The sequence below is a fragment of the Cupressus sempervirens genome, chromosome 4, assembly GCF_028749045.1.
Source record: "Cupressus sempervirens isolate cs-2001-9-10 chromosome 4, ASM2874904v1, whole genome shotgun sequence".
NCBI lineage: Eukaryota > Viridiplantae > Streptophyta > Pinopsida > Cupressales > Cupressaceae > Cupressus > Cupressus sempervirens.
This window is the reverse complement of record NC_143121.1, coordinates 496,462,742-496,606,920: the sequence shown is the minus strand read 5'-3', so window position 1 is coordinate 496,606,920 and position 144,179 is coordinate 496,462,742.

Here is a 144,179-nt window from a genome sequence, read left to right as displayed (position 1 = left end):
AAGTGGGATGAGTACATCATTGACATTTTAGAGGTTCAAGAATATGGGACAAATAAATTTTTGGCTAAGAATTTAAAGGATAAATTTGATGTTGATTTCCTATTCATTGCCAGAGATAACCTAGAATGGAGGAATATAGTGATTAAAAAAGGATTGGAGGAATGCTTTGAACTTCTAAAATAAGTGGGATGTCTAAAGGAAATCCTAGCAACTAACATTAAGTGCATTGACGTTAAAATCATGCATAATAAGGATTGAAACTAGAAACTACTGAAAGAAGTGGAAACAACCTTTTTCACCAAGGTGAAATTGTTGAAGGAAATGAGTGAGGTCTCTGTTAAAGACTTAATTGTCATTGCTAGGGAATATTCCATGATGATCATCTGTACAAAGCAGTTAGAAGTACAAGATAAGAAGCTAGATCATGAAGATGTGGAAGCTTCGACTAGAGTAGCTTGGAACCCTACAACAATAGGAACTGATCAATTTTCTCGCAATGCATAAGGCCTTGAAAGAAAATAGTGGTGGTTTCTCTAACTCTCAAGATCTGCATGCCTCTATCCATGATACAACTAGAGCCTAGGAAATGATTGAGGGGCCACACGTCTTAATTTCTTTCTTTCTTTAGTTTTTTATTTTAAAATTCTCAATTTTTTTTTAAATAGTTAGTAACTCCTTGGGAGTTAGTTTTAAAACTAATTTGGAAAGCTTGCGTGGCTATATATACTTTTCTTTAATCAACCTAAAGGGTCATCTCTATGTACTTAGATAGTTTATAATTTCAATTAAGTCAGTAGTTGTTTACTTTTGTTCAAAAGATAGTAAATTGATGATAATATAATTAATCATATGATTAGTTTTTGGGAATCTCTTTGATGGTCTTATGGTTATCTTTCTTGATGGTATTTTTGTATGAAATTCATCTTTGGATTGGTGCTACTTTATTAACTATGTTGGAGTTGTGATATTTTTTTGATTTAGTTTAGTGAGCTTGATCGTAAATTTGAAATCTTTAATTATGTGTCATGTGACATGTATCAAAAATCAAATATCAAATATGTAGTCTATAACATTCTTTTTGCATTTATGAGATGATGTTTTACTCTCCTTAAGTTATTTTAGGTTAAAAGAGAAAGTGTTATAATTCATTTATAATAAAGGTTGTATGGATGAATCATTGTAAAAGGGAGTTGTGCCTCTAAACAAAGAGATTCTTTCTAAATTTTCAAGACTCATTTGTGGTGAACAAAATTTTTCCTATTAATGTAAACATAAATATCTAGGAAGTAAAAACTATTCGCTAACAATGTACATGATGCATTACAAATAAGGTGATGTTTCTCAATTTGGGTTAGAGTTTCTAAAATGATCTAGTTACACAGGTAAGACTAAATATGGTTGTAGCATGATGAGTCTTGTCCTATGATAGAAAAACTCATATAGGATTCAGGAGAGTCATAAGTAGGGTAGTATAATGTCCCCACTAGGAACTCGTCTCAATTTTTTTTTTGGTATTTGAAGCATGGATGTAAGAGTAGCCATGGCATCAATTGTCTTATTGTTTTCTCAAGGAATCTGCTTAAAGGTGACATATACAAAATACTTTAAGTCAGATACCATTATTTTATAGGGAAGAAACTTATTGTCTTTTTTCTAGTAGACATCATTGACTTAATCAATCATCCTCTATGAGTCTCCAAATATTCTCAACTCATCTATCCCCCATTCAATGCAAATCTTCATCCCTTTGATTAAGGCTTCATATTTGACAATATTTTTTTGTACATGGGAAGAGAATATTGTACATCTTAGGGAAAGAGTATCTTTGAGGTGTGATGAATAATATCCAAGCACAAAATCCTTGTTAAGTAAATGAATCATCAAATAATATCTTGCATTTTTATTGTGTCAAAAGTAGTATAGACTCATAAGGAAATTTGATGTTCATAAGTTGTTAATTATACAATGGTGTGTCTTCTAGCTAGTTAGTGATTTCCCACCCTTTGATAACCTTTCTATCCACACACTCAATATCAAAATCACTCAAGATCATGACCCACTTTTCTAGTCTCCATGCCAAATTTGATATTTTTAACTAGCTTGGTGGAGTGAGAAAACATGTAGTACCTAAGCTTCTAGGAAGAAAAATTTTTTGCTAAGAAGACCTTCTTAATGATGTTTTATTTCATTTCATAGGAGACTAGCATTTGACAGATATAATAGATAACCCTTCTTTTCTTGTTTTGATCTTCTTGAGCTAGTATGATGCCCAAGGATGTATATGTCACTGAGATATATAATATTAGAGGCTTCCCCTAAATGGGAGGTATCAATATAGGTGGATTGCTAAGGTACCATTTTATCTGAGTTAAGCTTTTGTCACACTTCTCATTCCATTTGTATCTCACACCTTTATGAAGAGTCTTGGTAAATGGTCATGACTTATCCACTAGTTGTGATATGAACTGGCAAATATATTGAAATATTCCATGTAGTCCTCTCATCTAGATGATGTTCTAAGGTGGTGGAATTTCCTTGATATTTGGAACTTTATTAGTATCCACGTCAATGCCTTTGGACAAATAATACACCCCAATAATTTGAGTGATGTGACACTGAATACACATTTATTAAGATTCAGTCTGAGACTAAATTGTTCCATGCATTTCAAGATTTGGCCTAGGTCCTTGAAATGTGTGTTCCTTTACATGCTCTTATCTAATGTGTCATCAACATAATCCTTTATAATTTTGTGCATAATGTCATGGAAGATTGGCTTCACTATTCTTTAGACCAAATGACATTACATTATAGCATAACTTACCCAAAGAACATGTGAAATTTATTTTCTCTTGATCCTCTAGTACAATTTTGATCTAGTTGTATCTAAATAAGTCATCCATTAATGAGTAGACTTCATATCCAACTGTCATATCCACTATCATGTCAATGTTGGATAGTTGAAAGTCATCCTTCAGACATGCTTTATTTGAGTCCCAAACATTAGTGCATACTCTTCTAGATTTTTTAGTTTTGGAAATTGGTACTTTTTTGGAGATCCAATCAACATAATCAATGGATCAGATGAATCAAACTTTTAGAAGTTTCTCTAGTTCAACATTGATCAAGAGTGCAATGTGTGGATGCATCTTCGAAAGTTTCTATTTTATAGACTTCACACATAGCGTGATAGACAAATAATGCATTATGATATTAGGGTGGTAGCGTAACACCCTAAAACTGGTCTCCTAAACCAATTTTCCTCTATATCCCTAAATCAATCCCAAAGTCCTAAAATCACTAGGAAATTCTAGTTCCACTTGACACTACTTGATTCGAATATCAATTGCATAAAATCCATAAATTACAACAATCATTCAAAATTTAATAAATCCAAAAATATTTAATTAAATTTGGCTAGCCAAACCTCTTCAATTAATTAATTTAATATAAATTTATAACACTTTCTATTGAATTAATAAACTTTAGTCAATAATACAAGACATTGGGATTTATTAATTCATTTCAAGTTAAGTGTCTCCACATATTATTCATTTATTTGAATTTAAATATTCAAATATGAGACACCCTTTTGGAATATTCTAAAGAATGTCATTTCTCAAATTGGAACTTTAAACTAAGAAAAATGGTAAGGAGAAGGTGTGTCATACTCCCACTCCTACATAATCTCTTATTTTGGACATATTCTCTCCACTTGTCTACTTGAAATTTTGACTAGCTTTCTAAACAATAGAGAGCTCTTATCTCTCACAAGGGATCCAACCTTTGGGTATTGAAACTTTGTCAAATTGACGACTCACACTTTGCATTCAAGCTTTATTGCATAGTGCTCTCATTTCTAGCTTCATATTTGCATTCATCTTAGACTAACCTTGACTCTAATTTTATAGCTTATATTTTATTTCTATTGCATTATAGAATGTTAAAAACATAGATTAAACTTGCATGCATTTTAGTTAGATCATTTTCTTATTTGTTCTTAGTTAGAATTTGCATTCTCATATGGTTTAGTTCATCTATTTGTATAGAAAATACAAATAGATATCATCTTTTAGTTCCATTCAATCTCATTCTTTCAAATCCTTTGTTCTATATAGGCACACGATCACTGAAGCTCTTGATTTTGATAGCACGCACTCAAACCCATACTAGATAGAAGGCAGTAGGTCAATTTACTAGGATCTTTCAAGATGAATAAACTCATGTTCATTCTAAGACTAATATGGCATGTAATGACTATGTTTAAGTGTGTATTATACCACATTTGACATATACATCTTTGGTACCCATCGTGGGGATCAAAAAATCAATTTTCTAGCCTCAATCTTGTTCAAAAACATGTTTTCTATGTTATTGATCTTGCATTATGTTGTTTAGACTCATACAACTCTTTTGTTTACTTGTATAAAGTCTTAACCTGGGTTGTATAATCTCCAAAGATCTCATTCCTCACCCAAGTTAGATTCTAGGTTGTACAATGATTATGCAATCTCTTAAGGGGTTTTGATGTCTCGTATGAGGATTTGTATCAGACTATTTACTCGTACGGATTCTATAGTTTATTTTCTGTAGGATTTTTTGATTAATTTTTACATGCTTCTAATGCTCATCTTGACTTGATCTATTTTCTATAATTTTTGGGATTTCATACAAACTAATATGTCCTAAAAGAAAATAGTCAAAGATTCCTTGAAAAATGTATTCTTGTTGATGGTTTGCTTACATGGCACTTGTCAAAGATTGATTATCATAGGCCTATCTAAAACACACTCAAAAATTGTGCTTTCTTTACTTCTTTTTGAACATAGTCTAATTAGGCCTTGTGAAATTCTCTACGTATGTAGACAAATGGATAGAGGAAAATGCTCTTTACACTTGGAATTGATGCCCAAGAGTGAATTAGAAACCTAGACCCCTTTAGGTGATGATACTCTTTGAAGGCAAGGATAGGTAGAAAATCTCTTAGAAAATATTGTAGTGAGGGGAGTATGATCTTCTTCTTTTTGGGAGAATCAAAAACCTAGAAGCTTCTAGATAATTGGGAGACAAGTTATCCTAGTGATGAAAAAGTCTAAAATGTTTAGGTAAGGTGAAGAGGTAGTGGAGTACGCTCTTTTCCCTTTTAGAAAAATTAGAAACTTGGACCCTTGAATTTGAGCCAAGTCCTTGAGTCACCTTTAGTAGGCCTATCAAAGTACTCATCCTCTAAGAGTGACCCAAGTGAGCTCACATCTTTTTCTTATGATTTTAACTCACTATAAAAATAGGCTTTGTAGAATGAAATATTCCAAAGCCATGGTAATGTCTCTCTCTTGATCCTATCCCACATATCTTAAGAGAGCCTTGTCTATTGTTGTGAGTGGTGGTCCTCCTAGCCTTTCTTACAAAAGGTGTAAACTTGTAGGTACTGGTATGGATGAGAGGCTTAAATATTTCTTGTGAGACAATCAGGGGTTATCATGAATGAAAGCCTATTAAATACCTCTTAGAGTAGTAGCTTATCTAGTTCACCTCTGAAAGGGGGCATAATCTTTGTGCAAGGAGGGGAAAGAATCTCTTCTCTAGATCCTCATCATAGGTATACACATGGATTCTTGAAGGTGGTATAAAAAAATGGGAACTCTCTATCGGATCACATGTCTGTGTAAGGTGCATATATACACATAAATGTGAGACAACATTTTTTCCTTCTCTACCGTTTCCTTTCTAGGTATAAAGCATGTTCTTTGAGTCAAACTTGTCCAAACTTGTCAAAATTATCAAAACTTCTACTCTGCTTCCAATTCTCTTTGCCTTTGGTTGGATTTTTTGTTACTCTTATCTATGCCACTATTTGTCTTCTGGTCACATACTATCTAAAAACTAAAACTCCAAACTTAGAACGAACAAAGCCGGTCTTGAAAACTTTGTGAATTGAAAATTGGTCACCAAAATTGTATTTCTCTATGTAAAATCTTATATGAGCCAGGATAAAGAGACCTAATGTCCTTTACTTGAATAAATTCCATTTCCTACTCATATGGCCACATATCTATCTTAGACAAGACTTTGCTAGAAACTATTGCAAACAAGTCTAAAATCTAAAAACTAGTCTTAATCCTTGTATGGATGTAAATTTCCTCATGGCCTTGTTTTCTACTCATATGGAACTATAATTACTTAAATGACCCTATCAATAAACTGTCTTCTAGAGTTTGGGAAATTGTTGTTTGAGCATTTGGTCAATTTTGGTCTTTTCTAGCAATCCTATGTACACTTCTACATCTAAAAACTATCTAAATCTTAACTTGCATCTTTAGGTTGAACACTTTGTCTATGTGAAAACTAGTCTCTTTTCATATTTTTATATCATTCTTACTTGGTTATCATACATGGTTGTCATGATATTCCAATATCTTAGGTTGTTCTAGCAACTACTCTAGCAATTCATACCCCTTGTGTACACCACTCTTACTATCCTCTCCACTCACTTTTTGAGATAAAGTTTAGACATGGTTCCTAGTTCAAACCTTTCATTCCTTCATTGTCTATGACTATTTAAACTACAAGTGGAATAAATTTTATTCCTTACAGACCTAGACAAGGTTGAGGCTAAAGTTGAGGTAGAGGTTATACTAGAGTTGTAGTACTCTCCAAGTTTAGTGAAGAGTCTTCCAATCCCCTCCTCCTACCAAAAAATCTCTCATTGCTAATATGAGGTCCTCATAGTCTCCCTCAGCCATAGACATACCTTGTGTTGGACATTTCTTTCTTATCAATCTTAGATTCAAAACCCACTATTCCAAAAACATCCTAGTAATCACATATCTAATAAGTGATCTCTTGAAACTAGCTTTTCTGCCAAGAACAAAACAATATTACCTAAAACTTCAAACACAACACCTCTTTACATACAATCCTTATATACACCTCTTCATACACAACCTTTGTGTATCCTTCTTTACACACAACCTTTGCATATACCTCTTCGTACACAATCATTACATACATCATCTCATACTGAATCTTTACATATTGAAAACATTCACAAAGACAAAATGGTTTATCAAGATCATAACCAAGGTGAAAATAGTAGGAGTGAAAATAGATGAGAAATTGACAAACAACCATACCAATAATAGTATACCATAGATGATGAAGATGAATAAATACCTCCAAAGAGAGAGAAAAATATCAAAACAACAAAAGCTTTAGGAGAATGATGGAACTCTTGATGATAGAAGAGAAGGAGAAATACATTCTTGAACTTGCTAAAGAAGGAGCCAAACTAACTCCCAACTATAATGTGGAAACCCTTTTGGCTAAAGAAGAAGAAAGTGGAACATCTACACTCCAAAAAATTATCCAAGGTATTGAAGAAAAAAGGGTGATGCAAGAAAAAATTAAACAATACACACTAGACATTATTTGTCCTTTCTCATTTGAAAAAAACCTATACATGCCTTCTTTTCGTAAGGGATTTGAGCTTCCTAAATGCAATAATTACATGGGCACTTATGATCCACAAGATCACCTAAGAGGGTTAGACAATTTTTTTAATGGAATTCATGCATGATCAAACCTATCTTATGTGCTTATTCCCATGTAGTCTAGGTGGACAAGACATTGAATGGTTCTCAAGACTACCTCCAGGGATTAATTTTTTTGATGAAATCACAAGTTTTTTATCCATCACACAAAATTCAACACCCAATCAACATAAAATACCAAATCTTACACAAAGAAGTGGACAATCATTCTTGACTTTTCTCCAGAGATGGAGATAGTGGTACACCAAATACTCTTGCAAGATACTTGAAAATGAAAAGCTTGAATACTCACAGACAACCTTTTACTTGACTTTGGTACAAGCTACAACTCCAAGGACCTAAAACCTTTGATTAGATGATTAAACAAGGTGTCTACATTGAAAAATTTATGATCAAGGAAGTAAAGTTGACTTTACAAAAAGAAAACAAACAAGGGTCAAACTCAACAAAAAGATAAATCTAAGTACGCCATCAAAAAATGTAATGTGGTAGATGACAGTGTAGTAGACAATGCCACTCCCAAACTATCCAAAGGCTATAGAAAAGGCTAATACCAAGACCAAACAAACAAGAAATATCTTTAAGGATAGGCCTTTGGCTCCTAGACCCAAGCATAATTACACACCTCTTGGTGAACCTTTGGAAGTGGTCTATAACACACTCTTTCAACATCAATTCATTGCTCCTCTAGACAACACTCGACCATATGATTCACAACCTAGGAATAAATGGTGGAGGGAGGATGAATACTATGAGTACCATCATGGAAAGTGTCATAAAATGAATAATTGCATACAACTCAAACATAAGATTGAAATGTGGTTGTTGGTTAACACAATAAGAACTTTGATGACAAGGCATATAAGGAACCTTTCCTTCCATATGAGAAGAGGGATACATCTAAATCCAAGAATAACTCCAAGGTCAACTATATACACTAATATTGACAATATAATCAATATGGTTGAACCTTTATACTATGATATCATAACAATATAAGGAAAAGACAACAAAATAATCAAACAAAAAACTATGTTTGTTCTCAAAGGATTTACACCTTGTAACACTAATCAAGAGCAATATTAATTATGTGAAAATTATGTCATATGATCTCACACAAAAATAGTAATTCCAGGTCTTACGCCTTCCATGTCTAATCCAGAAAAAACTAAGGATAAACTAAATACTAGCACTACCAGTAAGAACAAAAAAATCCACATCGTCTTCTAGTAATGCAAACTATAGTATCTTGGATCAATTTCAGAGGACCAATACCCAAATCATGATCTTCAAGTTATTGAAAATATTATCATAGGGAGATTCAAGATAAAGCACTTGCTAATTCTAGTACACCCAAAGAATTAGATCTTGATCGATTTCAATCCATAATGGGGCACTTTAATTCACCACACTATCTATCCTTTTTTGAAGAGGATGATCATTCTCCTATCCATCCTCATAATCAACCACTTGACATTGAAGTCATGATCCATAAAATGCATGTCCATCTTGTTCTGATAGATGGAGGCATTGGCCTTAATATTTGTTTAACTAGTTTTTTGACTCAATTGGGCTATGATGAGGAGTTTATTGATCCTCATAGGAGAATTACCATCAAAGCATATGATGAAGAGGAAAGAAAATACAAAGGCCTTTTTTTTTTCCCTATCAAAGTAGGTCCTATAGAGAGAGATATCATATGCCAAGTTCTTGATATTCCACTTGCATACAACATACTAAGACAAACCTTGGATTGATGAAAAGCAAATAGTTCCTTCTACATAACACTAGTGGATAAAAGTCCCTTTCTAAGGACCAAAGGTAACTATTCCTACAAATATTAGTTACTATTGTGATAATAATACTCAAAATACTAATAGCCTTGAGCCAAAAAAACATGAAGCTACTAAATACTATGAAGAAAAATTGAAAGACATCAAAAAATCCCTCAAACTAAAAGATATTGGCATGGGGGAATAAAAGATAGAACTCATACTCTATTGGAAATCACTACCCCCATATCCTTGCTGCTATGGGATACCTTTTGAAGTAATGAAACCTTCTATTCCACTACCTAAGACTATTCACAATGGTACTTTTATTCAGTCAACCATCCCTCTAGAAGATGAGGATAAAAATAGAACTATCTCAGCCTAGATATATAGAGGAGAAGAAATTTCTAATACTAAAGTCCAAAATTGTGAAATAACTCTGGAGAAATATGGTCAAGGTCTTAATAAACTCATGAAACAATTAAGCTATAAATGGAGTGGTTCTATTGGGTAAAATAAAAAAGGCTTGACTAACCCAATAAAAGATAAAATTAGAAGGACTACCGATACAAAAAGTCTTGGTTTCAAAAAGGTACAATTTGATACAAGGATTAATAAGTTTATACCAGAGCCTGATGCTCCACCTGAACTTGAAGATGAACCAAAAACTAAGAATTAGAGAGATATCTCAAATGGGAAGGATACTTTTCCTTTCCCTATTCCTATAGAGCTTTCTATACTACTAGAAGGACCTAATGAATTTGTATCACATGTTAGTACTATTGATACTAATAGTAACTTTGATAAAATTATCTATGTCCCTCCTTTGACATAACATGAAGAAGGAGAATCTGGTTGAGTTCTTACCACTAAATAAATGGAATAAGATCAAGAAGACAATACTAATTCTCATGAGTATGAGTTTGATTATTTGTTTGATGCTACTTTTGATAGAGACATAGATATGGTTCACACATATGAAGACCAAATCAATGTGGGGGAGGGGTCTTGTATTAGGTTTGATGAGTTTGATTCTACTGATATCAACTTTTCCTCTTCTAAAATTGTGAGGGACCAAAGGGGCTCAAACATAACTCAAGACAAGATCACTTTAGGCCTCAACTTATTAGTATATAGTTTTGATAACTATGTTGTGAATGCATTAGAACTTTCCAACTCTCTCTCACTCATCCATCATGAGCTAATATATTGTAATGCAAATTCTACTTCCAGTGAAGTCCTTGCATTTCTAAATGACTATGCTCTTTCTTGTTACCTCAATGTCGTCAAACCTTTAATGTATTCCACCAGAAAAAAAGTATAAATTTGATTGAAGCTATCATCAAATATCTCAGTCAAACAATCAAAAAGAAAAATAAAAGGTTCTTTGATGGTGACAACCACATTGTGGTAGAATCAAAGCCTAAAATAGTAAAAACAAAAGGTGTATCTAAGGGTGAAAACATCTTTGAGGTGCCCAAAGATGGGATATTTGATGTACTTCCAAGTTACTTCTAGGAAAGATTTTCATTTTTGATAGAGCCAAGAGCAATAGTAGATGCAATATCAATAGGAGAATTGGTAGCTATGGTAAAAGATCTTTTGGAAATGGAGGAACATGTGGATCTCCATACATCTCCCAAAGATGTATCCAAATATCATAAAAATTAGTTGACTTCATGTCATCAAGTGAATCCATAACCTCCATATCCATATGTAGAAAGAGTGCATGATAAATGATTGTAATAGTGTCACCATTGTATGAAAGTCCTTTCACATATGGCAATGCATTATGCTCATTAAGATAAGTGAGAACTAATTCACTCCATTGCTTATAGTTTTGTGTTGTCAAGGTAATTAAATCTTCCTCATCTATGGTGTACTAATCAATGCAACCCCCTCAAATTGATTTTTTTCACTTTATACTTAGTGCAAGTACAATAACCACTTGCCAATTTTGGGCCAAAGTGGAACTCTAATGTTTGATATTTACAACTAAAAATATGAAGCTATATATGACTCAACTATTAGAATTTGATAAGATTAATAACCCAAAAAACTAGTGTAAAGAATAAATATCTAAAGTATGAATGCAAATGATACAAAATCAAAATAGCATCATAGAGTTAGTCTCCAAGAGAGTAATGCAAATGCTAGAAGCAAAATAGCATTAAGAGGATGCAAAAACAAGAGATCCAAATAAAAGCCAAGTAGCATGCTTATATAGGCTAGGAAGAGGGAGGAGGTGGCAACACCAACCAATGAGGAGCAACCATCTATCAGACTAAAGATAGAAAAGTATCTTCCTAAGATAGCTAATGGATGCTCACATGTAGGAAGTTGACACCTCACAATCATTCACCTAATAAGACATGCTTTATTAACCTACGCAAGATTACTAAAAGTGTAGGAAAAACCTAGCAAAATAGGAAAAATAAAAACTACACTAACACCCCCCCATAAGCGAAGCTTAGGTGGATGTAGAAATGGGTCCGGCAAGTCAAGCCTGATGAGGTACCCATGTACATAAAATTCCCCCAAAAGAGAGAGAAAAGAGACTCCCCAAAGAAAATTAGGACTCCAAGTGAGAGGAAGAGGCCCCCCCAAAAGATGAAGCATCCCGCACCTCCAGCAAAGCTTGCAAATTTTGTCTGATAGATCCACTTACATCGAACAAGTTTTTTTCCCTTAGGAAAAGGGACAAGATCCCAAGTGTGGTTCCTCATCAAGGAACTATACTCTTCCTGCATAGTTGTATCCCACTCAGAAATACCAGAAGCCTCATGAAAGGATTGTGGATTTGAGGCAGTAGCAATGAAGATATGTAGAGCATCCTAGAATGGTGAACAAGTCTGCTTGGTGTTTAATGGATCCCCAACCGAATCACCTGCAAACTACAAGGTTTGTCTAGCCCAAAGTGGACCAGAAGATGGAGAATCTAGAGGAGAATCATCAACCTGTAAATGATGACTAGGAGAGGAAGGAGGTGAGTCCTCTGAATCACTCTTTGCATCAGAAGTGGAGGTAGAAGACTGCTCAAGTCAATCTGACCCATTAGAAGATCTATCATGTATTTCAAGTGACTCCAATGTCAAAGTAGAAGGCAACCCTATGACCATGCTCTGCTGGTTAAGCTGATGCAAGTAGTGGAAGTTAAGATGGCCAAACCACTCATGCCATAATCTGCTCACATTATTAGAGTGAGTGAGTGAAACAATCAAAGGAGGATCAGGAATAAAGTGAGAAAACATATAGAGTCATGACTGATGATCTGCTCTCCCAACTACAATTGTAGAATCATTGTGCAACTCACGTATATCCACTGAATCAGGAGTGAACTCAACCCGCTTGCCTAAACCTGTGTGAGTGATCTGGTGTACCGATAGGAGATTAGTTGACAATGAGGGTACACAAGGAGCATCATAGGATGTGCCATCCCCCACATCAACAGACCCTCTCCCACACACCTCAACAAGAGTGTTATCACCCATCAAAATAGAAGGCATAGTACACGGCTCCAAGGATGCAAGTTCTTCCTAGATGAAGCCATGTGGTGTGAAGCACCCGAATCAAGAACCCAAGTGGATGGTGAGGAAGAAACTGCAAAAATGGCCTTGCCCTTTCCTTTCCCCTTATTTTTTTCTTTTGCCTTGTTAGACTCTTCATTAGAACTTTGTTTGATAGACTCAGGAACACTAATATTATTCTTCTCAAGAATGTATGTCAAGTGATCAATTTGTCTCTTCAAACATTTATGTTCATCATGACCAGGTCTTTTACAATAGGCACATTTGACCTTTTCTTTCTTAGGCTTATCGCCCTTGGAAGATGGTGTATCAATAGTTTCTTTTGAAGAAATCGGTATCTGATCCTTCTTCTCCTTGCTATTCTTTTGTTTATTATCCTTACTATTGTTGTTGCTACTTTGTCCTTATTGTTCTTTTGTGCCTTGGTTGGTTGCTAAGGCATGTGACTTAGAGGACTTAAGAGTGCCCATTTGGATTAGATTGTCCTATTCTCGAGTGAGATTGACAACAAAATCATCTAAGATGGCATGGTGAATTGAGTACCAAGTGCACCCTTAGTAGCATAGAAGGTAAAGACAAACACAGAATATTTTGAACTTAGCTTAGAGAGAATACTAAGAATCAGTTGTTCATCTTTCTTTTCAATTCCACATTGTTTTAACTGCAGCCTTAGTGATTTCAATTTGGTGAAGAAATCTTGGATTGTGTTGAAATTGCCTAGACTCAAACTAATTAATTCATTTTCCAACATATGACCCTTCATTGAATCTTGTGTGCCAAATAGTGTTTCTAGCTTTGTCCATACTTCATTTGGTGTATCCAAAGACTCAATGTGAAATAGCAAGTCAGGAGAAACAGACAAACACAATGTTCCATATGCCTCATCACATTTGTTAAACCACTTAGGCTTATCTTCATCTTTAGCAGGTTCAGTTTCAAGTCCCATAGTTATCCTATTTAATCCAGCTTTCCTTAAGTGAATTGTCATGTGTGATTTCCACTCAAAGTAATTGTATGGAGTTAGGATGGGCATATTTGTTTGATCCATGATGAAGAAATGCAAAGAAAAAATGCTAAAAAGAAGAGAACCTAGCCACGACAATGCCCCCCCCCCCCCCCCTTTTTACTCAATCAAAGAACCCCCCCCCAAAGAAATATGATTTGGCACTTTATTTTAGTGTGTTTACAACTACCACTAGAAAGAAATACTTAGTGGTCTTGATTTCAATGCATTACAAACCCTCATGAAGAGCATATGTTGAAATTAAAATTTAAACACAATAATCGAGGAAAAAAATAGCACCACTATGATCTACTCAAAAAATTATGCACTTTCAAAAAAAGAATTGCCTCGATACGAGGTCGTATGAGAAAGTTATGATTTTTTGAAGTTTCCAAAATGAGAATTGTGCACTATTACGGCCAAGAATCTATAATTTCTAAAAATTTTATGCATGAAAATCAAAAAACAACTCCACTAGTGGATAAAGCACAAAAAAATAGCCAAGTTCATAACAAGAATCATCAAAATTGGAGTTCGTATGAGCAAGAACAAGACATTTGAAAATTGCATTCAAATCTACGACTGCCAACGGAGAGGGGTATGGTTGTAGCCTTTCATGCTCAATTTTGAAAAATATACAGCTTGCATGCAAAATTTAAAAGATACCCAGATGGTTTTTCGGGGCTGCAAACAAAACCTAGAAAGCATTTTCATTGTTGATGTATAGAAGATGCTGTTGTAGTGTAAATTAGACACCTTTAGCAGTAAAAAATGGCTCCAAAAATCAAAAATTGATCCCAGCAACCAAAATATGACATGAAAATGCTGGATCAGCTTCCTAAGTCCATCAATGGCATGCTGGAACCTGCAATACTAATTGAAAACTCCAAATATGCAAGTTGGTTGTCAGATTTGAGATTGAAACCCCAGAGAAAAATTGTTTTTGTCAAAACTTTTCTGATTCTCAAGATCATCCAAAGATGCAAGAGAAGAGCATACTTCATTTTTCAAAAAACTACAATAAAGTTTATTAGCCCCCCCCCCCCCCCGAATCTCTCAAATAAGGAAACTAAAATCTACTCTTGCACATAGAAAAGCTCTGCTACCATGTTAGAATTTGATAAGATTAATAACCCAGAAAACTAGTGCAATGAATAAATATCAAAACTATGAATGCAAATTATACAAAATTAAAATAGCATCATAGAGTTAGTCTCCAAGAGAGTAATGCAAATGCTGAAAGCAAAATAGCATTTAAGAGGATGCAAAAATAAGAGATCCAAATACAAGCCAGGTAGCATGCTTATATAGGCTAGGAAGAGGGAGGAGGTGGCAACACCAACCAATGAGGAGCAATCATCTATCGGACTAAAGATAGAAAAGTATCTTCCTAAGATAGCTAATGGATGCTCACATGTAGGAAGGTGACACCTCACAACCATTCACCTAATAAGACATGCTTTATTAACCTAAGCGAGATTACTAAAAGTGTAGGAAAAACTTAGCAAAATAGGAAAAATAAAAACTACACTAACATCAACAAGATAAGACACAAGACCTCTCAAGGATCTAATTAATTACAAGTGCCAAAATAGGCCAAAAAATGACCAAATGTTGAAAGTACTATGTCCACTTAAAATTACTCCAAACTGATACCGGATCTAGAAAGTAGACAAAAAATTATGCACTTTCAAAAAAAATAGTACCTGAATATGTGTCCATATGAGCCTAAACAAAGCCTCTGAAGTTGTAAAAATTGGGATTGGAAATTTTCAGAAAACTTCAGGAATAGATATCACAATCAACCTAGACCAATGTGTAGATCACGAAATTCTACCCCAAAACAAGAAAAATTTCTCGAAAAAAGGAGTCCATATGAGGGAGATATCGTTGTTTGAAAATCACCTCTATAATTATTTTTCCTAAATCATCGCCATTGCACCTCCAAAAATCCAATGACTCTAGATTTCACCTCAAATGTCCAATTTGGATGAAACAAAAGTTGATTTGGAGGTTTTTTGACCTCCTGTATCTGATATCAATATCTGATTGGCACTAGCAAGCTCCAATATTGACCTACAAAAAAAATCTCAAATGGCTATGCAATGAAACTCATATGGCTTTGATACCATGTAAGAATTTGGTATAGCTCTAATACCATGTAAGAATTTGCTTAAGGCAATAATTCAATGCCAAGATCAAGAAGCTCAGAAGATAGCACAAGAGAGACAAATGATGATCAAATGAGAATCTCAATAATGATTAAAATGATAATGGATATCAAATAATTGGGTGAATACATCAAAGAAGCACCTTCTATATAAAGGCAATTGATATGACTAGGAGTCAGCAAAGATATAATCATAACAACTTAGCACATATCCACTAAGAGTAAATTATCCTGAATGTACATGCAATAATGAGAGGATAAGAATGCAAAGGTGTATCTCATAAAACGATGTAGTAGACAACATGTGCTCAATTGGAGTGCAAACTATTGTGTTGTCTACATGACAACTAATATGAATATGCAAACTTCTAGGTGTTACATGACAACTAATATGCTAATGCATTAACCTAAGTAAACTTAAGTAAAGTGTAATTAGTAAATACTTAATTAAACCAAAAACACATATAATAAGCTGAAAATGAAGAAGTTTGGACCATGCAAGATAGTGAAAAGGCATGATTCTGGAAATGTCTACGAAGTGGAGCTGCCTATTGAATTGAATATTTCACCAGTATTCAACATTTCAAGTTTGGTGGAGTATTATGAATGAGGTGATGAGGATAAAGTTGCAAAAGTGTAGTGGAGTATTCCAATAGCTAGTTCAACTACAAAGGAGATTGAAGAGATGCTAGACACTTGCATTGGCAAAAGTACAAGGAACAAAACTTACGAAGAATACCTAGTCAAACGGAAAGGGAAGCCATTAGAAAATTCATAATGGCTAGCAAGGGAGGAGGTTAATCATCTTGGTTTTCCTCTAAATACTTGAGATGTGATGGGTTCACTTCTCAATTTACCCTAGGTATGTGCAAGAGAATCCTGGGTGTAAGAGCAATCTTGCATCATCCAAAAATATTCCATTTTAGTTGTTTGAATAAGGGTTGTATTAATACAGAGTTGATGTCTATGGAAGCTTGCTACTTAGTAAGTCATTTATTATCTTAGAATGTCCTAATTTTAGAGGTGGATATTCATTTTGGATATATCATCCTACTAGTTGAGGCTCAATGCCATATCATGTGTATTCATGGATTTATTGTGTATTTTTGGTATGCAATTTTGGAATAAAAACTTTAAGCTCACTGTTGAATGCCTAAATTTTCCTGGATGAGGCCCAAAACTCAATGGATGGGCACTTGCACTGATTTCAGCTTGTAGTCAAAGGTTAAGGTTTCTGAAAAGTGGTTATAATAGCCAATAAAAGCAATAGTTTGAGAGTTATGGCCTTCCAAAGTTGGGCCAACCAAAACTTCCAAAATAAATATAAAAAATGTATTTGGCTGACTATACATGTATTTTTAGGGTCTATTAGCCCTAGATATTAAGTTTGAGTGTCTAGAACCTTCCTAGGCAGCATAAAATTGGTTATTTAGGAAATGCTTGAACATTGTCTAGAGCAACTTTGGGTGGTAGTTCACAGCTTTTTCTTGCAGCTTCTTTAATGAAGATGACCATGTGGGTTAGCATATTGTAACTCTAAATTCTATAATTCCACATTTTTTATGATAATAGGAAGCCCATATTTTGTTCTTGCAAATGGTTTTTACTTTTTTGTTCCTATTATGTGTTTAAGGTATTAAGGGGAGAACCCTTCATCATGAGGAATTTGAGAAATTATGCATTGAGCTGAAGAAGAGGAGGTGGTTGTTAGTCCCCAAAAAAAAGAATTCCTAATAGCTCTTTGGAAAATCCATTAGGCAGGAATCTTATTTCTAGTTATAGTTTGAAACCCTTATTTACTGTCTCACAATTTTTTCTAAATTAAGTTTTAACCTAATTTCAAAATTTTGTAAGGGTGATTGTCTCACCTTAAAGGCAATAGAACACATGAAAAGGAAATATCAATTTTCAACAATCTATTAGATTTTTTGAGAATAGCTTCTGGTTTTGATTGTGTAAGAGTTTTCAACATCAACATTTTGGATCACACTCTATGATCCATCATCAGCCTCATAAATTTCCCATTGCCATTCATATTGCCTCCCATATCCATGTGACATTTTCTTTATGTAACAAAGTCAGAAGAAATATTTTTTCTAAGAAGAAAATATGTCCTCTAATAAATATCATGACTATTCTTGTGATAAATCTTGAACTAAATTGATTTCATTTTGTCTCAATGCATTTGGGATTTGAGGTTCATGAAAATCTTACCATGTGAGAAAAATTATGGGCTTATAAATCTTTCCTGAGCAGATGATGCTCATAATATTCTACAACTAAGTTGATGGGACTTATAAGTACATTATTTTCAATTACAAATATTTGTTTATAGGGAAAGTTTAATTAATTATAGCCAGGAAATTATTGATCTATTAGTTTTCATATTGGACCTTGTTCAAAAGTAATACATGTGTTAAAAAAAAATTCACAAGTGAATTTGATAGATCTATTAATCTAGACATATACATTAGAATGTTAACTAATAACACAGAACTAACTATCAAAATCCAAATTCATGTCATTATATTTGAATAAAGGAAATAAACTAAGTAGGAATCATAGCACAAGACTACATAAGAAAACAAGTCTAGAAATGCATGTTAAACTCTTTGGATTTTGTATGGGGAAAGTGTAAAATTTCCCTCTATCCACAAGCTAATACAATCAATAAAATAATGATATCTCATAATCCACATAAATAATAAAATAATGACTAGTCATAGTCTATAATAATCAGAACATTCCCAAGCTAAAACAAAAGGTAGAATGGACAATCTAATTAATGCCCGTGACTAAGACTCATAAAAAAAGGGGTCACTTTCAAATATATATATATAATATTTTACCTTACACAATATAAATTAATTTGAAGGGGAACCCTTTTGGTTGGTGGTCCCCTCCACACCCTCCTTTTCTATCCATAGGCACCATATCTTAGACAAGAGGCATCTCCCACCAACTTCACCATCATAACCAATCACATGCATGATGTTCAAGGAAGACATGCCCTTTCCAAACTTCACACCACCCTCCTCATGCACACCTCCCCAAGTGCCTAGCCTACCATGTGAGGGATAAAGGAGAAGTGGGCAGCCTAGGGATTGGGTAGGGTCTAGGCAATTTGGGTTACGTGCACATGGGAAGTGGCTAAGGTTTAGGGGTTAAAGGATTACTTAGGGGTTGGGAAATAGTTAGTAGGTAATATTATTAGTATTGGTTAGTGATTAAATTAGAAACATTTTAGTGGCCTACCAATGGATTAGTAGTAGGTTAGTAGATATGAAAATAAGTTAGAACTAGTGGCATATATTAAATGTTATGAAATAAATCATTGTATAGTGGTATACTATTAGAAAGTTGATAAGTAAATAGTTAGTATAGGGGTTAGAGACTTAGTTGATAGGTAAGGTAAGGTAGTAAATTGTATGAAAATATTTAATTAACATATATGAGAATAGTGTTAGCATTTAGTTAAGTAAATTGTATGGTTAAATAGTTAGTGACTAATATTAGGCAGTGATAGTGGTCAAAACTAGGTTAGCCAATGATGATGCAAATTACATACTTAATAGAAGAAGGTTGTTAGAAGATGTTAGCCAGAATTTTTAGTATTTATATATTTGATATTTTTTTTAACATGTAATTTGGTAAGAGGGAAGTATTATTTAGTTAGAAAATAATTTTGATAACTTAGTTAATAGTAAGTGGTAGGTTAGAAACAGTTTGAAATTAGTGTTAGTTGTAGTTCATAATTTATTAGTAAAATATTTAGTTAGAGATTTGTAAATTAATTGTGTATTTACCTAATTATTATCTATAAAAATTTCAAAAATGCATAAGTCAAAATATTTAAATTGATATATCTTTTTTTCTAAACCTAAGATTATTGGTCACCTAACCAAGGTTATTCATTAAGTCTAGACACAATCTACATATAGATACCTTGTTCATAATTGTACATACCCTTAGCACCTAGAGCTTAGTTAAATATGTTAACATAATCATATCATCGAATACAACTAGGTATTTCAAACCACTCTAATACAACCAATTTAGATGATTACATTCAGTTAGGAATAAGGGTATTAGAGAATGATGAAGTATTTCATCGATGTCGTGAAAATATGATTTGAGACTAGTCCAATCATGAAAAGTATGCTTTAGCATGTTACCTTAAACATTGAAATTGTATATGTTAACTTTCCCTCAATTCTTTTGTTAAGAAGCAAGTGTCAATATGTCCATAATCTAAGTTAGCATCCCAAAAAAAAATCGTTGTATTTTTTCCTTGAAATTTTGGGCATGATACTACAGGATTGTGTATCTCCAATATTCTCTTCTAAGAGATGATAATTTTGATTTTTCATTGAGAGCACATATTTATCATTAAGTTTTTTCATAAATATAATGCACTCTTGCACTATTTTGATGAGGAAAAGATCCCAATAATGACTATACTTTGTTTAACTTGTGGCAACATCATGCCCAGTCTATAGTATTACATTCCTAGAAACTATATCTTATTTTTGATATGTAGCGCATAGTGTACCCACATAATAGTGTGACAGAACTCATTATCTTTGCAATAAACCACAAGTAAATTTTGAGGGATTATAATGAAGTGTAATAACCCTACTTATGAATATAGAGAGTTATCATAACATTTTCATAACTATCATGCACAATGTTTCTTCACATGGAAATGGATAGTAATGCAGAGCCTTCTCTAATTTGATCCACACATTTTTTATTAATGTTAAACATATATGTTGTCTTTATACGTGTGGTGGTTATTCACCCAAAATATGTATTTAACATTCCAAGTCTCCTTGATGCGGATATCTTAGTTGTTTTGGCTATTATTTATTATATATAAGTTGCTAGAATAAAACCAATTAGTGTGTATATGAAGGAAATTTATTATGATGGCTTCTATAAAAATCATATTTTTTAGAGTCCATAGACAAATATTGAAACATTCTTTTATGTTTTTTTTACTCCCAATGTAGTACTAATTCTTGTATGGAAGATTGAAGGAGCGTAGAGATTTCTTGTTGGGTACACCTTTTTCGGATTCAAATTGCGGACATGTGAATTATTATTTACTTTGCCTTAGTCTTTTACAAATTTTGTAGAGAAACATTAGCATTAGAAGCCAACTAATATTTTATTACTATAATACATCATCAATACATTCTAAACACAAAATTTTAGTGAAGATCCATTTATCATCACAAATTTTCTCTATAAACTTGGTAGTCTACCTAAGCAATGCATTCCTTGCCAATAAAATATAATAACAAGAAGAGGTCCATCCATGTGAGGATATATTGTTAATTACATAAAAATTAAGAGAACTTTTTTTTCTTAAACATGGATTGATTTATTATCTCTTCGCTTATCACCTATTTCAATCATCCAATTTTTAGTTTCTATTAGTTGTAGGGGTAATTTTAATGAAGTCATTTATTTTAAAGATTGAGTCATTCAACCCAATCTCATCCTATAGTTTCCATTGCAAAGTATTATAGGACATATTTTCTCTTTTCTTAAAAACTTTGTTAGAAAGATAAATGCATAGCTATTTGATTTTGATATAGTATTTTTTGTGGCAAACAAGTTTTCAGTGAATATTTGTAGTAGTTGCTAAGCCATTCTAGAACACAAAATACAAACAGCCCTAATTTCTTCATCAAAATTAATATTCAAAGAAGATAATTGATTAGTAATAGTATTAAACTCATTTTAATGATCTACAATAGATCCACCTTTTTTCATCTTCATATTAAATAAATGCTTCATGAGAAATACATTATTTGAAGCTTTTCATACAATTTCGATAGGATTTCCATCAACTCTTTCATTGTCTTCACTTTTGTAATGTTAAATGTCATCGATGGTGCCAAGCACAATCAAATGCTTTTAAGTTCCTTTTTGTCTAAACTCTCTCAGTCCTCATTTGTCATAGTTCTTTGTTTCTTTGTTTTTCCTTCGAATGGCTTCCATAAATCCTTCTAATAGAGATAGTCCTCCATTTGCATTTTCCATAACTAAAAGTTTTGCCCATTAAACTTGACAACCTTTTACTTACCATCATCTATCATTTCTCCCACTCAACCATAAGACTTTCCTATAGAGGATAATTTTAAAAAAAAAACCTTACTCTAATACAACTTGTTAGGATTAAACAAAGACAGAAATAACAATTACATGCAAATATAACCCATATAAGAAAATAATAAATCACACAGAAGAGAACACAAGACACCAAGATTTTAATGTGGTTCAACCAATCCCTAGGCTACATCCACCAAATAATGAATCCAATATTATTATGATCGAGTGATTATAACTTGATTACAATTTTAATCCCTACAGCTCAATACTACTGTAAAAAGTAATTTTTTGCATCACACCTTATGAAAATTTCTAACCCTAAGTTCTTTTATACAAGTATTTTTTCTACTTAAGGGTTAAAATTAGTTACAACATGTCAGCCATAAAATGTCAATAAAATAGCCCCAAAAAAATGTTGGAAATAATAGATTAATTGTGTATTGTCTTTGATGTTACACAAAATGTCATATCATTGCTAGTCAGTGTATGTCGAGCTCACTCAGGCATTAAAGATATTTTCTCATATCTATTGAGCATTCTAGACTTTGCCTACTTCAGAAGACAGTGTCTACCGAGTTCACTTAGGCGACAAAGTAAAGTTTGTAGAAGTTGAGTGTTAACCAAGCTCACTCGATTAATGAAGGAAATGTTGGATGGAACAAGTGTTAATTGAGATCACTTGACTACCAAAGGAACTTTGTGAATATGCAGTGTTAATTAAGTTCACTTGGTTAACATAGTAAAATCACTTTGAGTTAGTATCTACCAAGTAGGGTTGACTAACAAAGGATTTTCTTGTTTTGGCATATTGAGTTAAATAGTTTTATTTGTTAGTTCTAGCTGACTAAGAAGATGAATATTGATTATTCTAATTTATATTCAAGTCGACTTGATAATGTGTAAAATATAAATATAAGGTCAAGTAAGGATTTAATGTGTGGAACAATAATTGAAGATTTGATGATGCTTAGAGGAAGCAAATTAGAAGGATAAGTAGAATATCCTTGTTGAGATGAAAAAATACATTCAATTAGGAAGGATCAAGTATACAAGCTCGAATTGAAATCTATAATTAAAAATTTAGTTGCATCAAAAATTAGGTCATCTCATTTTTACTCTCTAACCATTGTAGTAGTGATCCAAATCTCTTAACAGAGTTGGCTTAACAACTATTTGTAAATCCTCTAACAAGGTGGCATTTCTATTAAATTTTCTAGAGACCTCTAACAAGGCCACTCCTAATAGGGTGATTAAATCCTCTAATAGGGTCACCTAATAGTGTGTTTTGTAACCTTTAACAAGGTTGGCTCCTAACATGGCTCACTTCATAAAAGTCAAAATTAATAACTAGTTGTAATTGGTGGTTTTTATCAACTTGGGTTTCCACATTAAAATCTTGGTGTCAATTTTGTTCATGTTATTTCTTTTATGTATTTGCAACTCAATTAAAGTAACATCAATCATAGATAATATCTTAAGATTTTCATGTCAAGGATTTGTTGAACTATTTCAGTGTTTATTGAGTTACAACATTTTTCTTGTGTGTTTATTGAGTTACAACAAAGTTCAATTTTGATTTATATTGACATCTAAGGGATCTAGGATTTATTTTGTGGTAACTAGTTCACCCCTCCCCTCTCAGTCACTCCTCTTATATTTCCAACAATTGGTATCAGAGCTCTTGCTACTTGCAAAGAAGGTTTTAAGGACCAAAGCTAAAGATTAAGATGTCTTACAGAAGAGAGATTCTCAAGTTGAACTAAGATAACTTTACAACATGGCAAGGACTTATTAGGTTACATTTGGCAACTATTAGTGATTCAAGTTGTAAATATCTTGATACTGAATACAAGACTCCCACTGGAACATTATCAGTTGGAGATATTGCTGAAAAACAAAATCATAATATCATGATGACTGACATTGCTTCTGCTCTTAATTATGTTGAATTTGATGAAGTCAAAAGTTGCACTACAGCTTATGATATGTGGATCAAACTAAAGCCATCTATGGAGGAGATGATAATATATGAAGAGCTAAATCTAAAAGTCTTAGAGGACAATTTGATTAGATGAAGATGAGAGAAGATGAAAACATTGCAAAATATGTTGAGCGAATGAAAGCAAGTGTGAGTACAATCAAAGCATCTAGAAGAGACATTGATAACAAAATAGTTGTAAGAAAGGTACTCAAAATTCTTCTTCCTATCTATGCAAATAGAGTGTATATTATTCAAGAAATGAAATGTGATCCAAATAATAATATAAATTTGGATGCTCTAGTTGGAAGATTGATAGATTTTGAGTTAGATAACTATGATAACTATGTCCCCTAGTTCCAAATGTATTGAGTCTGCATTTGAAGCCAAGCTTTCACTCAAGAAAAATGGTAAGAAATCAAAAGACAATCAATTAGAAAGTGAAGAAAAAGAAGAAAGTTCAAACAGTGATCTTGAAGTTGTTGAAGCCTTACTTGCAAGGAAATATTCCAAAGGTAGAGGAAAGTACAAAGGTAAGATTCCTCTAAAAAAAATTTCCTATGAAGAAGTTGGTCACTTTGTTGTAAGGTGCCCAAACATAGAACACAAAGATAAAAAGAAAAGCAAGAAGTTTAAAGGCAATAAGGAATTCAAGGACTACAAGGACAAAGGTAAGAAATCTTGTTTTATGGCTAAAGATTCTGATAATAGTGAAGATGAAATGGTATATATTGCTATAAAAGATTAATCTGATGATAAAGGCGATAAAATGTCACTTATATCTCGTGTTAGAAAAAATGAGACATGGATTATTGATAGTGGTTGCTCACATCATATGACTGGAGACAAAACAAAACTTGAACACATGGAACATTATGATGGTGGTAGTGTGAGATTTGGAAACAATGAACCTTGTTACATAAAGGGAAAAGGGTGTATCTCATTAACCAATGAACTTAGATGTGACAATGCTTATTGTGTTGAAGGATTAAAGCATAATCTATTGATTGTGGCATAGTTGAATAACATTGGATTCAAGATAAAATTCATGAATGGGAAGGCTAAATTGCTGGATGGAAAAGGAAATCTAGTTGGATCTCGCAAACAAACAAAAGGTAATCTATTCTATCTAGATCTTAGTGAAAGTTCATGTTTTATTGCTCAAGTAGAAGAAATATGGTTATGGCACCAAATATTATGTCATGAAAAATTTGATAATTTATTCAAGATAAGAAAAAAAAAAAAGAGTAAGAAGTATTCCTAGCTTGAGGAAACCTGATATGGATCTATGCAAAAATCATCAAATTGGTAAGATGGGAAAAATTAGTTTCAAAAGTAAGAAATATCATTCCAAAGAATTCTTAGATCTTGTACATACAAACTTATGTAGACCTATTGGAATAGAGAGTTATAGTGAAGATAAGTTTTTCATTCTTTATATTGATGGTTATTCTAGAATGATGATTGTAATGTATCTAAAAGAAAAATCTAAAGCATTTCAAAAGTTTAAGTGGTATCTATCAAGAGTAGAAAAAGAAACTAGAAAGAATGAAAGAATTTGAAATGTTTGAGATTAGAAAAAGGTGGTGAATTCATTTCTAATGAATTTAATGAATTCTACATTTAAAAAGGAATTAAGAGACAAGTATCAACCTTTGATACACCTCAGCAAAATGGTATAGCTAAAAGAAGGAACAAATCCATCAGTATAAGAACATTAATGATAGAAAAGAATGTTATAATCAAATACTGGAAGGAAGCAATTAGTACTGCAGTGCATACCTTGAACAGAGTACAATTGAAGAAACACTCAAATCAAACTCTTTATGAACTATGGTATGGCTACAAACCTAATGTAAGTTACTTGAAAGTATTTGGTAGAAAATGTTATATCTTGAAAGAATCTAGGAAAGGTAAATTTGATGTCAAAGGTGATGAAGGCATATTCCTAGGATACTCTTGTAGAAGTAAAGCATACAAATGTTTGAATCTATCTACTTATGAAATCATATAAAGTGCACATGTGAGAATTGATAAGTTTGCACAAAAGAGTGAACAAGAGAGCAACAAAGAACCTGACAATTATAGAAGATTTCTTTACTATGAACTTGATACTTTGCCAAATCTATCAAGAAGTTAGGAGGGCTCACCTCTCGAGTCCCCAAAATCTCCAAAAGCTACTAAGTTGCAATCAGTGCAACTTAAGTCATAGTCTGAAGGACCTGAGTCACAATCAGAAGCTAGCAAGTTATTTCTAGATCAAACTGAGTCTGATGGACCCAAGTCATAGATAGTGGGACCTGAGCTTAATACAAAAGATCATGAAGAATTCAATGAAACAAACTCCAAATCTAAAGAACCTGTGTTAGCAAGATATGTTAGAAGGCATTATGCACCTGATCAAATCATTGGAGACAAGTCAAATGGAACAATGACAAGAAACAAATTGAAAGGTACATGTTGCTTGTTGAATTCAAACCTAGAAATGTTAAAGATGCTTTGGATAATGAAAGTTAGATTGAAGCAAAGAATGAGGAAATAAAATAGATAGAGAAGAAAAAAACTTGGACTCTTGTTCCTAGACCCAAGGATAAAAATATAATTGGCACAAAGTGGGCATTCATAAATAAGCTATATGAAGGTGAGAAGTTTCTAGAAACAAAGCAAGGTTAGTATGTAAAGGTTATTCTCAAGAAGAAGGGATTATGATGAAACTTTTGCTCTTGTTGCAACATTAGAAGGTGTTAGAACTTTACTAGCATATGCAACTTATAGAGGATTTAAATTTTAACAAATGGATGTAAAATTTGCATTCTTGAATGGAATCCTTGATGAGGAAGTCTACATAGAACAACCTAAAGGTTTTGTAGATCCCAACAAAAGAGATATGGTCTAAAAATTACACAAAGCATTATATGGTCTCAAGCAAGCTCCCAGAGCTTGGTATGAAAGACTTCATAACTACTTGTTAAAGATTGGTTTTCAAAGAAAAAATGATTATAACAGTCTGTATATCAAAGAAGGACCAGACAAGAAGATTGTGTTGGTAGAAATATTCATGGATGACACTTTATTAATAGGAAATGATGACTTGTGCAAGGCATTTTTGGAAGAAATGAGTAAATAATTTGAGATGTCTATGTTTGAAGAGATAAAATTCTTTGTTGGATTGTAGATCCAGCAGAAGAAAGATGGTATCTATATTACTCAATCTAAATATATTAAAGAGATACTAAAGAAATTGGAATGGAAGATTCAAGACCAATTGGAACTCCTATATCTACTAGACATAAGCTTTTCAAAAATAATGATTCCAAGGAGGTAGATCTGACCACATACATATCAATGATTGGAAAATTATAGTATGTAGTGCATACAAGGTTTGATATTGCATTAACAATTGGTATGGTGGAAAGATTCTCAAAAAATCCCAAAGAAAATCACATGATGACACTCAAAAAAATCATGAGATATCTGAAAGATACTAAAGACTATGGTTTATGGTACAAAAAAGGAGGCAACTTGGATTTGAAAGCATTCATAGATTTTGATTGGGCAGGAAGTGTTGATGATAGAAAGAGTTCCAGTGGTGGAGCATTCTTTCTTGGTAAAAGACTAGTGTCTTGGACAAGCAAGAAACATAATTGTATTTCATAGTCCATAGTAGAGACAAAATATGTGGTAGCAATAGTTAATTATTCTAATATTGTTTGGTTCAAGAAACTATTGGTAGGTATGAAGATAAAGATCAAGGATCTAGTGGTTATATATTGGTTATATCTCTGGCAAATCTATGGTTATCACTTTGTTGCCAACAAAAATTGCAAGGTCCTTATCTATGGTGACATAGAAAAGTTTTGACATGTGTCCAGGCCAATGAAGGAGTCACATGATCTTACAATATAGACTATGTTGTAAGATTGTAGAAAGGGAGGATTAAAGTTGTCAAGGTTATGATATCTGACTATTGTAACATCGCCAAGGAAAATTGATTGATCTATGACCCTACACCATGGTGTTTTCGTGAGATCTTCCAGTCAGAGAATTGCAAGGAAAGATGGATACCCAATGTTATGAGGTATGGTGTTTCAAAGGATCATAAAGAAGGTAAAATGAGGGCCTGATGCTAAGATGAGTTGATGATTGTTAGTTCATAGAGGTCAACTTATGGGCTAAAGATGATACGAGGTTTTTTTTACCTTGTTTCATGATCATAGGACTTTAAGTTGACCGTAAGGATATTTTCACTTATCCAAGTTGGAAAATGAAGGGGTCTTCAACCAATAAAATCACACAAAGGGTACAAGAGAAACATTGAATGGTTGAACCATGTTCTATCTAACTTGGCATGCTGATATAGAAAAATAACAGTGGTATAATAGAAAATATGACCTGGTTGATCGATTAATTGATCATTTCAACTGCCCTCATGCCTATTAAATGAAAAATTAGCACTTACTCACTGCTTGGTCATCTTTCTACCCAGTTGTACATTAATGGCCACCATTTCTGTCCTCTCAAGGTTGTTCTTTTAGCAAAATATTGGATTTTCTTACATCTAGGTTTGTTCCAAGATCAAATTTTCTCCATCTTATGATTACTCTCTGTAATCTTAATGGTGTTAGTTGTACTCTTCTTTCCAATAAAAGTTTCTCAATTATTCTTCAACTATAAAAGCAAGTTTTGTACCCTTTCAAAGGGTTGATCTTTCTATGATTCTCTAATATTTCTTTCCATGCATACTCCTATAATTTTTTGTGCCTCTGAGCCATTGTAATGCTATGTAGTATCTCATTTAGCCATTAAAACACTGTGCAAAACTTCTTTTCCTTTGGTTAATGTTCTTGCCTATATTCTACAATTTGCATGATTGTATCTACTTTTGGCATTTGAATGATATTAAGTGAAGTTTCTTCCTATAGCATTCTTTTTTTGTCTCATCTACATGTGGTTGTTGGATTAGACAAAGTTTAAATCAATATTCTTTGAGGTTATAACTAGTTAACTATGCATTTATGGGTAGAAATAAGATTCAACACTCTATTTTGGTGCATCACCTCCTTAGCATAGGTTAGGTAGTTTGCTTCTATGCATTTTTTCTCTCTTTTCCTCTCCAAGAGTAGTTAGGTGTATCCTGATAGTAAAAGAAGTTGGCCTTCTTTGGAGACTCAAGCTCACAGTTCAAGTCCCATAGCTTGGAGGTTGTTTCCATATTTCAAAAGGTTGTCCTTAGGTAAAAACTTTGGACAAAGGTGCAAACTTTTGTGACAACAGGTATCGCTCCATTTCAAAACTATTGAGGTGTGTTATTTATTGCTACTAAAGAATGTATAGATTTATAGTTATCATGTACAACTATATATTGCCTAGAATTACCACATTCCTATATGGACCCATGATGTTAGTGTGTAAGGCCAAAGAAATAGAAAAAATCAAAATAATAAAATTAAATAAAGTTTCACATCATCACATTTATCAATGAGTTGACCAAAGGACATTGCAAAGTAGGAATGATGTTTGGTATGGTGCTAATGGTTAGAGCATGACATCCCTATTTTTTAACATCCAATATCCTACAACTTTCATGGAAAGAAAGAGGAAGAAATGGCATTTTGAGTAGGAGAGGGGTAAAGATGCCATTAAGAAGTATGTGCAACTTCATTTTCAAAATTAAATAAATCTGATAACCATTGTATTTTACTTTTTAGGAAAGGAAGTATGGTAGGGATGTAGGAAAAATTGCTAGTGTTCTTGAAGCTTTTTCATTAATCTATTTTCTACAAATCTACAACCACTACATCCCATGATGTGACATCTTCTAGATGTGTTTTGTCCAAACAATTAGGTATCAATGGCATGGGAGATATTGTTAGTAGAAGTGTGTACTTAATGGGTGAAATAAGACATCTGGACCTCCATATCATTGTTATGAAATGTATCCAAATGCCAAGATTTTTTGTGGGAATGAGCATGTCCTCATTGAAGATTGTGATAAGTGGGGAATATGTGAAATCTTTACAAATCATTTTCCCCAACTGTATTATCTGACATAACTATCCTTGATTATGAATGGATGGATGCTTGTACTTTGTTCAAATAGCTTTCATTTTTGCATAGGTCACTAGTAATATTCTACACATTTTTAAAGACAAATTTGGTTAATTTTTTGACATAAATTGGTCAATTTATTAACAAACTCTTTCGTTGCTATTTTTTGGGTCGAACATTTGATGATAATTGGAAGCGTCAAAATTTTAACCAAATGTGGCATCGAAAAAAAGGGAAACATTGGCCAAATGTGGCATCCAAATTAAATTGATTGTTGTCAAAACTTTTGAATTTTAACATTGGGAAATATCTATGTTCAATGAGGATGTTATAGCATCGATGACGCCATCATCAAAAAAATTGTTAAAAATGAGTATAGTTGGCATCAAAATTTTAATGACAATAAGTAGTTAGCATTTAAATTTTTATGACAATAATTTGTTTTTTTTTTTTTTAATTAACTGCCAACATGAAATGTTAACCACCATCTTTGGCATGTTAACCCAAAGCAAAGAATCCACCCCATTGAAGATCTCTCAGGTCAGTTATCAATGATGGGTTGAAAGAGGGAAAAAATAGCTGACATCCTTGGTGACTAAATGGGATACTTTCCTACTAAGCATAAGATCGGTGTCCTTAAGCAATCCAGTGGCCTTAAGTTATCCCACCTACAACTTCACAAAATATGCAATCAACAAAAAAGAAAAAGGGTTCTGAAGAGCTCCAGAAAGCTCCAACAAAAGAGAAAAAATGCTATTGTGTCACAAATTCTCTCCAAAATATCTTGGATACATCATTCTTAGCTAATATAGCTCTTGTTACTTCTATTACTAACCTGTTTCTTCTTTCTGCAATGCCATTTTGTTTTGGGGGTTCTAGGAGTTGAAAGTTGTCTTTTGATTCCATTAGCTTCACAAAAGATGTTAAACTCATTTGAAGTAAACTCTCCTCCTCTATATGATCTTAAACATTTAATCTCCATACCTAATTCATTCTCAACTCTATTCTTGAATGTCTTGAACTTATCAAATGTCTCAAATTTTTCTTTAAGAAATGCAACCCACATCATTCTAGAAAAATCATCAACTAAAATCATAAAGTTCCTTTCACCATAGAATCCTTTAGTCTTCATAGGACCACTAAGATCTATATGTACAATCTCCAATTTTTTTGTAGTAGTAAACTTGTTATTGGGGAAAGAAGTCTTGGTATGCTTTGTCAATACACACTTTTTGCAAATTGTGTTAGTAGGCTTAACAGTCTTAAGAAAATCTCTAACTACAATGTACATACTACTAGTCTTTACAATATTGTCAAAGCTTATATGAAAAAATCTCTTATGCCATAACCAAATATCATCTACCTTTACAACCAAACATGTCATTTCAATAGGATTCGGCTGAAATACATTACCTCTAGATCTAGTTCCTATTCCAATTACCTTTCCATCTTTGTCTCTAATCATGCATGTCTTCTCTATGAACTGTAACTGATAACCTTTATCCATTAGTTGTCACCCTCAAAATATTGTGCTTCAAACCATCAACAAAATATATATCCTCAGTGTTAATTTTTCCATCAAGAGTTATAGATCTAATACCTTTAACATGACATGATGCATTATTTCCAACTCTAACAATGCCTCCATCATGACTTTTGAAGTCAACAAATTTGTTCATATCACCATTCATATGATGTGAACAACCACTATCAATTATCCAATTAGAGTTCTTTTCAAACTATGATTCCAAGGCTATTTTCTCTAGACTTTCTTCTTTAATTTCTACAAATCCTATTTCATCATCACTAGCACTTACTACTTGTTCATCAAAATCATCTTCTTTATTTGCATATAGAAACTCTCTATCTCTTCTAGGTTTGAACTTTCCTTTATACTTTTTCTTCTTTTTAGGACCTATCCCCATAATAGAATAATAGGCCCGCCTAATGACCAAACTCATTACAAGTTCAATATTTAAAAAATTTCTTACCATTCTTTTCTCTTTTTACCAGAAGGGCTACTCCTTCTTCTATCTTTTTTTCCTCATCAAATCTACTACTACTAGCAAAGTCTCCTCTAGTACTTGTGCTCCTTGACAAGCTAAGTCAAATATTCAAGGCACTAAAAGCCATTTCTATTCTGGTCAATTCTCTAGACTGTCTAAGATCATTCTCAACTACTTCAAGTCTCCCAAGCAATATCTCCTTTGTGAAATCTTTGGTACAAGATATCAATAGTTGTATCATTCAAACTTCTTGCTTAAATGGTGGCATTAAACTCTTCAATATCTTCTAGATCACCTCATCATCTTCTTTGGTTCCTCCTTGAGATCTAATGCCTATAGTAATTTTTGATATCCTACCTACATATGTTCTTATAGATGCATCTTCCATCATTTTAGCATCTTGAAATGCACAAATACAACTTTGTAGCTTCAATTTCTTAGAATGTTCATCACCTTCAAAACTATTTTTTAGAGCTTTCCAAACCATATGAGAATTATCAAGAGATTTTACCTAGTTGTACTCAATTTTAGGAAGTGCAGACAATAGTGCTTCTCTAGCTCTCATGTCACACATGAAAAGTTCCCTTTCTTCCTTGGTACAAGTTTCCAAATATTTTTCAGCAATGATTGTCTTTTCTAATTTTGTCAAGATCCAATATCCTGGACTCATACATAGCAAATGTGTCTTCATTTTTTCTTTCCAACTGTCATAATTTTTTCCACCAAACTTTAGACTATCCTTTATGAATATGTTTACCATGGATCCCCCAAAGTTGTTGAATTTTATCTTCAAGGACCTGATGCTCTAATACCAATTGTTAGAAATAATAGTCCACCAAGATAACTGAGAGGGGGGATGAATTAGTTATCAAATAATTAAAATATTTAACATCCTTAAATAATCTTAACCATTCAACCAAAGTAAATATAAACCATACTAAGATCCACATACATAGTTACACTAGATATGTTAACTAGGGAAACCCTTGATCAAAGGGAAAACCCCAGTGGGAATGATGCCCACAAGATGATGTACTAATATAAATATTTCTTGTTAGTGGATGGACCCTATTAGGAGTCTATTACAAAATTTAGTACATATGAGTCCCTGTTAGGAGACTTTGAATCCCTGTTAGGAGATTCCAACCTTGTTAGGAGTTGTGGAAGAAAGAAGGACCCACTGTCCAAATAGGTTTTGAGACAAGACCACTAAACTCACTATCCAACTAATCTCTCGAATATTCCTTGTAGAATAATTATCTATACTATACTTTAACTTCTTTCCTCTATCCTATCAACCAAACCAATCACTTTCAGACCTTCTAGACCAGGTCACAAACCTCAGATCCAAGTATCAAACTTCAGATCACACAATAAAATCTGGGCAACAAAGTTTCCTTCACCTTCACTCTGCTTTGCTTATCTTCATAGTTTTCTCTTTGTGTTGCTTATAATTATTCACTTTCATCTATACATGATAAAGGAAAATGTCCTTCCTTTATATTGAATCCATACAACAACACTGAGTCAGCTATTACACTTTCTCAATTAATTATTATAGCACCACTTTAAGAACACGTTACACTTAGCAACAACATTAATTTTTCACCTTGTAACTTGAATAAATTTCCATACATGTAATATTATGACAAGAAAGCTTAGCCACATCATCTCCAACATGTCCTCTACACATCTTTAACTTTAGGTTTCTAGAATAACAACTCTACTAAGAGATATAACAAGTTTACCAGAACAAGCTTCTATAAACTCTATCTCAGAATATTCTTCTTCCATTCTTCTTGCATAACTTCTTCCAGACTTCATATCTTATGCTTCTAAGGTTAGCTACATATACTAGACACTTAGTATAATCTCCCTTTAACCTTGATAGTGAAAGTACTCAACAATCAGTCTGTACCAACTTAATCTTTTTGTTGTTCTTTTATCAGATACCACAAAAAATTGCTATGTTGACATCAATGACAAACACAGCCATGAATGTAACATATTACCATGATAATGATCTAATCTTGTTTCTACAATACTCCCCCATATCATCAGCATTCATGCTTCCAATATACATCTCCATAATGTTACTCTCTTAAAATGGTATCAATTTATAAGTTCCTCTCTTTGTGGAAGTACTATTATATCATAATTTATTGTCTCGTCAAGTTGAATGGCTAAATTGTAATTTAGATCAAATGAATATGGGATTTTTCTTAATGCACGTGGTTAAGATATCTCATGCTACTTGGTGTGTGTTTTAGTAGTCTATCATATTATCAAAGGAAATATCTTGAATGGTTCATTTTTATGTAGAAAAGGGCAAGTGAGCATATTATGTAATTATTGGTTTTAATTATATCATAAGATATACTCTGTTGTAACATTATTGGAGTGGAAATTAAATTATTATTTTTAGGGAATAGGTGGAATTGAGATGCTATGGAGTGACAAGTATTGTATTATGTGATGATTATTTGTAATTGTATCTTTTAGGATTGGGGTATCTTACATCAAGCCCAAATAAAACCTCCATTTGAGTAATGTTCTGAATAGTAAGAATTTGACTTTAACAACATGATAAGTTGTAGAATTTGAGAGGCTCTTAAGTTATGAAGATATAACATGAATATCACATCTTTTGTCTATTAATAAGGTGTTACTAATATGTAGGATCTAAGTTACATTGAACTCCTTTTATTGTTTACTAGAAATACGACTCAATACAAGCTTCATCGTAGAAATGCATAATAACCTTGGTGGAATCACATAGTATATGGTACTAAATAAACTATTTTAAAACATATCCTAGATATGAAAATTGATACCCTTAATAATCCAACTTAAGATAATTGATAAGAGCTTTACTTGACTTTATGACACATAATGACTTGTTAAGTACAATAACCTTGATAGAGGAGCTATCCAAGAAACTATAGAAAGGGCATTACAATGTATTGGATGATGATATGTTTGTTATGAATCATGGCTAAGGCAAGGATAAACCTATGATGTAGGACCAATGACATTTTATATAATTATGTTATTGAAAATATTTATGTAGTATGACATTAGGAAGATATCATGGTGCATGCAATAATGGACCATTACAAATTCTATCAATGCAGCAATAGGTGTATTAAGTTCCTCTATTGTCATTTTATCCTCTTGTCCTAATGAATTAATAATATGTGCCATATAATTATAGAATAGTATTTAAGAATTAGGGTAGGGAAACTCTACATGACTACAAGAAATATGGAAACCGATTGAGCTTAAGGATGTCCATATTGAATCTATTACATGAATTTTGAAAGGAAGTGTTTCCCTATGTGCTTATATAAATTTAGGTATTTATAAGGAAACTTGAAAGAAATAATATAATCATTTTCACATGACCCATAATAGATCTGAAATAAATATGCAATTGAAATCCACATGCAAGAGAATATACAACATACCCACAAAAATTGTAACACAAGATATACCTTGGGAAACCCTCATTGAGGAAAAAACCTAGCCTCCAAAAGCATCCATCACCATCTATTATTCAACAAAAACACCATTTCAATACAACCATGGAAGCCTTCAAAGCTATAGCCACTACCAAGCAATCCATGTGAACAAGAATGAATTCACACATCCCATGCCATACTTCCAACTTTCACAAATGCTCCCTTGGCTAACCTATCAAGCCTTGTCCTGCTCGACTCTTTCCCTTTTTACATTTTTTTTTTTTTATCTTGTCTCTAAAACTACCCTTGTGGCTACTTATATAGTAGCTAGTCCCACAAAACTACCAAGTGGTATTACATAAATCATGTGCTAAAACCATGTGCTACCTAACCCATTGACCCCACATTTAATATTATAAATATATTTAAAATATAATTATTTTTCCCAATATTAACTAATTACATGAAATATTATCACAATGTTACAATACAACTCATCAAGTATATCTCACAAGAATTTTTACATGTTGCACGTCCATTTAGGTGCTCCTAGATACAACATTACATAATAAAATAAAATAATACAATATAAAAAATAGTATGCAATGTGTGCAACACACATTATCTCAACAATCTTCCATGTGTTATATACATTGCAAAGGGTCAATTTGTAGCAACATAAATGAACAAGGGTGTTCACTCCTAGTACATCCACCATTATCGATCAAAGTACATGAAGTGCTCAATCTTAGTACCTGCAACAAAATCAAATTATCCAACTTCTCAAACATGAATGAAGTCACTACCTCTAAACATAGATAGAATTCATCCAAAGAGAGACACCCAACCTATCGCATTAGAAGATCATAAATTAATCTTGTACCAACTAAAATTCCAAGCACAAAAACTTGATCCAAAGGTAATCATATGTATCTATAGTTTCCAAAATATCCATAGCTAAAATAGCACCCATAATAAGTGCCAAACCCATCCAACTATCCATACCTCTAATGGTATACCAAGTGAATCTCACATCATCAACATATCCAATCTGCAACCTATAATCACAAGCCTCGAGAGAAATGCCTTCCACATATATACCAAAAAGCTCCCACTACAAAAGATAATTTCAAATCTCTAACTAATCCACTCACAACATCTTAAATAAATAAATCCATGTAGTCTCAAGGACATCCACAACACATAAACTAATTAACTTGTAAGAACAACTCTCATAACAAGTCTCCAACAATCTCCCAAGTTCTCTACAACCAAAAAAGGAAAGAGATAAAGGAATAACCATGTGATCTCTCACATGAAATAAATGAACAAAAACTAGTGATCAAAATCTCCAACCAATCTCAAATCCAATGTAAGTGAAACTGAACATCCAGGAAGATAACCAAGATCAAAGAGAAACTATGCAAATCATAACCTATATCATGTCCTACTACACACACCTCTAGATGTAAACTATAAAAGTATGATCTCCTCCATAAAACCCCAACCAAGAAGTCACAACAACACCCAAACCATACCATATAACTAATCATAAATGTAATCCTCTCACCAGAATATCAAACTCGTAAACCATTCATAATCCAAGGAATATGCCCAATATAAAACCATCTCCCAAACTGAATGAACATAAAAACATATGAAAATGGAGATAACCAATGCTAAACCATCTCTCAAATGAGCCCTCCATAGTACTCATGTACCATAGCTCAAGATCCATATCCATGAAAGACAAGCATAAACATAATGCACCTGAGAGAAACAATGGGCTATACCTCTCAAGTAGAAAACTGTCAAGTAGACCAAGAGTAGGGAATGAGAATGCTCATCAAGATATACAAGTCTCCAACCAAGACTTGTCTAAGAAAAATCTCCTCTCAAGTCCATATTAGGTGAATGCCCCTCAAACTTCTTACTAAAACCAAACAATTGTCCAAATAAATACTTCTCTAATCCAAAAGAAATTAGCATCACCACCATCTCTATGTATTCATAAGCACCTATAAATAATCAATCTATGCCAAATCCAAATGCAACATAGCAATATCATGAAGTATCCAGCTTATGATCAATGTACTCAATACCAAGAAACTAAACCAAGATCATTGTTAAAGTTCTAACAATGATGACAACATGATCTAACCATCTCAACCAAAGAGATAACATGCTCCATATGGACATACTAATGTCAAAAAATGTTAAACACATATCAAGAGTATATCATGACATAAAAATGAAACCATCCTAACACCAAGGATAACATGTCAAATGAAAGCATAAACCACACTTTTACCAAGAACCCCATTACTCCTCAAGATGCAACCATCTCCACACACCATGAAGAAAACCATCTCCATATACCATGAAGAACCATCTTCACACACCATGAAGATAACAAGTGCATCATGCAAATATCAAAGATGCTTCTGCAACAATAGGATCTAAGACAAAACTTCAACATCTACAAACACCCAATAAATATATCAATGCCAAAAAAATCTCACTCAACCATGGTACCAAGGCATCATAAAATCCATCTCCTACATGAAGATCCTCTGGGTCTATACACACAATAAAAGTGTCAATACCAAGTGAAACCAAGATCTCCAAACCAAGAAGATACAAACCAAACCAGGAACTAATCTTGCATTTTCATCTCATCACTATCACAAACTCCCACTAAACCATATATCCAAACTATTCATGACATCATGATGGAAAAAAAAATCTTCTAAACATGTAAATTAACCAAGGCATCAAACCATCAAAGAACTCAAAGTGCACATCATGAGCTCCTCAAAAGAAACCAAATAACCATGATCCTCAACCAAGAAGATATACCACCATAACCAAATCAGGAATCCAAACCAATGAACATCAAGGATGTACCTATATATCCAATCATGTCATGCCAAAATCCATGGCACCATGATCACATCCATAAACTAAGCATCTGATTCTCAATATGTCCAACCTATCAGCATAAAATAGTCAACTATAATCCTCCATCATGACTATATCTGGTGATAATATCTCATCCCTTCTACATGAAGAAAAATAAAAAATTATGTGACTTAGGGCATAGACAACCCAAATCCAAGCCACCAATCTGAATATGCATCAATAATGAAAGATCAATGGGCAAAGACAACCCATAACCAAGTCATAAATGTAACCTATAAGTATAGACCACTTACAACACTACACAACTTGTGGAACCAACAAGTCATCATATATATCCAAATCAAACACTAATAACCATATCATCATGAGACCAATCTAAAATATGAACTGAGTTGACAATGACATCAAATCCAAATCTCAAAAAATATACAATGTCATAAACTCACAATGTTACCATAGTCAATATATATCACAAATTGTTCAAATCAATATATCACCAAATAAATTAGGCCAAACCTATAGCAAATCCAAACCAATGTGTAGAGCTCTCCAAGATCTTTCTGTTGAATGCTCAAAGTCCAAAATCTGACTCTATATGCTCAAGTTATGCCCTAATTTGTGCTCAAAATAAATAACATCTAACTTTTAGACTCTTAAAACTTGACACAATGTCAAAATCTCATAACAAAACCTGCACCAAGTTGTAGTGCTACTACTCTGAATTAGCTTTCCAATGCCTATAAGAAGTCTGAAATCTGATATCCTGAGAGAAAGTTATGGCTATTATACTAAGACAATATTTTTACCATTTTCACTTTAATTTTTTGTAAAATAATTCTAATGGGATTAAATTTGATGGTCATCATGGGTTGAAATTAAAAAACTCTTTCATTTCCTCTAAACATGGCCAAACTAGGGCATATTATATGTCAAAATTTATAGAAACATCAACTTGGATCTAATGGTAAGGTCTGTTTTTACCTAGGAGGTCATTTCTACAAGCTGCCCTAAAACCCTCATTTAAATGAAACATCAAAAAAAATCTTTTGTCTAACAATTTCACATGGCCAAAATCTAACAACATCCTATCATAATAGAAAAACCCAAAACCCTCAAATCTGTAATAAACAACTCATATATCTTGCCCTTTCTTTTATTCTCTCATGCATTCCCATGGATTCAATCTAGGGTTACAATAATAAAACCATAGCTCTAATACCACTTGTAAGGAAACTTGCAAGAAATAATATAATTGTTTCCACATAACCCATAATAGATATGAAATAAATAAGCAATTGAAATCCACATGCAAGAGAATATACAACATACCCACAAAAATTGTGACACAAGATATACCCTGGAGTTCCTCATTGAGAGAAAAAACTAAGCCTCTAAAAGCATCCATCACCATGTATTATTCAACAAAAACACCATTGCAATACAACCATGGAAGTCTTCAAAGTTATAGCCACTACCAAGCAATCCATGTGAACAAGCATGAATCCACACATCACATGTCATGCTTCTAACTTTCACAAATGCTCCCTTGGCTAACCTATCAAGCCTTGTCCTGCTCGACTCTTTCCCTTTTTGCCTTCTATCTTTTTTGTCTTGTCTATATAACTACCCTTGTGGTTGCTTATATAGTAGCAAGTCCCAAAAAATTACCAAGTCATATTACATAAACCATGTGCTACCTAACCCATTGACCCCACATTTAATAATGAAAATATAATTATTTTCTCCAATATTAAATAATACATGAAATACTATCACAATGTTACAATACAACTCATCAAGTATATTCCATGAAAATCTTTAAATGTTGTGCGTCCATCTAGGTCCTCCTAAATACAAAATTACATAATAAAATAAAATAAAATAATATAAAAAATATTATGCAATGTGTGCAAGACACATTATCTCAATAGTATTTTCATGTTGAATAATAACCTTAGAAAACTTAGGACATTCAAGTTGGATTATGAATATTATTAGGATGAACTTGATCTAGAATCCTCAATAATCTTGGAAGAGAAGTGTTATACAAGGGGTTTCTAAGTTGTGAAATTAATCTTATGAAATGAGGAAAATATTAATGAAATCTTGGGTTTATGGGAACCTGTGTGTAGGTCCTTTGAGAAACTCACTAAGGAGAACTACATGTAAATTTGACAAATTTGGAAGTGGGAACATAGACAACACTTGGTTGAAGAGTACCCTTGTGACCTCTAATCCATAGGGGAGGGTTTTGTGGGGGTGGGGGGCATAGTAACTCTAAGGGTTGTCATTGCACATTACAATTCTTATAATAAGTAATCAAATATTTGATAAGATTTTATGTATCCCTCCTTGATCAGACTAAGATTCCATTTATATCACCTAATAAGTTAAGATTTAATAGGCATTCCTATTCATAGCCATCTCTTTGTTTCATATTAAATCTATTATTACAATTATTATTAGTGATTATTAGATACTATTAATTTATATATGTATGTTAATAATATATTATTATTCATTTTATTTATAGTATTAAATACTACAACATTTATCATATTACATATACATCCAAGTTGATTCATTATTTATTTATTTATTTATTATTGGACAATTAATATACTTTATATTAATTTTCTATATTTGATTATAGTTGTAATTATATTTTTAATAATATATTTTAAATTTATTATTTTATTATTTATTACTTATTTTCATAATATTAAAATTAATATCCTACTTAAATTGGGACGTGACAAGTTTGCCTTTCTCAAATTTTCTTGTCCTCAAGAAATTGATGTGATCCTAATTGATTCATAACTCGAACACATTCTCTTTCCTACATATCTGATAAACACTTGTCAAAGTATGAGTGTTAATATATGATGACTTATGTGAGAGTATAACGAAGACACATAGCATACATGAAGTAGGAGCATTAATGCATGAAGACACAATGCAAACATGATCTAAACACACAAATGCATGAAGAAACAAAACAAACACATTAATGCATGAAGACATGATGTAGGCAAACAAGTGCATGAAGATACAAAAAAAAAAAAAAAAAAAACTAATGCATGATAGACACAGAGTATACATGTTAAAACTTTGATAGATTCCTTTTCATATTTTGAAATAAGAAAGGTCACAATTTTCACCATGAACATTGTGCTCATTCGCCCTATATAGAAATTAAATTTCTTGAAGATGTGAGTTATAGAAATTTTTCCTTAGCTAGTACTATAATAGGGTGCCCTAACAATTATCCCTTAATTGTAGACTTTCTCTCATGTATCTAATTCTATAGTGGATGGTAGAATTAGTTCTTCTCAAGTTTGGAAACAATCTGCTTGGGACTCCCTCATAGTTACATCCATATTCCCCCCAACCTGTGCAAACTCCCTACCCATTACATACTTAAAAAAAGTTCTTCCTTCTATATTCTTATTTTAGTTGCACTCACTTTTTCCTTGTTATCCATTTATCATGTTATACTTCTTATCATATTCATAATTCTTTTGGTTTTCATTCATAATTCAATTATGTTGGTGTAACATGGAAGAAAATCTGGCCAAAATATTAGAGGTATTTGTAGATTATTACTACTACTCAAGTTTGGAAACAATCTACTTGGGACTCTCAAATATTTACATCCATATTGGGACTCTCTTGCCCCAACATAATTGAATCACTCCCCCCCCGGGTGCAAACTCCCTACCCATTACATACTTAAAAAGAGTTCTTCCTTCTAAATTGTTGTTTTAGTTGCACCCACTTTTAAGAATATCTTGAATATTCACATGGAACAATAGTAGGAAAGATTTTAGCTATATAGTAGAGAGATTAGATAGATTCTTCATTTGAGGAGATCTAAGCAATATAGATATGGAAATTAAAAAAGATATCTTACCACTTGCTAGTTCGGATCATTTTCCTATATAATTAGATTTAGTTGAACCTATAAAACTGATGAGAAATTTATTTAAATGTGAAAAAATGTGGTTCCTAGATAAGAATTTTATGGAAAACAATAGAAGTTGGTGGAAAGAAGGACAAGTTCAAGGGTCAAAAATATTTTTCTTTGTTTCCAAACTAAAAATGGTCAAAGAAAAAAAATCCTAAAATGGAACAAATCACAATTTAACAACATATTCAAAGAAAAACTAAAAAATAGAAGAAGAATTGAATAATTTAAACCAATAAATTATTAAGAAAGGAATGGATAATGAGAAATTTATTAAAGAAAAAGAACTACTCGCAAAACACACAGATATTTTAGCTAAGGAGGAAATGTTTTGGAAACAAAAATCAAGGGAGAAAAGGTTGGCAGAAGGGGATCGAAACACAAAATACTTTCATGGTAGTACTCTATATCACAGAGCAATAAACAAAATCATAAAGAGGGTGAGATGGAAGAAAATCCAGCCAAAATATCAGAGGTATTTGTAGATTATTATTGTTGCTCGAGTTTGGAAATGATCTACTTGGGACTCCCTCAAATTTACATCCTTATTGGGACTCTCTTGTCCCAATGTAATCAAATCATTCCCTACCCCTTACGTACTTAAAAAGAGTTCTACCTTCTAAATTCTTGTTTTAGTTGCACCCACTTTCTCCTTGTTATCATGTTATACTTCTTATCATATTCATAATTCTTTTGGTTGTCATTCATCTTTCCCCTTATGTGTTTAATTACATAATGGCAAAATATGGAACTTTGATTCACAATATTATGGAGGTATTTTTCCTATAGGGGATGCCTAATAATATTGTTTCTAGTGTTGAATTGGAAATAAATTAAAATGATTGATAGTAAAATAGAGTGACTTTTGCAATAATTAGAATAGCTAATAAATGGTGTGATCAACTAAAGCCTATGAGAGAAATCATAAATTAACTTATATTTGACAATTATGTTATAGGAGGATTGATTCAAGATGTGCAACATAACTTCATTCCATATGTTATTCTTTTCATCCATTACATTACTTAGAATCCTTTTGTGTTTAAGTTCATGATGGGTAGGGAATTTGCACAGGGGAAAGAGTAATCCAATCATGTTGAGGCAATCGAGTCCCAATATGGGTGAGAACCATTAAGGAGCCTTGGGTAGATTGTTTCTTTCCTCGAGTAGTAGTAATTCTACCATCTATAATGAAATTAAACACATAAGGGAAAGATAGAAGATTATCAAAAGGAATGTAATAAATAACATGGATAACAAAGATAAGAGATGAGTGTAACCAAAACAAGAATTTAGAAAGAAGTATTCTTTTCAAGTGTAATGGGTAGGCAGTTTGCACAAGGGGTGGGGGAGTAATTCAATCATGTTGGCACAAAGGAATTCCAATATGGATGTAAATCTAAGGGAGTGCCAAGTATATATATATGTATATGTATATACATATACATATATACATATATATGTATATACACACACACACACACATATATATATATACATATACATACATACATACATACATATGTGTATATGTTTGATTTACTGTGCATACTGATATCTCATGCTATTTGATATTTTATAATCATGTCCTGATCGATCTGTATATATTAATATATATATATGTGTGTGTGTATATATACATATATATGTATATATGTATATGTATATACATATACGTATATGTATATACGTATATGTATAGGTATATACATATACGTATATGTATATGTATATGTATATATATATGTAAACACACACACACACATATATATTTATATATATATATATATACATATACATATGCATGTAAATACATATACACATGTATATGTATTTTCCATATATTGATATCAGATCCAACTAAAGTTATTACTTTAACATAATATGTTTCCATCTGCCATTGCATTCGTATCTGATATTACATATATTGATCCTTTATTATTTATCTATTCCTTTTTATATATTTGTTGACTATGGTCATTTAAAGTTGATTGTATATTTGGTAAGTAATTTGTTGAATATTGTCAAGAATAATTTAAATTAGTAATGAAGGAATGTCATTCATCCCTATTGGCTAATTTTATTAGTTGACTGAAGTACAAGCATTGATTAGTGATGATATTAATCTAAGCACTCCATCTCTCCACCATTTTGTATTACTTTTGTCCATGTAGATTGTAATGTTAAAATATTCTCTTACTGATTATCTCCTACTATTGTCTCCATTAGTTGTCTTGTATACCATTACATTGCTAATGTCAACTTGTTCAATACATGGTGATTTTGTTCCATCTATCCTTATCATTTGAATCATCCTTTGCAAATAGTATAATTTCTTAGGTGATCTAGTGATTGCTTGATCTTGGTTTATAGTTCTTTTTATCTTCCATATGTATTTTCTTAATAATATTATAATCTTTGTGTTCCATCTTTCCATATTGGTCACTATTTATTTCTCACTTGCTTTTGCAAATAAGGTTGATTTTTCAATGCTAATGATGATCTTTTTCATGTTATCTTCAAACTATAGATCCTTATTGTCATTTTAAAAATCTTTCTTTTGACCTCAACCATGAGAGCAACTACTAATAATATTTTTCTAAGTCTTCATGTATAAAGGTCACTCTTTCCTTCTAAATCCTATCTGTGAGCTTCCCTAAGATGATTTGCATTTGGGGGAAATAATCTATTTTTGTTTTCTGGCCTTACATCTCTAATCTAATAACACTTCCTATATGTTGATCAAACACATTAGAATTTTGTATGATTAATTTTCATCTCACCCTAATTTGATGGTAATTATTGTATTTCATTCTCCAATTACTATGACCAATCAGGATGTAAATAATGAATAGTTTTTTGAGATACATCCATCTGCCATGATTTCAGATCATATCATTGTTGATTTAATGTTCTTCTCCACCCTAAAATCTAATGAAGTGTGACTCTCATGCAAATGATGAATTATGATCGAAAATAAGAATTGAAATTTATTGTGTCTTGCACTTGTGAATCAATATTTTATTTCTTGTGTGATTATATTTGCCGAACATCAGGGGTATGTATCTAGACTCTAACATTACCTATGTTTATTGGTAGTTAAATGCCCTCATCATCTCCTAATCACTTATATTGTTGATGATATATGGTAACACTACCAAATAGTAGGATTGTCACTTCTCCATGCTATCTTAAGTGTATGCCTTTGATGCAAGTATGGATCAATATAAGGTAAGAAGAAAATTAATGGTGCCTAGTTCTATAAATCCAAGCCTTTTATTACTTCTATATGGATTAGTCTTGTTCAATGGCATTAGCTTCATTGGTGTTCTTCCTCTCCTATTACTACTCATATTTCTTCTATTGTGTAATTCTTCATTCCCAACATCCACGTATGACCCATTGTTGATTAGGATAGTCTTCCTCTCTTTGTTGCGCAATTCATTAAAGTAGGCAAAAAAATTATCTTACCTCAATGTTGAAGGTTGCACTATATGAAATCAGATAAATGCTTTGAGATTACTTGATATGGAACCTCCCTCAGTCTTCTTCCCATACAATGTTGAATGCATATTTGTTGTTTCTATAATGTAGTTCCTTGATCTTATCTAATTTAGTCTTCTGCCGAGGATGAATTCTTTTTATTAAGTGTCTTTTTTTTCTTTTTTTTTAGTTGTATTTACCTCGACTACATCATTGGCAGGAACCTAGCTCTAATACCATTGTAATGACCTAGTTCAGATCATTTCAATAAAGAACAAAATATCTCATTTAATATTTTGATAATTTATTAGTTTAGAATAAATGTAATATGATTTTTTTAAATAAGTAATCAGCCAAATCCTAGATTATTTCTTATTTATTACAATTATTAAGATTAATTATTATTATGTGTTAATCTCGAGTAGATTCAAACCCAAGACCTCCCTAATAAGAGGCTCACAATTTACCAATGTGTTGTAGGCTCTTGCCTATAATATGATTTATATTATATCTTATTATTATATAATTAATTTAATAAATTATAATTTATTATTTAATAATAATATTACCATGATAAATATGTTTCATATTCATTGAATAATCATTATCTATGTTTACGAAAAATGACGAATAGAGTGAAAAAATAAGTCTTCACGAAAAAAGAAAAATTTAATAAAAGTGCATATCATTACCCCATATCAAGCAGCCATGGTCATTCATAAAACCCTATATTGACCTTTAAATCTAGATTTCAAAGCTCAGTTGTATCCAACCCATTCAAAACTAGGAATAGTTTTGAAGCATTATCTATAGAATAAGAAGGAAATCGATCCAACAAATCTATAGAAAAAATAAATTGATTTGAAGTCCTAGTTTGAGTCCATGAAGCATAAAATGTAGCAATAGCCATTAGCTGGAAGAACAATGAAGATCAAAATGGAAGTGATTGGCAGCAGGTAGTAAATCAAAAAATGAAGAGAACAAGCAATACCCAAAAAAAGAAAAATCAAGAACTATCATAGAAAAAGAGCCAGAGAAACTAAAGAATCAAAAAGATTTCTTTAGCAAGACTAAATTCACAAAAAATGGGGATAGCCCAAAAAACTCAAACTCATAGGGAAATCTCCATAGACAATCTCCAAATTTTTGCAATATTCCATGACCTCTAAATGTCTTTATAGTGAATATTATTCATTTAGGCTCACCTAAACCTAACCCCCCTGATAGTAGATCAAGACAAAGGGTAGAGTACTTTACCCTTTAGCTCTGCCAAATCCCTATCTATATTCCACCTCATAGAAAAAGGCGGTTAAATCTACTCAAGCATGGAGAAATCAAGAATATTCATCGCAAAGGAACTAGTCTTGATGATAACCAAGACATTGTTATTATTATTAATGAACCTAGCAAGAAAATATGGCAGGAATGCTCTGAATTAGGAGTATACACCATTTGGAATGGGCTGGAAAACTAAAAAGAAAAATTGGTAAGAAATCTAGCAAAGATTTGCAGCTCCCAAGTAAGTATCATCACTTATGCTAAGCATTGATTGTATCTACAGTGTCTAAATATTAGAATCAAGAATGAATTAGTAGGATTATCTAATTATTTGTACAAAGGATAGTCAGTTAAATTCATGGCATGGGAACCAAATTTCTATGAAAATAGCAACAAGAAACAACAAATTGCAAAATGGATAGAAAGCAAAAACTTCCCACTAGAATGAAATGGCATTGTAATCCTAAGCAAGCTAGGAAAATCCTTAGGAAACCTAGTAGGGATTGAAGAAAACTTTAAAACTTCAAGTAAGATCAAATTCATAATCAATCAAGATCAAATTCATAATCAACATAGAGCTAGGTCAAACATAGATTAAATCTATAAAAAAATAACTAATTACAAAGGAGAAATACATGGAATAGTAGGAGCAAGTATAATACTGATAATAATCTAAAAGAAACCTTAAGGAACATCAGCAACTGCGGAAAAAGGTAGATGACAGAAAGAAGGAAACCTAATAAGTAGAAAAAACCCACAAATATTCATAGAAGGGAAAAAAAAGAGGCAAGGAAGATATACGGTAGCAGCACAAGAGGATCAAATGGAATACACAAAGAGAATAGAAGAACCAATAGTAGAATTGAATAAAAAATAGGAAAATCAGTGCAAACTATCAAAATTCAAAAAAGGTGAAGAATGCAGAAGAGAGAAGGAAAATCTAGAAGAGATGGAACTCAATATGAAAGCCTTGAATAAACTAACTCATGAATTTCTTCTACAAAATGACTTAGAGGATCAAGTAATAATAGAAGAGCAAAAACACATGGAGCATAAAGGAAAAAAACCTAAGGATAAAGAAGTAGAAAAGATATCAGAAGAAGCAAGAGTAGAAGCAGAAAAGTTGGCAAAAGAAGCAATCATAAAGAAATGGGGTATATTAGAAAGGAACCGAGATCTAGAAGTAAACAACAACAATAGTCTAGAATTGGAAAGACATAAGTTAGAGGGGAAGAGTCAAACCAAACTAGTAAAAGAAAAAATAGAAAGACAAGTACAACACACAAACATCCCAACAACAACTTCAAAACATTGGAGTAATGTCACTATCAAAAAAAAGACAAAGACAAAGAGTTATAAATTCCAATAAAACACCAACTAATGGAAAGGACCTAGTTGAATTTAGTAAGGAAGAGGAAAAATAGATGGAAAAAGACATTAAAAAGGAGCCTCTAATACCAAATGGAGATAGAAACAATAATTAAACAGTTAGACTTTAAGAATAGCCAAATAGGTATCCAAAGGGAAGATTAGGAAAATCAACAAGGGAACAACCAAATATGGGAAGAATTTGGAGTAATGGAGGAGACAAACCGAACCTATGAAGAAGAAGAGAACTTAGGCTACCTCGAAGAAGGTAAGGACTTAGAGAAAGAAGAAACAACATTAGAAGATTAGATGATCAGAGAATTACTAAAAGAGGAAGAACATAATGCGAAGGGGGAAGATGTATTAGCTTCAATCAAAGAGTAGATATCCTTGGAAAGAGTTTTACCTTGGATAATATAGGAATATCCATCGAACCAAAAGGATTTAAAACTTTGAATTATGGAAAACAAAAACCAAAAAGAGGAAGGAAATCACTAAAAGAACTAAGGGAGATAGTAGGACAAGAAAAGGAGCAAACAAAGATAAGTGAGATCCTACATGCAGGGAAGGGGAAGATCTTCCCAAGGATCAATGAGAATCACAACCTGGAATGCTAGGGGACTAAATGTCCCTAGCAAGAAACTCTTGCTAAAGCATAATCTCATAGTATTTGAATCAAAAGTCATACTAATTCAAAAAACCAAATTAAATACAAAAGAAGGGAACAAGTTAAGACTGAAACTAGCTCAATGGAAAATAGCACTGAAGGAATCAAATGGAGCTTTAGGAGGACTAAGAATTGTCTGAAACCTTTGAAAGAAAGAGATAAATATAATGTCTATTAACATAATTGGATGGGGTGAAGAGTCTCTAGTCTAAGAAACCACCTCCAGATTATATTGTTAAACATCTATGGTACCACCCAAATGACAGACAAAGTAATAGTTTGGAATGATACTAGTTCCTTCCTGGGAATTTATCAGAGTGAAAACATTTTCATTGGAGGATATTTTAATGCAATACTAAAAAGATAATAAATTTATGGGGGATCACAAACTATTTCATGAGCTATAGTGGACTTCAGAAATTGCACAAAAAAAAGTACATTAATAGATATTCCATTTAATAATGGAATATTCACATAGAACAATAGGAGGAAATATTTCAGCTATATAGCAAAGAGACTAGACAGATTCTTCTTTAGAGGAGACCTAAAGCAATATATATATGGAAATTAAAGCAAATATTTTGCTACTTGCTAGTTTGAATCATTTCCCTATAAAATTAGATTTAGTTGAACCTACAAAATCAATAAGAAATCCATTTAATTGCGAAAAAATGTGGTTCCTAGATAAGAATTTTATGGAAAATATTAAAAGATGATGGAAAGAAGGACAAGTTCAAGGGTCAAAAATATTTTTCTTTGTTTCCAAACTAAAAATGGTCAAAGAAAAAATCCTAAAATGGAACAAATTGTAATTTAACAACATATTCAAAGAAAAATTGAAAATAGAAGAAGAATTGAATAAGTTAAACCAATAAATTATTGAGAAAGGAATGCATAATGAGATATATATTAAAGAAAAACTACTCTCAAAATGGGAAGAGATTTTAGCTATAGAGGAAATGTTTCGGAAACAAAAATCGAGGGAGAAAATTTTGGCACAAGATACTTACACAGTAGTATTCTATATCATAGAGCAATAAACAATATCATGAAAATTAAAAATAAAGAGGGTAACATGGAAGAAAATCGGGCCAAAATATTAGAGGTATTTGTAGATTATTTTGAGAATATCTTAATTAACTTTGAAACCTCAAACCGAGTAGCTCAAGATAAGATGTTGAAGGAAATCCCAAAAATTATCTCTGAAGAAGATAATAAGTCTCTCAATAAACCTTTCTCACTAATAGAAATTAAAACAACACTTTTTAATATTAATCCTGATAAATCACCAAGACTAGATGGATTCTAGGCTTTCTTCTTTTAGAAATGCTAGGAAATTATAGGGGAAGATTTATGGAAAGAAATCAAAGCATCAAGAAATGGAGGTTCACTATTAATAGAAATTAATCATACATTCTTAACCCTCATACCAAAAAAAGTGACACTAAGGAACTAGGTGACTTTAGACCGGTAGCTCTCTGTAATAGTATTTATAAGATTTTATCTAAAGCTTTAGCAAATGGACTTAGAGTTCTTCTTCCCAAATTCATCTTGGAAGAACAAATAGGGTTTGTGCCAGGTAGATCCATTTTAAATGGTATATCAATTATCCAAGAAACTATTCATTCAACATCAAGGAATAAGGAGGCAAGAATGCTAATGAAATTAGATATTCAGAAAGTATACAATAAGGTGGACTGGAGATTCTTATGTGAATCTGTAGAAGCATTTGGATTTTCACATCAATGGATCAATATCATTTTTCAATGTATATCAACTCCTAAAATCTCATTTCTTATTGATGGAACTCTGGAAGGTTTCTTTAATATTGTTGCCTATTTTTAACTTATGTTAAAATTCACTTCTAAAAAGAACAAATGAAGTAAAGTATTCATGTTTATCATTTTCAACTTATATTAAAAATTGTAGAAAAAACTTTTCATTCATAATGAAAGAATAATAAATGTCCTTGTATTATTATTCATTTCAAATATACAACTAATATTTACAAAAGAATTGTGTTAATCAAAGAATGGTGAATTTGTCAAATTCTTTCACATAAGTGACTATGAGAGTAGTCCCTAAGTTCTTGAAATATATTCCTACTCTACCAAAGTAAATAACATGAAAGGGAAGAGGAGAGAGTAGAAATTCAAGGGCACCAGTCATTTCCTATAATGACTGGTTGACATGCATCCATCTGCTTCCATCCATTTGTTGCCTCGAACCACATTCCATCCATGCATCTGAACCTTGCATTCATAGGAAAATTGTTAGACCTGATGGATCCAAGTAATGCAAAGTCTCTCAGTTCACCTCATTCATTTTCCTATCATGTCATTCATCTTCACAAAACAAAAATATATATCAGCAAAGAAAAGAAAACAATCACTCTGAAATACTTTACTACTAACATGTTTGTCTACTATGCAACATCATGTTTCTAATGGATTCACGGATATAACAATAGGCTCCCACAAGGGTTATTGAGCCCGAAATACCTATGAGAAATAGGACCTATGAAGCTGATCAAGACAAGTAAAAAAGAAGAATAGAAGTATTAAAGGGACATTACTAACAATTTTGAAACCTTTTACTTTAATATATGCGAGCAAGTGTGATAAAGGTAAAAGTATAACAAAGAAATGCATTTAGTGTTGATAAAGGATAAACATCACAAAGAGTAGGAGCTTTATTTTTCAGTTTTGAGAAGTATGAGTAAAAATAGAGTGGATAAACATCTTATGCATTCTGAGAAGAAAGTTACAATAGAAGAGTATGTCTATGAACATGGATGTAAAACAATAGTCAAAGAATGTGTTTCAAAACTAGCAAGTTGAAAAGCTATGCACAAAAGCAGAAGAGGGAAAAAATTCACATTTCACTTACATGTTTGAATATAATAAAAGAACTATTTTCAAGAGAAAGAGTAGCACAAAACCATTAGAAATGCTACAAGAGGGGTATTACAAGCAGAGTGCTTGTAGATTATAATATATTTTTGAACATAAATGAAATGAAAATTTATTATTCGTGTTGTTATAAAGTATATATGTATGGGAAAGGAACTATAAATAAATTGTAGAAATTGCAACAAATGTATTTTCATAAGTACATTCTATACAAATGGATCAAAATTGGATGGAGCAATAAGGGGTATTATCAAACAAGAAAAATCTAAAAAAATAAAGAGAGATGATAATGGCATCCTAAGACCCTTGAAGCTTCAAACTTTTGTTTGAAAACAACAACAAAGAAATACCTATCAACAAATTAAATCATGGCTATAAACTTAGCACAAAAGTCATCTAAAACAACCACAAACTTTCAAGAAATGGTCATCAACCACAGTTTTGGCTTTATAATGTAGCAATATCTGGTAAAAGAGTATGAGAATTATCATAATTCTTTTCAAATACAAAGATAAGGAGCATAGCAGTGTTACATCAATATGCTAAAAACATGTAGAATTAAGAGGCATAATTAAGGGATAGCATGTGAGCAGCCATAATGACAAGCAAATGCCCAATAAGGATTGTGTTCTTCTTCAAAAAACCCTATTGTTTCCAATTATGATGGCCAGTAGTAATGAAAACTAGAGAAATAAATAGTAAAATACCAAGCAATAGTTTCAAAAGCTTTAGAAAAATTTCATCTTCCTTCAATAGCAAAAGCTTCAACAAATAGAACGAGAGCCACAACATTTGAGTTTCATAAAAAAAATAAGGATGGAATTTTAAAGATTTGAGCAATTGAATCCCAAACTTTAGAATGGGAACCATTTACATCATACAAGGAAATCTAATCTTGTTAAAAGCACATATAGATGGAGCAAATGGCATAAAAATAGTGACCTTTTACATTGTTAGTATCAAAAAAGTGGAAAGGAGTAGAAAGAAAGCATCTAGTTATTTGTGCAAAGGAGTAAGGTTTCTAGAAGTCACAACACTGATCCAATAGAAAATTCCAAGCTACAACAAACTAAATTTATAGTCTTGACATGCTCCAAGAATACCCAATAGAAAATGTGTAAAACATTCATCTAGTATAGCAAACAAAGGAATGACTTCTATTGGAATACTTTAGAATAACTAAGATGGGGGATGGGGTGGGGGTGAATCAGTTAGCCAAGGTCTAGATATATAAATAAAACTTTTCACAACTTAGTGAACCCATAAAACATTAGCCATCATGCATGCATCTATAAGATTATGCAATCACTTAAAACTTGTAGGTTATTGTCAAATCAACTTTGTAGAAATGTAAAACATGAAACATAACAGCTTCATCAACATACTTGACACAATGATTTATGTGGAAACCCAATTTGCAAAATACCACTAGTAACATGCTACTCTTTTCACTCTTCTGAATTGATGCCCTGTGAAAGGCCAACCTTGTTAGAGGTTACAATACACACTGTTAAATGTGACCCTGTTAAAGGAATTCAATCGCCCTGTTAGTAGTAAGCCTTGTTAGAGGACTTTAGACCATTCATTTGGAATGTCACCCAATTAAAGGATTCACAAATAGTTTGTTAGGTCAACCTTAATCCAAAGGATTTACCCTAGACTGGTACAATTGTTAGAGAGTAATAGTAAGGCTTTGATTTGATACAACTTACAACTTCATTTATAGATTATAGATCTCTATTCAATCCTCAATTTTGCTTGGCCTTCATACTTTGCATCTCTAATAGTTTGCTCAACCTTCAAGCATTCATACCCTTAAGCCTTCTTTCTCAACATGTCATTGTAGACTCTTCTCTTAAGTCACTAGATAAAGAAAAACCCTTAACTCCTTGTCTCTCTTAGGCTCTCACACATGACAATCTTACTTTATGACCAGCCATTCCTATAAATAGGAAATTAAGATCTTTATCTGCTCATTCTCCATTCTCCAATTTAGGGTTTGGATGGATTAGGTAGGATACAATGTATCTATGCCATATCTCATATTTGTTCTAGAAACTTCTCCTAGAATCCACTTTGAATTTCCCTAAAAACAATTTACCTTGAATTTTGTACCACCAGCTCATCAACCTTATTTTCCACCTATTCCATATAATCCAAGAAAACAAATTTTCCAGCTCAAATCCATTGAATTTACAATCTTTTGAATAATGCAGCAGCTCGGCATTATCAAGTTTTTGATGCTTGACACATACTATTTTTCTTGGCATCTACTATGAAATCACTTGGCATGAACTAATGTTTGCTGGTGCTCAATATCAACTAAACTTTACTCGGCATCCACTATTATGTTTGACATACACTGGAATGAACTTTTACTCAGCTCCAACTTATTTTATACTTGGCTTGCTTTGTCTTTGCTTGGCATCTACCATCCACTTGGTCAATCTTGGCAGACAAACTTTGTGTAATTTGTTCTTCTAAACTTTCTTAGTGTAACCAGCCTTTGTATCCTTAAGTATATTATCAATACGTTATGTTATCAATGTCTTAATTAATTCTTGTACTTCATTACATAATCATAACTCAACCTTTCCTCTAGGTGTTGTTGTTACATCTTTTGATGAAATCTTCTTCATCAATCAAATAAGTGATAGTACTTAAATCTTATAAGCAATTTTCTTACCAGTAAATAGCAGGTTTGACATCAATGACAAAACAATGATTGAAACACATAGTCTTCTTCAACAATCTCTTTCTTTCAATCTAGTTTCAAAAATCTCCCTCTATAATGATCTTTTAAATCTATTCTCAACAATCTCCCTCTTTGGTATTGATGGCAAACCAAACTAATCAACCAAATGGTAAACACCTTGTTCAACCAACTAACTAGGTTAAAATAGTGAGACAATACCAAAAAGAAAACTTGTATTGAAATCTCTCCCTATATTAGCAACTTCCATCTTTTGAATAGGTTACAAAACACTTTCTTATAACTCCCTCTTACTATATCTCCCTCTTACTAGGTGAATGTTAGGATTTCTCTTTCTTTACACTCATGATCAAAAACTATCTCCTTCTTTAGCAATTATCTCCCTCTTAGGATCAATAAACTCTCCCTTTTTTTACAATAATGCTCTCCTAATATAATCTCTCCCCCTTGATTATTCAATCACTCTTGATCAGTAAAACTCTCCCTCTTTGATAACAATTCCAAAGACTTATCATTTTTAACATGACAGATATAAACTTTTTTAGTTTCTTCAATTTCTCCTTTTGTCATCTTACTTGTGACTGATTTGAAGTTTTAGCTCTTTGATTACTTTAGGTAGCTCCTAAAGTAAGAACCTTTGCATCAATGTGTAACATATGAACATCAGCTTGTTTGATGCAAGGCACTCCTCTTGTTACTTAGATAGCCTTAGATAGGGGTATCACCCCTAGTTTACCTCTTAGATACTCATGAGCATCCTTAGGTAATGCTTTTGTGAAGATATTAGCAGTTTGTTCTTTTGTGTTGACATATTCCATCTTCACCTATTTATCTTGAACTAACTCTCTCAAGTAATGATACTTGATTTTAATGTGCTTAGTCTTTGTGTGTATCACAAGATTCTTTGATATATTGATAGCACTTGTATTATCACAATAAAGTATTACTAGTTCTCTGATCTCTTCCTTCATACCTTTGAGTGACTATTTGATCCATACAATGTTTGTACAATTTATAGTAGCAGCAACATATTCAACTTCAGCAATAGATTGTGAAGTGTAATTTTGTTTCTTGCTAGTCCATTTTACTAGTCTCTTGCCTAAGTAAAATGCTCCTCCACTAGTGCTCTTTCTATCATCAATGTTTCCAGCCCAATCAGCATCAGTGTAGGCTCTCAATTCAAATTTTTCATTCTTCTTATAGTATAGACAAAACTCTTCTATTCCTTTCAGATATCTCATTATTCTTTTTACAACCATCAAATGATTCTCCCTTGGATTAGAAGAGAATCTTGCAACCATCCCTACAAATAATGCAATAGCAAGTCTGCTATGTACTACATATGGCAATTTGCCAATCATAAACCTGTACAATATTTGATTCACCTTAGTTGAATCATCATTCTTTGACAACTTGTGTCATGTTACCATAGGTGTACTTACTGGTTTGGAATCCTCCAATCCAAAAAAATTCAATATTTCCTTGACATACTTTGACTTTGTGATGTATATACCATATTTCATCTGATATACTTACAAACCTACAAAGAATTTGATCTCCAAACATGGGCATCTCAAATTCTTGCTTCATCTAATTTGCAAAATCTTTACATAAAGCATCTTGACCTCCAAATATGATATCATCAACAAAAATTTTAGATAACAAAATACCTTTTCATTTCTTTATCTTCATGTATAGATTGTTGTTATCATTAGTCCTTTCAAATCCAATCTTCACAAGATAATTATGAAGTCTCTCATACCATGCTCTTGGTGCTTGTTTCAAACCATATATAGCATTGTGTAGTCTACATACCATGTTCTTATTGTTAACATCAACAAAACCTTATGGTTTTTCAATGTAAACTTCTTCCACTAATATACCATTCAAAAATGTAGATTTAACATCCATTTGATAAACTTTGAAATCTTTGTATGCAGCATAAGCAAGTAAAGTTCTTAATCCTTCCAATCTAGCAACAGGAGTGAATGTCTCTCCATAGTCAATTCCTTCTTCTTGTGCATATCTCTTGCAAACTAGTCTTGCTTTGTTCCTTGTGACTTCACCATTTCATCTAGCATGTTTCTAAATACCCACTTGGTACCAATCGCATTTTTGTCTTCTAGTCTAGAAACTAGAGTCCATGTTTTATTTTTCATAATTTGATCTATCTCTTCTTCCATGGCTTTACTCTATTAATCATCTTCTAAAGCATCTCTCACTAATTTGGGTTCCTTCATGCTCAACAAACATATATCATTTCTCAATTTGTTTCTTGTCATTGGTCTAGCATCTTTATCTCTAATGATTTGAGTAGTAGGATGATGTCTTTTGACATACTTAGACAATCTTAGTTCAGCTCTTGTTTCTTTATTTTGTCTTTCAACTTCAGAGTCACTGTGTACATCTCTATCAGGTAGCACAACATCTATTTCATGTACACTAATCTTAGAATCAAAATGTGCATCCACTTCATTCGGTAACTTGACGTCTATAGGTAGTTTGGTTGTTGAATGTAACTCGACATTCATAGGGTGTGACTCGACAGTCACTGAAACTTGTTGTTGATTTGTAGCTTGATTTGCAGCAGCTTCATCAGTAGGCATACATTCATAAAAGTATACAAATAATTTTTATTCTTCTGGTTCTTTCATAGGTTCAGCTTATAGACCTTTGTATATTCATCAAAGTTCACATTTGTACTTTCCATAATTTTGTTAGTGTTAGTATTTAAAACTTATAAGCTTTACTTCTTGTGGAGTATCCTAGGAATATACCTTCTTCACTTTTTGCATCAAGTTTACCATTCGTAACATCTTTAAGAATATAACATTTACTTTCAAATACCTTAAAGTATTTTACATTGGGTAAGTTTCCATACCATAGTTCAAAAGGTATTAAATGAGTACCTTTCTTGATTTGCACACAATTCAAGGTATAGACAGCTATACTTACAACTTCTCTCCAATATTTCAAAGCAACATTCTTCTCCATCATGAGTGTTCTACCACAGTCCATTATAGATCTATTCCTCCTTTTAGTTATTCCATTTTGTGGAGGTGTTCTAGGGGTAGATGTCTATCTTTTGATTCCTCTATCATTACAAAATATTTCAAACTTGTTTGATGTGAAATATCTTCCTATGTTAGATCTTAAACACTTCATACTTTTACCTATTTCCTTCTCAACTCTTTCTAAGTACCACTAAAACATTTGGAAAGCATCAAATTTTTGTTTCAAAAACATAACTATCATCATCCTAGAATAGTCATCAACAAGCAACATAATGGACTTATCTCCTTTGTAGCTTTTCACATCAATTGGTCCACACAAGTTAGTACGAACAATCTCTAGTATTCCTTTAGAGGTATAAGTTTTACTCTTAAAACTTGACTCTGTCATTTTGCCTAACTAACATTGTTTGCACATTACATTATCAAGCTTCTTTAATTTAGGCAAACCTCTAACTTTCTTCATATTACTGATACTAACCAAGTTATCAAAGTTAACATGACATAACCTCTTGTGCCATAGCCATACATCATGAAATTTTATAACAAGACAAGTAGCATCATCTATATCAAGATAGAATAGATTACTTCTAGTTTGATCACCCTCTCCAATCAGTTTCCCATTTGTATCATATATCTTAGAAATTTTGTTTTCAAACTCAACCTTACATCCCAAATTATTCAGTTGTGAAACACTCAACAAATTATAGTTAAATCCTTCAACATAGTAACCATTGTCACATAAAATCTTATCTATGAGTTTGATAGAACCTTTCCCTTTTATTAGACATGGTGCATCATTACAAAATCTTACACTATTTCCATCATAACAATTTAGGTTAATGAACTTACTTTTGTCTCTAGTCATGTGATGTGAATATCCACTATCAATGATCCATCTATCATTCTTGTTCACACAAGTCACAAGTGTAGTTGCCTCATCTTCATCAGATTTGTCCTTCATTGCAACATACACCACTTCATCATCATGTTTATTAGATTCTTCTTTTATTTCCTCTTTAGAAATGTAGCATGACTTCTTGCCTTTATCTTTGTAATCCTTGTTGTCTTCATCTCTTCTGCTCTTGCACTTGTCACCACCTCTATAGTTCTTCTTCTCTAGATATCTAGTAGCAATATGACCAACCTCATTGCAATTGAAACAAATGATAGGAAACTTACCTTTAAACTTGCCTTTACCTTTGTGGAATCTTCTTGCCAGTAGTGCTTCAAGTTGTTCAACATCCTCCTCATCTGTATCACTGTCACCAGACACATACTTCTTCTTTTTCTTCTTCTTCTGATTAGGTTCCTTTAAAAATTTAGCTTTGAAAGTAGATTCAATCTTTTTAGGTCTGTAATTATCAAAGTTAGATAGCTCAAAAGCAGTGAGTCTACCTACTAGACCTTCAAGTGATAGTTTATTCCTTGGAATACATCTCAGTTCTTGAATTGTAGAAACTCTAATAGAATATATAGGAAATAATGTCCTTAAAACTTTTCTTAGTATAGTATCATCAATTATATTACCAATAGCTCCTCTTATTGCATTAAAAACTTCTTTTATCCTTTCAACATATTGAGCAATATTTTCACCTTCTTCCATTCTCATATCAGCAAACTTACCTCTAAGACTTTCAGCTTTAGCTCTTAGAACATTTGCATCTCCCCCATAGATAGTGGTTAGGGAATCTCACATTTTCTTTGCACTGTTAAGGCCTTTCATATCATCAAATTTGACATAACTTAGGGCAAAGGCAAACTCCAGCATTGCCTAGTTGTGTTATTTCTTCTTCTTCTTCATATCTTTAAGTAGAATCAACATGCTCAATAGAAATGGTAGATTATGCATGATCTCCAAGTCCTCCAAAGTATAGCTTCATCAAACTTTTCCATGCAGGAAAGTGATCTCTATTCAGCTTGGGTACTTCTCGTTTTGACATCTTGATCTTTGTGCTTCTAGTACCTTCAAACTAGTCCTGTTAAGTAGATGGCTCTGATACCAATTGTTGGAATACTTTAGAATAACTAAGAGGGGGGGTGAATCAATTATCTAAGGTCCAAATGTATAAATAAATCTTTTCACAACTTAGTGAACCCATAAAACATTACTCATCATGCATGCATCCATAAGATTATGCAATCACTTAAAAATTGTAGGTTACTATCAAATCAACTTTGTAGAAATGTAAAACATGAAACATAACAGATTCATCAACACACTTGACACAATGATTTACGTGGAAACTCAATTTGGAAAAAACCACCAGCAACATGCTACTCTTTTCACTCTTCTGAACTAATGCCCTGTGAAAGGCCAACCTTGTTAAAGGTTACAATACACATTATTAAATGTGACCCTCTTAAATGATTTTAATCACCCTATTAGGAGTGAGCCTTGTTAGAAGACTTTAGACCATTCACTTATAATGTCACCCAGTTAAAAATGATTTACAAATGACTATTAGGTCAACCTTAATCAATGTGTTTACCCTAGACTGATACAATTGTTAGAGAGTAACAGTAAGGCTTTGATCTAATACAACTTATAATTTCATTTGTAGATTACAAATCTTTGTTCAGTCCTCAATTTTGCATACTTTGCAGCTCTGATAGCTTGTTTACCCTTCAAGTATTTATACCCTTAAGCCTTCTTTCTTAGCATGCCATTGCAGACTCTTCTCTTAAGTCACTAGATGAAGCAAAAATCTTGACTCCTTGTCTCCCTTAGGTTCTTGCACATGAAAAACTTGGTTCATGACTAGCCATTCCTATAAATAGGAAATTAAGATCTTTTGTCACTCGTTATCCATCATCCAATTTAGGGTTTGGATGGATTAGGTAGGATACAATGTATCTACCCCATATCTCATATCTCTTCTAGAAACTTCTCCTAAAATCCACTTTGAATTTGCCTAAAAAAAGTTTACCTTGAATTATGTACCACTAGCTCATCAACTTTATCTTCCACCTAGTTCACATAATCCAAGAAAACAAATTTGTTGGCTGAAATCCATCAAATTTATGATCTTTTGAACAATGTAGCAGCTCGACATTATCAAGCTTCTAATGCTTGGCATCCACTATGAAATCACTCAGCATGAACTAAAGTTTACTAGTGCTCACCATCAACTAAACTCTACTCAGCATTTCTACTCAGCATATACTAGAATTAACTTTTACTTGGCTCCAACTAATTTTCTACTTGGCTTGCTCTGTCTTTGTTCGGAACCTACTATCCACTCAATCAAGCTTGGTAGACAAACTTTGTGTAATTTGTTCTTCTAAACTTTCTTAGTGTAACCAGCCTTTGTATCCTTAAGTAGATTAACAATGCATCATGATATCACTGTCTTAATTGATTCTTGTACTTCATTACATAATCATAACTCAACCTTTCCTCTAGGTGTTGTTGTTACATCTTTTGATCAAATCATCTTCATCAATCAAATAAGTGATAGTACTTAAATCTTATAAACAATTGTCTTACTAACAAATAGTAGGTTTAACATTAGTGACAAAACAATGATTGAAACACATAGTCTTCTTCAATAATCTCCCTCTTTTAATCTAGTTTCAACAATCTCCCTCAACAATGATCTTTTTAATCTGATCTCAAAAACTTCATTTCAACATGATTTTTTTTCTATTTTTTACCAGGAAATGCTCCAAATATAGACAAACCCTCAAAATGAAAGAAGAATAATGCAAGGATTTTGTGCATCTAGAGAAGATGGATAAAATACAAAAGAAAGACCATGAAATGTACAAAGAAAGTAACTTGAAACTTGTTATTTCCAACTAGTATCTTCTTAGCCATGATATGAATTAGAAATTAATGGTGCCACAATGGCTTCTACAGTAATATAATGGTTACAAGCCTCAAGACACACAAGAGGAGCTAACAGTAGAAGAGACAAGTAGTGGCAGCTTAAACATGGATACCTTCCTCAAACCCTATTTTTTCCCCTTCTCAACATTTCAAAATAATGTGAATAAGAGAGGCAATAAATGAATAGATGTACAATGGGAGCCAAATATAGATGCTAAAGCAACAAGCTTTCCTTTAGACATGGCGACTGCAAATGAAACAAAAACCCTATACTTCCATCCTTATTGAGCTCTCCAATACTTCATGAAAAATGAAAAGTGGAAAATGAATAAGCCTTTAGGGTTATGGTGTGAACAATATATTTTCCCTCAACATTTTTTCGTAACCTTTGAAATCTGATGACATTAGATATTCTTTTTTGCAAACCAATGACCTTAGTTGGCATTTCATTTGCCAAAACTCATATGGGTAAGTTTGTTTAATATTTTGATGAACTTTTCTTATTTATGCACAAGTCTTATCTTTGTAAAAGAAATAATAATGAAATAATTATAAATCATTTAATATTTTCTACTCTTGTTGCAAAAATAAAGGTATATAGACTTATTCATACATCATGGTCATTGAGTTTAATTATTATAGTGAGGGTTAAAGTCATTATGTTTATTGGGCATTTGAATTAGTTGGAGTTGTAAGGAATAAATACAAGAATCAGTTGAAGGTCAAATTTGACTTTCTCAAGCTATTTTTGGAGCATTCTATGGCCTATTGGAGCATTTCATGGGTAGTTATGAGTGATTCATAGTTTCTTTTATGACTTAGTGCAGCTTATCAATCAGTTAGTCATCATTTTGATGAATATTGAGTCCTTTTTGGAGCCTTGTTCATGGATTTGAACCCAAGGGTGTTTGTACTTATCCTCTTGGACTATTATTGTTGTCAAGAGTTTTGATTATGTGGCAAGGAATTTTGTGACACATTCATGTGTCCTTGGTATTTTTTGCATCTTTTGTAATTCAATTTTTGGAATACTTGAAATATGTATTGAATCATTTAGTGATAGCTTCTAGTTTGAAATTTAGCCTTGTTCCTTTATGTTACTACGTGTGAATAATATTTGATTGATAAAGTGCAAAGTGAATTTTTAGGATTCCTTATCATTCTATCTATGTTATTACCTAGTTGCAGTTTATACTTTGTTTGCAAGTTATAATTTGTGTCATCCATTTTGGGACTTTTATGTGAATATCTTCATTTTCCTTAACTCCCATTGTCAGGACCTTATTATGAAATATTGATAGAAACCAATATAGGATGAAAGTGTTGATCAACAAGGGGAGTTTCACTATTTTGTCATATCTTTAGTATCAATAAGTTTGTGGTGTATCACCTATTAGCTAGGTCTAGTTTTAAGGTTTTATTTATGCATCTTCCTCCCTTTTCCTATCAAGTTCAGTTCATCTTAGTTATAAAAGCTTAGGTGATTATCATAAGGAGCTAGCCTATAACCTAGAGATCCACTTAGTTTCATAGGAAAATCCCACTGTCTATGAGTGGTTCAATGTTACCTAAAATTTCTAGTTCATTTCAGTTAATTTGGTAGGGTGCAAATTTCAGGACTTAATAGTTTTGGCACACCTAGTGGACTTAGATTCATAATTTTCATTAGTTCTTGTTGTTTTGATATGCTATAACAAGTTTACAACTTTAAAGAAGTTAAGTTTGAACCTATCTAGTGACTTCGTTGTGAAGAAAATTGACCAATGCAAAAGCTTATATGAAAAGGATGGAAATAAGAAGGTCGAAGTCTTTTGAGTATTTGCAGTTGTCATCATCCAAGAGGAAAGGAAAGATTCTTGATCAAACTCATCATGCAAATAGAGTTCAGACAACTCCTCCAAAAGTGTATGTTAGAATAGGAAGATCATTATATAGTGAACATCTGATGAGACATTCAACATCACCAACTATTAGCAAAGAGCCACCAGCTATTATTTATAGAAATATCAACTTCCCAAACATCAAAGGTAATTTTGGTATAGCAAGTGTGAGTTTTTTTACTACAAGCACAAGTATTTTTTTTATCACTTTCAAGTACTATATCAGCAAGTATAAGCTCAATTTCAATGAATATATCAACATAATCTCATACTATGGCCATGTCAAGAGCTTTTTTGTTGTACCTTTCAATTAAGGCAGCCCTCTAAATCTTCAACAACATAATGATATACCACTAGTAGCCTTGAAAGGACTGTCAAAGTTCATAGGAGAAAGACAAATCATACCTTTTGAGTACATAAGAGATGTTGTGACATTATGTAATGTTCATCATGTGACTAAAGAGAATGTGGCTATGAGATTATTAGATGTATCATTTAAGAAGAAGGCATTAGAATGGTTTAGAAGTCTTCCAGTGGCTTCTATATTGACTTGGGATGAGTTGGGTGATGCATTTACAAGGTTTTTTGAAGAAAAGTCAGGTCATTTGTCACTAGTAGAGCAGTTGATCACCATCAAGAGAGCTCCTTAAGAGCAAATGACATATTTCAATATTTAATCCAAAAAACCTAGAATAGGATACCTTCTATGATAAGACCTTATGTAGATCATGTATTTCTATTTTATTTGAAAAGCCTTAATAGTGATATATCTATAATGATACAATCCATGGGGGGGTCAATCATTACCTTTAAAGCCTATAGTATAGCTATTAGGGAAAAAAATAGCCCCTAGAACTCATATGCCATACTTTCTAGATATACATCCAAATATGCCATTACATATACCCCCTCTTGCTATAATACCTATTGTTCCAGCTATAGAATCTATGGGAAGTCAAATAAATGCTATTGTCACACCCTTAAATGAGCTACAAGAGATTAAGACTTTTTTATAGACCTTGGGGAATAAGTTAACCAGCATGAAGAAACAACAATACCAAGGTCCTAGGCCACCATTTCAAGGGTATAACTAGCAATAGCAAGGAGTGACTTAGCCCTATCAAAACTAGGGGTTTAATGAGCGGTTTCAACAAAATAGATAGCCATACCAAGGGAACTATCAAGGACAACAATAAAATGTTAATCAAAGGTCATTTCATCTGTGTAATCTAAGGACTATGAATGCAACAATTCTAGTGAGAAATATTGTTCTAGCACAAAATAATCCTGTAGCAGATTACGAATGTTGTTATCCATGCAACCAAACACATAATCAAGCTACTTATTTACATGGAGCGATCAATCTTGAGCACTCATGATCAAAAATGTTGATAATATATAGCAAGATGTGTCTATTACTATACCTAAATAGTAATAGGATGTGCACCCCAATGAGACAACATTCTTTAATTGGTAACATGGAGAATCATGTGGCGTAAATGATGGCAATCATAACTTGTGCTAGAGCAAAGAAAAGGGCTCTATAAATGGATCAAACAACCAATAAAGGTAAAGAGCATACCATAAATGTTGGACCATCATCAATTTCAAAGGGTCAAAATATTCCATAGAAGCCTCCAACCCAACAAACCAAAAAGCAGTCTCACAAAGATGCAAACTTGGTTGTTGCTAAAGTATACTAGAAAGTACATTCAGTTGTACTTTACAACATAATGGATGGCATGAAGAGAATGAACATGTCAATGACTATGTGGGATTCCTTGTATATTCTAGGACAAGCTAAGATGTTAAAAAAAGGTGTTGAATGGTGAAGATATGCAAGAGCAAGTTGTTGGGAGTTGTGAGAAGGTGGTGATAACAAATACTGAGAAAAAAATTGATGTGAATAGTAAACCAAATACAATAGTTTAAGGTAAGGATGTGAGACCTTCTCCTCTCTATGTTTTCCTAATTATTGGAAAAAAATTGGTACACAATTGTATGGTTGATAGTGGAGCAACTTGTTTTGTTATATCAAAAAGAGTAGCTAACCAATTAGAGTTAAAATATGAGCCAATAGAAAAGGAAGTAGTCTAACTAGATGGTAGGTCTAAAAATTCTATAGGTCTCATAAAGAATACTAGTTTGACCTTACATGCTTTTCATACCTTCTCTATTCCACAAGACATATATGTGATATATTTACCTTGCTATTTTGGTCTTTGCTTAGCAAGAGAATTTACAACCAAGATAGGAGGTTATTTGTCATCTGATTGGTCTCACATGATTTTTCACACAAAATATGCAACAAAAGTAAATATAAAATCAAAATTACTTGCAAAGGATATCATAGAACCCTATATACCTAGTATGATGAATGCAAACTATCTCAATTTTGAATAAAATGAGCATGTTGACCCTATTTCACATATGTCCGCTATTGGGATTCCTGATATACTTTTAGATTAATTGGCTAAAAGTTATCAAAATGCTGAAAATTGTCCAATAGTCCAACATGTCAGGATGGGTAAAACTATATATTTCAAGAGGATGATGTAGTTATGCCAAATATGGTTAAAATTACAAAGGCTAACTGATTTTGAATAGCAAGGTGAGATCTGGCATATGTTCTTCAATGGTACAAGGAGTAAATAAGGAGTAGGTGCAGGTACAATGATTATCTCACCTATAGGTGAAAAGTATTATGTTGCTTTCATATTTGGTTTTCCATGTACAAACAACATAGTGGAGTATAAAGGTCTTATTCAGGGGCTAGAATGGACAAGAAAATGTGGCATCAAGTGTTTAAAGGTACACGGTGATAGTGAGCTAGTAGTGAACCAAGTATGGGGTTTAAATGTTGTAAAAAATGATGTTCTTAAGTATTATAGGCACAGAGTTTGGGATCTTCTTAAGGATTTTGACACCTTTAAAATACGTGTCATTTTGAAAAGTAAAAACTAGCATGCTAATGGCTAGCAGCTATGGGAGCTTAGTATGATGTCATAGATAGCATTAAAGTACAATCTGACTAGTAGCATATTAAGATAGTTATCAGGACTTTAGTACCTGACAACAATGTCAATTGGCAAGTTTTCAAAAATGATGAACAAATTTTGCAATTTCTGTTTGAAAAGGATTTTTTGCCAGTTCAAACTAGTAGAGATATAAAGACCAATATGGAGATCAAGTGCTTCAGCTAGAAAATAATAAGTTACCTAAAGGGTTAGTCACACTAGAAAGTATTTTTAATTCAAATGACCAAGTGAAAACTAGTAAAGCTAACCTATTGGTACAAAAAATTAGTATGAGGATTTGGAGATCGCACAAGGAAAATATTTTAAAATTGGTAAAGTAAATTTTGTTGAAGAAAAACTATCATTTCTTAATCTATTCCAAGAGTTCAATGACATATTTGCATGGGAATATAGTGATTTGAAGGGTTTTGATCCACATCTTGCACAACATACCATTGAGTTAGAACCAACAACCAAACTAGTTAGCTAGAAATAGAGGCCCATTAATCCCAGATTGGAGCCACTAATGCAAAAAGAGGTTTTCAGGTTGATAGAAAGTAAAATAATTTGTCCCATCAAGCATACTAGCTGGGTTGCAAATTTGGTTCCCATAAAAAAAAAGAATGGAGAGCTAAGGTTATATGTAGATTTCAGGGATTTGAATAGAGTCTCACTAAAAGATAAGCATCCCTTCTTGTAAGAAGAGTTTAAAAGATGGTAATAAAATCTTTAAATATCATACTTGTAATGAGTTTCATCATTATGCATCTAAATGTCTTAAAAGAGAGAAAAACTATAAAGGAAAGTTCAAACCAAGAAGAGATAGAGATTGTTTGTATTCCAATGAAGAAGATGAATCTAATGAACAAGTAGTAAGTGCTAGTGATGATGAAATATGATTTTTTGCTATTAAAGAAGAAAGTCCAAAGAAAATAGCTTTAGTGTCATAAGTTGAAAAGAAATCTAATTGAAAAATTGATAGTGGTTGTTCACATCATATGAATGGTGATATGAACAATTTTTTTGACTTCAAAAGTTATAATAGAGGCATTTTCAAAGTTAGAAACAATGCAGCTTGCCATGTTAAAGGTAAGACTAATAATAAGGATGTATATTTTGTTGATGGTTTGAAACACAATCTTTTGAGTGTTGTACAACTAGTGGATAAATGTTGTTAGTTGCAATTCATAGAGAAGACATGCATGATCAAAGACAAAGATGGAAAGGTAATTAGAATACGAACCAGATCTAGAGGTAATGTATTTCAATTGAATCCCACTAAAATTACATGTTTGGTTGTAAAGGTAGATGACATTTGGTTATGGCATAAGAGATTTTGTCATATATGTACACTCAAAATATGTCACACTCTAAACCCTTCTATCCAAACGATTTCATGAGTTGGAATGCTTGGATGTCGGCTTAGAGCTCCCTATCCATGGAGTGCAAGAGAGTATATTTCAAGAATAAAAAAGCTCTCAGATGAGCCTTAGAGATACTCTTCTTGCTAGTAAACCATGCAATGGGAGTTTCCAAAGACAAGATGCAAGAATGCAAATGTCTGAAGGAGTTCCTCAAGAATGCAATGCAACTAAAGATTAAACTAGAATAAATATGAAAAGTGCAGCTATTCTAAGCATGGATGAGAGTGTTACAATCCAAATATTAAGCTATGTGAGATATATTATTGCAAAATAGAAGCTAAACTAACATGCAACATGAATCTAAGCTAAAATGCTATGGTATGAGAGAATGTAGACAAGAAATAGAAGTTCTCCACAAAGCTCCAAAGAAACCTGTTAGAAAACCTGCAGCATAACAATATTCAAAATGAGGATGGATCCTTTGAGGGGGAAAGCTCTCTCCCTTTTAAATATGTATGGACGGTAGAGATCAAGATGAAGATGGTGGATGATCAACGGTGGAATTTAAAAATAGGAGTGATCCATGTGCACACACAAGTCAACCAATAGAATATAAGTTGACTTGTCATATAAGAAAAAAGTCACAAAGCCTTTTCTTTTAATTGCAAAATAGAAAAAGGACTTTATGTGTGCACTTTAAGTGGGTTAGAAGAATGGGGTCTTTTTATTTAATTAAAAGGGTAGATGTTCTTTTAATCAAATAATGAACTTAGGATAATATAGTCAAACTATAGGTTATAATCAAATAAATTGATTATTAGCAATTTGGTCTAGGTAAATGATTAAATTAATTTAGCCAAAATGTTGAAAAGGGGGCTAATAGTCTAGATGACCATTTTTAGGTGATTACATTTGCCTCTCTTTGACTAATGTGTGATCGATCTGGGAACACATTATGTCAAAAAAAATAGAAAGTCAAGTAGGTGGTGATAGATATAGATATCTAATTTCAAAGAATGAAATGCAGAACTAGATAGCAAGTCCTGAATGCACAGCCTGATAGTGGTAGTACTGAATACTAGGAAAAGATGATGTCATAATTCAAGAAGAATGCTAACACTTAGCAAAGTAGATAGATTGAGAACAAGTGATAAGGTCAAACAAATGCTCCTAAGAAATAGATAGCTATAACAATTAGCAATAGAGTATTTCTACCCCCTCGGGATCGAAATTGAAATGAGGTAAGAGGAAGCAGAAACTAGCTAGACATGAGAAAATTGAGATATAGCAATGTCTAATATGACAGATAAATGATTATAACCCAAGAATGACTATAAGAAATTGATAAAATGCCCCAATTTGACTAGAGTTGACCTTGAAGGATATAGCATAAAAATTAGGTCAAATCTAGTAGAAAGATGATTTAGACATGAAATAGTGAATTGAAGTAGATATGAAGTATGGAAATGATGAAGACATGAAGAAATGAAGATACCCCAGTGATGATTCGGAGATTAGACCTCAAAAGGTCAGCTAACTGCTTAGAAGAAAGTAGAATTTTAAAAGACAATTTTGACCATCAAGATGAACTCGAATTTGGATTTCGATCCCGAAAATGAATCTAGTACATTGAATTATTTAAGAGGTCAAAACTTTATATAATGTGATGATAAGATAGAAAAAGAGATGAAGTGAAAGATTAAGAAGGTGAAAAGACATGAACAAGAAGAAAGTAAAGAAATATATGAAAGGAGTTAGCTGATATGTCCACAAAAAAAGATGAAGAGAGAGCTCTCCCATATGCAAGAATGCAAGACTAATCTAGAAAATGAACCTAAAATGCAAGCTAATATGCAAAGTGGTTTACTAGCAAGAAGTGCATAACATTTAGACTCTTAATTTCATCATTGAGCATTGATTAGGGACATCATAAGATCATACAACCATCACTAGTATAACTATGAGGATATAAATATGATCGATATCAGATAGGTATGTGGAGATCCAATCTAAGCATCAGAGACATGTAAGTCAAGATAACTACGCGATTAGATTCGCTAAGTTTAATTTAGCAAGATTACACCTGTATCAAGGCATAAGTGCCAGGATAAACCTTGAGTGGGGTCTTGTGAAACAGTCAAGGATGATACATTTGTAAGTCAAAATGTTGAATAGGACAAGCATAAATGCTTACAACACTATAGACAAAAAAAAGTATACCCACAATCAGAAATGAAGAAAATATGTCCCATGCCCCCAGTCTTCTAGTCAATGACATCCTCGAAAGACTATTAGGGAGGGAACACATGACAGCACACAAAGTAGATAAAGGTCAGCATAACTCAGTTGTTTAAGTATTAAAGTGCATGTGTGTAATTCACTTGGCCATTTGTTCAAGACTTGATTCTAATAGTGAGAAATATCATGACATCAGAGACCATAGGTAAACTATCTGAAAGTGTTGAAAAACACTTGATGTCAAGGTGGGGGAAGTGTTGAGAAACACTGTTTTGTGAGTTTTCAAAGAAACCCTAATGCACAAGAATACCTCAATAGGCTAAGTAGTTGTGCCCCCAAGACGAGGACAAGAAACAATTCCAAGCTAGGAAATGTGTAGCAAAATAGGTGATTGAGACTGATAGACATAGGTGCAAGGGTTTCAAGTAGTGTCTATTTCTAGGTTTTCACCACTTGATAGATTTTTTTAGGACTTTTTCAATTTTTTGGTATTTTAATTTTTTTTTTTTTTGTGATACATCAAAGCACCTATTGCTAGGTTTTCACTAAGATGATCATTTTTTCAGGACATTTTTTGATTTTTAGGATTTTTTTCAGGATCATATATGATTTTTTGGATTTTTTAGAATAATTTAGAGATTACTAGTTCTCAAGCAAGATCACATCATTTTCTCCCAACGTCTAGCAAGGTGTAGGACATGATGGAGTAGAAAGTTGGTGGATAGACAAAGATGGATAAGAAAAGAGTATGAAGCAAGTGAAAGTGATCCTCAAGGATGCACTCCTCAAGAGTACCCAAGCTAGGGAAAGATAGCCATATAAAGTAGGTTTTGGATAAGCAATGGAAGAATGAGCAAGATAGCATATAGGATAAGTGGTGAATCCAACAAGTGTGATAGCATATAAGATAAGCGATGGAAGTCAATGAATAAGATAGCATGTAGGATAAGCAGTGGAAGCCAATGAGAGAGATAGAATGAAAGCGTGTAGTCCAAAAGAGTAGACATGTCAAGAGACCTAGGAACCATTTTTAATTTATTGTGATCAAGATCAAGGGGTCAACTAGATAAGATAGCACTAGGATAGAGAAATAAGAATAAAGCTCAAGATAGAGGCTATGAGTGAATGGGAGAGCACAATAAAAAATCTCGTGGATAAGATAGCCAATATGCAAAGATACCTCAACATTGTCAAGATCAAAGAGAGAAGAGGGGATAGATGGATGATGGAAGAATTATGCATGACACCTGTTTGCTAGGTTTTCATCATGGTACTTATCCAAGGTGCCACAAGAGGTAGTTTTCACCATAGGATAAATTTATTTCTCTTTACTTTTGCTACCAAGGTGCCACGAGAAGTGGTTTTCACCAAGGCACATTTTCATTTTTATTTTTATTTCTTTTTGAATTTTTAGAAAGAGTTGAAGCTTTTTGAATTTAGATAGTGCTCCTATAGGAAAGATAAGCCATGATAAGCCAAGACCATAGAAAGGTATGCTTAAAGATGTTGATAGGGTGATGAAAGGGAAATGGTAGTAGGAAGAATATATTGAGGATAAGAGTTCATGTATAGAAAGGAGGTGTAAGCTTTAGAGGATTTCATGTGGGTAGCTAAAATATTGGACAAGATCAACATTGACACGCACCTTGAAGGGTATTGGAACAATGGAGGAATCATGGATGAAATAGCTTGAGATTTAGATGTATGAGGTGGTAGAAGAGATTTGTAAAAAAGTGGAGTGGAAGGCTTTGGAATAATTTTAGGAAGATTTTTGGAAGAAGATGGAGTGGAAGCCTTTGGAAGCTTGAATGTCAACTTTGAAGTATTTTCAATATTCAAGTCTTTTAAAAGAGACTTGGGAATCCACATAGCTTTAGATTTTCCTTGTTCTTTGGGTGCTTGAGAGGGCATTTCTTCAATGATGGATTTAGGAACCCACATTTTCTTTGATTTAGCTCTCTTAATAGTGGACCTTTGTAGTCTCTTTTGTGCATTTTCCTTCTTAGCATTCACATGTAGATTAGATGGGACATAGTGATCTTCATTTTTCAATGGATTCTTATGTTTGTTCTCACTTCCAAAGGAATTGGGATTTGTGGATGAATAAGGCTGATATGACTGGTTTAGACCATATAGATGGGTGAAAAGTCATCAAGGATGAGTGTCTTTGTTGATCTTGAGGTATGATGGGAGAGCTAGGGAATGAGCTATGAGTGAAAGTAGGAGATGAAGGAACATAAGGTCCCAATATAGATGTAAGGTTTGAATGCTTTAGCTTAGATGGATAGGGACCAAGGATAGATTTAGAAGATGCAAAGGGATAGTGGGAAGGGATATCAACATCTTTAGAATGAGCAACATGGTCAAAGCCATCAATAGACTCATAAGTACCTTTGATAGGAACAACATTTTTAATAGAAGCACTTGAAGCTTGAGCACAATTTTGAAGTGGATGTGGAGAAGTAGAACATGAGGGGATGCTTTGATCTTGACAACTAGCTTTGGATAGCATAGGAAGGGAACTTTTCTCATAATTTTCAATAAGCTCAAGGGAGATAGTGGAAGTGATATCTTCATCATACTTGGGGGATGGAAAAGACATAGGATATGGAGGAGTGAAATTTTGACGATGAAAGGGTGCTTGATCTTGATCTTTCTTGACATTTATGGCTTTGTGTTTTTGAGAGTCCTCTTGACATGGAGCCACTTCTAAGGACAAGGGAGAATGAAGAGTGAATGGAGTAGTGCTTGGATTAGGCATAGTAGTGCATGAAGGTTGAGGATGTTTAGGATTAGTAGCATGGAAAAGGTTTGCAGCCAAGTGAAGGTTAGCTTGAGTTTCTTTTAGAGGTAGCCCTTGAGGATACACGTAGTCTATGTGGAAAGCATTAGGTTCTTTATTTGATGGAGGCATGTTGGAATGATTTGAAGTGTTGGGAGATGCACAAGTGTTGGAAGAAGTGGAAGATGTAATAGAGCTGCTACTAGACATAGGTTCATTAATGTAATCTTGCTCAACAAAAGTATCCTCATCGCATGAATCATTAGAGGTATCAATAAGATCTTGGATTTTATGTTTTAGCTCAATGCAATCTGAAGTAGCATGGTCATTAGAACGATGATAGGCACAATAGGTATCCAAGAATGGATTTCCATAGGAGCTAGACTTAGGCAACATGATGAGCTTGGTGCCAAGAAGTGTTCTCAAAATGTCATCATAAGAATTCCCCAAGGGAGTAAAATTTTCTCTCAAAAGTATGTCTAGAGTCCTTTTGTTGTTTCTCAAGTGAATGGTATGCATCCATGTCTTCATCATTATCTTGGTCAAAGATAGGTCCATCATGAAATTTTGGCATAAGCTCAAATGCTTGTTCTCTACAGAGGTCTTTAGATCTAGAAGATGAAGACATTTGATGTCTTGAAGTAGAGCATGTAGACCTAGAAGAAGAGGATGACCTCAAAGAAGGTGACTCACATGCATGTAAAGACCTCAAGGAAGATTCATGTAATGATGCAATATTCTCCTCTAACCTTTTCTCAAGTTTAGACTTCATTTTTTTCATGCACTTAGAGAGATAAAGGTAAGAAAGATCATTTGTCTCTTCTAGTTCTTTGTATTGCGCATATAAATCTTGAAACTCTTTAGCAGCATGGAGGATATCATGATCATCTAGATTCAGTTGAAGTTTGGTAGCACAAGGTTTAGATCCCATAGTTTTAGATGCAAAGCCAAGCATAAAAGAGCCTAGAAGATAACTTGATGTTGAAACTATAGGAGGTAGAGTGTTCACTTGCCAATATAGTAGAGACAGATTAAAGCAACTTGTCAAACAATATGTCCAAGAAACTTATGACATGAATGACTCAAGTCAATAGCTAGGCAAGATGCCCAAATAGCCAAATAGATAGAGCGAGCAGGGTGACAAGTGAACAACTCTCCAACCCAAGAGTGTAGTCAAGAAATCAAGGCAACCATTTCAACAAAAAGATAACTAGCAAGTGGACATAGACCATGAAGATAGAAAGACCAAGAGAACTAAGACCAAAGAGCCACTTTAAGCATGTTCAAAAACTAGAGACATAGCAAATCAAAGTCAAATGATGAGACTCCCCTTAACAAGCAACATAAGAAAATGTTTGCACTTGATGCTTTGACTTGGTTGAAAAAGTTTGACAATAGTTGATAGCATAGCAAGTTTGATGTCAAAAGAAATTTCTTTCCAAGCAAGATAGTGACACATGGAGTAGTCTTCAAACAATCAAGCAAGGGACAAAGCAACCTTGCATGATACAAGCATATTTTAGGTCTCAAAAAAATTCTCTATAATTATCGTCATGTGTATGTTCAAAAGATTTTCATTGGTATACCACATTTGAGAACACATCAAGCAATATCTACCTAGAATTCATGATTCATTACTCAACAACTTGGCCCGCACTTGATGCTCCTTCACCTCACACCAATTGGTTTCCCACAAGAGATATTTGCTTTGTCATGGAAATGCCATAAGCATAACCAAGGGAACACATATGGTGAGTGTAAATCTTGGGGTGATTCGGGTAGTCCACTAGGATCAATCCTTGCAACAAGAAGTTGAGCGGCTAAAAAGGTAGTTACTAACTTAGGGTGTTTAGATAGGGCTTCCGTTCATAGTGTTCCTCTTGCTCCCAATTACGGGACACCTCACCTTGCGATGAGTAACTGATCTCGCGACCACAAGAGTACCTTAAGCATTCTTGCCTAGTGATCTCCCTATGGTCGAAATCCCATAAGTGATCACACTAGGCAAAGACAAACACTATGTCTACCAAGATTTTGTGTCCTTGATAGCCTTGAGTTTATAGTGGTTTGAAAGAGTTGGGTAATCTGCTTGTCCCCACTTGGGTCGTTCCTCTCAGATTGTTTGAAAGCAGGCCCTCTAAAGGATTCTAAACTACACAAAGAGTGGATCAACTTTTGGAAGTCAAGATTTCTGATTCACCACAAGGGTGAAGAGCATACTCTCCTATTCCAATTTTTTTCTCCAAAAAATGTCAAGAAGATTTAGTTGCCTCTTACTCTTGAAACCAAATGGTAAGTCAAGATTTCTGATTCACCACAAGGGTGAAGAGCATACTCTCCTATCACCAAAAAATCTCAATTATAAGTTTTAATGTGCCTAAAAATAAAAAACTAGTATATGATGCACATGTAAAAGTAAAAAATAAGAAAAATTAAGTTTTTATGCATTGGGCAACCCTACAAACAATCATTAGTAGCCCTTGTGCATTTGAAGCTTTGACATGGGTTCTTTTTATGCAATGTTTCAATTTTTTTTATAAGAATGGCAACCTGTAATCACAACTTGTTAGCACCACAAGTTAGTGTGAAATAACATAAAAATTTGCAATAAAAAGTGGTTATTTTCCTCAAAAATCTAATTTATCTTCCAACCAAGTGCATGCAAAGAAAGTGCAAGTTAATCACAAATGCTCTCATTTTTACTCTTTGATTTTGACCTAGTCAACAAGATTGGACTTGTTTGCTCTGATTTTGGATTCAAAAATAGAAAAGAAAAGAAGATATCCCTACTAAAAATTAGAGAGCTTTCCAAAAATGTAAGAAATTTAAAAAAATCTCTTCATTTGTGCCCTAGAGACTAATTTTGTCAAAACAGGCCAGATTTATCAAATCGAGTTTTTGATCCTTAATACAACCTCAAAATTCAAAACACAAAGAAAGAACCCCCCTTAAAATTGAAAACCCTTTCTAGAAATGTAAGTTTTTCTGAAAAAGATGCTGATGTGCGACCAGAAATTACTTTTTATGAAAAAAAAGAAAATATCATAACTTCCGAAAATCATGTCAAAATGCTCTAAAAATTGGACTGAGACATTTTGGATACATTCCCAGCCTACAAAAAAAATTTCAGAATCAAAATCCAAATTGTTTAAAAGATATGATCAAATATTTAAACCAACTAGATTTTTTGCCTTCAAACCAATCTACTTATGGGTTGGCTTTAAAATCAAAGTGATAATTCTACAAAAGCACTTAATTAGATCCAATATACTGCTATAAAAAATTAGAGATGAAAAATAAAAACAAATGGATCGAAAAACTTGATTCAAGCCCCACGGTGGGCGCCAAAAATGTACACTCGAAATGTGTCACACTCTAAATCCTTCTATCCAAACGATTCCATGAGTTGGAATGCTTGGATGCCGGCTTAGAGCTCCCTATCCATGGAGTGCAAGAGAGTATATTTCAAGAAGAAAAAAGCTCTCAGATGAGCCTTAGAGATACTCTTCTTGCTATTAAACCATGCAATGGGAGGTTCCAAAGACAAGATGCAAGAATGCAAATGTCCCAAGGAGTTCCTCAAAAATGCAATGCAACTAAAAATTAAACTAGAATAAATATGAAAAGTGCAGCTATTCTAAGCATGGATGAGAGTGTTACAATCCAAATATTAAGCTATGTGAGATATATTATTGCAAAATAGAAGCTAAACTAACATGCAACATGTATCTAAGCTAAAATGCTATGGTATGAGAGAATGTAGAGAAGAAATAGAAGTTCTCCACAAAGCTCCAAAGAAACCTGTTAGAAAACTTGCAGCATAACAATATTCAAAATGAGGATGGATCCTTTGAGGGGGAAAGCTCTCTCCCTTTTAAAGATGTATGTATGGTAGAGATCAAGATGAAGATGATGGATGATCAACGGTGGAATTTGAAAATAGGAGTGATCCATGTGCACACACAAGTCAACCAATAGAATATAAGTTGACTTGTCATATAAGACAAAAGTCACAAAGCCTTTTCTTTTAATTTCAAAATAGAAAAAGGACTTTATGTGTGCACTCTAAGTGGGTTAGAAGAATGGTGTCTTTTTATTTAATTAAAAGGGGACATGTTCTTTTAATCAAATAATGAACTTAGGATAGCATAGTCAAACTATAGGTTATAATCAAATAAATTGATTATTAGCAATTTGGTCTAGGTAAATGATTAAATTAATTTAGCCAAAATGTTGAAAAGGGGGCTAATAGTCTAGATGACCATTTTTAGGCGATTACAATATAAACTTTGACAACATTGTGAAAACTAGTAATATTTTTGCAGTTAGAGATTTTCCTAGGATTGTAAAGCCTGCTAACACAATTTGCAAAGAGTGTGTATTGGAAAATCATAATAGAGCTTCTTTTCCTAGCAATAATTTTACTACTATAGCAAAGTTGGAGATTGTACACACACATCTTAGTGGTCCTACAAAGACTAAAGGATTCTATGGTGAAAGGTACTTATGATTATTGTTGATGACTTTTCTAAAATGATGTGGGTTGCATTTCTTTAAAAAAAAATTGAGGCATTTGACAAGTTTAAGATATTCAAGAATAGAGTTGAGAATGAATTAGGTATAAATATTAAATGTTTAAGATCAGATAGAGGAGGAGATTTTACTTCAAATGAGTTTAATATCTTTTGTGAAGCTAATGGAATCAAAAGACAACTTTCAACTCCTAGAACCCCCAAAAAAAAATGGCATTGTCAAAAGAAGAAATAGGTTAGTAACATAAGTAACAAGAGCTATGTTAGCTAAGAATGATGTATCTAAGACATTTTGGAGAGAAGATGTGAATGCAACAGTTTACACTATGAATAGAGCACAGGTCGAGAAAGACACACAAAAAACCCTTATGAAATATGGTGTGGTCATTCACCTAAAAATGAAGGTGAGAAATGGTAGGAACAAAGTTTTGAACCTAGAACTAAGCTAAGAGTTGAGATAACAACTCCTACTTCTGGTAAAAATATGCCAAAGAATCATCCACCAAAGCAGATCATCAGTAGCAGAGATAATTGTATGATGACAACAAGCTGAATCAATGAGGAACTATGTCTGATATCTCAAGTAGAACCAAAAAATGTAGATGGCACATGCAAAGATGATTATTGGAAGCAAGCTATGAAAGAAGAATTGGATAAGATAGTGAGGAATGAGATACAAAATTCGTCCCTAGACCAATAGACAAGAATGTGATAGGAAAAAAATGGGTATTTAGAAAAAAGATGAATGACCAAGGTAAAGTTGTAAGGAACAAAGCAAGATTGGTATGTAAAGGTTACTCACAAAAAGAAGGCATAGACTATGAAGAAACCTATGCTCCTATGGAAAGAATTGAAGCAATAGGGTTATTCTTAGCCTATGCAGCACATAAGAAATTGAAAGTGTATCAGATGGATGCCAAGTCAACATTTCTAAATGGAGAACTTGAAGAAGAGGTGTACATAGAATAGCCTGAAGGTTTTCCTTTAATAGATGATAAGGCCATGGTATGCAAATTAAAGAAAATATTATATGGCTTAAAACAAGCACCCAAAACCTGGTATGCAAGGTTGGACAAGAATTTGAAAAAACTTGGATTTAGCAAAGGTATGGCAGACAATAATGTATACCAGAAAGAAATAGATGATGGATTGATGATTTTGGTAATATTTGTTGATGATATCATATTTGGAGGAGATGATGATCAAAGTGACAAGTTTACAAATGAAATGAAGAAGGAATTTGAAATGAGTGTTATAGGAGAAATCAAATACTTCCTAGGGTTACTGATTACGCAGGATAAAGAATGAATCTTTATTTCTTAGACTAAGTATTTGAAAGATATATTGAAAAGGTTTGGTTTGAAAACATGTAAACTAGTTGGAACACCTATGATAATTGGACACAAGTTATCTAAAAAGGATGAGATACCTGTTGTTGAGCTAAAGAAGTGCAGATCTATGATTGGAGGATTACAATATCTGACTCACACAAGGCTGGATATAGTGAAAGAAGTTGGAATTGTTGGAAGATTTCAAGCTAATACCAGAAAAGAACATTATGCAATACTTAAAAGGATATTTAGATATCTAAAGGGAACACCAGAGTTCAAATTGTGGTATGACATATCTAATGATTTCACTTTATATGCTTATACTGATGTTGATTGGGCAAGCATTATGGATGGTAGAAAGAGCACCAGTGATGGAGCATTTTTTCTTGGAGCAAGAGTGGTCTCTTGGTTAAGCAAGAAGTAGGATTGTATCTCATAGAGTATAGAAAAGGTGGAATATGTGTCAGCCGCAAATAATTGTAATTAAGTTATTTGGATGAAGTAGATGTTGAAGGATATAAGGATAGAATTTAGTGAACCTATTGTCATACATTGTGATAACACAAGCACAAAAAATGTAATCACCTAAAAATGGTCATCTAGATTATTAGCCCCCTTCTCAGCATTTTGGCTAATTTAATTAATCATTTACCTAGGCCAAATTACTAATAATCAATTAATTTGATTATAACCTATAGTTTAACTATACTATCCTAAGTTCATTATTTGATTAAAAGAACATGTCCCCTTTTAGTTAAATAAAATCTCCCTTTCTTCTAACCCACTCAATATGAACACATGAAGTCTTATTTCTAATTTGCAAATTAAAAGAAAAGGTTTTGTGACTTTTGTCTTATATAGGAAGTCAACTTCTATTTTATTGGTTGACTTGCTTATGCACATGGACCACTCTTGTTTTTAAACTCCACGCTTGATCTTCCATCATGTTGACCTTGATTTCTATCATTTGTATGGATTTAAAAGAAAGAGCTATCCCCTTGTCAAAGGATCCATCTTTTGAGTATTGTTATGTTGTAGGTTTTCTAACAGGTTTCTTTGGAGCTTTGTGGAGAACTTCTCATCCCTTGTCTCATTCTCTCATTCATTATATACTAGCTTAGGATCATATAGAATTTTAGTAATATATTCATGTAGCTTAACTTCTATTTTTTCAATATCTTAAATCACTTAGTAATTAGCTTGGATCTTGTAACACTTGTTTAACATAGGTGCACTTTGCATTTCATTCTTGAGGAACTCCTTGTGGACATTTTCATCCTTACATCTCATATTTGGAACCTCCCATTGCATGGTTTACTAGAAAGAAGAGTATCTCTAAGGCTCAGCTAAGAGCCTTCTTATTCTTGAAATATACTCTCTTGCACTCTATGTATAGGGAGCTCTAAGCTAGTATCCAAGCATTCCGAACTCATGGAATCACTTGGATAGAAGGGTTTAGAGTGTGACACTTTCTTAGTGTATATTTTTGATGCCCACTATGGAGTAGAATGTCTTGGTTTTTCTCTTTAGCTCACTGTATTTCTTGCATTTTTAGCATTTTTGTTCACATTTTCTTCTTTTATAGTCACAACTTTTGGGTGATACTTTGCAAGTATCACGCTACATTTGTTGTACTAAAGTGTGATACTTTTCTAGTAAAAGTATCACACACTCTTAGTAAACTCTATCACCTTGGTATTGAAAGTTCTCTCATTCGGATTAAGAAGAAATATCACATAAGAGAAACCTATCGCATGGGTATACTGAGAAGTATCATACGATAGCCTTCCAACATAAACTGTCACTTGGCTTCAATTTTCTTGTTGTTTGAGTGATTTGGTCTTTTTTTTAGTCGTTGCTTATTACTATTTTCTAGATTTTATAGGTCTTTGGTTGTTTGACAATAGGCTATTTACAAATTTCATGTTATTTTTAGACTAACTTGTGGGGCTAATAGTTGTGTTTGTAGGTTGTTGCTTTGAGATGCTTGCATAATCGCCTAAAAAAGAATGCATCTCAAAGCTTCAAATGCACAAGGGCTACTAAAAATTGTTTGTAGGGCTGTCCAAAGCATAAAAACCCAAAATTTCTTGTATTTCTTTTATTTCATGTGTGGCAATACTACCAATTGTTTCATTTTCATAGGCACATTAAACTTGTAATTAAGGTCCTTTAGTGATAGGAGAGAATGTTCTTTACCCTTGTGGTGAATAAAAATCTTGACTTGCCTTTGGATTTTGAAAGCAAGGGGATAATTGGATCTTCTTAGCATGTTTGGGGGAAGCGATCAAGATAGGAGAGTATGCTCTTCACCCTTTTGGTGAATCAAAAATTTTGACTCTTGAAATTAGATTCAATCTATGGTAGTTAGAATCCTTTAGAGGGTCTACTCTTAGGTAACTAAGAGGAATGACCCAAGTGGGGACAAGAAAACCTAGCTATTCCAACCCACTATAAACTTAAGGCTATCAAGTACACAAATCTTGGTAGACGTATTGTTTTTCTTCACTTAGTGTGATTGCTTGTGGGATTGTGACCATGAGGAGATCACTAGGCAAGAATGCTTAAGGTGCTCTTGTGACCTTGAGGTATGTTACCCACAACAAGGTGGGGTGTCCTGTAATTGGGTACAAGAAGAGCATTACAAATAGAAGCCCTTTCTAAACACTCTAAATTAGTAGCTATCCTATTTTTTTGCTCAACTTCTTCTTGGTACAAGGATCGATCCTAGTGGATTACCCAGATCACCCCAAGATTTTACACTCACCATCTATGTTCCCTTAGTTATGCTTATGTCACTTCCATGACAAAGCCAATATCTCTTATGGGGAACCACTTGGTGTGAGGCAAAGGAGCACTTAGCATGGGCCAAGTTGATTGAGTAATGAACCATGACTCTAAGGTAAATTGCTTGGCTAATATTTTCGAATGTGTTGACCTTTGTAAATGTTCATAAAATTAAACATCTTGATAAAATTGGTAGGAAGGTTGTTCTAGTATCACAAATGTGTATTGGAAAGGTTGTTTTGACCCTTGTTAAATTTTTTGAGACATGCTAAAAACCCCTACTATTTGCACACCTTGTTGTTACGCAACACCAACTAAAATCTAAAACTATCTAGTCTAAAAACTATTTGATTATCAAACCAAAACACAACAAATTGGAGTCAAAACTTGTCTTTTTTACATAAAACTGGTACTTTATTGCACACTCTCTAGAAAAATATGCACGACAATTTTTTAAAAATTGTGTCACCCTATTGTTATAAAGTTTTTTGCCCTACTATACTAAAAAAATTCATCCCACCTTGTTTGAACTATCACCCAAGAGAAAAGTGTCACACTAGTATTATAAATTGTGTCGTACAATATTTTGTGTTGTCCTACTATCACTTGGGTTCTGGAAGAATATCACCTAAGTCCTTTTGCTATCAAAACAAAGTCTATGTTCTACTTTATTTGATCTAGGGTCTTGTTGCTTTAGTCCTTCCTGGTCCTAGTCACACATTCGTACATTTTTTTTTTGTCCCAAGTTGAAAATATGGGTTTAGTCCATCAGATGTAAGTCTAAAAATGTCATTGATGATCATTTATAAAAATCTAATTACCATTCTATGCTAGTTATTTGCTATTGATTTTCTTGCTTACTCACTCAGCTTGAGTCACTAGTGTTGTAAATTCTTGAGGACCTTTGACAAGCCATCTATTCTACCTTGACAAGTGATTATTCTTGATTGTAAGAGGTTCAAATCTGAAACACTTCTCTCATCTTATTAAGTAAATACATATCCTTACATGTTGATCACAATTAGATTCCAAGTTGATAATGGTAGTCATTCCCCTTTCATTTTTGCATAGTTAGAGACTCCACCCATGCATCCTCTTGGACAACCTTGTGTGGAAGACTCTAATTCTCATCAAATGTAGACAGCCAACATCTAGCACAATCTATTATAATTTTGAGAACCCATTTGGAACACCCTTTGATACACCCAAGGGTGAAAACACTTTGACCAACATGCATCCTGACAAAATCAAGCACCACTTAGAAGAGAAAGCACATGAAAATGAAAGACTTTTGGAAATTATCTGTGTTGGGGAAAGAGTGGATCAACAAGTTGAAGCTAACCATCATACACACAATGAGGAAACTGGAAGAGACTATTATCACAATCCTTTTGAACACATTCCCGTCTATGGAAAAAATGGCAATAACACACCTTCAAGGACTCCTAGAGTCAATGTGAGAGAATGTCCATCACCACCCAGACAATCACAATCACATCATGAAAGTGAGGATGAGATCACTAGTGAAGATGTTGTATGTAAGATTTCAACAAGATGAGCTCACTCAAAAACTGATGCTAAAAGCTTTAGAAAAAAATGGGGACCAATACTTCCAATATATGACAATGAAAGGATGGATACTCCCCCAAGATTTTGATGTGCAATGAATAATCAAAAAATGAGAGCCTATTGAGGCTGAAATATTGAGAGAAGAAATGCAAGAACTAAGGAAACAACTTGCACAATTTCAAACTTCCAAAGAGCCACCTAAAACTTCATTTATTGAATCAATATATGCTCTTCCATTTGATAGGAGTTTATATACACCTCCATTTCCTAAGCATGTAGAGGTTCCTAAGTATGAAAAATATGATGGAAATGGTGATCCTCATGATCATGTGAAACATTTCTATGCTATTAGCATGGATTTCATGAATAAAGACTCCTATCTTATGTGTTTGTTTCCTAGAAGTCTAAGAGTGCAAGCTATCGAGTGGTTGACAAAATTGACTCCCCCTCTCAAAATGTTTGATGAGCTTGCACAATATTTTATCCAACAATACTCTTATAACATTCAACATCTTGTAAGTATGTTAGACTTATGCCAAATTAAACAAAAATAGGGAGAACTTTTTGCAACATACCTTCAACGATGGAGATCCCTATATTTGAGGTACCCTCAACAAGTTCCTAAACCTGATAAAATTGAGATTTTTGTCAACATGCTTTGTACTTGAACTATACATTGACTTAAGAAAATAGTTGTTCACATCCTTTAACGCAATGGTTGAGAGTGCATATCACACTAAGGATGTTGCTATCGAGAAGGGTGACATTATTGTGAACAAAGACAAAAATAACAATGGAAATGGCAAAGACAGGGGAAAACCTTAGAATAAAAACAAATATGCTATCAATGACAGAGTAGTGGACACTCCTAAGACCAAGGAACCTGTGTTTAACCTTTCCAATGTCATCTATGCTAAACAACAACAAGAAGGTTTGAAACCATAAACATCTGACAAGAGTTCTCAATTTACTAAAAAATGACATGTTTATACACCAATGGTCATTGAGCCTTACAAAGTGGTCTTAAAAACCTTGATTGCAAACAAGCTGGTTACACTACCATATAATTCACATCCCTATGATTCACCTATTAGACTACATTGGTGGTGAGAGGATCATGTTTTCAGTTATCATAGAAGCAAAGGACACAACAATGAAAATTGTTTTAAGCTTAAAGGTATTATCCAAGATCTCATCAAGGTTGATAAAGTTGTCACAGATGGTCTTGTTAAAAATTTTGACCATAAAGCTTTCAAACAACCTTTTCTTGAATATGAGAAAGGTGAAACTTTTGAGGCTCCTAAGAAGAATCGTGATGCCAAGATTAGTTATGCCTATGTTGGTATAGACAATGTAATAGGCATGCTTGAGCCTATTGATTATCTATGCATGGCAAGTTCTAATGATGACAATTGACTTGAGGATGAAAGACCTAAAGTTGTTCTAAAAACATGAAACACTCCCCAATACCATAATGATGCTAGACTTAAGGTGGTACTCTGAGTGGCTAAATCTTCCTCTTCATAGAGTGAACCGCTTAATGTCATCACTAGGGGGCAATCTAAAGTTGTCCTAAAAGTTTCTCATGATCCTAAGAATGCACCATCTTTGAAATAACCAACTACTTCTAGGATCTCCAACTATGACCTTGTCAGCCAACTACAACATACCCCCGTTCAAATTTCTATTTTTGAGTTATTAGAATTGTCCCCTTTACACAAGGATACCCTTGAAAAAGCTTTACATTCTGCCAATGTTCCCACAGATATTGATGCAGAAGGATTCCAAGCTATGGTGAAGTGTATCTCTTCACCTCACTACCTCGCCTTTTTTGAAGAAGATGATTAAGCTCTTAGTCATCTCCACAACCTTTCTCTCCATGTTGAAGTCCAAATCTTTCATATTCGCATTCATTGAGTCTTGATAGACAATGGTGCAAGGTTGATCATCATTTTATTCAATGTGATCCAACAGTTAGGCATGTCTGAATTTTCCATTGACCTTAGGCACAAGGTCACTATAAAAGCCTATGATGAGGTTGAAAGATCTTACAAAGGTCTAATTGGGCTTCCAATCAAAGTTGGTCCAATTGAGAAGGATGTCATTATCCAAGTCCTAGACATACCACTTGCATATAATTTGTTGTCGGCATGACCATGGATTCATGACATGCAAGCAATACCATCTATGTACCATTAGTACATCAAGTTCCCTTTCAATAATACTAAGATAGTTGTCCCTAGTGATGTCACTCAATGTCTATCAATGCATTATCTACTATAGAAACACTAGTTCCACATAAAAGCTCTTCTCATGAGTTGACACCATCCTTTATAGAGTGTGAATAGAAATTAAAAATGTTGAGCCTTGACATGGGCGAATACACTCTAGACTCTATTGCTACTTTACCTATTTCCCCTCAGTCTTATGGGAAACCTTCTACCAAAAAGAAGTCTTTTGCTTCTACAATGACTCTTTTTGGCACCTTTTTGCAATCCTCAATTCCCCTAGAAGCACAAAATGAAGAACAAGAAATCAAGGATTGGATCTATAGGGAAGAGGAAGATGAGGAGGAAATCATAGTCACTACTCCCATCTCTCCTAAATGCTATGGAAAAGGATATAAATTTCTCACAAACATGGGCTATCAGGGCCACGGGTCCTTAACTAGTAACAAAAAAGCTGTAGTCGAACCTTTAAGTCATACTAAATGTTGTAACATTCAAGATACTATTGGCCTAAGTTTTGGGCTAGAAGATGAAATTCCAACATTTGATCGAAGAGCACCCATATCTAAAAAATCAGAGGATGATTATCCTCCCTTTATTGCCACCACTTCTTAAGATGAGGACTTTATGCCTCACACTTCTCTCCTTGGGGGAGAAGAATCACTAACAACCAATAATGATGTTGAAGCTTCCACTTCTTGATAGCATATACAAGATGAATCAGACCATGAAGACATGAATAGAGGATGGATTAGACAAAATATTGCTTGTCTAATTGTGAGAGATCAGAGTATAGACTCTCACAAGTATGAATGGGAAAACCTGTCTAATGCATCTTGTGAACTAGGAGTGGATTTCATTCATGCCTATGCAACCCAACTGAATATAGTTGAAGACTCTAGTATAGGGTCATACGAGTTGGCTTGTAGAATACTTTAGTGGATCATGTTGTTCCCTCTAGGTCTATTCCTGATCTAGACTCCTTTGCAATGTTCACTATAGGCTTGACTTTGCATGTCACTAGAGATGATTATTTTCATATTAACAACCTTGAAGCTTCCACATCACTCTCATTGATTCACCTTGATCTCATAGATTGGGTAGTTCAAAATCAAAGACTTGAAATACCATCTTTTCAAAATGACTATGAGATCACTTGTTACCTAAATGCCATTGAACCTGTCACTTCTTCCACTAGTGAACCTACAATTATCATGATAGAATCAGATATCAAGTATCTTAGTCATAAAATTAAAAGAAAAAACAAGTGGTTAGATGGAAAAAACCATATTGTGGCAGTATTTGAACATAAAAAAGTTTTAAAAAGTATGTATCTAATGGTGAAAACCTCCTTGAGGAACCTATAGATGAGGTACTTGGTAGTAAGCCAATCTATTTTTAGGACAGATCATTGGTTGTCCTTGAATCTACATAGCCTAGCAACTTGGGGACAAAGGAATCTCCTAAAATTATCCATGTAGCTCAATCACTGTCAACTAAAGAGAAGGAGAATTTTGCCAAATTCTTTCAAGACAAGAGGATCAATTTTGCATGGACATACTCAGATATGTTAGGTCTTAACATAGGTCTCATCATGTGTCATTTATCTCTCTCTTGGTGTAAAACTTGTTAAACAAAAACTAAGAAAGATGCATCCACATATAGCTCTATTGGTCAAAGAAGAGTTGGAAAAACTCCTGAGTGCAAACTTTATCAATGTTATTGACTATGCGAAGTGGATTTCCAACATTGTACCATTGTCTAAACATAAAAAATCCATTAGAGTTTGTACTAATTTCAAATATCTAAACAAAGCATGCCCCAAGGAAGACTTTCCACTACCAAATGTAGACATGATAGTGGACATGACGACAGGTTATGAAATGTACTCCCTCATGGATGGCTTTTCTAGCTATATCCAAATTAAGATTGCTCCAGCTAATCAAGAGAGGACAACTTTTACATGTGCCTAGGGTACTTTTTGCTAAAATTTCATGCCCTTTGGGCTCAAAAATGCTAGTGCTACCTATCAAAGAGCAATGACCACCATCTTCCATGATATGATGCATAAAAACATGGAAGACCATGTTGATGACACATTGGCTAAATCTAGAAAAGGAGACACACATATTGGAGGCCTTAGTCTAATATTAGACCATATGGAACAATTTCAACTTAGGTTGAACCCAAAAAAGTGTGCCTTTGTTGTCACTTCGGGAAAATTGCTAGGCTATATTAATTATATTAGCAAAATGTATTGAGGTTGATCCTAAAAATGTCCAAGCTATCATGGAAATGTCTCCTCCAAGAAATATTCATCAACTTAGAAGTCTGCAAAGGACATCTCCAATCCATTAGAAGATTCATTTCTCAATTAGCTAATAAAGCTCAATCTTTTAACAAGAATTTGCATAAAGGCTCTACCCATATCTAGAACAAAGATTTTCAACAAAGTCTAGACCAAATCAAAGGGTACTTGGCTAAACCTCTAGTTTTGGTGCCACCCATTTTGAGAAGACATTTGATTTTGTGCATCTCAGCTACAGCTTCTCTAGGAGCATTATTAGCACAAAGTGATGAGACTAGTAAAGAATGGGCTATATATTACACCATTCAAACTTTGGTCTTTGCTTCTCAAAAACTTTGACATTTCATGTTGGCTCATATAATTCACCTAATTGCCAAAATTTATCCTCTCAAATATTTGTTGAGAAAAGATGCACTTAATGGTCATCACTTAATGGATGATGATTCTTTCCAAATTTTAAATTCATTATGTCAAATGTAAAGCCATCAAGGGCAAGCCATAGCTGACCAATTGGATGATTTTCCACTAGAGGATACAACACCCATGCAAATTGAGTTTCTAGATGCCTCAATTATGTACATCACTAGGAGAACTTGGAGAATATTCTTTGATGGTTCTCATACATAGAATGGGGCTAAAGTAGGTGTCTTTTTTATTTCCCCTCATGGTTATATGATCCCAAAATCTTACAAACTCTTATTCCCTTGCACAAACAACATTGAAAAATATGAGGCATTAACAAATGGGATCAAAATGGCTCTTGAATATAGAATCGTTGAATTGCACACCTATGGAGATTCTCAACTTGTTATAAACTAGGTGAACAATGAATATCAAACAAAGGATGACAAGTTGATACCTTACAAGAAGTTGATAGATGCTCTAAGGAACTATTTCACTTTTTTGACATTCCAGCAAATTCCTAGAGCAAAAAACAAGGTTTTCGATGCTATGGCCACTCTAGCATCTATCCTCCAACTATAAGAACATGAATCACAATTTGAGTTCCTAGTGGAAGAACTACATCATCCTTCCTATGATTTTGTAGATAACCAAGTGATCTACACTATTGTAGGTCACAATTCCTCCCGCTATGTGGCTATCTTCTCTTACCTATATGATCAGGTTATTCCTAAAACCCTCACGTGCAACCAAAAATGCCAACTCCTCTGCAATGCTTCACTTTACACTTTGGTCTCTAGTGACTTGTATAGGAAGAGTCTAGATGGAACATTTCTTAGATGTTTAGAGCAAGCAGAGTCTGAAAAGGCACTCATTGAAGTCCACAAAGACATTTATGGGGCACATTCTAATGGCCTTACACTTGCTAAAAAATTGCTTAGGGTGAGTTATTACTGGCCAACCATGCAAGCTGATGTTTTTTATGCCAAGTCTTGTAAAAAATGTCAACTTCATGGCAACTTAATTCATGCTCCTATACATGAGTTGATTTCTTCTGTAACATATTGGTCATTACAACAATGGGCCTTTGACTTGGTCGAAAAAATACATCTAGTGGTCACAAGTTCATCACTACAGCAACTAAGTATTTCACCTAATGGGTTGAAGTTGTGCCACTATCTACTGCTACAGGAAAATTTGTTGCCTTATTTGTACTAAACCACATTATTTGTCATTATGGTATTCCTTCCACAATTCAAGAACAAGGACCTTAAACAACTGTACAAAAAATTTAGAATCAAATAACATTGGTCCTCTATCTACTACCCTCAAGGTAATGGCCAAGCTGAGGCCTCCAACAAAACATTTCTAAAAATCTTACACCGCATGGTTCACAAGTCTAGGAAAGATTGGCACTTACAGATAAATTCGGTACTTTAGGCCTATAGAACTACCATTCATACTCCTATAGAGCCATTCCCTTTTCTCTAGTCTATGGCTTTGTGGCAATCCTCCCATTAGAAGTTGACATCCCCTCCTTGAGAGCCTCCTTACATGGGCTGATAACTAATGAAGACCATAGAGCTATGCGAGTACAAGAGCAAGAGACTCTTGATGAATACCGCAAGGCTACTTTTGATCACATGAAGGCTTGTCAGAAACACATGTCTACTTAGTATAGCAAGAAAGTTCACCCTCGTGAGTTTCAAGTAGGTGAACTTGTGATTAGAGAGAATCCAAAAAATCAGTAGCATAGAGAGAAAAAGGGAAAGTTTGAACCTTATTGGTTAGGCTCATACATTATTACAGAATTATTTGGGTTTGGTGCTTATCAACTATCTACTCCTAAAGGGGAAGAACTTTTAGAGCCTATCAATGTCCTACATTTCAATAAGTTCTATGCTTAGAGGCTTGCAACTTAGCTATCTTGTACATACTTATTGATCTTGAAAAAAATCCTAAAAACAAGAAAATGTCCTAAAAAAATGATCATTTTAGTGAAAAACTAGCAATAGGCATTTTGATGAATCACCAAAAAAATCAAAAAAAAAAAACAAAGGAATTGAAAAAAAAGTCTTGAAAAAATGTGTCAAGTGGTGAAAACCTGGAAACAGGTGCTACTTGAGACCTTTGTACCTATGTCTATCAATCTTAATCACTTAGTCTACAACACATTTCCTATCTTGGGATTGTTTCTTGTCCTCATCTTGAGGACACAATTTCTTAGCCTATTGAGGTGTCCTTGTGCATTAGGATTTCTTTGACAACTCTCAAACTAGTGTTCTCAACACTATCCCCCCCAAACTTGACATCAAGTTTTTCTCAACACTTCTTAGATAGTTTACCTATAGTCTCAGATGTCTCACAATATTTCTCACTATCAAAATCAAGTCTTGAAGAAGTGGCCAAGTGACTTACACACACACTTAAACATTTTGAAATGACTGAGCTATGATGAATTTTATCTACTTTGCATATTTTCTATGATGATTTCTTTATTATGTGTTCCCTCCCTAATAGTGTTTCAAGGATGTCATGGACTAGAAGAATGGGGGCATGGGGCATGTTTTCTTGCTTTCTTCTTGTGGGTATACTTTGTTCATCTATGGTGTTTAAAGTATTCATGCTTGTCCTATTTGACACTTTGACTTACAAACATATCATCCTTGACTATTTTTCTTAGAAGACCACACTTCGGGGTTGTCCTAGTGCTTATGCCTTGATACAAGTGTAATCTTGTTATATCAAACCTAGGGAATCTTAGCCATATTGAGTTACATTTCTTTGATGCTTAGATTGGATTTCCACATTCCTGTCTAATATTGATCATATTCATATCCTCAAAGTTACACTAGTGATGGTCATATGATCTCATGATGTCCCTAATAAATGCTCAATGATGAAATAAGAGTCTAATGTTATGTGTTTTTTGTTGGTAAACCACTTTGCATATTGGTTTGCATTATAGGTTCATTCTTGCATCTTTTTCATATGGGGAGAGCTCTCTCTTTATCTTTTTGTAGACATATAGGCTAGCTACTTTCATATCTTTCTTTGCTTTCTTCTAGATCATGTGTTTTCATCTTCTTGATCTTTCACTTTGCCTCTTTGCTATCTTGTCATCACAAGAGGTTAATCTAAAAATCACATTTGATCTATCCAAGTGTTACATATTTCAAAAACATAAGTCTATATCATACACATGAGAGCTAAACATCATAAATGAGAGAGATCCATGAACACATTAACATAAGCATATCAACATGAACATAAAAGCAACACATGAGCATGAGCAAGAAACTAAAACATCAGAAGAAAACTTTAAAATGCTTTAAAACATCCATCAAAATGAGACAATTATACAAAATTTGTTAATCAAATCTAGTATCTCATATATATCAATGTGTCACAATACATATACAAATGTGGGATCCAAACCTAGATATACATCTCATAAACATATGGAGTAAAATAAAAATTGTCAATTTTGACCTATGACTGAGTCACACCCTTTGTAGTTGGTGATGCCCTTGGTGGGGGAGCATGTCTCCTATATATGGTTCCTGCACTACACCCTCTAATCTCCCAACTCTCTCAGTACATAGGCACCCGTCAGTCTATAGGGACTCCAGTAATATATACCCCATGATAGTATGCTGCCCTAAATGTTTGTCACTCAATCTCTCATCAGGCTTCTGCTAAATCATCTCTCAGAGGTTGCTCTCACCTATCTATCTCTACTAGTGCATCGACTAGCTATTGGTCTCACATAGTAATGGTCACTCGAGCTACCTGAAGCTCAGCTTCTAGAGCCTAGATCTTAGCATCTCGATTGTCCCCCCAACTGGCTGCTCCACCTGCACCTCCACTCACACCACTCTCTACCACCTTAGTGGCACCTTCTCCTCCTCCTCCCTCAAAGCCTATGTTGGTATCTGTCTCCTCCCCAATCGAGAACTACTCCTTACCTCCATTTATCTCCCCAATCCTCCACCTTTGCCTCCATCTCCTTCATACCTTGCTACTATGAGTAGAACATCTAGCTCTATAAACTAATGGAATGGATGCCTCTACCTCTCATATAGGTATGTTGGGTCCTCTCCTACATTTGCAAAACTTGGTCAATAATCCCAAGGTATCTACATTAAGGCTATTGTCTCCTAGATGGTTGTCTGATAGTCTAATATGGGTAGCCAGCCTCATACCTCATCCAAGTGGAACTAAGCATAGGTCATCATCTCTAGTGAGACTACCTATCACTCTACAAACTATCACCATACCCAGCTAATCACAAAATGCTCCACTATCTCAGAGTGCCTTCCCACCAATGGTCTATTGTACTATATATAATCTAGCTCCTAAGAATCAGACCATCTGTGGCACTCTCAATACTGCCAACACTCAAATATTGTCAATTCATCAAATATACACTAATAGTATGTAACATCCCCACTAATTTTTTGTGGTATAAATCCTATGTATCCAAAAATATAGGGTTGGTTGTGCTTTTGTGGGTAAATCTATGGTCAAATGATAGCAATGTGCTCCCACGCCCATATTTGTGTTAGCACTACTCTGCATACCCAAGAGTGACCATCATGATATACTATCTCATGTAGCTCATGATACATAATAGCAAGTATGGTTGGTCCTCATGCCATCCTATGAGGCCACACAATCAATTCTACCACCAGTCTTCCTCATCCTAGTGGAAAACCCTTCTGGCCTTATTAGTAGCCAGAGCCTATGCCACCAATGAACATAAAAAACTCAACAATGGGTAACCATCGCCATACTCATCAATGAGTCACTCCCAACTCAAATGGTGGTCTAGGATGGTAACATCCTGGAATATCTCCTACATCATTGCCCAATGATAGGGTATGATCATACACCTGTAGGATATAACCAAACCTTGCATCAGTATAACTCACATGGATATCAAAAACTCTAAAAAAGAAAAATAATGATCAAACTTAGAACTCACTAGCCTACTGTGGCAAGTTACTTGAAGAATGCAATACACATCCTCCAAATTGATGGTCACCTCTCTAGTAGACAAGTGGAAGGTGGTGTGCTCATTATGTCATCACTCAGCTAGCACAGTCAAAAACCCATGATTTGCCCAGATATGGGGCATCCGTGTGACCCATCTTAATCCCATACTCACAATGGTCACCCTCTCACCATCATCAAGGTGTTGTAAAACCTACAATCCCACAACTTTGGGAGCTCTGCTGAGAAGGGTTGGGTAAACTATCTAAATGCAAAATAAGAAAACATCAACATAATTTAACAAACATGCAAAATCCAACAAAAAATGAAAAAAATAGATTGGATGACATTTCTTCCTATAATCAAGCCATATAAGTTGCTAATTAAATGTCATGCAATGTTTCTTAAAATAGTCGAGCGATACTTTTCTTCCAGGTGACATTTCGCACCAGTTCGTGTGACATTTGGGCATGTCTCATATGACAAAACTTAAACAAACTATGCAATACAATTTTTCATAAGTATCATGCAATATTTTTTAAAGTATTTTTGCAATACCTTTTAAAATATCACATGATATTCGATATAAAACCCCTAAAACATGTGAAAAAAGCTCAAAAAAGTGACAAAAAGTTGAAAACTTACCAGTGCCTCATAGTCGGCTAGCCGGTTGTGCAACCAACTATGCTCCAAACTGTGTTTGTGAATCAAAATTTTTCCAAAGCCATGATGCTCTTTGAACCACTCATAAGCTCTCAAAAATCACAAAAGACAAAATGATTTGAAAATGACACTTGGACCCCTTATATAGCCTTCTGACCTAATTTTGACCCATTTTTTAAAACTCCTTAGAATTTTGTAAAAATTGCACCATTGGCTAATTTTGACGTCCTAGATCCATTTTCAGAATCAAAATCAAAATCTGAGTTCATCTTGATAGTTAGAAATTGCACTTTTAAATTCTACCTTCTTCTATGTAGTTAGCTAAGCTTTTGAGGTCTAATCTCTGAATCATCGCTAGGGCATCTTCATTTCTTCATGTGTTCATCATTTCTACACTTCATATCTTCTTCTATTCATATTTTCATGTCTAAAATCACTTTTCTACTCAATTTGACCTAATTTTCATGTTTTATCCCTCCTGGTCAACTCTAGTCAAACTAGGGCATTCTATCATTTGTTATGGTCACTCTTTGGTAACATCTATCTGTCATCTTTGACACTACTATATCTTGATTTACTCATTTCTGCATTTCCCTTACCTCATTTTGATTTTGATCCCGAGGGGGCAGAAATACTCTATCATTGCTTATTACAACTATCTATTTCTTAGGATTATATGTTCAATCTTTTTATTTTCTCTTGGTCTATTTGCTTTGCTTGGTGTTAGCATTCTTCTTGAGTTATAACATCATCTCTTTCCTAGTGTTTAGTACTACCACTATCAACTTGTACATTTAGGATTTTCTATCTCTTTCCATATTTCATTCTTTAGATATCTCCATATGTTGCTACATACTTGGCTTCTATTTTCTTTGACATAATGTGTTCCCAAATTGATCACACATTAGTCAAAGAGGGGGAAATTAAAATCACCTAAAAATGGGCATCTAGAATTTTAGCCCCCTTCTTAGCATTTTGGCTAATTTAATTAATCATTTACCTAAGCCAAATTGCTAATAATCAATTAATTTGAGTATAACCTATAGTTTGACTATGCTATCCTAAGTTCATTATTTGATTGAAAGAACATGTCCCCTTTTAATTAAAGCCCCCTTTCTTCTAACTCACTCAATGTGCACACATAAAGTCTTATTTTTAATTTTCAAATTAAAAGAAAAGGCTTTGTCACTTTTGTCTTATATGGGAAGTCAACTTATATTTTATTGGTTGACTTGGTTATGCACATGGATCACTCGTATTTTCAAACTCCACCCTCCATCTTCCATCATGTTGACCTTGATCTCTACCATTTTTACGGCTTTAAAAGAAAGATCTCTCCCCTTGTCAAAGGATCCATCTTTTGAGTATTGTTATGTTGTAGGTTTTCTAACAAGTTTCTTCGGAGCTTTGTGGAGAACTTATCATCCCTTGTCTCATTCCTCATCCATTACATACTAGCTTAGGATCATATGGAATTTTAGTAATAGTTGCATTTATCTTAACTTCTCTTTTTGCAATAGCTTAAATCACTTAGTAATTAGCTTGGATCTTGTAACACTCTCATCTTGTTTAACATAGCTGCACTTTGTATTTCATCTTAGCTTACTTCATATTTACATTGCATCCTTGAAGAAATTGTTGTGGACATTTGTGTCCTTTCATCTTATCTTTGGAACCTCCCATTGCATGGTTTACTAGCAAGAAGAGTATCTCTAAGGCTTAGTTGAGAGCTTTATTATTCTTGAAACATACTCTCTTGCACTCATGGATAGGGAGCTCTAAGTTGTTATCCAAACATTCCAAACTCATGGAATCACTTGGATAGAAAGGTTTAGAGAAGCATTCCAAGCATTCTAAGAAGCAAGGTTAAGTCATGTAGAATACATGTTGGAGATGACATGGCTAAGCTCACTCATCACAATATTACACGTATGGAAAGTTATTCAAGTTATAAGGTTTCAAAGTGATGTTATCACTAAGTATAACATGTCCTTAATGAGATCCTATAATAATTAATTGAGAAGGTGTAATAGCCAACTCAGGGAATTGTTTTATGGATTTGATATAAAGCAAGGACATTTTTCTTTGTTATGGATGAATGATTACGTGAAGCATGAAGAACTAAATAGAAGAGAAATAGGTTGATATGTGCGGATAAGTTGAGTAGATCGAAGTTAGAGAAAAAAATTTTGCTGAGGTTTTATTTTAAGATCCATGGTTTTTGACCTAGTCTACAAGTTCTGACAATGATTGGTTTGGTTGATAAGAAAGAGGAAAGAGGATAAAGCACATTATGAACAATTATTCTACAAGGAATAGTTGAGAGATTAGTTGGACAGTGAAGTTTAATGGTCTTGTACCAGAAGCTATTCAGACAGTGTATCCTTCTACCTTCTACAACTCCTAATAAGGTTGGGATCTCCTAACAATGACTCTTATGTATTGAATGTGTTTATAGACTCCTGACAAGGTATGTCCTCTAACAAGGAATACATATGTATGTATGTATGTATGTATGTATGTATATGTATATATATGGATGTGTGTGAGTGTGTGTGTGTGTGTGTGTGTGTGTGTGTGTGTATATATATATATATATATATATCAATATATCTTTGTGGGAATCATTCCCACCTAGGTTTTCCCTCTAATCAAGGGTTTCCCTAGTTAACAAATCTGGTGTAATTGCGTATGTGCATCTTGTTATGTTTGTTGGTTACTTTGATTGAATGGTTAAGATTAATTAAGGTTGATAAATGTTTTAATTTGATAACTGATTCACCCCCCCACGCCTCCCCCAGCTTTAGTTATCTTGGTGGACTATTATTTCTAACAATAGGTTTGTTGACAAACATGTAATTGTCATTAGTAAAACTTTTTGAAAATTTAGGCTTTTTTTGTCATATAATAAAGTGTTTTTAAGTAAAGACTTGAATGAAAAGTGGGCTGGTTGGATAACAAAAGTAACGAAGTATAATGTCAAAATTCAAGTAACTAAGCTAGTTTAGGGTAAGGAACTTTGTGAGTAGCTAAGTGGTGAAGAAGCTTTGAAGGTTGAAGAACAAGTAGAGGCAATTTTGGTGCTATAATTGCCAATAAACAGTGATAATATAGCAAGCTAGTTAAAAGATATGGCTCATTTCCTTAGAACTAGTGAATGTCCATTAGGTCTAGATAAGGAAAAAGGAAGATATTATAGGCTACAATCTATTACTTATGTGTTAATAGGAAATGGTCTTTTCAAGAAAGATCATAATGGGGTACTTTTAAGGTGTATTGATAATGATCAAGTAGAAATGGTTCTTTCTAAATTTGATAATGGTTCAACTAGAGGTCATTTTTCAGCAAAAATTATAGCATGGAGGATAATGAGAGCTTGTTATTATTGGCCTATGATGTTCAAAGATTATTATGTTTGGACTAGGAAGTGTGACAAGTGCACTATGTTTGTAGGAAAAGAGAGATTACCAGTGATGCCCCTACATCCAATTCAAGTGGAACAAACTTTTATATGATGGGGAATCAATTTTATAGGCAGCATACACCCACCATCCAGTGCTGGCCATAAATGAATTTTGACAACAACTAATTATTTCACAAGGACGGAAGTAGTTGCCTTGAGAGAAGCTAATGAAACTATTGTCTTACATTTTTATGAAGATATTGGGACCATATTTGGTATACCAGATTCTTTTATTTCAGATAATGCAATGGCTTTTTTTGGTTTAAGGGTTGTTGTTTGGGCTTTGAGAATTGGAATATATCTTAATACTTCTTCTAACTCCCTCAAAGTAATGGGTTGGGTGAATCTACAAATAAAAATATGATGAAGATAATCAAGCAGACATTATAGGACAACCAAAGGGATTGGCACTCCAAGCTGAAAACTGCATTGTGGGTTGATCGTATAATGCCAAAGAAAGATATTGGAAATTCACTTGATGTCTTGGTGTATGGTAAAGAAGCATTATTTCCAATCTCCACAAAACTACCTACACTATATATAGCAACTGAGATGATGTTTTTTGAAGAAGGAGAACCTATGGGAATTAGGTATTCTCAGTTGATTGAGTTAGAAGAAATCAAAGGTAAAGCTATGTAGCAAATGGAATATCATCAGCTCTAAACAAAAAGGTTCTTCAATAAAAAGGCAACTCCAAATGTATTTCAAGGAGATTTAGTGCTATGGTGGGATGTACTCAAAAGAAAACCTAGTCATCATTCAAAGTTTGATCATATGTGGTGTGGACCATTTATCTTTGCAGAATGCAAGGAGCACAATGTGTATCAATTATCAACTATGGAAGGAAATGTATTGCCAATACTAGTCAATGGTATTCACCTCAAACATTCTTTTGAGATATGATTTATCAATTTTTGTTTTCTAGGTTAGGTTTCATGTTTTAAATAAATGTATCTGCATATTAGTTAGGTTTTCCCATGTGTTGTCCAAGCACATGTCAGTTTTTGTTTTCTTTCCTTAGGTAGTTTCCTATTTTCCTTAGGTTTTAGATTTGTCAAGTTATTGGTTCAAGTTGTTCAAATTTCATTTTCCATACCTTCTCACATCATCTGTACACATATCAATGAATGTGATGAGCACATACACCTAATTAGCACACATGCATATGCATACATCTAGTGTCACAGTCATTTGGTGTTATGCTATCAAGATCATAATCATACTTTTAATGCCAACCATACACATATGCATACCCACACATCTAACAATTACCTACATCCATTCAATACATGCATTCTTATATGCATACCTAAGATGGTCAACTATGAAGGTTTCAAATTCTAAATTTGATACTTGAGTTTGATCATACATGTCAATCAATCCAATAAGTGTTTTTAGGTCTCATTAGATGCATTCACATGCATCCTAAACCTAACCAGCAACTTTAAAAGTTGCATCGTATCAGGTCTAGGTCCTAGGAATGCATAAAGTTCAGACTCCATGCCCAATGGGTACCAAAAGCAACTGGTCAAAAGTATAGTAGGCATACCATCAACAAAGGTCACCAAAAAAGTTGATTAATTTTAACTTATGTTAAAATTTAGTTCTAAAAAGAACAAATGAAGTAAAGTGTTCATGTTTACTATTTTCATCTTATATTCAAAATTGCATAAAATACTTTTCATTCATATTAAAACAATGATAAATGTCCTTGTATTATTCATTTTGAATATACAACTGATATATACAAAAGAACTATGATAATCAAAGAATGCTAAAACTATAATTCTCTCACACAAATGACTATGAGAGTAGTCCCTAAATTGTTGATATATATTTCTACTCTGCAAAAGTAAATAACATGAAAGGGAAAAGGAGAGAGGAGAAAGTCATGGGCACTAGTCATTGCCTATAATGACTGGATGACATGTGTCCATTTGCTTCCATCCATCTATTGCCTTGAACTGCATTCCATCCATGCATGTGAACTCCGAGACACAATTATACCCTGAAAGACCTGTACTGCTCTGACAAAATTTTGTTCATGAATCCCACAAATTCGATGAAAAGGGTATCCAAATTTGCACTTTAATTTTTTTTTCCACACCTCTATCTACAAGAAAAATGGTTTTGTTGTTTGGATGAGAGGTTTTCCTTAGTTAAACCCTGGTTTGGAATCAACCTTTATAATGAAATTGTAATAAAGAATGCTAACAAGTAGTAGAAGTAAATCTAATAATGAAGTTATGATATTCAATAAATATGCAATTGTATTTAAAATGTAAACAAGTATGTTGATATGAAAACTTGAACATAATATTAGCAAATGTAAATCAAAACCTCCATGATTGTATGCTTGGAATCTACCTTGATAAAAAAATGAACAGATCTTGAAGATGAACAAAGGATCTTTACGAAGATCACACCACCATGATGGTTAGATCTAGTGTTTTGAATGATGAATCTTTAATGCTTGAACCAAATCCCTTCAAAGGCTTGAATGATTCAATCCTTGATCTTCAATGGAAAAGTTGAATGCTTAAATGATAGAATGCTTGATAATAGAAAGTTATCTCTGAATTGTCTCCTTATGAAAATTAGATAGTACATGGAAACTCCATAGATTGTAGGTGTCAAAATGAGAGAAGAAGACTTCCTTATATAGAGATCTAGGGCACAAACTTCTAGAGAAGGCAAACATGGGAGCATTAAATCCCATTTAATCTTAACCCCTAGAAATAGACCTAGATTAAATGCAATTTAAGAGTCTACTATTCTAAAACCCAAAATAGTTTACCCAAAAGTGGGAAAAATGAAACTTTTCAAAGCTTGATATCTCGAAACTCCCAAAACTTGAAAATTGGACCTAGGGTCAGGGACAAGGTTCACCCTGCCCTAGGTTAGAGTTAAGGTCATTCTTGACTGAGGTCAAGTTTGAGATTGACCTTGACCTAAAATGTCATCCTTGATCTAGAAAGTCAAAGTCCTTAGTTTCATAGAGAAAGTTGTCAAAAATAGGCTTGAAATAGAGAGAGAGAGAGAGGGGGGGGGGGGATGGTGGCGGTGGGGGGGGAAATAGCCAAATCCATGTAAAGACCCATTCAAGGTGCCCTACATGACCCAAAACCACTTACTTAAAGGGATAAACACTCTTAACATGGAAGTGCTTCCAATTTAAGATGATATAAGTATATCTACTTCAAGAAAGCTTAAATCTAATTCATGCTTAATCACAAACTGAGTTGACCTTTCATGTGGACCTCCATGGAAGAGTGAGTAAATTGAAAACTCAAAGACTAAGATCTAAAAGTATCATGTATTCATAACAAAGTTTTATTCACTACTTGTTGGATTACAACATGGATTTCTTGAACATCTAGAAACTCCTTAAATCATGAAGTCTAGCTTATTTATATACACCTATAAAACTAAACTACTAAGAACTAGGATCCTTTCACTCAAGGATACAATAGCTTTTAGTTATAAAAGAAACAATAACACTCAACCCAAGAGTAAATCGCATTCAAATTTGCAAGAATATAGGAACACATGATTGTTGGATTTCCTCCCAAAACAATCGTTGAATGAATTAACTCAGACTGTAAAAGGAACCACTATTGACTAGAAATAATAGGGCCATTATGAATCTTGAAAGCAATTTTTTATCTTGATGATGCCACTTTCATGCCGAGTCTCATTTTACCTATTGACTTGTCCTTTTATGCAAGAGATTAGTGCACACAAAAACTACAACACATAGCAAAGATAAAGATTCATTATACGTTTTCCACTTAAGCATTATCCTCATCACATGGCTACAAGAACACTACCCCATTAATGCAGAATGGAAAGAATGTCATACTTCACCATGCTTAATCATATAATCTATATATATTTAGCATATTCCTTCAGTCTTGGAAGTAGAAAAAGCACACACAAGCATAGCATAAAAACATGGAAATTTTTAATATTGTTTATGAGAACCTCATGAAATACCAAGTTACAAACCAAAAAATCATAAACTAAATAACCATAAACTAGGCTCATCATTGCCCCCCCAGCTTGACCTTTTTGTTGGTCCCATAGCAAACATAAAGTTTTTGATTTTAGCCATCATCTTGTAGTCAGAAGTTATTGTCTGTCCAACACCTCCCTTGGCAAGACAGATAAAATCCTTTGGTTTCCCTATAACTTTCCTACCTATTCACTTCTTCTACCATGTCATAATTGTCTAAATTTTTTGAATTCACTAACAAAGGAGACATAAGAAAAGGTGGCTAAAATGTAAGTGGAATCCAAAAACTCTTTCTTTCTCTTCCCAAGGATATATACCAAGGTGTACGTCTATTTTCCATGTTGATATTAAGAGGTGAATGCAACTCCTTATCTCTTAGTTCCTTGGTTAAACTAAGCCAATGCCATTGGATGGAGTTCATGGTTGCAGGCAACTCATCATTAGCTAACTATTCGTACTCATCAAATGTTGCATGACGGAGTGGGTAAATTTGTTTTTTTCCTTTGTCTGAAGGTGTAGTCCTTAACCAATGATAATAAGAGGTTCTTATGTCCTTAAGTTTTGGCCTCAAATAGAGGGGAATTTCATCCTCCAATTCCCTATATATCTTGGCTTGGGATTCTTGACTAACTTCATTATGAATCCAATACATAAGAGCTCTCAATTTGATATCCCTAATGGTCAATAAAGGATTCCAGGCTCTATAATTTGGAATTGCCAAATTATGGAGAAATAACTCACACAGGAAAGTCTTAATGGCTACAGGAGAATTATGAAAAGCCTAGGTAAATTGAAGAGGTTCTTGCAATGATGGGGACCTATCCTGCATGAATAAAGTCATCTAGTAATTCAATAGTTGTCCCTTAAGGAATAGGGCATATACAGGAGATGAGGACCTACAGCCCCTAACCAGATTATTGTGGTCCTGCACAATGCAGAGGATGGACCTACAAATGCCCTTGTTCTCCATGCCCAAGGTTGGGGTGGGCCCCTCTATCTATCTACCCTACTATGGCAAAGGGGCGGGAGGGAACCATAGGATTGTAGGGGCCCATAGAATTTTAGGGGGGTGGACATATTACATATATAATCTGGCCACCCCCCCCCCCCCCCCCCCCCTCCTCGCATCTATGTAGAGTTGTACTGCTACAGAAAGTGGCAATAATATAGCAGTCGGCCCCCCCAATATGGGTTAGGAATTATTGACAACAAACACCATTAACATAATAATTCTAGATAGATAGTTAGTTGCTAGATTCAATATGTGATACACTCAACCCAGCCTTCCTATCCCACCCCTATCATGGGGTTGGGGGACATGTCTAGTAAAGAATATGCCTTTTATAGCTCATTAACTCAAGAATAAGAGATGTACTTTTTTAAGTTTCTCATGCAATTGCTCTACTCTTTCTTCCTATTCAAGGGCTTCCTAGTAATGCTCCTCTATAACCCTACTCAATTATTATTTTTGTTGTTTCAATTATTCTCTTTCTAAAGCTATTGATTAGACAACTGAAAAATAATAGATAATAGAGGCACGAAAGTAGACTTACCCAACATAGAGCTAATACTTTTGAATGAAAAATAGAGAACTTACCATTTTTGGAACTTGCCCCTTTTATGGGATCCATCCATAACACCATGGATCTCTTAGTGTTACTACATTGATTTGCAACAGAGGCCAATACATCCAACCCTTTACTCAAAATCTACTCTGCCACTTGATTAACAAAATCTAAGTTAATACTAGGGTTTTCTTCAAACAAATTCTTCTTTGCTATAGGAGATAATTCTAGTTTGTCTTCTTCCATTGTAAAACATTCCTTAGGCATCTCATCATTTTTTGAGTCACCGCAACTATCAGTTGTCTATGGACCCTTAGAGATGAACCTCTTCTTTGGAATCCAAAATCATGCTCTTTATGGCTAGAGTTATCACCAATTATGATAAATTCCTCTGAACCTTTATTTTCCTATCTCAGAAGATTCCTCAAATAATTCTTATTGAACATTCCTAGGTTCATCTTCCTTTTTCCTGGTGGATTCAAATTGAATAGTTAATTCTCCTAGCGATATGTCTACAGTCACATTTTGCTTTTGTCTATGACTTCTTCTCAAGGGAGTTTCCTCCTTTTTCTCTGAAACTTTATGCTTCCTAGAAGTATTTGTGGCTATAGGAGACAATTCCTTTGTCTATTGGAGAGTACTAGGGGTAGTTTTTCCTTTCTTATCTTTGTTTCTCTAAGAAACCCTTTTAGGAGTAGACTTTTTTGCAGAGGTCTTTTCCTCATCCTTATTCTAGGTGGACCTAGAGGTAGAGAAAGAAGGGGAACCTGTAGGAGTCCCAACTCTAGAATTTTTCTTAGAGGAAGGTCCTAGTTTAATTTCTACAATTATTTTCTTAACCCCTTATTTAGTTTGAATTCTTTGCCCAACTCTTTGCCCTATAGGCTCTATGATTTGTTCTTTAAACCCTTGTGATGAAAAATCATCCCATGATTTTTTTGATTTTTCTCTTAAATCCTTTTCAACAATTGACTTAATTAAATAATAATGTGAAATAGAGTTTAGTTTACCCTCTTGTACTAGAGCAGCCTTCTTCTTCAAAATGTTGAACATAAAGCTAAGAATATTTAGGAGTTGATTTTCATGTCATAGGTAGCATAAAAACTTGAAATGAATAGAATGCAAATATGTTTGTATTCCTTCACAAGTGAGATATTTAATAACATGAACTGCACACTGCCTAAATAGGTCTAACAAAGATAGCTTGTGCATACCTTGCTTCTTATCAATATCCAAAGATGTGTTTGTGTACAAGGTAAATTATGCCCTAGATGTTGTTGGATCAAGATTTTTTGAAAATTCTTCCCCTTCTTGTGGAAAACTCATAACATCAACCACCACTTCCTGTGAAAATGTTACCTTCAATCCTTTAACCATGGACACTCCTTCCTTCAATGTGCTCAAGAACTACAATGCAACCTCAACATCCCAACTAGTGAGCTTCTGAATATAATCAAGCCACCTCTTGCTTATAAATATGGCATACAAGCCTGATCATTTAAAAAAATGTTGTGCACTATGGGTTCACACCGAATAAGATCACCTTCCATCTTCAAGTTTTCAAGTTACTCCACAACAATGTTGCATGAAGTTCAAACATACTGAAACAAGGCACAGACAAAGAGTTTTTGAAATGGCTCTGCAACAAGAAAATTTCAAAGTGTTGAAGGTTCTAGTATTTCAAAAAATGGGCTAAAAATGAACTTCTAAGCAGATATGAGTGCAAATTAAGCATATATCACACATTAAATGCTCATAGTTACATACTCACAGACTCGTACTAGCCAACTCGCATGATATATGCAAAATAAAACCATAGTTCTTTAAAACTATCACATCACTCAAAGAAAAGGATGGCAAGAAGTGTGCAAAAGTATAGATAAGACTTTAAAAGAATAAAATATAATGATTTTATGAATATATGTATAAAAAATGATATATCTTCCCCCCAGCTTAATTTGGCAATTGGTCCCACAATTGCACATGTGATGAGGCAAAGCTAAAAATATTAGAAAATAAATTAACAAATAAATACCTCAAGTAGTGTACTAACTTGAAAATTTGTTGAGGGCATCTGTTGTCATCATCCATGAATGGAAAATGATGAAGTCAAAGCGTGAAAAGAAAAAATAGGAGGAGATGTAATTTATTATGGAGAAATTACTTTCATGAAGAAAGCATTTATTATGGGGTGACAAGCACTTTTTAAGAGAATAACCTAAATGAGCAGAAGGCTCATTTCCAGAGGCTACAAGAAAGGTATTTCCATTGGTAGAAGAGAATTTCTATAGGAACTTTTCTTTACTATGTGGTTTGTGGTACAATTTCAACCTTTGACCATTGTCTAGTAATTAGAATCCAACAGGATCAACAGTAGATAGATGGACCACTCCATTTGGAAACACAGCAAAAATTTCATACAGAAACTTTCTTGGATTGTGTTGATACCTAGAATCATAAAGGAGTGCCCAATCCCCCACAACAAACATTTTTTCCTTGATAAACTTATCATGCAATTATTTATGTTGATGTTGGATGAGTTTAGTGTAATTCAATGCAAATTTGCACCATTCATTAAGGCCATTTGAACTTAGAATTTAGTCCTATTGTGCAATAGTAAGTTCCATACCAAGCTCTAGAGCATTTTTTAATGTCTTATATTCAAACTTCACAGGCATTACAAATGACCTACCATAGACTAGCTCAAAAGGAGTGAAACCTATTGTAGATTTCCAAGTGGTTTTATTAGCCCAAAGAGCTTCAAGAAGGCATGTGGTCCAATCCTTCTTATAGAGTGCTACTATTTTGGTAAAAATGGCTTTCAGCTCCCTATTGGTAACTTCTACTTGGTCATTATCCTGTAGATGGTTGCATGATGATTTACCATGCTGAATCATATATTCCTCCATTAAAATAGTTATTAGATTAGATGTAAACTAAGCTCCCTGATCAGATGTTAGCTCTCTAGAGACTCCAAACCTTCTAAAGATAGATTCATATAAGAACTTGGCAACATTTTAATCCCTTTAATGTTTCATGGGTTTGACCTCCACCCACTTGGTTACATAATCAGTACAAACTAAAATATAGGATTTACCTTGTAAAGAGGGTTCAATATGACCTACAAAGTCAATCCCCCACTTATCAAAGGGTGAAATGACTATATGAGGCTGCAGGGGCATTTCATCTAACTTAGTGGGTCTCCCCATGCATTTACACTTATCACATTTCTTTGTGTATCTAGCAGCATCGTTGTATAAACTTAGCCAATAGTATCTAGTAGTCAATATTTAAAGGTTGTCCACTTGGGTGCAAAATGACCTCCACAGGGCTCATCATGGTGCCCTTAAGATATCATATGTTTCATCTTTCCTTATGCACCAACACATTACCTGATCAAGACAGTATAAAACATAAATCCAGAAATCCAAGAATAGTTAAAGCTATTTTCAGCTAATAACTTCCTTTCTTTAGCAAAGAAGTGAACTATTGTTTTTCATGTGGTTAGGTAATTAGCAATATCTACATACATGGATTTTGTGTTGACAATAGAAAGAGATGTTTGTCTAGAAAACTATTGTCAATGGATGCAGGATCATCAAGAACATGCAACTGAAAGAGAAAGTCAGCTACCACATTAGACTTGTCAAGCTTATCTCCTATTATGATATCAAATTCCTACATAAGTAGCAACCGATGAGCCAAAATTCCTAATATTGTAAGCTTATTCATCAAGTACTTTATAGAAAAGTGGTCAATATGAATAAATATTTCATATCTAGTAATATAGTGCTTGAATTTATTCAGCACATAGATAACTGCAAGTAGCTCCTTTTCAGTGATTCTGTAGTTGAACTTTGCACCTTGCAATTTTTTACTGATGAAATAAATAGCATGTTCAATTGAGTCTACCTTCTAACCTAGCACTACACCTATAGCATAGTCTGAGGCATTTATATGAATGTGGAAAGGCAATCCCCAATTGAGCCCTCTCAATACTACTACTATGGTGAGAACCTCTTTAAGCTCTAGGAAATATGTAGTACACTCAAAGTCCTAGGAAAATTTAGAATCCTTTTTTAACAAGTTATAAAGGGGTGCTAAAAAGTTGACTGAAATTCTTGATGAATCTTCTATAATACCTATCATGTCCAAGGAAACTTTGCACATCCTTTAGCTTCTTTGGCATAAGCAAGGTATTGATTACCTCAATCTTTGTTGGGTCTACTTGGATGCCTTGTGATGAAATGAAATGACTAAGTACAACTCCTTCTTCCATCATCATGAAACATTTCTCACTGTTTAGCGAAAGATAATAGTCTTACCATCTCTTGAGTACCTTTTCTAGGTTTGCCTTTGCTTCATCAAAAGTAGTCTCATAAATAGTAAAATCATCCATGTAAATCTCCATGTAATCAGTAGATATATTAGAAAAGATACTTGTGACAACTCATTGGAATGTGGTTGGAGCATTGCACAAGCGAAAAGGTAGGATTGAGTAGGAAAACATTCCCCATGAACATGTGAAGGTTTTTTTTTCTTGGTCCTCTAGAGCTATTTGTATCTAATTGTAACCACTAAAACCATCTAGAAAAGAAAAATATGTCTTGCTAGTTAGGTTGTCAAGAACTTGATCTATAAATGGCAAGAGGAAGTGGGTTTTGTCAGTGGCTGAATTGAGCTCCCTGTAATCCACACAAACTATCCATTTTCCTCCCTTCTTAGGTACTATAACTAGGGGTGAGACTCATTGGCTATCAAAGATGGAGTAGATAAAACCAACACTTAATAGCTTTTGTAGTTCATTCTTAACTATATCCCTCAAAATAAGGTTGACTCTCCTCTAAGGTTGTTGGACAAGTTTGAATTTAGGATTGATGTAGATTTTGTGTGCATAGAGCATAAGATCCAATTCTTTCATGTATGTGTAGTCCCAAACAAATTCTTTTTGATTCCCTACAGTAAATGCAACATAATTTTCTGATGGGAAGGTGATAGGGCATCGCTAACATTTAGCTCTCTTTCTGGACCAACTTCCATCTTAATGACCTTATCTGCCATGAATATTTTAGCAACAAGAGAAGAATCCACCTCGTGAGGTAATAATGAGTGAAGGAATTTGGAGGCTTTTGAATGTTGAGGTGTATTCAAAGGTGATAATATGGTTTCTAGGATACATTCCACTTGAGGACATACTTGAGACTCTACTCCATACTCATTCATGAGGATGGATGAAATTATCTTATCTTCTTTGTAAGAGGCTAAAAATGATTCTCAAACTATCATCATTAGCTAATGGATGGAATTGACCTCTGGATCATCATCACCCAAATCTAGCTAGACTATTTGGTCATCTTGTAATAGTGGCTAAGTAGAGGAATATAAAGTTAGGTTCTTAGTATGGATACCATTCGATATTGTCATCTTCCTAGACTAGCAAGTTATATAGGCATCTATATTAGATATCCATGGTCATCTAGAATTAAAGGATATCCACCCATGTTAACCTTTAGGGAGAGGAATAAAAAGCCTACTGGATACTCCCAAGAGTTTAAGGTGATTATGACATCTTATATCATCTCATCTGGCTTGATAGTAGAACTATCAATGACCAATGATATGCAGTTGAGACAATACTTCTTTTTACATGACATTTATGGATGCTCCTAGGTCAACTAGAGAATTTTGAACTTGCATCCCATGAATGATTATAGTAACCACATGATTCCCAGGGTCAGAATATTTGGGTACAGTTAGTTTCTCCAACATTAGATCATATAATTGTCCTAAGACATGAATAGTTTTTGGATCCTTCTTCTTAATTATCCTAAGAAATTTATTAATAGAATCAAGTAATAGTATTTTCACTATCATCTGCTTTAACTAATTAAGAAAATCAATTATTACTTGGTTTTCTATAGACTGGCCCTATTCTATCAACCTATGAGGAAATGAGGGCTCTTTATCTACATGAGAGGTCTGTTGAACTAACACATCCACTTGTTCAATTGTGGAATCTTCAACTTTGGTTATTATAGGCTTTTGTGGTGAAGGAAGAGTAGTACCTGACATTAAGTGGATATCATTAAAAGAAATAGCATAACTCTGTTGTTGTGCTAGCTATTTGGTATTATTTGGATTAGGATTAGGCTAAACTAGTAGCTGAGTTTTCTTAGGAGGAATATTAGTGGTTTTTGGAGGAGGCATTAAAGCCTACTACTGAGGTGGTGGCATTAAGGCTTGCTTATTAGATTGGTTATTCTAGTTATGAGGTTGCTACCACCCTTGTTGGGGTTGTTACCACCCTTGTCGAGGTTGCTACCAACCTTGCTAAGGTTTCTGCCAACCCTATTAAGGTTGCTTCCAACTATTATTCCCACTAAAACCAGTGAGGTTGTTGCTAACCCTGCTAAAGTTGCTTCCAACTATTATTCCCACTAAAACCAGTATTTTGTGAATCTTGTCATTGATTGTTACTATTATAATTTTGGAGAGAATCTTGTGGCATACCTTATCTTTAAGGCCATGGCCTTCATTAAGCAACGTAGAGTACCTCTCCATTTTTGTCAATGGCTTTAAACTTAGTAGGCATTAATTGTAACTCCAAACTTGCATCTATATTACCTTTTCTTCTCTTTTTAATATAGACAATATTCTTCCAACATGGCATCGACTTTGTCCTTCTTCCTTCTTGCTTGCATGGTATCCAGTTGTGTAGCTACATCATTAATGGTGTCTTGTTTGAAATTGGATAGAAATTGGATAGAAGATTGGATAGCTCCATCTTAGATACTCCTAAATTGTCATTAGACTTATATGGTAGGTCTCTAAGTCCCCTACATTTCTTCACAGTGGCCCTTGAATAATTCAGACATATATTCTTTATGCTAGCCCAATTTTTCTAAGTATTGTCTCCTCCTAACATAAGGTCTAAGGCCTCAATACTTCCATTGGTCACACCCTTCAAGAAAAGATGCTTTTGTGACTCCTTGTTCAACTAGTATTGTGTATTATGTTGTAGGTTAAACATGAATCATGAGACATAATCCTCTAAGGTTTCATCCTCCTTTTGGGACAATATGAAAATTTCATCCCCTTTTAAATCTCATCGCCTATAGTATTCCTCATATTTTGAAAGGAATATATTGCTCATTGTAAGCCAATCTACTATAGCATTAGCACCCAACCCCATGAACCATCTCAGAGCATCTTCCTTTAGAGTAGATGGAAACAACTTCAGCTTGTGAGTGTTAATTTTATAGTCATAACTCCTACAAAGGATGTCAAACTCAAAGAGGAGTGTCTTAGGATCTTATGTGGTAAGGCCATAGAATTTAGGTAAGCAGCGGTAGGTATATAATTCAAATTTTGGTTACCTTGCTAAGTAGGAATAGGAAAAGGAAATGTGGGTTGAGGCTGAACCATTCTTGGAGGAGGACCTGGTGGTGGTTGATAGAAAACAAGGGTAAGTGAGTTGTCTTGATACTTTGGGTCAGAAAAAAGATCATTTAGATGGAATGATTCTTCAGAAGATGGAGGTGAAGGAAATTGTTCATATGCATCAGCAAATACATTCTCAAATGGTTCTTCTTCTTGTATGTTCTCAACTTGGGGTTCCTCAGGCTCTAGCTTAAAAACCTCAAATGGTTTGCCTTGAATGATGTGAGGAAGGAATCTCCCATGGTGGTCTCTTCTTTTATGCATGCAAAATAATATAGAATTTGAATGAACATATTAACTTTAGGGTCAAACTAGATTGACACCATCTCGAAAATGGTGCCAAAAATGGTTGGTCAATTTAATACCTTAGTAATAAAGGATCAAATATCCATTCAAAATGATTATATGGTCAAACATTATCATATATCTTATTTAAAATAGTATATTGAATTCATTTGATTTATCAATCTAGGATTGTAAACTTGAAATGGTGATTGCAAAGTACATGCTCTAATTCACCTTTAGAGTCATTACAACTAAAAAAAAGACAATGCTGGAGGAAATCTATGCTAGAAGTGGAAATGATAACTTAACTTAAAGCTAAAGAAAATGTTACAAATGGTAAACCTATCTATGCACCTATGTTATAGGAAACAACCAGTGGTGTTGTTACCAATGGTTGTAGGAGCAACAAAGTATATACACTTCAAGAAAGCTTCAATCTAATTCTTATTTAATCACAAACTAAGATCATCTTCCACATGGGCCCCCATAGAAGAGTGACTAAATTGAAAACTCAAAGACTAACATCTAAAAGTATCATTTATTCATTCATTAAATCATAAGTACAAGATAAAAATAATAGAGTTGTATTCACTACTTTTTGGATTACAAAATGGATTTCCTTAACATCTAACAACTCCCAAAATCATGAACTCTAGCTTATTTATATACAAATAGAAAACCAAACTACTAAGAAGTAGGATCCTTCCATTTAAGGATATAATAGCTTTTAGTTATAAAAGAAATAGCAACATTCAATGCAAGAGTAACCACATTCAAATCCATAGGAATATAGGAACACATGATTATTGGATCTCCTCCTAAAATAACCACTGAATGAATTAACTTAGAGTGTAATAGCAACCACCATTGACTGGAAATAATGGGGTCATTATAAATCTTGAAAGCAGTTTGTTATCTTGATGATGCCACTTTAATCCCGAGTCTCCTTTTACCTATTGACTTATCCTTTTGTGTAAGAGATTAGTGCACACAAAAACCACAACACATACCAAACATAAAGATTCATAATAGGTTTTCCACTTAAGCATTATCCTCATCACATGGCTATAGAAACACCACCCCGTTAATGCATAATGGAAAGAATAACATACTTCACCATGCATAATCATATTTTTTATATATATAGCATATTCCTTCAACCTTTAAAGTAGCAAATACACACACAAGCATAGCATAAAAACATGGAAAGTCTGTATATTATTTATAAGAACCTCATGAAATAAAAAGTTTTAAACCAAAAATTCATAAACTAAATAACCATATACTGGGCTCATCATGCATCCTCCTTCTTTCTTCTAGCTTGCATACTATCCAATTGAGTGGAGACATCATTGATGATGTCTTTCTTGAAGTCAGGCAAAAGATTGAATAGCTCCATCTTAGATACTTCTGAACCACCATTGTATTTATGTGGTAAGTCTTTAAGTCCCCTACCTTTCTTCACAGTAGCCCTTGAATAATTCAAACATATATTCTTTATGTCAGCCCTATTTTTTTGAGTAATGTCTTCTTCTGCCATAAGATCTAGGGCCTCAATACTTCCATTAGTCACACCTTTCAGAAAAAGATATTTTTGTGATTCCTCATTTAGCTGGTGTTGGGTATTACACTGCAAGCTTAACAAAAACCTTGAGATATAATCCTCCAAGGTTTCTTCTTCCTTTTGGGACATTTTGAAAATGTCATCCCCTTTCAAATCTCTTCCCCTACAATACTCTTTATATTTTGAAAGGAACATACTATTCATTGTAGGTCAATCTGCTAGAGCGTTAGTACCCAAACCCCATTAACCATCTTAGAGCAACTTCTTTTAGATTATATGGGAAAATATTTATGTTGTGAGAATTAGTTGTATATTCATAACTCCTTTAAAGGATTTCAAACTCAAATAGGAATGTCTCAAGGTCTTCTGTGATGAGGCCATAGAATTTAGGTAATGAGGTGGTAGGTATGTTCTTCAACTTTTGGTTACCTTGTTGAGTGGGAATAGTGAAAGGAAGTTTTGGTTGAGGTTGAGGTTGAGCCATTCTTGGAGGAGGACCTAGTGGTGGTGGTTGATAGATAACAAGAGAAAGTGGGTTGTCTTGGTATTTGGGTTTAGCAAAAAGGTCATTCAAATGCAATGATTCTTCAAAGGATGAGGTTATTCATTCTTGAGCATCGGCAAATGGATTTTCAAAGGGTTCTTCTTCTTTATTCTCATTGTGAGGTTCTTCAGGTTTAGGATTAAAAATATCTAATGCTTCTTCCTAATCATTACGAGGAAGAAATCTCCCAAGGAGGTCTCTCTTTCTACGCATAAAATGCTTGCTTAAGACTAAGCTCTAGATTATTAGAACTGGAAATGTAACTACTAAGATAAGTTTAAATTAACACCATCCCTAACAATACCACCAAAAATTCTTGGCCAAATAATCGTATTAGAAACCCACAGCAATGGACTGCCTATTCAGGATTGGAGACCCTAATTGGTTTCTAAATGAACTATTTAGTCTCATTTAATTATCAACCAGGGACGTAAACTTGGAATGGCATTCACAAAGTATATGGTTTAAAATTTCTCAATCTTAAGGCTAACCTACGAAATTTAAATGCTTGAGCTTGAGAAAAACTATGCTAAAATTAGTAAATGAATTTACACTAACAAAGCATATAATCATAGGTAGGAGTTACTCTATCTGCCTATGCTATAGGAATAGTCCACCAATTTTGTTATCAGTAGCTGCAGAAGCAACAGAGTTCTACATTACTTAGAAATTAACAGGAAAATGAATTCTAATCTAACAGAACAATTCACTCACCAAGTGGACCCCTTGGATGAGTGAATAGAACATACAATCAAGATAAGAGATATAAACTTGAACTATGCATTTTATTCATTCAAGGAGAAAGATTACACTTGATTGAAAAATAGTATCACAATAGTTCTATTATGAAAATAAACTCATTCAAATCCTTTGACTTCTCTTCTAAAAAGTTACAACAGTAATTTATTCGAAGGAAAAATTACAACTACCTCCTAAATTTAAGATCACTCCATAAATGAGGATCAGTTACAGACTCATAAAGTTTCAAAATACAAACAACATTAAACATGAATAAATCCTCTAGGAATATAACATGTTGAGGGAACTACATCTGTGTTTTGCATGTAATAGAAAGTAATAATTAGTTTGCCCCACTTGTGAAGGTCTTGCAATCCACGATTGGCTTTGACTATTCTAGCACCATAATGTTGGTCCTTGAATGCCTGTGGTAAACACCTACAAAATAATCAATGAGCACACAACCTTCCATATACATATATATTCTTATCATCAATATTACGAAAAAGGTATAACGTTTCATTTAACACTCTTGCAAGTCCTATGGCTACAAGAGGAAGACTACCCAAAATGTAGAATAGGCAAGGAAACATTTATCAACATGTATAGCTACTACATTATACCATTCATATTCATGAATTCAAGCAAATATCATGTCTTTAACCTATCCATATTTCTATTTCATGTCTTCACACACACACACACACACACACACACACACACATATAAACCATAAGTTTGTGTGCTTGAAAAACATAAATTCATGTCTACTTTGAAAAATAATTTTTTGAAAGGAGATAAAAAGAACTAAGAAAGATGACCTTTTGGAGGCCCATGAATCTTCTTAGAAACATTTTTTATTATCATCCATCTTGGTTGTGAATTATTCAGTGTTCCTCAACACTTGGGAAGAATTGAGTTGTAGCTATGCCTTCTTAAGGCATTCAATTGTCTCTCTAGCCCCAGGTTGTTCCATAGTCATACATGGACTAGCTTCTGATGGATTGGGTATTAAGAATGCAAAGTAACACCTGAAGATAAATATCTAGACTAATCACTGACTAGGATGTCATTGGTGATTAGTCTAGATATTTATTTCAAGTGTGTTTTTTTTTAAACCTTCTATATTTGTCAAACTTTCAACCAATCTTGGTCAAAACCTAAGAAAGTGTATTCAAACTTTTGATCAGAAGTGGTTGAACTTTTGACCAACTCACTAACAAGGTCATTGTCATGGGTTCGACATCCTGGTCGGATGGGCTACCCTTTTCGCCAACATTGGTGGAAGGTTCGACGACCACATATGGAAAAATTTGAATGTCAATTTCTCAACCTTAACCAAGGCTAGTGAAAAGCTTGACCATTCTTTGTCAAAATTTTGATGAAATGACTAACCAAGATACCATCATCAATTTAGAATCTTGGTTGGATGATGCACATGTTTCGACTAGCAATGGTCAAATTCTTGATGACTAACATGGCCAAATGTTGGTGCCCCTTTGACAAGGACTTGCATGGAAAGTTTGACTTGAATAAGGATTCATCAAAATTTCAATAGAAAAAATATTAACAAGACTATTTGTGGATCATTTGACCAATTTGGGTAGAAAATTCAACCAAATTTCGTCAAAAACAGAGGCAATTCTACTAGTGGGACTAGTTTGGTGTTGCCTTGTAAAAGCAGAAATCCTAGTAAGTATTAAGGCTTGAAGTATTGATTGTCTACATTTAGACTTGAATTTAATATAATAAAGTCAATAAATCACTAGATTAAACAATAGTATACATCTCTTTATATCAATCGTATTAATGTCTATTCACAACTTAGCTCTTCAATACACTAGATGAAAAAGATAAGGAGAGGAAACCTTTGGTCTTTCCCACAAAGTATTATTCAAATTCAAAAGTAACATCAAATCATTTTGTAATTATATTAAGTCTAATAAACTAGTTGGATCTTCTCTACTCTTTATTGTTTCAAGTATTGCCTCGTGGTCTAAATCACAAACCTTCTAAAGAGTTATATTATGTGGATTTCATCCATATTTAATCAAGTGGGTATTTGATGCAATGAAAAGATTGGAAAAAGGAAGAATCTTCCTATATGTTTACAAATCCTTGAACAATCACAACCTAGGGTTCTTCATACCACAACATCCAAGATTTATACCAATTACAACCACTACTCCTATAAGTATTCTAAACCATCACCATCTGTAGCTAAGTGATTCATTTTGTTTTTTCTCACAACATAATGAAAAATAATAATAATTTATCCTTTGTTCATTGTCTTTAGGTGCAATAATGACAAAAATATAGCTTGTGGTGATAGAAACATAATGTTCCCATTAATTTACCAAATAGTTAGCTTAAAGTAAAAAATTAAATATTAATTTTAAATAGATATTTTTTTGGTTACACTAGATCAAAAAAGAAATAAAGGTCAATAGATGATTCCATCTCTACCATTTGTAGTGCTCTTGGGGGATGATAGGAGTCAAAGGGGATCAAAACCTATGTATTCCATTTTGACCCATTCAATCAACTCACATCCATCCCAATATTCATTTGCATTTGATGGACAAAAGCATATCATATATTAGGTTTTTATACTCTATGAACCTACATTAGAGCTTGTAAAAGAGTTCCCTTAACTCAATCTTGTTACTATAAAATAATACTCAAATAGTGCAATGTTAGTTTGACCAATCATACTTACCTTTGTTACTCGCACTCATTATAGTGTTACACCACTCAATAATACTTCTCACATGGGAAAATCTTTCTCTATTTTTCTACTTTAATTCTTCAAGAGTTCAAGCTCTTTTGATACATGCACATGCACCATCAAGATCAGTTCCATGACCAAAATCTATGAAATTCTACATTTAATAAATAATAGTGATCTTATGCATCCTTTTCAACTAATAAAAAATATGAATATTCTTGAATTATGATGCACAGTTGTCTGACCAAGGTGTGATGACAAGAAGCAGATTCAATGAAGAACTATGTTTGATATCCCAAGTTGAACCTAAAAATGTAGATGAAGCATGTAAAGATGACTATTGGAAGCAAGCTATGAAAGAGGAATTGGACCAGATAGTAAAGAATGAGATATGGGAATTGGTCCCCAAACTAGCAGACAAGAATGTGATAGGAACTAAATGGGTATTCAAGAACAAGATGAATGAACAAGGAAAAGTTGTAAGAAACAAAGAAAGATTGGTATGTAAAGGTTACTCATTGCAAGAAGGAATAGACTATCATGAGACCTATGCTCCTATGGCTAGAATAGAGGTAGTAAGATTATTCTTAGCATATGTAGCATATAAGAAATTCAAAGTGTATCAGATGGATGTCAAGTGAGCATTCATGAATGGAGAACTTGAAGAAGAAGTGTACATAGAATAGCCTAAAGGTTGTCCTTTGGCAGATGACAAGGACATAGTATGTAGATTGAAGAAAGCATTATATGGCTTGAAGTAAGAACCTAGAACCTAGTATGCAAGATTGGACAAGCATTCGACAAAGCTCGGATATAGCATAGGTACGGTTGATAGCAATCTCTATTGGAAAGAAATTGATTATGGATTAATGATTTTGGTAATATTTGTTGATGATATCATATTTAGAGGAAATGATGAGGAAAGTGATGAGTTTTCAAAAGAAATGAAGAAGGAATTTGAAATGAGTATGATAGGAGACATGAAATATTTTCTAGGATTATAGATTATACAGGATAAAGAATGAATTTTTATTTCTCAGACTAAGTACTTGAAGGATTTACTGAAAAGGTTTCATTTGGAAACATTTAAACCTATTAGAAAACCTATTGTAACTAGACACAAGTTATTTAAAAAGGATGAGACACCTATTGTTGAGCAAAAGAAGTACAGATCTATGATCAGATGTTTTCAATATCTAACTCACACAAGGCCAGTTATAGCAAAATACAGTTGGAATTGTTACAAGATTCCAAGCTAATCCCAAAGAAGCACATTATACAATAGTTAAAAGGATATTTAGATACCTGAAAGGAACACCTGAGTTCAAATTGTGGTATGATAGATCTAATGATTTCACTCTAAATGCTTATATTGATGCTGATTGGGAAGGAAGTATGGATGTTAGAAAGAGCACTACTGGTGAAGCCTTCTTTATTGGAGGAAGATTGGTTTCTTGGCTAAACAACAAGTATGATTGTACCTCACAAAATACAATAGAAGCAAAATATGTTGCAGCAGCAAAAAATTGTAATCAAGTTGTTTGGATGAAGTAGATATTGAAGGATATAAGGATAGAATTCAATGAACCTATTGTCATATATTGTGATAACACAAGCACAATAAATATGTCTAAGGATCCAGTGTTGCATTCTAAGACCAAGCACATTTCTATCAAGTATCACATGTTGAAAGAGAAAGTTGCAAAAAAGGAAATTAAATTGGAGTATGCGAGCACTAAAGAGTAGCAGATATTTTTACTAAGCCTTTTCCTAAAGAGACTTTTGAGTATTTGCAAGGTATGTTAGGGGTTGTGTCCCGAGGTTATGTCCCTTCCTACATCAGAGTAGAAGATGCAAGTATGCATCAGTCCAGTGTAACAGAGCACTATTGTTTGTCTAGACTGAATGTTGATGCTTCCTATATGGAGGAGTATTTGTGATGGATGGAGTCAACTAGGACTCTTGTTGCATGTTTTTTTTCAATAGTGTCTTTGGACACTTGTGCTAAGTAAGAATCAGTTGTTGTAGAGTTTTGATGGTTACCTTTGACATTGATGTCAATAGAGGAGAAGTTAGCATGAAAAACAAAAGTAAAATAGAAGTTAGCATGAAGAAGAAGTACAGCATGTTTGGGAGAAGTTTAGCAGTTTGAAAGAAAATAGTTTGGGAGAATGATTGATGAAGAGGATTTGAAAAGAAAGGTTAACACTATTTAACTATTGGTATTCTTGGAACTAGATGTTTTTCATTTATGTTTCCATCAATGCTAAAGGGGGATTGTTGGAAGCATGAATGCTGATGATATTCCTATGGGGGAGTATTGTAGATACATGGCTAGATCATTATCATGATAATATGTTACATTCATGACTGTGTTTTTCATTGACGTCAACATAGCATTTTTCTATGGTATCTGACAAAAGAACAACAAAAAGATCAAGTTGGTATGGATGGCTAGTTGATTATTCCCACTATCTAAGGTTATGGGAGATTCTTCTAAGTATTCAGTACATGTAGTTAATGTCAGGTGAAGAAATGTTAAGTCTAGAAGAAGTTATGTAAGTTTTGGTGATATTTTTTCTTAGATAGAGTTTACCGAGGTATGTTTTGGTAAACTTATTACATCTCTTAGCAGAATTATTATTTTGAGAATCAAGGTTGAGGATGTGAAGAAGATATGTTGATGATGATGTGGTTAAGCTCGCTCATCATAATATTGCACGTATGAAAATTTATTCAAGTTGCAAGGTGGAAGATTAATGTTATCACTAAGTGTAACGTGTTCTTAATGTGTCCTATAATAATTAATTGAAAAGGTGTAATAGTCGACTCAAGAAATTATTTTATGGATTTGGTATAAAGGAAGGACATTTTCCTTTAGCTTAGAAGCATTATATGAGATGATTGTAAATAGCACAAAGAGAAAAATGTGAAGCTGAGCAGAGTAGAGCAGAAGTTCAGGAAACTTCATTTCCAATGTTTTATTGTGTGATCTGAGGTTGGATACTTGGATCCAAGGTTTGTGACCTAGTCTACAAGGTCTAACAGTGATTGGTTCGATTGATAGGACAAAGGAAAGAGGAACTTAATAGTAAATTACTTGTTTGGGTAGTGAGCTCTTCTTGTAATTGAAATTGCATGTTTCGGCAGTGGGCTCTTCTTGCATACATTGTACTACAACTCCTAAAAGGGTTGGCACAACTCCTAATAGGGTTCAAATCTCCTAACAAGGATTCAAAGTCTCCTAATAGGGACTCTATGTACTAAATGTTGTAGTAGACTCCTAACAGGGTCCATCCTCTAACAAGGAATATTTGTATTAGTACATCATCTTGTGGGCATCATTCCCATCAAGGTTTTCCCTCTGATCAAAGGTTTCCCTAGTTAACATATCTAGTGTAATTGTTTATGTGCATGTTATGGTTATTGTTTACTTTGGTTGAATGGATAAGATTGCTTAAGGTTAATAAATGTTTTAATTATTGGATAATTGATTCAACCCCCCACCACCCCACCCTCTCAGTTATCTTGGTGGACTATAGTTTATAACAATGATGTATTAACAATATGATATACCCCTATACCCCTAATAGCCAAACCACCATAAAATAGTTGAAATTGACCATGTTAAAACTCTATACATTGTAAGTAATCATCACTAGTATAAAAATGATACTCCCTCAATATCTTCCTAACCTCCTTTGTACTTGTATGTAAATGTATGAATGTTATATCAACAAATATGCAAATTTGTTAAGTATAATACTTTGCTTGCACCTCATTTTGTGGTTGTATTGTGTACCATTACACAACTGAAATAATGATATCCAATGGAATTGTGTCCTTGCACAACTTGAATTGCAAATACAAGCACCAAGTTGTATGCCTTGCATACTCATAATTAATTTTTTCATAAAAAATGTTGATGAGTATACACTAGAATATTTTCAATCACTACATGACATCTCTTACCATATGTACTATTTTAAAATTGAAACACCCATTATTTAAGAACTTTTAGCTTCTTCTCTTTAGTGACCTTATGGACCATATATGGATTCATTCTCAATCGTCTCTTTCTCCTTTATATTGCTAAGTTATCAGTGATTGCACAATACTAGAATGGAGGATTTAAATATATGCAATTCTAAGCTTTTTTATATTTTTCTATGTAATAACAATGATTTAATATAGATGAAATAGAAATTGATAACATGATTAATAATCTTAGATGAGATGCAAAATTAACCGAAATGATCATAATAAGAAAGAATCTACAATGTTGATGCACAATATCTCCAGAGGAAAACCCACATAATAAATCCACTCTTCAATTACACATGAGAAGAGATAAGAGGAGCCTTATTTTTATAGAAAATACAAGAAAATTGACATTCAAGATTGATAAAGATTCATCCCAAGGTGAGTTAAAATTACTTTTAAAGCATGTGCATCCAATTGACTTATTTCTTTAAGAGATGAAGGCATAGTTAACCAATCAATTTTTGAGTAATTTTAGAAGATATAGGAGTTAACATATTGATTTAATTTGTAAATCTTAGTTAGATGAAAGCATAGTTAACCAATCAATTTTTGAGTAATTTTAGAAGATAAAGGAGTTAACATATTGATTTAATTTGTAAATCTCAGTCACAACTTTATCCCTTTTGGAATCATTCATTCTTTAGCTAACTTTCTTTTTCAATTGATGCATAGTTAAGTTAACTCATTTATTTATTATATTAATTTCTTTATTTATGCAAAAACCCAAGTTTTCACTCAAACTTTGATTTATCCTTGATTTTGTTAATTTTTTAAGATAATTCAATTTTTAACTCATTTAATCAGTCTTTCTCTATTGGACTTAGCAAGTCCACTTGGCATGACGAATGGTAATGTGAGTGTCATTATTTACTAGCAACCAGTCATTAAAGATAGAGGTGTTGCAAGCTAGTGCAACTACTAGTAGAAGAGTGTATTGCACATATGCATAATTACTTAGTTAAAGTTACAATAGAGAAACAAGTGAAGTATGCAATGGATCAAGGATCAAGCATAAAGAGTCATTGATGATGTAATAGGATGAAAGGATAGTCAAAAAGACTAATGTGATAAATATTCAGGAAATAGTGGTTGATGGACATACAGATAGAAGTTACTTGTAGGTTTACAAAGTGAATAGTAGGGCTACTCGTCTTAACATGTACTAGTAGGTGTCACAGGTGTTCTATGAACAAATTGAATATGTAATTCAAATATGAATTTGAGCAAGATGGCATCCAAATATTGAAGAGTGTATAAAGACACCTAGACGTCATTATTGAAGTTTTTACTGTTGTTGTTCATTTTGATTGTCGAACGAAGAGTGCATGCTAGTGAAGGAAACCATTTTTGCAAAGGAAAGTGACAAACATCAGATTGGTTGTCAAAGATAGAGAGAAAGAAGCAAACTAGTGTAGTTCATGAAAAAATCCAAAGAAAGGAAGAAGACTGGTGAATCTTCAAGGATTCATCATGGATATCTAAAAGGAAATATGGTATTTTTATTTAGATCATTCATTTATATTTCTTTCTTACCACTACATCTACTTGTAATCTCTTAATCAGGTAAGGTTTAGTAGCAATATTTAACAAGATTCAGTAATCCTCATAGGTTATGAACATTCCTAACATAATGTGTTCTCAGAAGAAACAATTGTAGTGTTTCACCAAGCAACCCTTTACATGCATTATAAGGGCTAGTGGGTATATTACTCCCACTATGGTTTTCATCCTCTCACTAAGGGTTTCCACATTCAAAATCTATGTGTCATTAATGTAAGTATTTTTGTGTGATTTTACTTGTTTTTACAGTGTTGCATTCATTATTCTATTATTGTTAAGAACACTTGTAGTAAAGCTTATTCAGCGATAAACAAGGTTAACAGTGAAAGAAAAGGAAGAATTGATCGAAGGAATAAGAAAGACACAAGAGAAATGAGAAAATTATATTCTAGCAAAAGAGAAAGTTGAGGAAGTGATAATAATATCCCAAGAGGCTAACAGCTAGCTAAGGAAGAAATAAGAAGAAAAGATACACAGATAGCAAAGATAGGTGTAGAGAATAGTACGCCTCATATGGAGCAGTTCACGAAATTGAATGAGAAAGTACTCAAGATAATTGAAGAGGTAAGGAGTATGAATGGAAGGAATGAGAAGATAAGAATATTCAACAAGAGATCAGAGAATATTGATGAACAATTGTGAGCTAAGAGAAGAAACAAAAATACAACCATTCTTGGATAACAAATGACAATAAGACTAAAGTTGGAGACTCGTCTGAAGACAATAACTTGGACTTCAAGGAGTCAAGAAGGACATCTCCAAAAGGTAAGGAACCTGCTAAACTCACTTTTTATTACTATGGTAAGAAGGGACATAAGTCAAATGTATGTTGGTTTAAGCAAATATCACCTGTCAAGTAGTATACATTTGATGGGTACTATAATAATTGACATATGTATGGCCAATCCAAACAAATGTGCATATCTTACCTTAATGAGAAGAGAATATATTGACATTGTTACTACTATAACAAGTATGAGCATAGAGATAATGAATGTAGATCGAGAGGAAGTTCTAACCAATCTTCTCCAAAATCAGTAATCCCCATTGGAAGGACCAAATTTGCCACAAAATTTTTCACTAACTATGGGAATGGTAGTCATCCTACAACATACTACAAGAATTATAAGTTTGGATTTAATTATATTTTTTTCACAACTAACTCACCCCTCCCTCCCTATTAATTGTGTGTGAACTTTACTTCTTAATAATCAAATCAAATCAAATGTAGATATAGAAGGTGTTTAAATTAATTTGAGTGCACGAGATTCAAAATAGGAGAAATAAATACTTGAATATGAATTTATAACTATGAGATTAAAAACATATAACTAATAATATAATATCCCAACACCTATACCTTTTTGCACCTAAAATTTCTCTAATTTTTTCAAATTACAAAATGACTTAAGTAATTTATATCTAGGTAAATATTGATTGAAACATTACCTTCTAGAGCTTTTCTTGTAGAAAAACTTGCAAAGTATTTGTCTTAATGTTGGGATGATAGAAAAAAAATTCAAATGATTATAGAGTTTTTTGCACCTATAAATATAAGAAATATGTATGTGGGTGGCTATACAATGGTTTTCCTTACTCAACCCTCCATTTTGGTGATTCCCACCTCCACATATAGTCATTATGTGTATTTCTTGTGAATCTAGAGTACATATAAAATGCTATGAGCTAAAGTACATAAATTCAATGTAAAGATCTACCCTAGTATGATAATTTAAACCTAATAAGAATGTAATTAAAGTGTGATTAAGAGAAAGGTAACAAGTATTGATACAAAGAAAAATTATGTACATCTAAAGATAACAAGAAACTGTATCCAAATCCAAAGAGGAAGAGTAGAGCCAATCATGAATATGTAATCTAATAGTCATCATCATAATGTTCTTTTAGCTTCATCATGTTGTTAAAAGTTTCTTCAATGCTTTCTAGAGGAGAAAATACCCAAAATACTAGTTAAAATCTCAAAGGGATATATGATTTCCTTCTAATCACCACACTTAGTTGACTACGAGTATTGAGAAGATATGTTTAAGCTGTTCAATATGAGTTAATGTTTAGAGTTTCAACAAGATAAATGAGAGTAAACATGTGTGATATTAATTAACCAAATGTGAGATTAGATTAAATTATTTGTGAAGGTTATTCTAGTCATAGAAGCTAAATACAAAAGCTTAAAGGCTTAAACTTGAAACCCATTAGCTCTTTTCCACAAACAAAATCATGATCCCAAAAGATTAAAAAGTGTCTAAAGGATGTCACTACATCCTATATGGAAAAAGTTTTGAATTCATGGGTAGAGATCATAAAATAAGGAGACTAAGCCCAAATGCTATGAAAGCTAGAACTTGAATAATAATTATGACAACCAGATGAAATGAAAGCTACTATGATGATATGTAAATAATGAAAGAAGAGACTATGGATTTATTATGATAATATGATGAAAATATGAAACTAATGAGAAAAATGGACCTGATTCAATAGTTTATTATGTGATCTTTGTGAATAGTCAAGAAACCATGAGAACTCAAGCTTTTACACAAGGAACAAAGAAAAATTATTAAGGTCACTTGAGAGGTTTACCTTGGTCAAACCCCCATTTTGGTGTTTCCACCTCCAAAAATGACCAAAAAGATATGTATATGATAATTGGTGATAAATAATATAAAGAGATATAATATATGCCCCTATATTATTCTCAAAGACACTAAGGTACATAAATGTTAAGATAAACCACGAACAGAAATAAAAACTACATGAAAATATAACCAATAATAGAAAATAATAGATCACATAGAAATGAACACAAGGCACCAAGATTTAACGTGGTTCACCCAATCCCTGGGCTACATCCACCAAACAACAAGTCTGATCTTATTACAATCCAGTGATTACAACCTAATTATAATCTATAATCCCTTACAGCTCAATACCGCCATAAGAACCAATTTTGCATCACAACATAATGAAAATACCTAACCCTAAACCCTTTTATATAAGTATTTTATCTATTTTAGGGTTACAACATGTCGGCCATATGTCGGCTACAACGTCGGCCATGGCCCAAATTTTTTTTTGTACCCCACTAATTATGAAGTATGTACAGTACTTTCCTGATCAGTCACCATAATCTAACAATCTCCCACTTGGGGACTAATCAGGCTCCACACTAAACAAAAATCTCCCACTTGGAGACTAATCCTGTAGCAATACCACTACCACATGGGGCTCCCACTGAATCAAACCACCCTAGACTCTGTTGTTCTTTGATTCATATTCTGTTTAAAAGACCAACCGAAACTGAAGAGGAGTTTAGCTACTCCCTTGTTACAACCTTTGTCAACATATCTGATGGATTTTCATGTGTATGTATCTTCTCCAACTTTAACTGTCCATCCTCCAAAACTGACCAAATGAAATGGTACCACAACTGTATGTGTTTGGTCTTAGAATACAGAGCTGAATTCTTTGCAAGATGAATGCCACTCTAACTATCTGTGAACAAATAATTATCCTTCTGAGGATGTCCCAATTCTTCCAAGAAGAACTAAAGCCATATCATCTCCTTGGTTGCCTCTATAGTAGCAACATACTCTGCCTCTATAGTGGATAGAGCATTAATCTTCTGTAACCTAGAAACCCAGCTCATGGTTGCCCCACCAACAGTAAAGACATAACCTGTAGTACTCCACCTGGTATCAATATCCCCGGCCAAATCTGAGTCAATAGAACCCTGTAAATTAGTAGTAGAGCCCTCAAAGTGTAAAAAATTACTAGATGTTCCTCTCAAATATCTAAGAATCCACTTGACAGCATTCCAATGCTCAAATCCTGGATGACTCATATACCTGCTAATGACTCCCACTGCATGTGCAATATCTGGCCTAGTGCATACCATAGCATACATCAAGTTTCCTATAACTGAAGCATAGGGTACCTTGGACATCTTATACTCCTCTTCCTGTGTCTTAGGACACATCTCCTTAGTCAATTTCAAATGACCAGGTAAAGGTGTGCTGATAGCTTTAGCATTCTCCATAGAGAAACATTGCAACACCTTCTCAACATAATCAGCCTGAGATAGCGTCAATGTTTTGTTCTTCCTATCTCTACAAATATTCATACCAAGGATTTTTTTTGCTACCCCCAAATCCTTCATAGCAAATGCATGTGCTAATTGGTATTTTAGCCCCTTAATATGATCCATGTTAGACCCAGCGACAAGCATATCATCAACATATAAACATAAAATAATATAGCTATTATCATCCAACCTCTTAAAATAAACACAATAATCTAAATGACACCTATTATATCCATGCTCATGCATAAAACTGTCAAATTTCAGATACCATTACCGAGGTGCTTGCTTCAAGCCATATAAACTTTTCTTCAATTTGCACACTAAGTTCTCCTTACCTTTGACCTCAAAACCCTGTGGCTGAGCCATATATATTTCTTCATCCAAATCACCATGAAGAAAGGCTATATTAACATCCAATTTCTCTAAATGCAAATCTTCAATAGCCACAAGACTTAAAACAGTACAAATAGAAGTCATTTTAACAACAGGAGAAAATATCTCATCAAAATCAATTCCCTTTTTCTGTGCAAATCCTTTTCCAACTAACCTGGCCTTAAATATTTTTTGACCTCCATCCTCTTCTTTCAACCTGTAAATCAACTTATTCTATAAAGCCTTTTTACCTGCATGCAACTTGCATAGATCCCATGTCTTATTCTTTAGCAAAGAGTCCATTTCATCTTTCATTGCAGACTCCCACTGAATCTTAGTATCCACTTGCACAGCTTCATCATAACTTTCAGGTTCACCAACAGTAGGATTTCCTACAAGTTTCCTCACTCAAAACAACACCAATCACATCATCATATTTTAGGGTACTAGATCTAAGAACAAAATTACTCACAGCCATTACCAAGCCATTCTAGCTTTCAGGTAAAGAACACAAAATCAAGAGAGCCCTAATTTCTTCATTAAAATTGATACCCACAAAAGATAACTAACTAGTAATTGTATTAAACTCATTTAAATGATCTGCAACAGATCTACCTTCTGCCATTTTCATATTAAAAAAATGCTTCATGAGAAATACCTTGTTTGAAGTTGAGGGCTTTTCATACAGTGTCGCTAGGGTTATCATCAACTCTTCTGTCATCTTTGCTTTTGTAATATTAAATGCCACTGATGGTGCCAAGCATAATCAAATGCTTCCAAGTGCCTTTCTGTCCAAAAGATTCCATTCAGCATCTGACATAGTTCCCTGATTCTTGGCTTTGCCTTCCAACGACTTCCATAAATCCTTTTAATACATATAGTCTTCCATTTGCATCTTCCATAACTAGAAGTTTTGCCCATTAAACCTATCAACCCTCAGCTTACCCTCATCTGCCATTGCTCTCACTCAACCGTGAGACTCCCACTCAATCGTGAAACTTTCCTGTAGAGGATAACTGAAAAACAACTAGGCTCTAATACCACTTGTTAAGATAAACCACAGACATAAATAAAAAACTACATGCAAATATAACCAATAACAAAAAATAATAGATCACACAGAAATGAACACAAGGCACCAAGATTTAACATGGTTCACCCAATCCCTGGGCTACGTCCACCAAACAGCAAGTCCGATCTTATTACAATCCAGTGATTACAACCTGATTACAATTCGTAATCCCTTATAACTCAATATCACTGTAAGAACCAATTTCACATCACAACATAATGAAAATACCTAACCCTAAACCCTTTTATACAAGTTTTTTATCCGTTTTAGGGTTACAACATGTCAGCTACAATGTCGGCCATGGACGACATTATGAAGTATGTACAGTACTTTCCTTATCAGTCACCATAATCTAACAATAAAGAGGAAGAGAAATAAACTCCCTTAATTTCAAGGAGAGAATGTATATAAAGTGTGAAGCCAAGCACAAAACTGGATCATGCAATAATGAGAGTAAACCTGTAATAAAAATGGATATATGGAGTGAAAGATGACTATATCAAAATGCAAATAGTATGGATTTGAAGCTTTAAAGTGTCTTTGTGTGTGTGTGTGTGTGTGTGTTTGTGTGTGTGTGTGTGTGTGTGTGTGTGTGTGTGTGTGTGTGTGTGTGTGTGTGTGTGTGTGTGTGTGTGTGTGTGTGTGTGTGTGTGAGAGAGAGAGAGAGAGAGAGAGAGAGATCTCAAAACAAACTCCATGAAGGGTTTTTATCTAACCCAAAGGGAATCCATCATTTGGGTGTTACAAACTATAGGGTGGTAGTTTGTAACACTCAAATGGCTCTTTGCATGTTTGGAAATTCGTGGACAAAAATATGCCTCACATACATCTCCACAATGTGTATGTGTCCATGGTCACCAAGCTTACTTACATGGAATTTTAATTGATAACACTATAATATTCTCAAAGATACTAAGGTACGTAAAGAGGAAGAGAAATAAACTCCCTTAATTTCAAGGAGAGAATGGATATAACGTGTGAAGCCAAGGAGAGAACTTGATCATGCAATAATGAGAGTAAATGTGTAATAAAAATGGATATATGGATTGAAAGACAGCTATATTGGAATACAAATAGTATGGATTTTAAGCTTTAAAGTGTGTGTGTGTGGATGGGTGTGTGTGTGTGTGTGTGTGTGTGTGTGTGTGTGTGTGAGAGAGAGAGAGAGAGAGAGAGAGATAAAAATAAACTCCATGAATAGTTTTTATCTAACCCAAAGGGAATCCATCATTTGGGTGTTACAAACTATAGGGTGGTAGTTTCTAATACTCAAATGGATCTTTGCATGTTTAGAGATTCGTGGACACAAAAATGCCTCACATACATCTCCACAATTTGCATGTGTCCATGGTCACCAAGGCTTACTTACATGTAATTTTAATCAATTCTTAAGTTAACTTATGACATAAATGTGTGGATATTGTAGAATTAGTTCTTAGGCTAAAGGGGAGCATGATTCATAAATGGCCCACCAATGGGGTATAAATTTTAAGAAATTACATCTTTCCCCCACTTTAGCAAGCATATCATATATTGGAAGAGATAAAAATCTAAAGAAAGAGAACTTATCTAACTTGCCTATAAGGAGCTCTGTCATGTGGCTCCCCCTAGCTAGGATTCCCTGTAGTGATGTTGAGATGGATCTAACATATTAGGTGCACTAGATGATGATGACACCCATAATAGTGATCTCTAATAGGTGCACTGATATGGGTGTAAAGTTGTGTTATGTTGATTCATATGATAGGTAACCTTTACAAATGTCGATGAGTATATTGTCCCCCATAAAAGGAAAGTGATGATATATTGGCCTCTATAAAGGCAATGACGAATTGGTCCCTACAAAGGTGATGACAATTTGGCCTTTGTGAAGGAAATGCCAATTTTCTCTTGCAAAGAAAATAATAGATTAACCCCTAAAAAGGCAATAATATATTAGCCCTTGTGAAGGCAAGATTGTGGATTTTAAGCCCACTAATGTGATATAGTAATTTGGCCCCCAATAAGGTAAGATTGTGGGATTTCTCCCACTAAGATGAGATAATGGTTTTACCCCCATTGAAGATCTTGTGATATAGATATTTCATCAACAACAAAACAAGTAAGACACATTTTTAAATATGACCAATATTTGAGATAAAACATGTTGCTCAAGAGAAGCAAAGGGGGATGTAATGATAACATTGCATCCTGCACAAGAGAAATAGGGGATCCAACAAGATTGGTATTAAAACCAAAAAGTGGAGATTATTTTCCACTCTTAGAGGATGTATCACCACCACCATTTAAATAAGAACACATAAAAACAAAAATAAAAAAAGTTGGGTCAACGTGAAAGGGGAGCCTAAATGTGCCAAGTACTTTTCATTGTCCAAAGTTGAGATCACAACATATAGAAGAATGAGATAAAAAATAGAAGAAGGTTCACAACATAAAACCTCTCATTTCCAAGTACCTATGGATTAAAAGGGTCCTTTAGAAGGGAACATTGATTAAAAAAAGCATGCATCATGGGAGAACACATATGATTGCTAATCTACAAGTGTAGAAGTAGTTCTAACCTTTGCATATCTTTGTCCTCCCAATCTTTATCAGAGGGTGAGCGAGGTAAACATTACAATAGAAAAAATGACAATATGATCCCAGGTACATCACTTTTAGCCAAGGCCAGATATGAGGTACTAGATATATATCCACATCTAGGTGTTCAACTGTGGCTAGAGAGATTGATCTTGTGAAGATCATCATTAGCATCATAATGTCATCTATGAAATCAAAGATATATGAAATGGTTCTTGATGGTGATTCCCAAGGGACAAGTAATGAAGAGAAATATTTTTCAACCTCTATAGGAGCAGGGGAGATGAACTCAAGATAAGCCAAGGATTTATCCACTATAAGAATCAAGACAAAGAGGGGATCCTCAAATATAAACTTGCAACATTGGCTTCCAAGACAAGACCTTCTCAACTTACACTACTAAGAAGGAGGTGATGACCTCTTATTTGTTGTGGCTGACCTTGATGCATTAGGATGATTCATCGAATGATGATGGCACAAAAGAGATGTAGATATAATAGACATGAAACAACTTATAATGACGTATAAATGCAAAATTTTGATTGGTTCTAAGAAGGGTGAAACATTTGGGAGAGAGGTGATGAGTGACAACTCCTATAAGGGGGAGATAAAGACCTTAAATTTTTTTAACACAAAGTGTGATGGTCGCTCCTAGTGTAGGGGGAAGGATGACAAAAGGAGAAAATTAATTAACAACAATAAAAAAAAAGAGTAGTGTTGAAAGAAGAAACAAAAGAAGAAGCAACAATGGATTTGATTTGTGAAGATGAACTCTCAACCTATATTAAAACCTCTTGACTAAGACCCTCTCTCACATATGCCTCTTATTCTAATGTGCAAGATAGTTCTGATGTAGGTGGGATCTAGAGTGGGAAGGTGACATAGGAGTAGTGTTAGTTTGTTCAATAGGTTGGACTTATGGAGCTGTCGAAGGCACCTTGGATGACCCTATTGTGTGAGTAGGAGATATCACTAGAACCTAAGGCATTGGGCTCAGAAAAAAATATCCTTTCTCTTTTTTTTTTGTGGTCAATTGGGGGAGCTAAGGGTTCCCTAAGAAGTTGAGTGACAAGAGCCATAGATGAACATACAATTAAGTGGGTCTTCTTGACTTGAGTAAAGAGGATAGGATGGGGGATGTCTAGGATGATGGGAATGATAGGGGATTGATTTTCCTTAGTTTTGGAAAATATCAATACCTTTCCCTTTTCCTTTTGTGAGGCAAACCTAGGAACTTGAGGTGCCATCGTAGGTTTCTCAACCTTGGGTGGTCTAGGGGGTTACCATGGGGCATATGTTTCTTCTAGGCTCCAATGGAAGGTCTTAAGGAGGAAGAAACATATTGAGCCTCAAGGAAGGGTGGATGTTAGGGGTATTCATAGTACAAAATTCAACTCCATTTCTTTGTAGTCTTGGTAAGCAATGAAGATTACATCCTCTCTAAGACACAAAGGCTTGATGAATTTAGGCCAAAAATGATCTTAAGCCAATCCTCCATGGGACATCAATGGGTGATATCCAATATCCTTGATTATATGGATGAACCCCTTATGAGGAAACTTTAAACACTTGTGGATGACCAAAGGGATGACTCCCATGGACATAAGCTAGAGTATCTAGCTTTGTCTCAAAGAGGTTCAACTCAATTGCCACAAGGGACATGATTAAAATAACTTTGGGACCTACTTTGATAGTCAAATAAATCAATCTATAGTGGGTAGTAACATCTAGACATGTATCCTAATGATAAAATTATAAAAATCACACATTCCCTAGTTAAAGTCATTAGTGGAGATGACCTCCTCTATGATTACATTGACATGAATCATGGGGTCCACTAAGGGACCTTAGATAATGATGTCACTGATAGAAACTAGGATGTAGAGTGGAATAGGTTCTCCACTAGAGGGCTCACCAAAACTTGTGAAAGAGATGGTAGTCTCTGGTACCCTTTCAATTTGTGGGAAGACTGGTGTAATGGTCACCATAATATCACACTAGTGTTACACAACTTTTTCCAATAATTTGGATTCATACTAAGGTTACCAAAATGTGAAGTAGAAAATAATGCAACCCCTTGAAGACTATTTAAAGTCTCAAAGGGATACATGATTCCCTTTTAAGCACCTCACTTAACTAACTAGGGGTGTTGGGAAGATAACGCAATTCAATGTTGAGAGTTTCAACAAGAAAAATGAGAGTACACATGTGTGATATTAATAAACTAACTATGAGATTAGATTAATTTATCTAGACAAACTATGTGAAAGTTAATCAATTAGTGATTAAAAAACCTTAGTAGATTTTTCTATGTAAATGCAAATTTAAGGCACTACTAGGCAAATATGAATATTCAAGTCATAGAGGCCAAATAAAATAGATTAAGGATTCAAATGCTTAAAACATGTTAGCTCTTTACCATAGACATAAGCATGAGCCCAGAAGACTATAATGTATTTAGAGGACACTAGCATGGTGCACTAATATCTTGTACTTACAAAGTTCTAAAGTCATAGGTAGAGACCATAAATTAAGAGGTCTAAGACCAAAATGCTAAAACAACTAAAATGTGAATAATAATTGAGAGGGGATTGTTGGGAAGTAGGTGCCTCCATCCCCTCTAGGTTGGTGCCTTTGTCCACCATAGACTGATGGATTTGTGGCATATGTTTAACTACCTCGTGTGGATCCTTGTCTCTAGCTGTAACATTCATTGACAATTTGAGCTTCTAGTATAACGGTAGAAATGATTCCAACAAATCATAGACCTAATTTGATAGTTAATGATTTAATCCTTATGAATAGTCAAGAGGCCACAAAAGCTCAAACTTGCACACAAGTAAGAAAGGAAAATTATTCAATTGATTTGAGAGGCTTGCCTTAGTTAAACCCCCATTTTATTATTTCTTCCTCCATGAAACTCTGAAGAGATATGGATATGATAAATAATGATACATACCTAGATTGAAAGTGACAAAGACACTAAATATAAATTTTAAAATGTAAACAGAAATGAGATATAGAACTATTATGGAATTTAAAGAGGAAGAGAAATGAACTCCACAAATGCCAAGGAGACCATGGATACAAAGTGTGAAATCAAGTAGAGAACTCAATTGTGCAACAATGAGAGTAAACTTAAAATAGAAATGGATACATATATATATATATATATATATATATATTGTATGATGGCTATGGAATGCAAAGTGTATGGACTTGAAGCTTCAAATTGAGAGAGAGAGAGAGAGAGAGAGAGAGAGAGAGAGAGAGAGAGAGAGAGAGAGAGAGAGAGAGAGAGAGATTCAAAGACTAAAGAGATCTCAAAATGACCTTCATGAAGGTTTTTTACCAAGTATAGATGGAATCTACACAAAAATTTATCATTTTGGCATTGAAAACTATATAGGGTGGCAAGTTTATAATGCTCAAATGACTCTTTGCACATTTGTAGATTCATATATGTGAGCATAGTGTGTGGATGTCTCTATGGTGCACACATTTCTATGACCACTAGGGATTTCTTATATGGATTTTGTATTGATGCTTGAGGTAACTTATGAGAAAAATGGCTAGATGTTGTGGAATTAGGTCTTAGGCTAAAGAAGAACATGATGTGTAATGACCCACACATGCATGTGTAAATTATAAGCCATTACATGCTTGAATTCTTAATAAAAGATCAATAGAGCCTTGATCCACAAGTCCACACTTCAAGGGATGTCTTCAAGTTAGGGCTTGAACCTTGCAATTTCTTTCATCTTTCCAAAATGAAGTGTGCTCACTTTTATACAACTTCATGAGATAGAGATAAGAGATCTCATTGCAAATCTTAATCCTCTACTAAATCATCAATATATGGACTTAATTAACATTTAATGGGCTTAAAACTTGGGGCATACAATGTTTGAAATATTCTATACCACCAATTTTAGGTCCAAATAAGGGCTATAGGTCCTAAGAAATTAGAGGATGTGGGATCAAAAAAGGTAATATCCCCAACAGATATTTTCTCCCAAATTTCTCAAAAGATATCTCAAAAATTCAGATGGATAATTTCCTCAACCTAGTTGAAATCTAAGCTTCCAAACTCTACAAGAGAAAAAAATCAAAACACAATCTAAGCATAAAGAGAATGAGCCTCTAAAATTATTTTTATAACACACCCTAACAACTTATTTCCCCCGAGCTTGTTTCTCCATCTTTATTTTAAGGATTTAACTAATCCTTTTAATAATAAAGTGATGTATCAGTTTGTACTTAATTTGTACAGTCTTCTTTAAGAGACTCATCAAGACCATCATCAAGTTTCTTTGCAACACCAGTTACATAACATTGTGAACCTTTTTCAACTAATGGTTCCTTTATCTTTTCTTTCCAAGTAGCATAATTATGTGGTGTTAATTTAGAAAAAAAACCCATAATACAAAAGAAAGAGAAAAATATCAAAAGAGATAGAAGAACACAAGACATACCCCCCTTTTCACTCAATCAAAGAATCCTTCCCCTAAAAAAGATGATTTGGCACTTTATATTTAGTGTGGGTACAATAGCCACTTGCCAATTTTGGGCCAAGGTGGAACTCTAATTTTTTATGTTTACACCTGCCCCTTTGAGGCCAATTTGGACACTTAACAAGATAGATCATAATGATAACAAATCTTAAGCTTTGCAATGATTATACAATGCAAAAAAGGGCCTATTTTGAAAGTGATATTTATGCCCAATCAAGGCTACAATATTATTGTAGATCTGGATAGTAGATGAAAAAACATACACTTTACAAAAAAAAAAAAAACCTAGAAATGTGCCCAGATGAACTTAAACAAAACCTTTGAAGTTGCAAAAATGAGAATTGCCAAGCTTTAGTAACCAAAATCTACTGATTCTACAAAATCTGCTCACCAAAACTAGAAAGTAGTTGCCCCAATGCAAAATTTAGGAAATGTAGCCAAAAATAAAAAACAATTGTGTCTAATTTGGAGTTTGGATGAGTGACTTATGGGCATTTGAAAATGTCCCCCCAAATTGAAATTGAATATGGTAAGGGAACTAATATTAAATCACCAGCTAATGTCAGAAAATATATGAGCCTAAATTTGATGGTTTGGGTCCCGTCATGGCAAAAATCATACCCTATGACACTTGTACACAAATCAAGTTTTACTCTACAAAAATTGATGGAAATGCAAAAAACTTAATAAAATTTACCAATTCCATCTTGGAAGGAAGCCATAGATCACTGTGTATGGTGCTTGATGGAACTCATTGTTGGAGGTGTCCAGATCTCCTTGTGATGCTTGGTTGGGTGCCAATTCATAGTTTTCCTAAAAAATGATGCAGATTGTTGTGATGGAAAGTCAAGGGGAGGTGCTCTTAGATTAACCCCAAGATGGCTCTGAATGGACTACTATTGAATATGCAATCAGAGATCTCCAAATTTCCCCTAGATCAAATGTCACAATGAAGGGAGGGAGGACTTGTGTGATCAACTTGTAGATGGATGGCACTGCTCAGATGGTGTAACACAAAGTCAAAGCTCAATGTGAAGAGTACTTGGGGCAAGTAGTGGTGTCCACATTGGATACAACTAGATATACTATGAATTAGATCACAATGGAGGCAATGTCATTTCTATCCAATAAGTTGGATTAGGGTCATTGTGAAAAGGAATGACTTGTCAAGCTTCAAATGTAGTGCCAAAGAAAATCACATCATTTTCAAATATGTTTGAATGGATGAGGAATCCAAGTATGACTCTATTCAAGGACATTGTGGGTTCAATGTGTGGCAGAGTGAAAGTCAAGGTGGAGGCTCCAATGTCATGAGTAGAGATGACATCCGACTTGGGTTGAATTTTTGGGTGTATCCATGTGTGTAGGATGGACAACACTCCTCTAATGCCAAATCTTATCAGATGCACTACCGGATCTTGAATAAACTACAGTGTTGTGGTGCTTGCATGTCCTCAAGAATGTATGCAAGCTTAGGTTCTCTCCAAATCATGATGTCGAGGATCTATTGTGTTGTCCACGGATGGATAGGAAGTTACCATACTGTAGTGAGCTAAGAATGGTGCTTGTAATTCTCCAAATTGGTAAATTGAGTTTCCAAGTCTAATTTGCAAAGAATAATTGCCTTAGATTTGACTTTTGCCTAATATAGGCAATTTTATAGTCAAAATTCATCGGAATGACCACCTGAATGCAATGGTGAGGTCTACTTTGGCTCTAGAGACTCCCAATTGAATGTTGATCCTAGATGTTAATCATGGCCCTCCAATAGGTAAAATAATGAAGCTCTCCAATGGCTAGCAAATGTATGCTCCTCTGGCTTTGATACTATGTAAGAATTTACCTAAGGCAATAATGCAAAGCAAGATCTAGAAGCACAAGTTAACATAAGAGAGACAAGAGATGATCAAGTGAGAATCTCAATAATGTTCAAATTGATAATGCATGAATACATCATAGTAGTGCTTCTATATAAATGCAACTGATATGTCTAGGAGTCATACAAGAGATAAGCATAACGAGTAAGCACATGTCCACCAAGAGTAAATTATCCTCCATTGTGCATGAATGTGCATGCAACAATGAGAGGATAAGAATGCAAAGGTGTATCTTGTAAAGAGATGTAGTAGACAACATGTGCTCAATTGGAGTGCAAACTACACTGTTGTCTATATGACAACTCATATGAATATGAAAACTCCTAGGTGTCTACAAGACAACTACTATGAAAATGCATTAAGCTAGTAAACTTAAGTAAAGTGTAAATAGTAAATACTAATTTACAACAACTATGTCCATTTGTCAAAAGTGACAAGGTAACTACCTCTTAGCTACAACCAACATCAAACTAAGTAGTACTCCCCTCCAAGATAAAGAGTTGGGACTCCTAATAAATTTTAAGAGATGTCCCATCATCTAACTCAATGCATGTATTTTCAAATGTCCAATCAACACTCATCTTATAGAGTGAGTTATCAATCTTCTTAGGTTCTATATTTTTTACCATGTTTCATCTAATCAACATTATGGTGGACCAAAGGATTACCATCATGAGAGAAAATATCCTTATGACTTCCCTTAGCTACTACTATACAAATAGATGATCCAAAAGATACTTTACCAACCATATATGCATGTACCGAAGGATATTATTCCGTAATGCATGGAGACTAATGTAAATTCCTAGATAGCTTATCCATGATTGTGTATTTTTTAACCTTGTAGTCCCTACGAATTCCAATATCTTCATCCCCCTTAGGCTTCCCATATGACTAAGTTTTGTCTTTCTTTTTAGGACCTTTTGTAGGATGAAATAAATCTTCCTTCATTTCTTCCATATAATGGTCAATCCTAAATGCACCCACCATGTTATTTTTCTTAAATAGAAAACCATCAAAGGAACTCATACCTTTGTGTGACTAATCAATAACTATGGTCTATGAAGAATCCATGAAAATGTACTTATAAATCCCTCTTGTTATCACTTAGACTTGTGTGTTTCACACACATGGATATATGAAATGATTATCCTTCATCCATACCACCTTTATGTTCATTAGTAGTTACTTCAAGTGCTCCACATTTCTCTATCTTGCCCCTTGTTAAGAATGGTTTTATTTTTTCTCAATTTGTTTGATAATATCATTAACTTAATTACAAACACTACAAGACATAACATGTGCTTGCTTCAAAATAGCCAATATGGTAGATAAGAAGAGCCAAAAATTATCATCACTCTCCTCAATAATCAAAACATATTAGATTGTATAAAAAAAATTGTTTTTCTTTTGATCCCCTTAATAGAAATCCAAAATTGATGGAACATATCAAGAGTTAAGTCTTCACAACCAAGATCCACATTATCACACAAGATCTATTTTTTGCACCAATTCTAAAATTGGTTGTCTTACCAAAGGATGGATTATGGATATCACTAATCTATGATCAATTGGAATACCTCCTTCTTAACTTCCTTGTTGTAAGGATCACATTGAATTGTTATCCTCATAAAATTAACAATAAAACAAGTAACTTCAAGTCATACCTCTCCATTAGGATGTTTCAATAACACTAGCTTAACCAAAGTAGTCAAAACAAGAATGGTGTTCATTTTGTTTTCTCTTAGAACCTTATTTTTCTATCGTCAACAAATAATTCTCTATTTCTTCTAAATTATAAAGTAATCCATACTTTGATTAAGAAAAACATGCAAGATTCCTTTCTACATTATAGAGCTTTCTTCAAGAATGTGTTCCTTTCACTTGGCAATATGTTTTAGTAGCTTCCTAAACATGCTTATTTTCTATCTTTAAATACTATTTGCAAATTTTAGGAACCATCTTACAAGAAAATTGAATGGTGTGTGTTTTCACTGAGGTTTGCACCCTTGTCCAAAGCCTATGCATGAGGACAACCTAGTGAAACATGGAAACAACCTCCAAGCTGTGGGACTTGAACTGTGAGGTTGAGTCTCCGGAGAAGGCCGGCTTCCTCTTACTATCAGGGTGCACCTAACTATTCTTGGAGAGGAAAAGGGAGAAGGAGAGCATGAAAGCAAATCTACCAAATCCAATCTAAAGAGGTGATGCACCAAAATAGAGTGTTCAAACCAATCTCTACCCATATATGCACTTTTGAATTATGACGACACCAAAAAATACACATTCAGACCTATATTAATCTAACAACCACATGTAGACCAAAAAGCCAGATGAATAACACAAGGAATGAAAGATTCACTTATATATCACTCACAAACCAAAGGGACACAGTCATGCAGATTGCAAATCACTACAAAATACCAATGAGAGGCAAATAATTCTTGCACTTGCACATTAATGGTTGAAGGAGATAAAACAGAATGTCATACAGTTTAGAGGCAAAGGGAATTTACACATGTGATTACAGAGCAATCTCAGAGAAGTCAGAGAATGATCGACCTTAATAAATTCATAAAGTTTTGCCTTTATAGCTCAGGCATAACTGGGATGTCCTCCAACTGTAATTACTTCACAACAACCTACCATTAAGTCCTACAAAGAACAATCATGGAGAAATTCTGATCTGGATACAGATCCAGATGCAATGATATTTTATCTTCTGTGTCAAATAATGCCTTGAGAGGATGGAAACGGTGTCATTAAACCATTCTCGCTAGGTAGATGGATTGGATCGGAGGTGGAGTGTTCTTCCTTGTCTTGCATTCATTCTAGGTTGGTTGGGATTGATCACGAAGATCAAATCGCATAAAAAAATTTGACTTTCTTCATTCCTGAGCACTTGAATCAGCAGGGTCAACAAGTCAACTAAAATCTGCATCCAAAACGGGCTACGTGGGCCAATAGCCTCCTTTTATCTTGCCACCTTGCAAGAGTCCTAAATGATTGACCATCTCTTTTCATTACTAACTGCGCCATCCTTTTTTTTTAAATCCTGACCGCAACGTTATACTAATCGCCGGTCGCTAACTATCAATGCCTTAACTGCTCATACCCTGGCCAAACCCCGTGATCCTAACTGGCACCAACCGATAGTTTCATAATACTTGGCCCTACCCTACCATGCGTCGTCGAGGTGTTCTGTTGCTATGTGTATCCTTTGAGCGATTTCCCATAGCGAGATAGCACCCACCGTGGATCCAGACTGATCTGATGATCGTGAAGACTCACCATATTACTGTGCTATCTCCCTTGAAAAAACTTGAAAACCTAGGCCCATGAACCACTCAGCACACCTGGCATCTTCATCTCGGCGTGACCTAGCCCCACTTATCCATGTGGCACAATGGCATTATGTTGCTATGGGTAATATCCTCACAACTTTCCATAGCGAGATAGTGCCTACCATTGATTTTCCTTAGATCTATGGTGAGCAAGAAAATTGCATGACTGCATACTGAGTTGGCTAAGTGGACCAACAAAATACCACCATTGTACTATGACCCACCTGACAATTTCCACCAAGGATGAGCCATAATATTACTTTGGAGAAGGGCGAGCCCATGATGTCATCTATGCCACGCATTGTCGAGGTGTTATGTCGCTATGGGTAATATCCTCGTAGCTTTCCATAACGAGATAGTGCCCATCATTGATTTTTCGAGATCTGGCAACGAGCAAGATGGATCTAACCTATCAATATACCAACCAATAAGAAACTAGCCACGTGCAAACATGTCTGACAAATCCTCATTTGTGGCCCGCCAAGTGAAGTAGGACCCACATTATACACAGTCATACCTTAGCCAATGAAAAAATTGACCAACTACCAATGTGTGCCAAATTTAATCACTGATATCCGACGGGGCATACTTGGGACCCACCTTCCTTCTGATATTGTCATAGTATCACTTTTCGTCTCGGCGCTATGTCGCTAACGGCGAGGAACACAGATTTTCCAATAGTGCCATAGCGCCCTCCGAGGATCTACCAAAATTCAACGTTGGAGAAACAACAAGGAAAAGGGAGGACCCACTGGCCACGTAGCCAAAAGGTGCTATGTCACTATGGAAAAACAACGTGCAACTTCCCATAGCAAGATAGCGCCAACCGTTGATTTATCTCGATCCAACAATGGGGACTTACAGGCCGGCAAAAACATTAAAATGCATAGGGAAAGAAATATACAAGGTTGAGCGTAAAGTATTTTGTGCCCCTTTAGAATATTTGAATATTTAAAACTTGTGAACATTACTACATCAAATTCAAATGTGGTGATTCTAGCAAGAAGGCAAAAATGACCAATAAATCTGGCGACTCAGAGGGGACGCAAGCCAGCTATGCGTAGACCAGTGACCTCATGCATCCATTGGGCTATAGAGTCAAAAAGATGTGGATCCTATGTATATTGTAAAACCCTAACCCTACCTCTAAGAGGAAAACCCTAAAATCCCTATCTCTGCAACTGGAACCAGAGACCAAAACCTCCTTTCTGCAACCACAAAACTTTGAGAAAACTGGCTATCTCATAGAGAGATAGTTGTGCTTGTACACTTCTTGGAAAATAGGGAACTAACAGGAAACAAAATTACTCTAACTACGCACAGAACCTCAACCCCTGTCAGAAACATGGCTTGAGATAGATCCCATTGACTGGGATGGGCAAAATTTCACTACCAGGCTTACTTAATTGGAAAGCATTGGCCTGCTTGCAACTGACAATCAGATAGGGACCACTCCATAATGCATCAAACTTTGAGTGTCTTCCTGGTTTTGCCCTATCTGCATCCCATTTAAGAACCAAATCTCCCTCCCTGAAGATTCTGACCCTAGCCTTCCTATCAAAACTCTTTTTTACTTGCTGCTAGTGTGTCTCTAGGGTCTGCATAGCTTTATTTCTCTTCTCTTCCAGCTCCATCAGCTCTGCCATTCTTATTGTCATGGTATCATCTTTAATCAACTCTAGCTGATGAGCTAGCTCTAAGGATGGGAACTCCAATGAAATTGGAAGCCTTGCTTCTCTGCCATAAACTAACACAAATGGTGAATTCCCTATTGACCTTTTAGGCATTATTCTGTCAGCCCACCGTGCAGTCTTCAGCTTTTTATGCCAACACCTCTGGTTATATTCTATTGTCCTTTTCATGATCCTGATCAGGTTCTTGTTGGAGGACTCAGCCAAACCATTACCATGAAGATAGTAATTCAAGGATGTGCTCAAATAGATATTATGATCCACTACTCATGCACAAATCTAAGCTCCAATAAAAGACTTTGCATTATCTAAAATAATGGTTGAAGGGGCATCAAACCTGGTCACAATTCCATCAAGGAACTCAACAATTGAAGATTCAGTGGCATCCTTCAATGCAACTATCTCTGTCCATCTGGTGAAGTAATCTATATCAGCTAAAATCCATTTGTGACCTGAATTAGAAGGAGGATTGATAGGGCTTATGAAATCCAATCCCCATTGGGCAAAAGGTTGGTCCACCTGAATGGGATGAATGGGAAGAGTTCCAAGCTTCTATTTACCAGAAAAGAAATCACAATTTTCACACTTCCTTACATACCTATAACAGTCATGGAACAAGGATGGCCAAAAGTAACCAGCCCTCATGATCTTCATTACAGTTGTTCTAGCTGAGAAGTGACCACCATCAGGACCATCATGAAGTTCTTTGATCATTCTTTCAGCCTAGTCTATATCAAGGCATCTTAATAGGGCTCCATTAAAACCTCTCCTGAAAAGGATACCATCAATTATGACATAAGGGATTGACTACAATCTATACTGTCTCCTTTTAGCTTTGTCTAATCCTTGAGGGTATCCATGCCTAATAAGAAATTCATCATATCATCTATCCAACTCCTTGGGTCGCTATTTCTTACCTCTTGTTGCTTTGTCAGTATCATAGCAGCTTCCTCATCAGGTTCTTGAGATGATAACATATGTTTACACAACCCTTTCCCTCTTACCAACTTGGTGATTTGGATGTCAACATCATATTCCATCACTCTTGTAATCCAACCAGCTCTTTTCTCACTAATATCTTTTCTCAAAAGGAACTCCTTCACACTGGCATGAGGTACTAACAAATGAATCTTATTATGAGATAGGAGGTGTCTAAATTTCTTTAAAGCTATGATGACTGCAAGGGCTTGCTTCTCTACATATTTGTATTTATCTTCATATTCTTTAAGCCCTTCACTAAAGAAAGCTATGGGCTGCTCGTTACCTTTATCATTTCTTTGAGTCAGGACAGCAGAAATGCTTGACTCACCACCTAGGGTATAAAGGATGAAATCTTTCTCAAAATTTGGATTCATGAGAGTAGGGGTTGCGGCTATGGCTGTCTTGATCTCTTCAAAACTTTCCTTCCCTTCCTTGGTCCATGCAAAGACCATACCTTTCTTGAGCATAGTTATAAGAGGTTTCATCATGGTAGAAAGATTTGGAATAAATCTTCTCACAAAATTTATCCTGCCTAGGAAACTTTGCAGCCCTTTCTTGTGTTTAGAAAGAGGGAGGGCAAGTATTGTTTTTGTCCTCTCTGGATCAATGGTTAAGCCATCCTTAGATACAATATGTCCTAATAATTTTCCTTGGTTAGTAGCAAAGAACACTTGCTTGGGTTTAGGGAAATCCCAAACTCTCTGCATCTTAGGAATACCTGTCTTAGATGATCAAAATGATCCTCTGCATTCTTAAAATACACTGTAATATCATCAAGGTAAACTAAGACAAACTTGTCAATCAATCTTTTGAAGGCCATCTCCATTGCCTTCTAAAATGTAGCACCTGCATTGGTTAGCCCAAATCGCATCTTATAATAAGCATAGGTACTCCATTTAGTGGTAAATGTAGTCTTGTACCTATCACACTCTTTAACCAGCACTTGATTGTAGCCAGAAAATCCATCAAGAAATGAAAATCTCTTTGAACCACTGACCTTGGACAAAATTTGCTCCATAGAAGGGAGAGGATGGTGATCTTTAAGGAAAGCTTGGTTAAGGTCCCTAAAGTCCACACACAATCTAATTTCTCTATTCTTCTTCCTAACAAGGTTAAGGTTTGCTACCCATGATGAGTGTTTGATAGGGAAAATTATGTGGGCCTCAATCAATTTGGATAGCTCCTTTCTCATTAAGGGTTCAATTTTAGGATTCACTGGTCTCTGTTTTTGTCTTACTGGTTTTACATCATTAATTAAATCTATGGTATGCTTAAACAACCTTGTGTCAAAGCCCTTTAAGTCATCATATGTCCAAGAAAATACATCATTAAATTCTTGACATAGATGAATAAAATTTTCTTGTTTAGTTTCAGAACATACCTTCCCCATGTTTAAGGACTTTCCATCGGCAATCATGACTGGAGTGTAGTCATCTTCATCAGTAGCTAGGTTCATGTCTCTGCCTCTTGCTTGGTCATCAGGATTGAAAACACTTTCTAAGGTAATGAGACTCTTAGGCAATTTGTTAGAACTAAGATTAATGATCTAATCACCATACTGATCTTGCAGTCTTAACTAATTTCTCTCTAAAAATTTTGCCTCATTCTGCAAGAAGCTCACAATTTTCTCATCAGACTCAAACACTTGCCAATGGATGTTGTTATCAGGGATAGCGGGCCTTACTACCACTCTGATTTGTTGCTTCTTCTCTTCCTCAAGATTCCCTGGCACATCATAAGAGGCACCTATTGCTGCAAGTCTATCAGCATATCTGTTTTCCTTTCTAGGGATGCTTTGAATATTAAATGCATTGAA